Source organism: Dama dama, chromosome 27, assembly GCF_033118175.1.
Source record: "Dama dama isolate Ldn47 chromosome 27, ASM3311817v1, whole genome shotgun sequence".
In the NCBI taxonomy this organism is placed as follows: domain Eukaryota; kingdom Metazoa; phylum Chordata; class Mammalia; order Artiodactyla; family Cervidae; genus Dama; species Dama dama.
Window position 1 is genome coordinate 46,405,051 of NC_083707.1, and position 121,896 is coordinate 46,526,946.

Sequence of the window (121,896 nt, forward strand, 5' to 3'; positions counted from 1 at the left end):
TATGATACTGGTGTTCCTGGGTTTTCTGTGTCTCTGCTCTCCTTCTGGAAAATTTCCTCAGGGTTGATCTTCTAACCTTTCTATCGAGTTTCACATGTCTGCTCTCATGTTTTTGATTTCCAGGAACTCGTTTTATGTTCTCTAAGTATTCTTTTAAAAAATAACATTTTGTTGTTGGTATTCAGCATCTTTTCTTATTTCTCTGGAGATATTAATGATTTTTAAAAATCATTTTTCCTTCTTCCTGCATAGTGTCTGCTGCCTCTGGTTTGTTTGGTCTCTGTATTCCTTACTGGAGGTTTTCATAGGAAGTTTGGTAACCTTCAGTTGTCTGCTTGTGATTAAGTGTAGTGGTGGGCAGGGAGGAACCAAAACGCTGACGGGAAATGCTGTGTGGTGGATGAGGCTCTTTGACTTTGAGTTTCACTGTAGGGAGATCCTGGTGGGCCCTTTGTTGGGGGAAGATCTTTCCTCTTGGATGCCCAGAGAGTTGTCTTCTAATCTGCTGTCTGGAGGGCAAAGTTCTGCTGCCAGTGTTGAGGAGGCAGAGCTGGGGAGGAAAACTCGAGGAAGAGGTGGTGGGGAACATGAATTAATTTCCCTATAGTAGAGATAAAGACTCTGCTTTATCTCCTTCAGAGAATAAACGTCCAGAGCCCCTGTCCTGCTGGAGAAGGGGGCGGATGCCCAGCACTGTGGAGTGAGTAAGGGGACCCGAGGGGTCTGGCTGCCTCTCAAACCACTTAATTTTTTGTCAGCCCCCTTACTCCCAATTCCAAGGGTACCGCTGTGGTCAGCTCTTGAGCCCTTTGAGATTTCTGCAGTGGAATCAGATCCTTTCTCAATGCTTTTCCCCCATTTGATTAGGATTTAGCCCCCGTAGGCCTGCCTATTTCCAGTTGCCGTTTGTCCATCTGCTTTCCAGCCTCTCAAAGTTGTTGCTGAAATCTTTTTTCTGTCTTCCTGTCCTTTATAGGTTTTTGTCTTTAAACAAATCTTTGTTTATTAGTTTTAATGAATTTTGGAAGGGAGCAAATTTTGGCATGTGTGTTCAATTTGCTTTTCTTTTTGCCTTCTCTCTCACGGTGCTCTAATTATCCTACCAAGTGATCAGATCCTTTTACAGGCTTCAGTCCTGCTGACTTCATCTGTCTGTCACCTGGCAGTTAGGCCAGGCTCCCATGGGCTGCTTCTCAAATTGCTGCAGCTGGGAGGTGGAGACAGATTCCCTAGGGACAGAGCCTCACCCTGTCCAGGCCTCTCAGAGCCCAGAGGCCTGCACCTCTTTCACAGGGAGCTGGGAGGAAGGGAGGCCCGGCCAGTGGTGACTACTTTGGTGAGAGGGGCTGGACTCCAGCCAGGCATGGTCACAGACAGCCCAGTCCAATAGCCTGGCTAGGCGGCACAGTTGCCTTCGGGTCTATGTGGCTGGCTGCTGTGGATGGCAGAGATGATGGACCACACACTGGAAAGATACTAACATTGCCCCTTCTGGTCTTCATTCAGGGGCTTGTCTCCTGGACCCTGATTGTTTTAGGGGCCCAGGCTCCTTCTGTTTAGAACTGGGGCTGACTCTTGCTTGTTAAGTTAACTCCTTCCTGGTAATGACATCCTCCCATATGCTGGTGGCTCTTGCTCTGGAATCTGCAGTGTAATTCATGGGACGCTGTTGGTGGCCACCCAAGGGGGCATGGCCTCTCTTCTTGCCTAGCAGAATATCGACTGGTATGGCTGGTGTCAGGCCAAACCCAGGGTGGACCATGAGTGGTCAGTGTTAGTCACGACAATCCCATTTCCCTGTGCCGTGACTTCCAGGGATGGATATGCCACCAAGTTCTGGCCAATGAGATATGTGTCTGGGTTAGGCTAGGGATGGGGTCGTGTGTGTTGTGATTTCTTGGAGCAAATTTTCTTTTCAGTAAGAGAGAGAGCTGCCTAGAGTCAAAACCTTCATTCCTTTCCCTCCTTCCTATTTTTGATTCTTTCATGTGAGAATACGATGCCTGAGCTAGGCAGTCAATTTATAACCATGAGACAATAAAACCAGAAAAGTAAAGGTCTTACTTAGTTAGTGCAATCAAAGCAAGAAAGAGTGTGGGGCCTTGATTACAAGGTGGAGCCTTTAAACCCATCTCGGTACCACATTTACTCTCACCATGGGACTTGCTGAGTCAACAGAAAATGAACTTGCAGCTTAAGTCTCCATTAATAAGGTTTTCTGCTCATTAAGGTTAAAGGCAGCCTGACTAATAACGCTCACAGACCATGTTTCTGGTTTTAGAGTCTTCTGGTGCCTGGAAAAATACTTAGTCTGGGCTGCTATAACAAACTGCCATAGACAGGTGGCTTGTGATCAACAGAACTCTGTTTCTCAGAGTCCTGCAGGCTGGAAGTCTGAGATCGGGGTGCTGGCATAATCAGGTTCTGGTGAGGGCCTTCTTCCAGGTTGCAGACCGTCATCTTGTGTCCTCACTGTTGCAGAGAGCAGAGGAAGGAAGTGAGCTCTTTAGTGACTCTTCTAAAGGGCGCAAATTCCATTCATGAGGGCCTCACCATCATGACCTCATCTAACCCTAATTACATTTCAAAGGTTCCACCCCCTAATACCATCACACAGTGTGAGGTGGGGTGTGTGTGTTTCAACATATGAATTTTAGGGACACATAAACTGTTAGTTTGTAACAAAACCTATGCTTCGTGGTAATTGAAGATAAACCAGCAATTTATACATTCAATATCTGAGTGCCTACTCTGTGCCAGGCACTGATTTAGGTAGAGAAACAAAAATGGTACAGACAGGCCTGGACCTAGAGGAAGTGGGTGAAAGCATTTAAGAACACATAATAACCCAAGGCAGGCTTAGCCTCATGCTGGGGGCAGGGGAGCGCCAGTTGTGGGGGGTGTTCACCCAGGAGGGTGTCTTGACAGAGATGCATCAGGGCCTTCAGGGTGGGCAGGGAATGAAATGAGACAAGTGAGGCTGGGGAGGAAGTAAGACGGTAGGGGATAGGGTTATGTGGTGGACTGAGGGGCTTTGCAATAAAAACCAAACACAACCCAGGGCAGTGCTGGCTCGAAAACCACCCACCAAAGCCCCCACCTCTGCTGCCCTGAACGTCATGGGGCTGCCAGGCTGTGACCTGCCAGGAAATGGCCAAGGGTCCCCTGTGCTGTTACATGTGTCCATGTGTCATGGTCACTTGGAAGTGCCTGGGATGAATATGTTACAGACCCTGGCTCCACGTGCAGACTCTCCCTTCAGCCAGGACTGCTGTCAGCTGGCATAAAAGCAAGCCCTCTGAGTCAGAAACCCAAAAGGGGTTAAGAGTCCCAGGGCCAGAGAGTGCTGGAGAGGGCAGGGACTCTGCGGAGCATCTGAATGAACCTCTCAGGGTAGATGGGACCCAGAGGGACAAAAATGTGAAGTGGGAACCCCTTGTCACTAGAAGCATTCTTGCAAAGGCTGAGTGACCGCTCATGGCTGATGCTACAATGAGGATTCTCTTCTGAGTTGGCAGATGGATTGGATTTTGCAAACCATCCCTTCTGGTTCCACAAGTCCCTGATCCCAGGCCCCCCACGAAGCCCTTCTCCCTGTGGATGGCAGCTCATTTCCTTCTTCATTCAATTTGAACTCTTCCCATCTGGCTTTGCTTTGGAGCAGTTATTATTGGTAATCAACCATCAATTCAGCTCTAATGATGCAACCTGAACACTTGCAGAGCAAAGCCTGGACCACATCTGCCTTGCAGAGAGACAGTCCCAGGAGGTCAGGCTGACCTCTGACCTCTTCCCAGCTCCCTCCAGGCCCTGTTAGGGGGTACAGGCTGGCCTCCTGCCCTAAATCTTCCCCTCCCCCTTCTACACCCTCAGGATCAGCTTCCTAGGCTCAAATCCACCCCTCTGCCTGGCCCCAAAGGAAAGTCAAGCTCTGGAATCTGAGGCTTTGATTACCAGAGAGGCAGGGACAGAAGCCCAGGAGAGGGACAGGGAGGCAGGCTCTGGGGGTAAATTCAGCGGACGTGGTGAATAAGCTAGGGGTGCTGAGCAGTGCTTCCTGAGCTGTGGGAAGACTCAGCTCCTAGAAGGCTGGCAGGTCAGAGGGGGCTGGTGCAAGTCTTTACTGGAACATTTACTGCTTTTGACCAAGGGCAGGAAAGGTTTTCAGCAGGAGCAATGCCTTAAGCCAAAGCAGTGAGGGATGGCGGCACTTTCTGGCTGTGCCTGATTTAGGGAGAGATGTGGAGGGGAAGGTTGGGGATTTGGGGCTCCTCCAGTCCCTCTGAAAAGTGAGGCCAATACCTCCAGTGAGGGGTGGAGTCAGTCTGGCTTCTTGGGTTTGGGACCAAGAGGGACACGATGCTAAGAAGAACAGAGTCTCCGTGGCAGGGAGATGGGGGGCACCAGGCCTAGGTGGCACACCCGGGTGTGACTCTCATGCCCTTGACCTGGATAAATCGACCTGGCTTCTGGGAGCCTCGTTTTCTTCACCAGTGAAACGAGGACAAGCTGAGCCACCCCATCCTTTGCAGGAAGGACAAGGAGCACGTGTGAGAAGGTGTGAGGACATAGAAAGCAGGCTCTGTAAGTGGAAGGCCTCAGGCCCCAAGCTCTGCCTCACCTCCTCAGCACTGCTTCTAGCTTCTACAGGCAGGATCACCTAATTCTTTTTTTTATTTATTTATTTTTATTTATTTTTTCAGTGGGTTTTGTCATACATTGACATGAATCAGCAATAGATTTACACGTATTCCCCATCCCGATCCCCCCTCCCACCTCCCTCTCCACCCGATTCCTCTGGGTCTTCCCAGTGCACCAGGCTCGAGCACTTGTCTCATGCATCCCACCTGGGCTGGTGAGGATCACCTAATTCTAACCAGAGTTCCTTGTGGGCTGATCAGAGACTGTAGTCAGAAAGTAGGATGAAGATCAAAATGCTGGCCTGAGAGTCTGAGGTTTTTTAAAAAAGAAAATCCTCAATTCCTGTTGGATTAGAAATTTCTTTTGTTCTCCCGCAGCAGGCTCAGAGCAGCAGAGCCAGGAGAAGTGGAAGTGATTTTAAAGTCACTCTCTTGCCCAAGATCGCTTAGTGGCTCCTCATCGTCAATAGCACGGAGCAGCCCCTGGTGCCAACTGAGCCTTGGGTGCTGAGCACGTGGCCGACAGCAGAGCAGACCAGCCCTTGGGGTGGGTGGTCAAAATCTAACAGCTGGGGTTTTCCTGAATGCCTCCTCACCAGCTGCAGCAGATTCACCGGGGAAGGTGTGGGGCTTGCTAAAATGCAGCTTCCTAGGCCCAGTCCTGGGGCCTCCTGAGAATCTCAGGGGCTGGGACCTGGGGAATCCACCTTTTAAATGTCTCCATATGGTTCTTGCACACACTGACATGTAAGACGCAGTTCTTAAGGAATGTGACTCTAGGGACTGGCCTCTGCCTGCTCCATGGATTTCCATCTCTCACCCACCCCCAAACCAAGGCAGACACCAAGGCAGAGTGAGAATTGGGGAACCAAGGAGCTAAGAAACGTCCTCTGCCCTCATTTCTTCAAGGCCAGGCTAACCCTTTCATCCCCTCACACCCAATCTGTTCCATGTGCCCTGATGGATTGGACATTGGACATTTCCTCCCTTCCTCTTTGCCTCTTTATATGCATGGATGTAGTGCCTCTACTTCGGAACTCAGAGCCTACACATTTCCGGAAGTCTGAACAGATCCTTGCATCCCAGGTGAAACATCTCACTTCTGTCTGTACCCATTAGACAGGAATCACTGGTCACGTGGTGATTTCACACCTGGCAGCATGTGGGAGAAAGCAAGGGAAAGTTGCCAAATAACAATGGTTTCAATGAGATAGAAATTTAATTCTTTCCTACTTTAAAGAAGTCACAGAGAGGCCATCTGGGGCTGGTAAAGTGGTTTTATGGAAGCATCTAGTGTCTAGGTTCTTTCAAACTGGCTTCTACACCATCTGCATGAGTTTCACTATGTAATTTCCACTTTATGGTCTGATACGGCTACACAAGCTCTTGCCCTTACACCCATCTTCCAGTTAGTACAAATGATAAAGGAGAGAAGAAAAGCACATCTCCTTGCCTTAAGGAACACCTTCTGGGAGTCATGCATTAACTTCTGCTTATATGTCACTTGTCAGAACTTAGTCACTGACCATGGGGGCACTTAGTACATGGCAGCACCATCGTCATCCTCCTCAACCTGAGACGTGTTTGCTGTGGTCATATTCATAAATCAACATTTGAGTTGATTTATGAATATATGTGGGGGCTTCCCAGGTAAAGAACCTGCTTGCCAACACAAAAGATATGAGACTTGGGTTCGATCCCTGGGTGGGGAAGATCTCTAGAGGAGGGCATGGCAACCCAGCCCAGTATTCTTGCCTGGAGAATCCCATGGACAGAGCCAGGCAGGCTACAATTTACAGGGTCGCAAAGAGTCAGACAGGACTGAAGTGACTTAGCATGCATGAATATGTATGACTGCCTCAAGTCAAATAAAAGCAAAATAGGAGAAAATATGAAACAGTAAGAGAATCAGATAATTACAAAAGGGCTGAGAGAAAAGTATAACTTTTCAGGGGTGAAAATATGAGATTCCTTGAATGACATCACTTTAGTTTAGAAACACCTGGGCTTGGGAAGCACCTTTGTAATCTCCTCTCTTCATAAAGGAGGGACTGCCTGTAGGATGTTCTCTTTCTTGTTTAAAAATGTGAAGCGGGTCCCTTGTTCCTTCTTTACATTTCTGGGTCATTTGCCATTCCGAAGTCTGACTTTTCGACTCCCCTGACTGATTTCCTGGCTCTTAGAATCTACCCTCCCCTTCATTTTATGCACAGATAGATTATTCTTCCTGCTCAGCTCGGAAACCTCCAGTGCTTCCCACTGCCTACCAAATCAACTCTTAATTTCTTCACCAGGCATATAGATGCGCGCATGCACACACACACACACACACACACACACACTATTCCCATTGAGTAAAACCTCTGGCTGTTTCCTAGCTCACCCGATGAAAGCTGCTATCACAGCTGGAATACCCTAAGAGGCTTTCGGTCTCCATCTGCCACTGCCCGAGAGGACCAGGTCTTGGCTGGCTGAAGCAGGATGAGACCCGTGTCTCCGTGGAGCGGAGCCGCCCAGCAGCCCACAGTGGCTGCAGCGCAGAGGCAGAGCTGACCAGAGCAGCTGATCCCTAGCCAGCCCGCACACCTGTGAGGATAAATGCTTATTGCTGTCTGCCACCGCGATTTTTTAAGTACTTAGTATACAATGTCTCTGTAGCCATAGCAAGCCGATCCACCTGACTAGCTCTCTCCTCACCTGAGCCCCTGCCGTATTTTCAGGGCCTCTTTTAGAGTGTAAATCAAGTCTACCTTCCCCGGTGGCTCAGTGGAAAAGAATCTACCAGCCAACACAAGAGGAGTGGGTTCGATCCCTGAGTCGGGAAAATCTCCTGGAGAAGGAAATAGCAACCCACTCCAGTATTTTTGCCTGGGAAATCCTATGGACAGAGGAGCCTGGCAGGCTATAATCCAGAGCATGGGGTCGCAAAAGAGTCAAGCGCGACTTGATGACCACCCCCAACAACATTTCTGCCTTCAGTGAGAATTAGGTTTGGATGTGAACACAACCAAAGAAACAGTGGTTTAAACCAGACAGGAATTTATTTCTCTCTCGTACCGTGGTTGTGAAGTAGGTGAACTGTCCGCAGCTGCCGTGGGGGTGTGAACTGAAATTCAGCCCGAGCTCCTGGCCTGGGGCTGAGAGGAAAAGGAGGAAGGCACACCGCTTTCCACTTTGCCCAACCAGAAGAGACATCTTCTCATGTACCCACAGAGTGAAGGATGTGTGCCTGCTGTCTTTTTGTGTATTTCTTACTTTAAAAAATCAAATATAAACTGCATTTGTCAGAGTTCTCCAGAGAAATGGAACAAATAGGATGTAGCTATATAGAAGGAGATTTTTCAATAAGAGATTGACTCACAGGATCACAGAGACTGAAAAGTTCCACAGTATGCCACCTGCAAGCTGGAGGCCCAGAAAAGCCGGAGGATGTGGTTCCAGTCAAAACCCCAAGGCCTGAGGACCAGGAGAGTTAGCAGCGTGCATCCCAGCTGAGTCCACCAGTCAGAGAACCTGGAGTACAATGTCTGATGTCCCAGGGCGGGAGACAATGCATGTCCCAGCTAAGCAGAGAGCAAATTCACCCTTGATTTGCCTTCTAGTTCTACTGGGGCCCTCTGTGGATTCAGGGATTCCTGCCCACATTGATGAGAGTGGTCTTTACTCAGGCTACCCATTCAAATGCTAATCTCTTCCAGAGACACCCTCACAGATACATCCAGAAATAATATTTTACCATCTATCTGGACATCCTTTAGCCAAGTCAAGATGTCACATAAAATTAACCATCACATAAACAAAAGTAGAGAATAATATGATGAACCGTCATGTATCCTTCGTTTAATTCCAACAGTTATCAACTCAGTGTGAATCTAGTTTCATCTATATCCCTCTCTCTGGGTTTCTCATTTAATATATCTGTAAAGCAACTGAAAATAAAGATTTATTGTGGAAATACAACCTCAATATGATTATTCTATCTAAAAACCCAACTGATATCATTAGTATCTAGTCAATGCTTGCATTTCCCCAGTTATTTTTATAGCTTATTTGTTCATCACATCTCACGAAAGTCTGCATGCTGCACTTAGCTGATATACTCCGTATGCCTCTACAGGGAACCCCTCCATCTCATTTTCCCCCCTTATAATTTGTTTTTTGAAAAACATGTTTGTCCCGTAGAGTTTTCATGATCTAAGTTTTGCTAAGTGCACATGTATGTTGTTGTTCAGTTGTTCAATCGTGTCTGACTCTTTGTGATCCCATGGATTGCAGCACATCAGTCTTCCCTGTCCTTCACTATCTCCTGGAGCTTGCTCAAACTCATGTCCATTGAATCAGTGATGCCATCCAACCATCTCATCCTCTGTTATCCCCTTCTCTTCCTGCCTTCAATCTTTCTCAGAATCAGGGTCTTTTCCAATGAGTCAGTTCTTCGCATCAGGTGGTCAAAGTATTGGAGTTTCAGCTTCAGCATCAGTCCTTCCAATGAATATTCAGGACTGATTTTCTTTAGGGTTGATGGTTGGATCTCCTTGTAGTCCAAGGGACTCTCAAGAGTCTTCTCCAACACCACAGATCAAAAGCATCAATTCTTTGGTGCTCAGCCTTCTTTATGGTCCAACTCTCACATCCATACATGACTGCTGGAAAAACCATCATTTTGACTAGACGGACCTTTGTTTGCAACGTGATAAAGTATTCTTTTGATATGTTTCTCTGTTTCCTTTGCTTCATATCAATTGGAAATTAGACCTAGAGGTTTGATTAGGCACACGGTCCATTTTCTGGAAAGACTACTTCATGAGTGGTGGTCTGTTTTTTCATCAGTGAGCAAATTATGTCCTATATGTCTCTCTTTTGCTGATTTTATCCGCTGTCGATGGTCATTGAGTCAGTGATGCTATCTAACCATCTCATCCTCTGCAGCTCCCTTCTCCTTTGGCCTTCAATCTTTCCCAGCATCACTGACTCAATGGACATGAATTTGAGCCAACTATGAGAGACAGAGGAGCCTGGTGTGCTACAGTCCATGGGGTCACAAAGAGTCAGACACAACACAGTGACTGAACAATGATGATCATTTGTTGTGCTTAGTAATATTGTTTCATTAAGATGGTATTCTCATTATATCACTGCTTCTTCATTTATTAGTCAATACTTCTATAAAGAGAAACTTCCCCTCATCCAGTATTTCATTATCCTGAAATGGAGTTCATAGAAGGAAAGGAAGGCTAGATGCTTGATTCTGTTTATCAGCTTTTTTTTTTTTTAATGGCTTTTAAGCATCTTCCAAATCAGCTCTTTTCTAAGAAAGCCATCCCACACCATCCCTGCTTCCATCTCTTTCCCTAGGATAGGCAGAGTCACAGGACCCCACTGCCCTGTCAGGGTATCTGGGATCTTCAGCATTTAACCTGGGCAGCCAGGTACTCAAGACGATTTCCCGAGCACAATGGAGAAGCGGGCCATGGACCCTGGGTACCTGCTGCGTTTCCTGTTGGCCCCACCTGTTTGAGGGCTGAGACAAGCTCTCGGCGCTCGGTGAGTAAGCACGCTGCAGAGGAGTGACCGGTCCAGTCCCCACGGCTCCCATCCTTGCCACGCCCGACGTCCCATTCATTTCTGAGCTGCCTCCTACACCTCACTCAGCCCAAGCTGCCGCTGCTACTGCTTTTCCTTTCCCTTTCCTTCTGCTTCCTCTTCTTCCCTCCCTCTCCTCCTCCTTCCTCTCCCCTTCTTTTCCCCTTCCTTTCCCTTCCCCACCTCCAGCTCCTTCTGCATTTTCTTCTGGCCTTTGTTCATGTTTTGCCTCTTTGAGTCGATGCCTCCCCCTACTTTCTCAGTCTGTTGGAAAAGGAGCCAGCCTTTAGGGTCTTCTCCTACCCTTGCTCTATCCCGAAGGAGTCCTTGAGGACTCAAGTCCACCTGACTTCCATCCGACTCACCATCATGTTTGGTTAAGCCCCTCTGGATCCCTTTTTTTGCTTGTGCTTATGCGCAGACCCCCCCAGTGACTGTCAGTGCCTGGGGCCATGCTTCCGCCCCCAGCAGGCTGCATCTGGATCTCCTGCCTTGTTCAGCACAGGAGCTGTTGTGACACCAATCACGGGGGTGCAGTGGTTGAGGCACTGCTGTTTTGCGCCGATTTTGAAAGTGATGTCCACCTGATACCAACACATCCTGGAGAAGAGCAGGAATTTGGTCATCAGGCTTGGAAAATGTTTGAGGTCTACATGACTGATGAGGTGGATTTGTTTTCATTTGTTGGCTAAAGGGCAGTGGTAGTCATAACCCAGATCTGACATTGGGCTCCAAAGGAGTAGTTCTTGAAACGTTGCTTCTGGGTCCCAGAAACATGATGCTCTATAGAACCTTTTTGGCAGGTGGCCTGAGTGGAAACAAAAAAGAGTGAGGAATCAAAGTGTGGGTCAAGGTTCCAAATGACAGTGCTATTTCTACTTTATAGAGCCATGTTTCTCCATTTTGGATCAGGAATTACGGATGGACCTTCACCTTGCATTTTCAGTATTTCCTCCTGAGTCTTAACATGCTAAGCCTGCAAACATGGTCTAGATATTGATTTTGGCAGTGGGCAAGAAGAACATACAAAGAAAAAACCAGGATGAATGAACTTCTGTGGACTTCATGTAATGGGAAGGGGAGTGAAAACAGTCCTCACCGGCATAAAGGGAAGAAAATGGGAGGTAGGACAATACTAGGCTGTATGCTGGGGAAGATGGATCTAGCTGTAACCCAGCCTTGAACGGTTCTGACCTTGTTCATGAGCCCATTTCTGAGCCTCAGTTTCCTCATCGGCAAAACAGGGAGGTGGGCAAAACAATAATCAAGTTTCATTCTTGGAGAGAAACTTGAGACCAGGTTTCATTCTATGCTTCTAGAATTCTCTGTATTATTTACAGACTCCATAGCTATCTTCTCATTTGATCCTCACAGTAAACCTTTAATGCAGGTTATTATTACCCGTATTAGACAGATGGGCTAATACACTGAGCACTGAGGCTGAGGGATGGTAGGTTTTGTTACAAATGAAGCTTGTCCTCCTGACCCACAGTTCTTCTTAGCAGGAGGGGCAGCCCTGTGTGGGAATGTTGCTGTACTGATGAATGTGGGCATCTGCCAGTTATGTTTCTCTGAAGCATATGAAGGCAGGAAGGGTATGGTTAGTAAGTGGATTTCCCTAGCTATAGTGCTGGTCTGTTCCTTGATGATTGCTTTTATCTAATGGATGTTCCACATTATGGTATAATGTCCCCTAAATGCATTAACTAGGCAGTCATAAATAACAACAGGAGGACAAGAGTTAGTGGACAAGGAGAGATGGACAAGCAAAGGGGAAAGAACTATGGGCTGCAGAGCCACGTACTATTCTATGTCCTTGACAAGTATTAACTTACTTGGTCCTCACCTCAGTCCTTTGGGGAAGGTTGCTATAATCATGCTCATTTTACAGCTATTGAAACCAAGGCCAGAGAAGTTAAAATAACTTGTCCAAGCTAGTAAGTGGCAGAGCCAGAATGTGAAACCAGGCAATCTGACTTTGGAATGTGTACCCAAACTGCTCTGCTGACAAGGTCAGGCTGGGCAGTCATAGCCTTTGTGAGCTGCTCTAGTATAAAGTAAGATAAAAAATGCTCCCCCAGAGCTAGCCAGGTTGCAAAGGAATTGGCATACTATAAAGAATCAGCCTGCAATGCAGGATCTGCAGGAGACACAGGTTCGGTCCCTGGGTCGGGAAGATCCCCTGGAGGAGGGCATGGCAACCCACTCCAGTATTCTTGCCTGGAGAATCCCATGGACAGAGGAGCCTGGTGGGCTACAGTCCATGGGTCACGAAGAGTCGGACAGGACTGAAGACTTAGCACACACGCATGCATATTGCTGGTAGCATTGGCAATGAGCTTAATCTTTTTATAAAGCTTTTAAAATGTATGGCAGGCAACATAAAGTTTTCTATATTTATTTAAGAATGCCAGCCAATCCTCAAAGTTTATTCGAAGTTACAGCTCAACAAAAGCTACAAGCTACAGGAATGTAAAAGTTCACTGTATGATTTGCAGTAATGAAAAATTGAGAGCAAATTAAGTGCCCAAGAATAGAGGATGATTAAGTAATTTCACAGTACATTCACTTGTTGGAATACAATGAAAACATCTAAAATGAAAATTAGGAAGATAATTATGGGAAAATGTTTCTGATAAAATTTTAATTTATTATTATTATTTTAAACATTTATTTATCTACTTATTTATTACTGTGCTGGGTATTTGCTGCTGTGTACAGGCTTTCTCTAGTTGTGATGAGTGGAGGCTACCCTCCCATCCAAGTTATAACCAGGCCTGACTCTGCTTAGCTTCTGAGATCAGATGCGATCAGGCGTGTTCAGGGTGGTATGGCCGGTGGCATGGCCAGAGACCCAGGCTACTCTCATTGCATTGCGAACGCTTCTCCTAGTGGTGGCTTCTCTTATTGCAGAGCACAAGCTTTAGGGCACTTGGGCTTCAGTAGTTGGGGCGCATGGGCTTAGTTGCCCCTTGGAATGTGAGATCTTAGTTCTCAGATCAGGGATCAAACCCATGTCTCCTGCACTGAGTAGATTTTTAACCACTGGACCACCACTGAAGTCCCTATTACTATTTTCATTATTTATTTATTTCCTTAAATACTTGGCTCTCCTGGGTCTTCATTGAGGTGCTCTGGCTCTTCGTTGCGGTAGGCAGACTTCTCTGCAGCACAGAAGCTTAAAAAGTTTTGGCGTGTGGGCTTAGCTGCCCCATGGCATGTGGGACTTTAGTTGCCTGACCAGGAATTGAACCCACATCCCCTGCATCGGAAGGTTGATTCTTAACCACTGGACCACCAGGGAGGTCTCTAAAATGTTGAGTTTAAAAAGCAAGGTAAAAATATGTAGATTCTGATGACAAAAGCTTTATTATACAGTTATACTGGCAAAGCCTGAAACAGAAAAGGAAAAAATTTTAGTAGTTAGGTGTTCTTAAGTTCTTTTCATTTAAAATTTTATTAGTGGCGGATTTATGTTTATTCAATGGGGAATGAACAAAAGAAAGAGCTGGGGACAGGAGTGGGTTGAAATGATTGTCAAGAGTGGGGCTTGGAACTGTTGGTGTGCTCCTGCCTGCCTTCGTCCCCGAGTTCTCTGAGGGCAGCGGAGGTGCTCAGGGTGGGGAGAGGTCTGAGGAATATGCATGCACTGGGATCACGCCCAGCTGTGGCCACCGGGAAAACGGTGGGTGTCTTGGCAAAGCCCCGCAGTGTTCCCTTTGCTGTCTTCTTCGCCTGACCTCACTTCTCCCGTTCTTTCTTCAAGTTGCTCTTAGAAGTCACTTTTCTGGAGTCAACCCCGTCTGCTCTCCCCACCTCCCACCCCCTCTGCGCTCCTCTTAGGCGTCCCTTCCCCAGCACCCTGTGCTGACCCCCATCTCTTCCATTTCTGAAGCCCCTCTGGGCGGCAAGCGTTGGGGCCTCCATAGGATTTGGATCACCTCCTTCGGCCCTGACACAACACGAAGTGTATTCAGTAAATAGGACTGCTTTTCCTTATCTCGAAAATGGAAGCAGGTTTGGTTGAGTAGATTTTTTTTTTTTCCAAGTTCCACCTACTGCAATTTTCCCATCTAATTTTCCCAGACTCATGAAATAAAGGAGCCACTGAAGACAAGGTGAGATGGAGGAAATGTCCTCTGCCTTGAGGATGCCAAGCTGACTCTAGTCTTGCCTTGGACTTTGGACTGTGAGCCTGGTCTGAGGGCTCTGCTGGGAGATGCCATAGCAGGTGGGCTGAGTGTAGGAACCAGGTCGCAGCCGTCCACCTGACAAGTGGCCTGCTGGGTGAAGGTTCTTTGCTTCTGCCTTGCTTGTACCTGGCAGACCAGCCACAGGACCTATGGGACCCCGGGGCTGGGCGGCCTCATGTGACTCTGAGGAGCCTCCTAACCCTGATATCACATATGTCATGCCTGTCAGCAGTGGAAGTGGGCGTGTCTGTCCACATAGCTGGTTGCGCCTCTGTCAGAGTGCAGAGAATGGTGGTCGAATGGTTTTCTGGGGTGAGTGTGTCTCTGTATGGAACGTGTGCACACACCTCAGCCTAGAACAGGGTTTTCCATTCTGCAAATACATATTGTCAGCTTTGTGCTCTGCAGAAGCAGCGAAGCGGTGCGACAGGCAGAGAGCCTGGAAGTGTGCATATCTGCATTGTGTGTCCTCTCTGTGTGTCTTTGGGAACGCGTTCTTGGCACGTGTTCGGTTAACAAGGCTTTCCGGTGGATGCATGCCCGTGTGACAGTGCCTGGGTCCCGTGTGCGGCGCTTGCTCGCTTTCCAGCCCCACTTGTGCCCGCAGTCGGGCTCTGCACGTGCGCCAGCCTCCATGCACACGTCCCCGAGTGACCCGGGAGCGTTGTGCAAGGACCTCCGGGTCGTGTGCACTGGAAGCGCTCGAGCCTGTCTCTCCGCAAGCACGAAGGCACCTTCACATGTCTGGGTGCACGTCGCTCTCGGTGTGTGCACGTTCCGTGTGCACGCCGCGCGTGTCTGGGTGCAGGGCGCTCCACGAGCGCGCATTCCGGCCCGCGGGCGACCAGGGACCCACGCGAGGCTGCAGGAGCCCCGCGGGGCTGACCCCCTTCCCGCGCCCGGCCGCGGGCTGCGGCGATTGGCCGCCCGCTGCTTCTCAGGCATCACCCCCCCCTCCCTGCACCCCCGCCCCCCCGCCCCCCGCGCGCCCGCGGTCCCCGCTGTCCCCCGCGGTTTCGGCGAGGCCGCGCCGCGCTGCGCTCCGTTCCCATTGGCTGGGCGCGCCTTTGTGTGGCGGCAGCTGCGGCCCCAGCGCCTTTGAATGTCGAGAGGGGCCGGGAAGGGAGCCTTTCCATGGGCCATCTGTCTCTCCGCCAGCCGCCGCCCCGCCGCCGCCCGCGCCCCGCGCCCCGCCTCCCGCCCCGGCGGCTCCCGCAGCCCCGCCGCCGCCCGCGCCCGCGCCCCGGAGCCGCGCCACAAAGGGCCCGCGCGCAGCCGCCGCCGCCGCCGCGCGAGGAGCCAGGATGGTCCTGGTCCACGTCGGCTATCTCGTGCTTCCAGTGTTTGGCTCTGTGCGAAACAGAGGTATCGCTTTTTGCTTTCGGGGTCCTCTTCCGAGCGTGGGTCGCCGCGGGCACCGGGGCGGGGGCTGGCGCCGAGGGCGGCGGGGGTGGGGGGGCTCAGGGCACACCCGGGAGGACGCGGGGCGAGCGGTGGCTTCTCCCCTCTCCCTTCTGGGGGGACCCCGAGTGTGGAGGTGGCCGCCCTCGTGGGAGCTTTTGCAGTGAAGTTAGGGTTTGGCGAATTCGAGTCCCCTCCCTCCCCGGCCCCATTTTTTTATTCTTTGCGGCGGACGCGGTTCCCCCAGTCATAGCCCCTTCCCCCAATACCTAGCCCTGTGTGATCGAAGGACGGAGAGAGATACCTGACTGTGTGCGCGCGCGCCTGTGTTTGTGTGTGTAAGCCTACTTGGCTTTCTGTGATTTTTTTTTTTTTTTTTTTGAGATGTATGTGTGTTTCATGTCATTTGTGTTCGTGTTTCTCCATTATTTAGTCACTGATACCGATGGCTGCCTAGCTGGCATCTGGCATCTGCCCTGTCCCATGCCCCAGCCCCCACCTTCTCGTAGGCACTTGCACGATTTCCCGTCCCATCTTTTCCTCCCCCTTTAACCCTTTTTGGTGTATCGCCCTCCTGCTATCCACCCCCACCCCATGGTCTTTGTATGACAGTTGTATTTATGGGTTCAGGATGCTTGCGTGTGTGTGTGTGTGTGCGTGCGCGCGTGTATGTGACTGTGTGCAAGTGTGTGCGCGCCTCGGAGAGTCAGGCGTGCACTGCTGTGCACCCCTGGACCCGGCCGGCCGGAGACGGGTGCCGGCCCTCGGGTGTTGCGCTGTGTGTGCGCGGATGCGGTGGGACGCTGCCCCCAGGCCAGGCCTTTGCCCCCGGCAGGCGTTGACAAAGCAGCAGGCCGGCGCCGGCTTTGTTTTTAACTGTGATATATGGGGTGTGTTTGCACGGTCCCCTTCCCCACATCCCCTTTCCCTTACATTCTGCTAACAACAATAGCTTGATTTCCCCCCTCTTCTCCCCGCTTCACATTTCTTCCATTTTCTTTTAATCAAAAACTCCCACCTCCCAAAGCAAACCCGAGATGCATTTAGATTCATTATTATTATTATTTTTCTTTTTGCATTCTGCCTCTGGACTCACATTGCTCTTCTTGGAAATGTTTCTGCTATCCTCTCCCACTCCACGTCTGCTTCAATCCCTCCTGGCTGAAGCCCTCCCCCGCCCCCACCTCCCTCACGCTCGGAATGATGTCTTCCCTATGCGACCAGGGCTGCTCCCCCAAGTCAGAGTGGGGGGTGGGGTCGCGGGCCAGCGCTTTCGTGCGCCCCAGGGGCCCGATTGGGCCGGAGAATGAAAGCCCAGCCCTCTTTCTTCCAGCCCAGCTGTCCCCAGCCCCGGCCTTTCCCCAGAACCTAAAAGGCAAGGTTGACCCCCTTAGGCCTGTTTGAACCGCAGTTTTTTTGTGTGATGATAGAATGATGACATTCTGCATTTATCAAATCTTTTTTTTTTTTCTTCATTGTGTAGCTCAGTGAATGGTCAACTCGCTGCTGTGTGCGCTGTGACCCTTCTGCCTCCGCATTTAGCTGTATTGTGACACCCCTCTTAACCATCTCCTGTCTCCATCTGAGGAAGGCATTGCTATTTAAGCGGCAGTATCCCCTGTCTCAGGCCAGCCTAGCAGTGGGGGGCAGGGGTGGAGGGGATGTGTGAAGAATAGGAATGGGGGGGGGGGGCTGGGTGAGATCTCCCTTGAAATGCCAACCCCTCCCCCAATACACAATTATATCTCATTACTTGGCATTTCCGTTTAAAACGGGTGTGGAACATTACACTAGGCAGAAATTCAAAAATGATTAAGATGGATGTTGAGCCTGAAAGTATAATTATCCTGATTAAATCATTATCATCCTCATTAATACCACCGATCTCTAAATACCATTGCAGGATGCTGATTCCATGTTTTGAAATTCAAATTGCTCAGCTGCCTTTAAATTTTATTTTTAATACACCCCCTCAAAAAACAAAAAACACCTAAGAAAACAAATTCTGCCAGTCAGTCAAAGTTTACTTTCATGGCAAACACGCCCATAGGAAATTCAAGGGCTGAGGGTTAGTCGGGCTGTGAGTAAAATTTAGCACAATGTGATAAGAATTCATGACCTTCCGATAGAGGATACTAATGCTTAACCCAACAAGGTCCTAAACCACAATCTTCTTGTAAAACTATTAGATAGCTTGCCAGCTTAAATCTGTTCTTTTTAGTTTCCATTGTAGTAGTATAGGATGTAGGCCATTTCAGAATAGATGTAGAGAAATAACCATTTTTGTATCTCATCTTGTTTAGCCGAGTACATTGCACTGTAAATCCCTGTTAAGTGGATTCCTTTTGCCTTGGCTTGGAGGCTGTAGCACCCCATTTGCCACTTATCTGGGTGGCTTCAGCTAGCTCCCTGGTAGCACCCCGGCATAAGTGAAGAGATTACATCTAGTCAGAGGCAAAAAATAATAAAAAATATATATATATGAACAATTTTGATAAAATGATAGTTGCTGCTACTCTGAAAATTTGGTGCAGCAAGGTCTTTGGCTTAAGGGGGAGCCCTGGCCACCGTGTCTTAATTGTTTAATTTTACAATGTCAAGAGCATCTTTGGACATCCGCCCTGGCCCTCAGAGCTGCCCCTTTAACAGCCGGCTCCCTTCTGCTGCCTCGCTGGCCAGACCTGCTCGAAAACGGAAACAAAACAGCAGCAATAAAGAAAGAATAAGGCCCCTACTTTGAGGGCCCTTCCAAAGTAAAGTCCCAAGGGGCCTCCCCAGATTGCCATTTGGCAATCTGAAAAGAAAGAGAAGAGAAAAAAACGAAAAGAAAGAGAATCCCCAGCAAAATGGTTTTCCATTAAACAGGGATCGCGTGTTCTGCTGTGCTGAATTACTTCCTGTTCTTATTTTGTGGGTAATTTTTTCTGTATCAAATATCCTTTTGGTTGTGTATCTTTTTCACCTTTTCTTGTACTAAAACTAAAGCATGATCTGTATTTTTTTACATCCCCCAGTTGACAATGTACAGCGCTCGGTTAGAGATGTTACCCTGCTGAAACGTACTGTGCTCATGTAGCCCGGGCCATCTGCTCATTGTACGCTGCTTTTGTTCTGTTGCCCTTCCGAAGCATGGTGGGCCCAGCCTTTTTTTTTTCTTCTTTTTTTTTGTATCGTGTGCATGACGACATTGTTACACACAGAATCCACTAATACTAATATACAATCTCTCAATAAAGAACTAGTTTCCTATATTAACCTAGTGTGCTTTTTCTCTTGCTGTTTTCCCATTTATTGTCGTATCCTGCTGTTTAGATTTTCCCCCTTGCTTTTCTATCCCCACCCTCACCCACCCACCCACCACTCCCACCTCCCATTGTAAGATTTGAGTGAATGCCTTCTGGTTTTTTTTTTCTTTCTTTCTTTCCTTTTTTTTTTTTTTTTTGTGATACAGATATGGTGACTTTAATCTCATCTAGTCCATATCTTTCTACAGTAGATATCTGGGTAATGTGGTGGGGGATGGGTCAGTTGTCCTGACACACCAAAATAGCTCTATTACATAGAAAGAACTCCTATCTTTGGCCACCTATGTACCCACCCGATAGCCTCCACTTTTCATCTCAGTTTGCAAGTTTCATGGGCACCCGGTTTATGATGTTGATGAAGAGATGGGCTATAACCCTTAGGTTGAGAAAAGGGATACTGTTCTTAACTAGCAATCTTGTAGCATTTCAGACTCGCCTGAAAAACCCATTTTCAGTTGTCTTTTTTTTTTTCTTTTTACTGTTTCATTGATTTACTGTCCTTCTAAGTCATGCTGGGGGTGACATGTTACATGCAGTTGAAGCCATGATCTGGAATTTGAAAGTATCCTCTCCCAGGTGCATATTTAAATTGTTGGGACCTGCGATGTAAGTTTTGCATGGAGATCCTGCATAAGGAAGATGTTTGAAACAGAAACCAACTCAGACCACTCCCACATTCATCCCAGGGCCAGCAGCCTGACCTGTTACTGTAGGAATAAGAGGGTCTGTGCCCTCTGCAGGCTGTGAGCCAGTGAACGCTGATTACAGCCCAGTTTCCTGACAGCTGCCTCATCTGTGGCCGGCCAGAGTGCCTCTCTTGAGAAAGAAAGCCAGATCTCTGTCATTGTCCGAGTGTGGGGGGCGGGGATCAGGAGGGAAGTCCGAATCTACCTCCAAACTGAACTGGAAGAAGAGCCCTTAAAGTATATCTTTGTTCCATAATTATATTTGAGGAGCTAGTGGAGAGGTATTTTTTTTTCCCCCAGAGTGGAACCCAAATTCAAACATTTGTCAATTACACCTATTCAATTTCAGCTCAGAATAAGCCTTGCTAAATGAGGCGTTTTAGTCACCGAGGAAATTAGCTGATTAAAGAAATTCACGGTTCCTTCAGAGGGTCATCATTTTGAAGCTGCTCTTCCTTGGGCCAAGGTGCCTCCTGCTCGCCCCTGTGGGCTGTCTCCCAGCTCGCCTCTGCCCCCTGCCAGCCTTCCCTCCCAGGCGGGCGCACCCCTGCCTGACCACAGCGCTTCCTCGCCTCCTTTGTGGCTTGATGCGGCTCTCCTCTCCCCCATGGCTGCCCTTTCTGCTCTGGCCCTTTGTTCTCATGCTCTCCCCAGCCCGGGTGGGAAAGCTGAGCTGATTTACTGTGACACATGGACACACAGGCAAGTTCCCAGCAGAGGCTCGTGCTGTAGCTTGTGTGAGACGAGATAGGCAGGTCGTGGGGATTTTGTTTCTCTCCCTCCTCCTCCCTCCCCTCCTCCTTTTATTTTGGTTTTCATGAAACTTTCAATTTTGTTCCCAGTTTGAAAAAGCAAAATAAACCATCCTCCAACCAACCTCAACAAGAAGGAAAATGATCCCAACTCAGGTGATCACCCTGGAGAGCAGTGGCTATTAACCAACTCTCAGATTTTATTTTTTTAAACAAATATTATATATGTTGGAATTATCTGGTCAATATGCTTTGAGAATGGTTTAGTAACCTAGTAATAACATAGAAAGTTAGTAGGTTACTGGGAAGTCATGTTTTAGCAATTTATCAATGCATACCATATTTTTGTCTAGACTGTCAGAGTAAACTTACTCATCTGGAGGAGCCTTTTCCTCTAACTGGATTGTCTGGTCATTACAAAGCCATTGTACTTTGTATCTACTCTCTCAGCCAACAGACACATACCTGTTTTAATCAATTTTAACTCTTAAGATTTTGGAAAAGCCATCCACTCTGTAGATCCTACGCTGGACTTTGTAATAAGATGGAACACGGTTCTCATTTACCACTTTTCCTTTTGAATATGAGAACTTCTCTCCTGAAACCAGCATTGGATAAGGCTCGCCTGATTGAGGGGCTTACTTAAATAATAGTTTCTCATAAATCAGCAGATACTATTAATCACTCAAGGCGAGGGGAAAAGACCACCAAGAGTCTCCATGCCCCAATATGCAGATAACAGACACTGGGCCACCTCTCACCTCTCTTCCTTGCTCACCCCCCGCCCTACCTGCCATGCCCTTCCCCACTTTAAATACGCAGCCTGCAGTATCCATTGGAAAACTTAATGCTTTTCTGACCTCAGGAAGCAACAGCTCCATGCTGGATCCAAGTGCAGTGGCAAACTCCCGGCCAGGAGACATAGGCCCTTGACTCCAGCTCAGGGTATAACTTCGGGTGTCTCAGTCCTTCCTGACCACAGTTGCTCAAATGTATAAGACACTTGTACACTTGCGCCTTAGTTCCTCTATGAATCTAAATAGTTCTTTAAAAAGTCCTGGCTTAATATAATATGAATCTGAATTTGCTTCTATTAGGATGGTATGGTTTGGCCACAGATGAGCCAATATATTTCTAAGAGAATTGGAGGGAAAGGCTTAGCTTAGGCTCAAATTTTCTGGCTGATTTAAGAACTAAGAGCAAACATTCATAACCCCACAGCTGAACCACTTGCAATGCCTGTATTTTCATGTATTCATTCATTAAGTCATTCATTCACTGACTCACTTGTTTGTTCATTTAGTTAATGAGTGTTCACTGAATTCCTACTTGGGGCCAAGTGAAGGGGGATATGAAAGCCATGTAGGACCTGGATACCTGCCCTCCCGAGGCTTATGCTGAGGCTGGGAGATGGATGCTTAGCAAATCAGACACTGTCTAAGGTATTCTGTGCCTCGGCACCCAAACAGATGGCAGAGCGTCCTGATTGGTGAGAGGGGAAGAGCTTGGAGCAGTCCAGGAGTTGAGTCCTATCCCAGTCTTGACCAGGAAGGGTGAACTTAGGCCACTGCTGAGTGTCCTCTAAACAATCACCATCACAATATCTACTTGATAGGGTATGTGGAGACTTTTCAATGACACCTGGCACAGAGCAGGTCCCTCGGCATGCTAGGTGGCCGCCCCCATCCTGCACAGCGGTCGAATGTACTGGCCAAGCGATCAGATAAATCAGGGAAGATGTGCTGAGGAAATGGGGTTGAGTTGTGCCTCAAAGGTTTGTATGTATACAGGAGGGAGGGGAGAAAGACTCCAGGCAGGGACAGGAGTGGAGGGAGACTTCGGTCAAGGCCAGGTGGCTCTGCTGACTGGGCAAGAACAGAAGGCGCTTACGAGGAGGGGCTGTGTGTGTGTCGGGGTGTGGGTGCGGGTCTGTTGCCTTGCATAGCTATGGGAGGCACTGGGACCATTGTCCTGTCTTTGAATGGTTCTTGGGACAGCATTACTCCAGGGGTTAAGCAGCGTAAGGTTGGGAGAAAATGGGAGAAAAGTCTGGAAGAAATCCGTTTCTTAGGCCTTTGGAAGCTCCAGTAGAGGGATGAGCCCAGAGGGCTTAGCTGGGGAGGAGTCCACGGCGGGCATCCAGGGGCGTTGGAAGTCCACACACCAGTGGTCTGGAGGATGAGGAGGAGGGCTTATGGGGGGCGGGGGGGCTTCCCATAAGAGGAAATGAGCAGAGCTCAGTTGATGTGGAGGGGTGGAGGGGTGGGAAGGTCTGGAGGTGCCTGGGAGAATGTGAGACCGTGAAGGCAAGCAGGGATGATGGGCGGAGCAGTCAATTTCGGGGAGAGGTTAGTTCAACTTGTAGATAAATAGAATTTGAGATGCTGAAGGGGGCAGAAGGAAGGGCACTGTGGCAGTGTCCTGGGATTTGAGACCTCTAGTCCTGGATGGAGTACTAGGTGATAAATGAAGTCATATTTATGGGACACACCCTCAAAGAACTCTCCCTCCCTGCCTTATTTGGCTGGGCACATGCATCCTTAGTCATGCGGTTAACTCAGCAACCTCTCTACCAACATTCACTCTCTCAGGGAGCTGTGCTCTGGTATCTCAGTTTGAACGACTTCTATCAAACTTCACCTTTCTTGAGAAGAGGGACCCAAGGCCAGCAGGTGGCAAGATCATTGCCTTCACGGGTTTGCAAAAAGGTGGGGCCTACCCATGTGAGGAGGAGGGCAGCGTCGCAGAGGCGGAGTGGGTGGGGGGTGGCAGCTGGGGACAAGGACGGGGTATGAGAGGTGAGGTGTGGGCTCCAACCTCAGGCTTGGCGCTGTCTGCCGAGAGTGGATTTTCCCAAATTCAAAGCTCTTCTCTTCTGTTATCTCCTTTCCTCCTCAACAAAGTCTGGGAGGAGGTAACTGGGGACCAGAGGAGACAGCTGAGGCCAAGGGTGGTGAAAGTTGCCCCCTGCCCGTGTTGAGTTAGGGAATGACTGAGCCAGAAGTGGATGTGGGGTGACTGGCCAGCTGGCTGTGGCTCCCTGCAGAGCTTCCCAGGGCCTGCACACTGTTAGGAACCTCTTCAAACCAAGAAAACACTGGAAAGGAATCCTTGCTTTTCCTCCCCGTCTGGGGACATCAGTTTATCTGCGTTGGGAGAGGCCTCAGTCTAGCTCGCGGCCAGCCAAGCTGTGAGGCAGGTCAAGTCCCCAACCTTGAGCCCCCACCTTCTGGAAGGGGAGTCTGAGAGACAGGGAGGGTGCATGGTGGACCAGAAAGACCCCAGGGTAGGAAACGAGCAGGGGGTGGAACTGGCCTGCAGACTCTGGCTCGGAGGAGGCCTCACCAGCTTAACCGGGGGACCCCTGTGCTCAGGTTGCTACCAAGATAACTAGGTGTCCCCCCCATCGAGGACTTCGGCTCCCAAGTCATGAGCACCTCTCCCAGGTTTTCTTAGGTCATCATGATGCCTTCTATCTATGCTATATCATCAAGTAATACACTCACATTTTGGAAAGTTTAGAAAATAGACCAAAGGGAAAAAATCTCTTAGGAGTCCACCTGTCTGTGATCACTTTAGTGAAAGGTTTTCCACCAGTTTGTTCATACTCATATATTTTCTGTAGCGCTCTAAACACAGTGATAATACACTTTTGCATTCTCCGATTTTTCAGATTTAACCTATTGAAAGCCTTTTCATGTCTTGCTAAGTTGTTTTCACAAGCATCACTTTGACTGGCTTCACCAAATTCCACTCAAACGGTGGCTCTGTGTTCAGACTCGCGGCTTGTGAGGCACCCAACGGCTCTGGGTCGCAGGCCACTCCTGCTGGTGTGGTCTGTGGCCTCCCTTGGGCTCTTGTTTGGCCATGGGGAGGGTGGGGGATGGTGGACTCTGACAGCTCCTAGGCGTCTCTGCTCACCATCTGTCCCTTCCATCCATGGGCCCAAAGGGGTGGGAAGGGAGGGCAGGAAAGAGGGCGTGGGGAAGGAAGCTTCGAATAAATTCCTCTGAGATCTGGCTTCTGGTCTCTGTTCTGCCACCAATGTCCACTGTGATCTTGAGCCAGTCAGCTTCCTCCAGCAGGCCTCAGTCTACCCATCCGTCAAATGGGGACGATGGGTCTACCCTACAGGACTTGTCACATGAAGTGTGACTTACGCGAAGTGAAGTTTGAGAAGCTAGCCAGAGGCAACAGTCAACAGTGATGGACCATTATTCAGGCTGGTGGGCGCAGCGCTGCTTCGAGGCTGCCGTGCCAATAACCACCCGTGTGACATGGCTGGCAAGCCTGACTGCTCTGGGTCTGCACTTCCAACTTGCCAGAGGAGATAACTGGCCTAATTGCCCCTTCCTGCTGTAAAAAAAATGGTGATTTCCTCTGGATGAGAGTCACTTACACTTCCATTGTCTTTTGGCCAGTTCGCTGGGCAGCAGCCACGCCTCGGCGCTCAGTAGAGAGGCCCCGCCCTTCCTCCGGCCGCAGCAGGAACTCCGCAGGCAGCGAGCTCAGGCCCCGCCGGGGGTCCGGAGCCTCGGGTCCCTCCTGCCTCCTGGGGCTGCCGCCGCCCGCGTTTGGCTCCTCGGCCAGAGCTTCCCTGGGCCCTCTCTTCCTGCGGTGTGCCCCTGCAGGGGAGCAGGGTCCGCCCTCCCGCAGGTGACCTCAGCAGAAGGGCCCGGCCGCTCCCCCCGGAGGCGGGGGCTGGTGTCCCCGAGTGGAGGCGAGGAAGAGGCGCTGCTGACTCAGCACCGGCCTGCGGGGTGGAGAGCGGGTGGAGGCGCTCTCTGAGGCTGGGAGGAAGTGAGAATTCAGCCAACACCTGTCTCGAGGAAGGGCGGGGAGCTTTGGAACAGCTGCTGCTGTTTCTCTGGGGGCTGCCGTGTGGGAGGCAAGGGGGCGGAGGCCCTCCCAGGATTTCGCCTGCCCCCACAGCCGGCTTGCTGGGCTCCAGCTCCTCTCCCCCAGCGGCCAGTGCCTCCAGGGCACCCTACCCCCCTCACAGTAGCTTGTGGGCCCCTCTATGGCGCCTGTTCCCAAGACCACCCCCTCCTAGAACATTTAGTTCTGCTCCCAAACTCTGGGTGCCAACAGGGTGGACGTGTCCCCTGGCCCAGGGCTGCTGATACAGGCCTTCTTTAAGCCAGGGGGTGGCTCTTCCAGTGGGGCCCTCTGTCTCCATGCTGTTCTCTGGAGTGGGAGCTGGCCTGGGCGGGCCTCTTCTTCCACCAGCCTGGCTCTGCCGAGCTGCGCGGAGAAGTTCAACTCTGGGGCAGGTGAGGCGGGGATGGGAAGACCTGGGTCCACTGGCCGGTTCCCTCCTGCGAGGCCCCCTGAACTGCTGGTCACGCCTGGCCCAGCAGCACGGGTGCCCAACTTGGTACTCAGGGAGGGACCCCAGAGAGGCAGCTGGACAGCCTTGGCCCCAGTGCAGTCAGAGGCGGCCAGAGCCCCTCCTGGACGCCAGGTGGGTCGGCCCAGCCTTGGTTTCACCTTTGGTGGACTCACCTCCTTTGGAGCACAGGGGGAGTCCGGCAGGAGGAAGGGCCCAGTCAGCTGGTCTGCAGGGAACCTGGGCCTGGGTGGTGGGGCACAGCTCTCATCTTCCTGTTTCTGGCTGGGAGAAACTGAGGCTCCCCGGCAGGGTTGTTGGGGAAGCAGGGCGGCCACAGAGCCAGAGCCGAGGTTGGGGAGGGGGCAGGGTAGGGAGTAAGGCCCCCCACCGCCCCCCAAGAGGGAGCCTGGGCCCTCTGGGACCTGAGGAATCCAGCCTTCTCCACACCAGGAGGAATGGGGCTGAGGGAAGGGTGGGAAGAGACATCACGGGGGTGGGTTGGGGGCGGGTAAAGGGCGCTATAGCCATCAGCCCTCACCTGAGCAGGTGAGCGGGGAGTGTGACGGCGAAGGTGGTCCAGGAGCCCAGAGAGGAACCTGGGATGGCCTTTCCCCAGCCCATCCCCATCCCACCCTCGACGGCCCTCACCAGCCCACGCCACCCCTAGGAGAAGGGTGGAGGAAAGAGGAGCCAGAAGCATAAGAGGAGGGAGTAGGTGAGGTCAGAGACCAGCCCCTGTCCCTGTCTCAGCAGGAAGCACCCGTCTCTCGGGTACTCACTAAATCCATTTGGCCACCTACTGCAGGTGACTTTGGACCTCTCTGAGCCCCAGTCTCTTAGAAAAAACTGGAGATAATTGTTATCAATACCATTGTCATGGGGAGGTAAGGATGAAAGAAAGTTATGATGCATGTAAAGTACAAGACATCTTTTAGAAAAAGATGTTCATTCTTGGTTCGTCCCTCACACATCCCTGTTTGGGCCTGGAACAATCTAAGGGGCCCAAAAGGAGTCACGGGGAACAGGCAGGGAAGGGCATGTCTCAGCTTTCTCGGATAAGCAGTTACTGAGATCTGTGCCGGGCTGTGGGCAGCTGAGGCACAGACAGTATCTGGCCTGCAGCCTGACTGCGGAGATCCCCGAGGACCCCTGGAATTGGGCGGAGAATGCACAGATTAGGCTACACTGAGGGCCAGGCTGACGGCGATGCTGCCCGGAAAGTGTGACCCAGCCTGGAGGCCTCTGGCCAGCGTCGGTGCCTGGGACGGGAAGTCACGGGTGCCTGGCAAAGCCAGGAGGGCCTCTTGGAGGAGGTGGAACTGGAGCTGGTTCCCAGAGCAGGGAGTGATCTGTGGCTTGCTGCCTGGGAACCTCTCAGGTCAGCCTGCACCCTGCCCCTCCCACGGAGGCCCAGAGCTGATCCAAGAGGTGAATGTTCAGAGTCCGGGGGCTGTCACCTTGCCTGATTTTTCTTTTTCTTTTCTGGAGCATCGGGCCCTCTCATTTCATTGTCATCCTACCCACGCCAGTCCCTGTCTTCCCTGCTGTTCCCCAGCCCCAGCCATTTCCCCGGTAATCCTCTGGCCCTTCCCACCCTTCTGCCCAGCTGAGTGCTCCCACGGGTCAACGTGTCATTTCTGGGAGGACCATGCTGAGGGGGAGGCTGCCTGCGGGGAGCTGAGGGCTTGTGACCTCCTCTGAAGTGGGTAACCCTCTTGAGCATTGATTGTGCTCCCTGCAGGGTTGGGTTCTCATTCTTACCTGCCAGGCTGAATGACAGGTGAGGTGGTGGATGGACTACATCCACTGTGACGCCTGGCGCAGAGCGTGGGGCTACACTTATTGTTACACATGGCTGCCTGCTAGGTTGTTGCCGTGTACAGGATCCCCTGACTGCTCCTAGGAGGCATTTTGAATTTGGTAAAGGAAGGGTAGGGGGAAAAAAAAAAAACCCTCCAAGTCTCAGTGTTCTCATCTGTAAAATGGGAACAATTCTAGCAACTGGTTATAACGAAGCTCAGATCTGATCATGGATTTGTTAAGCTGACCTAACAGATGTGTGTCTGAGTTGGACCAGGCACTCTGCCAGGTACTGGAGACATGGGGATAAGAAGAATAACACGAACATCAGCAAATGCTCACGTAGCACTTGCTCTGTGCCAGGTATTCTCCCAAGCACTTTAACTGCCCTAAAGAAAGGTAGTCCTGTGGGAAACAGATATGTGAACGAACAAGAAAGTATGGTTTGAGGTGTGGGCTGAGTGCTCTTTCAGGGGGAGCTCAGGCTGGGCAGGTCTTAGAGGATGCATGGGGTTGAGCTGGAGCAGAGGTGGGGGCAGAGTGTTGCAGGCAGAGGGGCTGCAGGGCACAGGGCGGGCTGGGGAGCAGAGGACTGCAGAGGGGATGGGAGAAGAGGCAAATGTCCTATGGGGCAGCTGGGCCCTTGTCACTCTTAACTGTTGTCACCGCAGTGTTGCCTGTTGATCAACTTTGCCAGTGGCTGACTGGCCTTTGTCAGGAACGAAGGGCACACCGCCCATGTGCAGCTCCAGTGTGTCCGGGATGAGCTAAGGGCTGTGCTGAAGCCCCAGTCTGCTCAGGACTTCCTCCCCCTTCATATGTTTGTGACCTTGCCCAGGTTCCTTGGCTTCCCTGGTGGCTTAGCAGTAAAGAATCCGCCTGTGATGAAGGAGCCACAGGAGACGTGGGTTTGACTCCTGGGTTGGGACCCCTGGAGGAGGGCATGGCAACCCACTCCAGTACTTTTGCCTGGAGAATCCCATGGACAGGGGAGCCTGATAGACTACAATCCATGGGGTCACAAAGAGTCAGACACAACCGAAGCGACTCCGCACAGCACAGATGTACGCCAGATTTCTTGGGGTGGGCTTTCTCCTTAGCCGCCTGTGAGCCCACAGCTACACTAGACACGCTGTACACGACCCATCTAGTACTTGACGTGCACATAGTTGTGCCCCTGGATGCTCAGTCCAACACACGCCTGTCTGTACACAGTCCCCGAATCATGCACATTTGCACAGTCGCACACAGCCACACACCCGCGTGATGTCACCACGTCCACTCATCGATACGTGTAAATATCTGTACACACAGCACGTTACACAGTCACACACACAGGTGACAATAGGCACACACAGCCACTTGCTGCTCATACCCGTGAGTACACGCAGCAGCACGAGATACCCACGCATGCTGTCTCTGGAGACCCAACTTCAGTGTCTGCTTCCCTTTCTTTCCATCGACAGGTCTCTTGAGCCCCATGAGTTGGACACCATCACTGAATTCACACAATTAATATTCCCATGAGACTTTAGCCGGGGTGATGCCACCAGACCTGACTATGGCCACGTGCCTCACTAGAGCCTGTGGCCCCCAGTTCTCACCGTCCTCAGGGCTCTGCTGTTTCCATCACCCTCGCTGCAGCCCAAGAGGGGCAGAGGCTATGTGGGCTCGGAGGGAGGGACTGCTGACTCGTCATGGTCTCCGCCATAGTGCCCGCTGATGGATGCTACAGACATGGCGCAGCTCCTTTGGGTCGCTGTGTGGCCTCGGGGGCTTTGTGGAGGAGGTGGGCCTCGGGCTGGGGTGGAAGGCCGAGGTCCCTGTTGGTAGGAGGTGAGACAGGGAAGGGTACCCAGGTGGGAGGAGGCCCCATGAGGGATATGGGGAGGACTGACCGTGGCTGGCAGCCCCCCAGCCCTGAGAACCCCGGCGGTGCTTATGAGGGCAGTTTGGGCAAGGATGGAAGAAGAAGCTGTGGGTCCAGGAGATGGCCAGCAAACCCCGCTCTGCTGGGGTTTCCACCCGCCACCCTGGGTGGTGGTCCTGACCCCTGGGAGACTCCTCGGCTGGAGCTCAGCCTCGACGTGCAGATGGCGGGGGAATTAGACCATGCGATATTAATGGTGCTGCCCTGCTTTATAAAGTGCCCTAACAAGCTGGCGAGCCAGGCACACTCAGTCTTATTTACAGCTGCTATTATTTCTCTGACATCGAGATTAATTTGACGATAGCTGTTTATAAGCTCTTCTATCATCAGATGGGCCCATTACCTGGGAGGAGAGGAGGGCTGAATTTAATTTGTGAATGGTGCGCCGGGTTCTCTTGTTCATGGAGTGTGTGTGGGAGTCACAGCCATAAATCATGGAAGAGACCAGCAGTGCCTAGACCAGAAGTCTGGGAGTTGCCGGGCCGGCCATGTGCCGGGGAGGGATGTGGGCAGGTGGGCGGGTCTGCAGATTCACGGAGCCCAGTGAGATGCACATCGTCCGTGCTGGGAGAGAGACCTGGGGCTTCACCTGGCCAGAGAACTTCAGACTCTAGGGTCTACAACAAGTGAGGATCATCTAGAAGTTTGTGACAACACAGGTTTTCCCAGCCCTACAGACTCACCACTTCTCGGGGGCGGGGCTCGTGGCTTTCCCAAGTCTGGAGTTATCTCGCAGGAGGCCTGTCAGGCACAGTCCCACCTCTCTGGGCCTTGGCCTGTGGCCAGGATGACCGGCCTCTGGGGTTCCCCCTGCTCCGGGCACAGCTCTCCTCCCCTGGGCATCTGGAGAGAAAGGCACAGGAGAAGGGCTGGCCAAAAGTAGACCCCGAGTGACAAGCTGAGAGGTTGGGTCCTGAGAAGAGCAGTAAATGGGCAAAAGCCACCTCCTTCCTCCCATGGGCCCCTCCTAGCATGGTCACCCCTCAGCTGTGATCTCCTCCTGCAGGCAAGGGAGAAGCGTCAACTTGTGAGTGTTGTGTTGGGAACTTACAGGCACCGTCTCTCTGTCTTCTTGCATTGATCTTTGGGTTACCTTTCATTAAACCCAATTGAGAGATAAGAAGACCGAGGTGTCGTAGGAGGTGGTTTAAAATTTCATGGCCTAGAACTGAGGCTGGGGTTTCAGTGCAGCTGGGACATCAGGTCCCTTCTATGACCCGAGACAAAGTTCTCCCCCCGCCAGGGGGCAGGGGCCCGGCTGTGCAGCTGCACATGCTAGACTTCGCATCCTTCAGCACACAGTGACTCTATGGAGTGTGGGGGGGAGGTGGGGACAGGGTCCCAGAGAACTCAAGGTGTTAAAGGGGCCCCTGTGCTCCTGAGAAATCGTCCTCTGATGAGGGCTACATTTCCCTGGGTGCCCCTGGAGCCCAATGCAGCAGATCTTTCTCCACTTGTGGCCTGGCGCGCTCTGTCACTGCAGGTCTCTGGGGGAGACCGTTGGGCAGGAGGGCCTGACTCACACATAGCCCCCGACGTGCACTGATGGGGATCAGTGGCCCGTGGGCAGCGACCAGGCCCCTTGCCTTTCCTGGTCTGTCCCAGGATGCCAGGCTCTGTCCTCTGCCTCCCAGGCCCTGGCCTTTCCTTCCCCACTGCTGACTGTCCTCTTGGCAGCCTTCGTAGGGCTCTGCTGGGTACTTTTGAGAATCCTTCAGGCCAAACATCCCTGGTTCCACCAGTGTCATTGCTTCCAATCAGACGCTGACTTGGATGAACTCCAGCTGGTCAAATTCCATAAAATGAGGACGCCGGTGTGAATTCCATGAGATACCCCCCTCGTCGTTGAAAATCTACACTTTCTTTACTGTAGTCTGAGTTTGCATCAGATCGCCTTATTATTGAGCTTAATTCATGCAGACCTGAACTCTCGAATCTGATGACACTTGCTTGGAGATGCTTACGTCTTCGCATGGTGAAATTGGTTTATTGAGTAGGGTTTAGTCTGGTTCTGGTTCAGAGACTCCAAACAAAGTGGGTACCAACTATCTCAGGTCAACCTGGAGTTCGTGGTCCTGGGCAGGCATGGCAGGCAGGTGTGGGTGGCAGGGACTCGGGTATCTCTTCTTGCTCCTCCCTCCCTGGGGTCTGGCCCTTTTCAGCATATCCAGGATAGTTCATATCATGTCCACTTTCTAAGGACCAGGATGGAGGAAGAAGAGAAAGGACAGGAAGAGCATGATGTATTGCTACCTGGCACCTCCACTCATATCCCATTGTCCAGAACTTCATCACATGACCATGCGTTGCCGCAAAGGAGGCTGGGAAATGAGGTTTTTATTCTGGAAGGCCAAGTGCCAGCTAAATTTGAGGGTTCTATTACAACCTGCCTGCAGTGCAGGAGACCCAGGTTCTATCCCTGGCTTGGGAAAATCCTCTGGAGGAGGAAATGGCAACCCACTTCAGTATTCTTGCGTGGAGAATTCCATGGATAGAGGAGCCTGGCGGGCGGGCTACAGTCCATGGCATCACAATGAGTCTGACATTACTGAGTGACTAACACTTTCACTTCACCGTAGAAAGAGGGAACGGGTATTGGGAGACAACCCATCATCTCTGCCCTAATTCGTCCTTAGTACCCACAGTTGAAGCCTTACATTGATCCTATTTAAACACTGTCTTGTGAATGAAACTTATGGTCTCACAAGAAAACTCCTTGCCTATGGAAATAAAAGAGACTGTCTATGTTCACACCTCTCAGTTTAGTGTCATGGTGGGTGGGTTAACATGCCTGCAAGGGCTTTGCCTAACAGGCAAGGGGCAAGGTCCCAAGGCAAGAAGTGAGAAGCCACCTGTCCAAGTTGGTGTCTGACCACTCACCTGTGTTGACAGAAGGTGCTCATTCATTTACTTACAAATTCTTCTCATTGTCCTGGTGACTAGTGTGCATCTTCCATCTTGTCCAAAGAACACAGTAGAATGTGTGAGCTAAGGAGGAGGTGATAACTGGGAGTGCTCAGCCCGCGTATGGTATACAAAAGCTGTGTGTCCTGGGGCAAGGTATGTAGCCTCTCGGAGCTTCGTTTTCTCATCTGAGAAATGGGGATATAATCATGACCCGCTACAGGTTGTTGGGGAGACTCAGGGAGAGACCATGGGCAGCACCAGTGCAGTGCCTGGAGCAGGGATGGGACTGTGAGAGTGTGGGTATACATGAAAATGAAGGTCGCTCAGTTGTGTCCGACTCTGCGACCCCATGGACTATAGGTCCATGGCGTTCTCCAGGCCAGAATTCTGGAGTGGGTAGCCTTTCCCTTCTCCAGGGGATCTTCCCAACCCAGGGACTGAACCCAGGTCTCCCGCATTGCAGGTGGATTCTTTACCAACTGAGCTATTAGGGAAACAACTCAGATGCGAGGTCGCCTTCACTCAGGCTGAAAAGCTGAGGTTCTCACGCACAAAGCGCAGGATGAAAAGGACTGATCAGGGTGTGTAAGTATCCTACTCCAACAGCACTGTTGACAATACAGGGTCTTCTTTTATCTTAGAGACTAAACAAGAAATATCTTTACGAGAGTCTGAATATCTGGTTACAGTATTTCCAGGGCGTTCGCTCGATACTACAGGGTTTCATGAAACACACTCAGTCACTAAGCTCTAAGGCGCATATACTTGCATGTTTCCCACCTCTGAAATTGGGATACATCTAGATGTCTGTGTGTCCCAGTTACACTGTCTTTTAGAAACTGGTGGTGGTTCATAAAGTGTCAGTGCACCATCCAATTGATGGCTTCCTAGAACTGATGAAATTTAACACTTTTTTTTTAATGCATCTCATTCACAAAGCTTTGAGGGCCACAAATAAGTCTGTAGAACTCTCAGAGGCAAATAGTGTCAAGTTTGCGATTCATAGGATCTTGGTTTCTTTCTTTCTTTCTCAACATCCCCCTCCCCTTGTCTTGTTTTTAACATTGCGTGACCCCTCACACCCAAGGACCCAGGAGAATAAGCACTCCCTGGAGGACTAGAAGGCAGCGAATCTGGAGAGAGGAGTCCTGGGACCACTGTGAGCTTTGTTAACCTCTTCTGGGGCTTTGGGCTCCTTGTAGGTCCTAGGAGTAAGAGCATCGCTTTGTGCTTCCCTCCTCAGGGGCTGGTGAACACTTCAGGGAAACTTGCTGTCTAAAAAGCTTTGGAAAGGATGGATGTGCTCTAGAGTTAATATTCTAGGACAAATGCTAACCTCCTTAACTTTCCCCTTTTCCCCAAACCAGCTGTTGAAGCCCCTTCCTGTACCTCTCTGAGAACCACCAGTCTTCTAGACACACAGGTGATCCTTATGGAATGCTGACCCCGTCTCCGCCCACTCCTCCAGCAGCCACAGTCTCCCAGGACCCCGGGGGGTCCCTTCCCAGGGCCTCTGCCCCCCTGCATTCAGTGCCTGCTGGCTTCCCTCCGTCTCTCCCCCGGCCCCTACGCCGTGTCCTCAGTTGCCCTAAGACTTTCCCTAACCCAGCTTTGTACACATGCTCCAAAGCCTTGCATGGCCCATATACCTGCAGGACCTTTGTACCTAAATGCCCAGTACAGTCCCACCTCATGGACTGCCAAGGGTGATAATGACATGATGAGGATGCCACAGAAGGACCTCTGTGGGTGGAGGCATGGCCAGGTAACGGGACCCGCTGAGCCAAGGCCACGGGTCTGGTCCTTGGCAGGGTTTTCCACGGCTCTTGGCTCGAGATCAGGATGAGTTTGGCTGAATGCAGGCCCAAATCTCTACCGTTTCTCCCTCATTCTCTGCTTTATCTATTACTTTAATATTTATTAAGCCCCTCTTCTGTGCCAGGAACCGTTGACCCGGGATTCAGACCCAGGCAGAGGACTCCAATGTCTGTGGGGAAGCTGAAAAAATATTGCTTTATCTTCCTTCTTTTCATTCATTTGTTTATTCACTCCCTCATCCCACAGATTTTAACTGAATGGCCTGTCCTGCTCCAGATTTGTTCTGGGCACTGAGGACGCAACAGTGGGCAAATTAGGACCCCTCCCCTGGATTTAGGGAGCTTACCATCGGGTCGGGGGGATGATGGCAGACAGCAAATGAATAAGCAGGTAAACAGATAGCATGCAGGAGGTGATGGGGGTAGGTGCAAAATATCACAGGGTCGGGGGCCAGTGATGCTGGGATAGGGCTGGGGGAGCAGCAGGGATGTCACTTTACTTCCACAATCAGAGAGAGCGCTGTTGTAACTGTCACACTTAGCAGAACCCAGAACTTCAGGGCAGTGAGAGAGGAAGCCCAGAGGGTGTAAGGGGGTGAATCTTGTTGTGGGGGAGGGGGGCGCTGGCTGCTTCCTGCCTCCTGATCAGGGCAGGGTGCCCACACTTCTGGTACCACTCTGTACTAGGCACCCTAGCAGCATTGTCTTCACACCGGGGAGGTAGAGGCTGTCATCCCCATTTTACAGAGGGGGAAGCTGAGGCACAGTAGGTGTGCTCACTCGCTAAATTGTGTTCAACTCTTTTGACCCCTTGGATTGCAGCCTACCAGGCTCCTCTGTCCATGGGATTATCCTGGCAGGAATACTGGAGTGGGTCACCAAATCCTCCTCCAGGGGATCTTCCTGACCCAGGGATCGAACCCCCATCTCCCGTGGCTCCTGCATCGACAGGCGGGTTCTTTACCTGGGAAGCCAGCTGAGATGCAAAGAGGTCACGAAAAGCAACACAGCTGGTAGAGGTGGCGCCAAGAGTTAGACCTGGCAGAGAACCCTGGAGTCTGAGCTGTGACCACTGCGCTACCCTGGCCACCTATGTCTCGTCACAGCCCTGGGCCTAGTGGTCCTCTGAGCCTTGGGGCCTCCCCTACCCTCACTGTTGGGTGCTGACTGGTGGGTGTGGCACCGGCCAAAACCTTTCTCAGTTCATGCCTTGCTATGGCCCTTACACGTGAGGAAACTGAGGTCCAGGGAGGGGACTGACTCACGCAGAACCATATACTAATTAATGACAAAAGAGATTCAAAGACTTTCCTCTCCTTTGCCCTCCTCCCATTGTCTCATTTCTTTGCCTGGGAACTTCCGGGCTCCTTGGTCCAGGGGTGGGAGGAGGTGGGAACACTGTGGGTCTGTTCATATTCTGGGAACCATCTCTGAGGACAAGGTGTGTGTGTGTGTGGGGGGCGCATGTGTATGCTAATGCGTGTACAAGCTGTGTATGTGGGTGTGTACACGTGCATGCACATGTGTGTATTTTCAGATTCCACCAAGGACACCCAAGAATCAAGTCTGAGACACGTCAGCTGAGGGTTGAGAGGGCACCCTCAGCGCCCACTTCAGGACCCCACCACCCCAGCCCCTTCTCGTTGGCACTGCCATCTGCTCTTCTCACGGTGTCCGCTCTCCGCCCCCTGACTCCCTCCCTCTGTTCCGGGCCTTAGTCACACCTGGTCATGGTGCAGGTGTCAGAGCTTTTACCCTCGAGACCCCAAAGGTTGGAGGATTCCGTCAGAGCCAGATGGAGCCCTGGTCGGAAAGGCAACACTGTGCCTTTGAGCTGCAACAGAAGCATCAGGTGGGACAACTGGCTTTGAGTAGTCCTCACATCTGTCACCAGGGTTATCTGGGGAGCTTGCAAAGATCTGTATGCCCAGCCTCCAAGGCAGAGCTTCCTTTATGAAGTAGGAATCTGCATCTATGAAAATACAGATTTGTGAATTTTAAATACAAGCTAGTATTTAATACTAAAATTTAAATACAAGCTTGTATTTAAAATTTAAATACAAGCTAGTTGTTTCGTCATTAAAGAAGAAAGATGTGTATGTAGGGAAAGTGGAAGCAGTGCAGCAGACTCATGGCTGAACTCCTGCTCCCACTCCTTGCCTTCGCCCCCAGACCCCTCCCCAGAGGCAGTGACTGTATTGCTCACCCCTGATTTATAGCAGGTGCTGCAGGAGACTTGGCACACGCAGACGTGCACCCTATGCCCCTGCCTTCGTGGAGTTTATGGTCTAGTGCAGGTGACCGGAAGTAAACAAATGACCCACAAATACATATATGTTCGTGAAATGTGACAAAGGCCAGGCATGGTCAGAATGGTGTGTTGGGGCCAGAATAGCAGGGACAACCTCATTTTGGTGGGCTGGGCAGGAGCAGGTGGTAGTGGACGGAATGAGGCTTCCTCATCTCCTGTCCAGAGTCTCGGGCTGGGGGCTGGTGGTGGCAGGGACAGGGGACCCTTTCCACTCACTTCTCACTTGATGTCTGGGGTACAGAGAGGAGCAAGATCCCTCCCATTTTGGGAGACTCTCCATCCAGGTAGAGAGACAGGACCTCACCCATGATAAGGATTGTGTGGGTTTCCTGAGGCGGCCGTGACAAATAAACGGCGCTCTTGAAACAACAGAGACTTATTGCTTCTCAGTTCTGGAGGCTGGGAGTCTGAAATGAAGGACCATGCTTTCTCTGAAGGCTCTAGAGGAGGATCTTTCCTTTCTAGTTTCTGGTGGTTGCTGGCGATCCTGGCCTTTTAGACCCATCACCCCAATCTTCACCTCTGTCATCTCATGGTATTCTCCCCATGTGTCTCTCCATCCCTACATGGCCTTTTTACAAGGATATCAGTCATTGGATTAGGACCCACGCTAATCCAGGTGACCTTGTCTTAACTGGGTCACATTAGCAAAGACTGTATTTCCAAATAAATCTCAGGGGCTGAGATTTCAACGTATCTTTTTGCAAGGACACAACTCCACCCACAATAAGGAGGAGACCTATAGGCCCAGGAGCAGGACAGCTGTGAGAACTACGAGGATTCAGGGAATATCTCCAGGGTTTGTGAGGAGCCAGGTACTCGGGGAGGAGGACAGAGAATGAGCAAGTGAATGAGTAAAAGACGAGAGAGGCAGGAATGTACAGCGCATACACGGCCAAAGGGAAGAGGCTCCCAGGGCCTGCTCAGAGCTGCCTCCTAGAACTGAGCCCAGGAGTGAGGCCACCAGGTGCGAAGCCTGCAGCGCATCCTAAGGGAACCCATTTGCTCCTCCGCTGCAGGAAGCGATGGGGCCCTGGGTGTTCTCAGTCTTCCCTGCGAACTCCTTCCCTCCTGGCTCTGGCTTTCAGGTGTGGCGACTGCAGGAGGAGTGACTGACACCGGGGCTCCCGAGACGAGCTAACACACGTCCCCAAAGCCCACGGCCTCTGGCCCTGATGACGTGCTCCACACACCCAAAACTGTCCCTTCCTCCTATGCTTATGCCCACGCCAACCAACTTCTTTTTCTAACCAACCTTTTTTTCTCACTTATGAAGGGAGAAACCTGTGGGTGGGATCACCCCCACCTTGTCATCACTTATTCCCAGCATCTAGAGAGGGTCTGCTCAGAGCAGGCACGCAAAAGATATTCTTTTTTTAAAAATTTATTTATTTAGGCTGCACCAGATAGCTCAGTTGGTAAACGAAACTGCCTGCAATGCAGGAGACCCCGGTTCGATTCCTGGGTCAGGAAGATCTGCTGGAGAAGGGATAGGCTACCCACTCCAGTATTCTTGGGCTTCCCTTATGGCTCAGCTGGTAAAGAATCTGCCTGCAATGCAGGAGACCTGGGTTTGATCCCTGGGGTGGGAAGATCCCCTGGAGAAGGGAAAGGCTACCCACTCCAGCATTCTGGCCTAGAGAATTCCATGGACCATACAGTTCACGGGGTCACAAAGAGTCAGACACGACTGAGTGACTTTCACTTTTCAGGCCTTAGTTGTGGCATGTGGGATCTAGTTCCATGATCAGGGGTCAAACCCAGGTCCCCCGTACTAAGAGCACAGAGTCTTATCCACTGGACTCCCAGGAAAGTCCCAAGAGATCTTCTTTGACTTAAAGAAAGACCACAATGAGATGAAAGCATCCGGACAGTCACACCCTCAGATTTTGTCCCTGTGGACACCCAGTTCCCCCTGCCCTTCACATATACTACTGCTCAGGATAATTGCACCTAGGTCTTACCATGGCCGCTGAGCAAACCTGATGCTTGGGAGAGGCACCTCTCCTTCCTGGGCCTCAGTTGCCCTCTTTGTAGTTTGGAGGTGTTAGTACCCACTTCATAACCTTGCATGTGAATAGCTGTCAGGAAGCTAGAATTATGCAATTTATTTCAGCCCGACCGTGTGCACTCCTGCTTTGTAATCAGCCCTACGCCAGGCCAGGCAGTGCATGGTGGACCAGGCAGGCTGCCCAGTTCTTGCGGAGGGGGTGGATCATGTGTAAGGAGTTCACAAAATGAGGAACACTACAAGGTGTGGGGAGGTGCAGGCAGCGCTGAGAAGGCATGACTAGGATTTCAGCTGGCTGAAGGGGCAGTGGAGTCCTCCTGAGGGCTCTCCTATGAAGAGGAGTTAGCCAGGCAGAGGCGGGGAGAAGAATTCTCTGTAGAGGGACTAGCCTCTTGGACAGGAGAGCTCAGGGCTTGCCCTAGAAAGAGAGCAGTTTGATGTAGTTGGAACCAAGAGAGTGAAGGGGATGTGAGAACTGAGGCCAGAGAGACCGGATGGACTCCAGGGGAGAGGCCATTGGATTAGCATTCCATTTGGTTTAGCAAATACAGTCATTTCTCTCACTTCTCTAGAAGAAGCCTGGCAGGAGGAATTCAGGGCTGGTGTGGTGCCTCACAGTGTCAAGGACCCAGGCTCTTCCTAATCGCTCTGCCATTCTTGACTTCCATTCCCAAAGTCACTCATGGCCCAACAGAGCTGCTGCAGCTCCAGCCTGTGTCTGCATTCCACCAAATACAAAGGAGCAAGGGATGAGGATGTCTTCTCAAATTAGGACACTTCCTAGAAATTGTACACAGGGCTTAACAGGTAGCACTGGGGGTAAAGAACCTGCCCGCCAATGTGGGAGACAAGAGATACAGGTTTGACCCCTGGGTCAGGAAGATCCCCTGGAGGAGGGTATGGCAGATTGCCATACTGGAATACACTCCGGTGTTCTTGCCTGGAGAATCCCATGGACAGAGGTGCCTGGTGGGCTACAGTCCATGGGGTCACAAAGAGTCTGACACAACTGAGTGACTTAGCACAGGCTGTGTATCAGTTATCTACTGATGCATAACAAACCACCCCCAAACTCAGTGTCTTAAAACAATAAGTATGTGTTGTGGAAATGACAACCCGCTCCAATATTCTTGCCTGGAGAGTCCCATGGACAGAGGAGCCTGGTGGGCTACAGTCCATGGGGTCACGAAGAGTCGGACACAACTGAGCAAGTGATACACACACATGTGTTGTGGAAGAGAGTTCCCAGGTGACGCTAGTGGAACCCACCTGCTGAAACAGGAGACATATGAGATACAGGTTCAATCCCAGGGTCAGAAAGAGCCCTTGGAGGAGGGCATGGCAATCCACTCCAGTGTTCTTGCCTGGAGAATCCCATGGACAGAGGAGCCTGGCAGGCTATAGTCCATAGGGTCATAGAGTCAGATACAACTGAAACGGCTTAACACACACACAGAAATTGTACACACCATTTCCATTTAAATCCTTCTGTAGAGATTTTAGTCTTGTAGTCAAACTTAGCCTCAAAGGAAGCTGGGAAAGTGTCGTTATTACAGACAGCCACAGGTCAGCTAAAAATAAGGAGTTTTATTGTTATGGAAACAGAGGAAGATGGATATTGAGGATAACTCATGGCCTCCACCATAGCCACCAGGTTTAGTATTTCACTTGATGAGAACACTCTAGAAAATCCCAAGAAGCATTATGAATCCACGTCCTGGCTCCACTGAGGGGCTTCCACTAGTCTAACTCCTCCAAACAGAGCCCTCCTCCCTCCCCCCAACATGGTTAATCAAGGGCATGCCTCCTCTCCTCCATGGGCCTCTTGCTCTCCACTGAAGATGCTGAGGCTGTGGGAGGTCTTCACTGCTGCTAGGATGGGAGGAGGAGGGACCCTGTGTTTGTGACCAGCCCTTGGAGGAACAGAAGCTGTTTTATGACAGGGGACTAGAATGGCAGTCAGGCCCAACTGGAAAAGTGGTCTTCCTACTATGGTGGGAACCTGGGAGCCCAGAGTCCTTTAGGGAAAGGCATTTGGTGTTCCAAACAACCTGTTGACTAACTCTTGAGACTAGGTTGCCTGTGTCCTTTTCTCAGAGACAATTCCATGGCAATCCCTGCTTTCTGGCTTGGCCCTCCTGGTCTCTCTTTTGGGACCAAAGCCCCAGGCAGCACTAGGCAAAATGTCCGTGCGGTAGGAAAGGTGTCAGATTCTCCTGCAGGCCAGGATCTGGGGGTGCAGTGGGAGAAGACTGCCTTGCCTACAGTCAGCCTCTCCCAGGTGGACGAGGCGGGGTGTGGATTCTGCGTGGGGTGGTGCCAGGCAGGGTCAGGCAGAGAGTCAGGCGGGGCCCAGAGCGCTCAGGTTGAGAGACAGCTGGATGTTGTCCAGCCTTGGGGTGTTCAAGCCACTCTTGGGGACCCCTGGGAGCTGTAGAGGAGGCTATAGAGGAGCCAGGGGCTCCTTTGAATGCTCCCACCAGCTTTCAAAAGTGGGCTTCCACACACACTCCATTTGAAGGAAGATCTCTGTGACTAGAAAACACAGGACTGCTGCCGGCTGCTCAGTGAGCAGCTGATGGGAACTGGGCAGGGAAGAGGTCAGTGACTTGCCTGAGATCCATGCTGCTTGCTGCTGCCCCATCGCCAGGCGGTCTGGGTGCGAGGGCCTGCCCCTCCCCGGGTGCAGGCCGGTCGTCTCTGGAGCCTGCTGTCTCCATGCCTGCTGACTCGAGGGGGAGCCAGTCTCTGACCCTCGGTGGATCTCAGTCTCCTGCACTTGGTGAATGAGGAGGCTGGGTGAGAAGCTCCTGGAGATCCTTTTTAGCTCAAATTCCCATGATCCTATTATCTACTTCATGCCCCGTTTCCCCACTTAAAGAAATTAAGAAATAGGGCAGCACTGAAGATAATAGCTCATTTATGTCCCTGAAGGATTTCAAAGGCCTTTATAGCTTGCAAGCAAAATACTGCTCAAGTTCAGCTGTGGCCGGCCTGCCCCCAGCCCTGCTCCTAACTTATCCCCATTCGGAAATGGGGGTGTGGTGGGCCAGCCCTGGGGTCTAGGTCCAAGGTCACAAGGGGGTCAGGGGGCAGTGGCTTGCCCTTCAAGGCCATTCTCTTCTTCACCAGGCAGTGCTGTGCACCCTGTCAGCTCTTGGAATGGTTTCTTGAGAAGGACAGATTTTCCCTTCAAGTTTTTTGTGTAAAAATTGATTTCTACTCATGATTTCTTAGGCCCAGGTTCACTTACTTCCTCTTAACTTACAGCCACCTGGGCGAGTCCCTCAGAGCGCCCCTAAAAGAAATAGCAGGTTTTCCCACAAGGCTTTTCTTCTAAGAGCCAGCGGTGTGAGTGGAGGGTCCCACAGGCCCTGGGACTGCCTGAAGCTTTGTCCTGCATATTTTCCCTGTGACTCCTTCTGTTCCTGGAAATGCAGCCCAGAAGCAGCCCAAGTAGATGGTAGCACAGCCAGGCCTCACTCATGTGAACACGGTGGGTCTCAGAGCTTTGCTCCTTACAGACTCAGCATCACGTGACCTTGGCCGATGACACTTGGAAAACCTACTTTGGTGAACAGATAAGAGGGATGTGTGATAACCCCACTGAGCTCGGCTGTACCTATATCAGTGGATTCAAAGTGCTTGATGAGTTCCTCTCCCTAGTAGTCCCCGCCTCTGGTCCTTTTCTTTAAATTACAGAAATTTAGCACATCAGAGCCGAAAGGACTTCAGAGAGGTGCTCACTCAGGCCCTCCATTTCACAGGGGTGGAGACTGAGTCTCCACGGGCAGAGTTGCAGGAGAGAAGTTGCCGAGGGCTCTTGTGCACAGGCTGTAGACCTATCCACACCTGCAGGAAGAGCAAAGGGTTAAAATGAGGTCGGCTGCTGCAGCATCCAGGATGGGCGTCATGAGGGTCTGGGATCTGATTGACTGCCCGCTGTGTCCCTGGGGCTGACCCAGAGCTAGAACTCAGTAAGTGGATGGGAGTTCTAGCACATTCTAAATCAGAGGGGTCAAAGGAGTTGTGGCTTTGCTGTGCTGCCAGTCTGGAAAGTCCCTCCTTCTCTGGGGTTTGAATGTGGCCTTGAACATGAGCGCTCTTAATTCTTCCACCTCCTTTGGTCACAGAGGAGGCAAAGGCCAAGTCTTCTGGCAGAAAAGGCGGCTCTAATCTAGGTGTTATTGATAAGAAGATTGAAAGGCACACACCTCAGTCCTCCAGCCAGACCTGCTGTTCGCAAAGTTTCCACGGGAGCCGTGCCCGCCCCGAAGTGATGCCCGTGCCCGACTTCTCCCAGAGCCTTGGCTGCTCCCCTGACTCCAAGCACTCGTGAATCCAGGTTCACCTTTGTTCTCTGGGTCCCTGGTTCATGTGGGGCGACCAGGTCGCCAAGTCACAGCGTAGCACTCAGGGGACCCTGGGCAGGTCAAGGAGCACTGCCTCTCACTGCTGTGATGAGCTGACCTTCAGGGCAGGGAACATGCCTCCATGTCTTAGGTCTCCTCGGACTTTCTGAGTGGAGTTTCAAAGGTCACATGAAGTTGCTGGGGCCACTGGTGAGAGGATGACCTGCAGACTCACCTCTCAGAGGGCCTGAGGCCCGGGCTCTCCTCCCTCAGCTGCTTCCCTACAGGCAAGAGACCTTCCAAGACCTTTTTGTCCTCCCCACCTCCAACCAGAAGTTTGCTTGGCCAAAAATCCTTAAGAATTACCCAAAGCATATTTTGGTATGGTGGGCTTCCCAGGTGGCTCAGTGGGGAAGAATCCACCTGCCAAGCAGGAGACACAGGTTTGATCCCTGGGTTGGGAAGATCCCCTGGAGGATGAAATGGCAATCCACTCCAGTACCCTTGCCTGGGAAATCTCATGGAAGGAGGAGCCTGGCAGGCTATAGACCATGGGCTTGCCAAGAGTCAGACATGACTTAGCAGCTAGATAACAACAGCAAAGGTTTAGAGAAAAAGCTGTAAGGATGTGGAATACATGCATTCTAATGTGACCCCAGGGAGGCTCACTTTGTGGGGTCCCTAGAGGGCCCTTGGGGATGCCCCCTCACTCCTAGGTGAGGTGACCACCCAGGCCTGTGATTTCGGGTCAGTTCCACCCCTCACTGTAAGATGCCTTCCTCCATCTAATGCTTGGTGCGGAGATTTTAGGATTGGTTTACAATTGGATTTTGTTGCCTTTAAAAGAGGCCAGAGGCTATAGATACCATGAAGTCTCCTTTGGTGGCTTCAAAATGTTGTCCTTGGCTCCCTCTGACAACCGAGCTGGCTGGGGGCCCCCAGGAGCATAGAATCACTGGAAGAACCAGGGCCAGTGGATCCCTCTTTGTACCTCCTCGCTGGGCTCCAGGCCGGAAGCTGGTTGCCCAGGTTTCCTAATTAGACCGTCAGGGTGCTTCAGGAGGTAAGAAAGAGCTCTGGCCCAGGATTCGGGAAGGCTGGGCCCTACATCCCTCGGAGGCTCTTGGGGGTCTGCTTCTGTTTCTGACAAGAGTAGGGTGGATGGGTTGGGGGTCTTTGGGACTCCCCTTGCTTCTAACACCCTCTGACTGAGTCTCTGCTTCCCTAGGACACCTCTGCTTTATCACCTTCCCCTGCTTCTCCTGCTGTATCCTCTCCAGGCAGTTTCCTGCCTTCCTGCCAGAGGAGGGGGAGGGGAACTTCTCTTTGGAACCAGACGGAGGTGAGAGGGGAGGGCGCTTGGATGGCAAGTGGCCTGAGCCTAGGCTTTAAAGCTCCAATGTGGACTCTTCCAGAACCCATCTCCTATCTGTGTTACCCACCCCACACCCTTGACTCAGAGTCACGTAGGGTCAAGGGTCCAGGGGTTCTGTTTGGGGGTGACCAATGTTTGCCTCCAGAAGTCTCTAGAGGAGGCTTTTCTCTGCTAAGCAAACGCATGTAGTTGTTTCTTTACAAGGATATGGGCCCTAGTTATGGAGGGTTCCAAGTTCAAAATCTGGCCAGGGTAACTTTTATGGCCTTGGACCTCTCACTTCACTCTGGGTTTCTACATCCTCAGACTCACTTCATGGTTAGATTGTCCTGAGAGTGCAAGGTGTAGGTGAGGGATAGAAACAATGACAGAAGAGTTATAAAGCAAGGGGGTCACCCTGCAGGAAGTTAGAATCATCTGCAGAGGAAATGTCATATCTTGTGACCAAACCAAAGTGGGACTTGTCAGTACAAGTTGGGGTCTAACTAAGCGATAGGTCTTGTGACACGGGCTTAAGCCTTTTGGAAGATAAGGGGGCATGAGCTGGGACCAGCTGATAGTGTTACTACCTCCTGTTCCCCCAAGCCCAGCCCAGGCCCGAACGACACCTGGTTCTTCTCAAGGGCCCCTCAGATGCTGTAGTTCATGTTATGAGATGCCCTCAAGATCTTGGTGAGGGCCCTGGAAAAGAAAACTCCCTGGTTTTCTTGTGCTCTTAGTAAATGGAGTGTCCAGCAGTGTCTTCTGGAGGATCCTGGGAGAACTTGATGCATAGCGATATCATTGATAACAATGATGGACCTGGGTCTCCTGCATTGCAGGCAGACTCTTTACCATCTGAGCCACCAGGGAAGGCCCATGTTGATAGTGCAGTGGTTATTAAACACTGGAGTCCTGACTGAGAGGAAGAGTCAGATTTCTAAAAACCTTCTAAACTGCGAGAAACGTGTTTCTTTCTGGAAGGGCTCAAGTGCAGCTCTGCCTTGGGACTATTCTCCACCCTTCCCAGTTCTGAGATTAGATCAAGTTCATTCATTCACTCTTGTATGCATTTACTTAACACACACGTATGGATTGTCCACTATCTGTCAGGTGCTGTACTAAGGGCTAGGAAAAGAAGAGCAATCAAAAGTCTTGGAGAGTGAAAATGCAAGTCTAGTAGGAGGCCTTCTGTGTCCTGCTGGAGAGAATGGATTTGCTGCAACTGGCTTAGGGCCCAGTCCTCCTGTTGGGCTTCTGGGATTCACACCAAGAGGAAATTCATCATTTACTTAATTTCCAAGAAAAAGGAAATAAATCAGCAACATTGTGGACCTTATAAAGCAAATACAACAGGGAGACACTGGGGTTGGGAGGATGAAAGGCTTCTTCCAGGCTGCCCACCTGCTGGGGGATGTGGGATCTCTCCTTACAGATGCTGAGTTTTGGGAGTTTTCCAGGAACCTTTTGGGATTTAGCTTCCTACTCAACTGGTTCAACTCTCTGCAGATGTAGGGTAGACCAGATGACCCCTGAGGTTTCCATCTGCTTTAAAATTCAACAGTTCAGGGATTTTCAGGATCTGAGCTCAAACTGGAGGCTTGTATTAATGTTCAGTTCAGGTGGTGGGGAACAACTTGTCCAGAATAGTGACCTGGAAAGGAAGTGGACTCCTGCTTGAAAGAAAAGTGGCTTTCTGTTCCAAGCATCTGAGCCAAAGACTTATGCTTATCCTCTCTGAGGCAGGGTAGAATTGGCTCTTGAATTACAGATGAGTCTACTGGAGTCATAATTAGGCAATTTCAATGAAAAGGTGACCCCCCCACATGGGGCCTTAAAACTTATGTTGCATAAAGCTTCTAGCATGGAACAAGATGTGTTTATACAGCACACTCTACCCAGCTGACCTTGGTTCTCTCCCACCAGCAGCCTGTGACCCTGTGTTTCAGTCATTATCAGACACCAGCTCCCCTGAATAGCAGGTTAGGGGTGTGCTTCTCCAACCTTCTTGAGCATCAGCATCTCTTCAGTGCTTTCAACAAATCAGACTGCTGGGCTCTATTCCTGGATCTCTATTGCAGCTAGTCTGGGACGGGGCAGGCATCTCTCTTTTTTAACCACTTCCCTGCTTGGTTTTGATGTCCTGTTAGGGTTGAGAACTTCGGGCCAACGAATCTCCAGGTGTGGTCCCCTCAGTAGTGCCCTCACCAGGGGCGCATGTTGAACGTGCAGGTTCCTGGGCCCCAGAGCTACTGAATAAGAATCTGCATGGTAATTTGGAGGCACACAAATGGTGGGGAACCACTTCTCCAGGGCCTGTCTACCTGCTCCTGTGCCCGTGCAAAGAAGTCCTTCCTGGGGGAGTTTATTGGGGGTTCACTGTGGGCTCATCCCTGGAGATATAGGGTACACCTGTCTGATGTGGCTGAGACTGGCTCGAGGGGTGAACCCCTGAACAGAGACTAGATATGTTGGTTAGATCATTCGCTCTCCCCTACACCCTGCCCACATCATCACCTAAACCCCAGGGCTCCTGGGTGGGGAACCAAGACTTTCAGAGCAGGACCCAGTCGTGGGATAGAGGAGCAGGAAGAAGCCCATGGGTGTCCCCACTTCCTTGGGGGCCAGGGGGACCCAGGTCATCCTGGTCACAGTTTGCCACCAACGTTGTCCTCGGTGCCCTTGGCTGTCCAAAAGTCAGCTGACCTTCTCCAGAGCTGTCTCAGTTCTGCAGTCCTGTTCCCTTCAGGACAACTCCATGGAGCTGGGTCTTTTTCGGCACGCAGGGGCCCTGAAGCACTAGCCGTGGACCAAGGCCTGATTGTGAGTAAAGAAGTGGTCTGGCTTTGCCTCGTGTCTAGTACATTCTGGGGTTCAGACCCCAGTTCTGCCATTCACTGGCCGCGTGGACCCCTCTGAACCTCCACGTCCTCAGATTTGTTATCCCATTCAACCAATCTCTATTTATTAAGTACCTACTCACGATGAGCTGGACTTGGCCTCTTGTCATTTTTGAGAGCTGGGTACAGAGCCCGGGACGGGCCCTGTTAGGAGGTGTGACCTGGGGACCGGATAGTTTTTAGGGTAGCACAAGGCAGTATCTATACAGGGGTGTGCCACGGGGGCAGCACTGGTGGGCCGAGGGGTGGTGGCAGGTCCTCGCAGGCTGGACTGTCTGCTGCGTCCAGGGGCCTCCTGGAACCCGCCAGGTCTTGCATGCAGTGCTTCAGGGCTCTCTGATCAGGGTCGCAGCACCGTTTTCTGGAGGCAACCTGCTTGGAGAACGGGAGCCCAAATTAATGCCTCTCCCTTGCTGTGCCGCCCTAGAGAAGCCACTTCATTTCTTCATGCCTCGGTGCTGGGAGCCACACGCCTGCCACTGCCACTCCCAGAAGCCCATGCGGGGACCCCAAAAAGCAGTGAGACAGCTTGGAGAGCAGCCTCTGTGACATTAAGCGTGTCACCATCATCTCCACCATCCCTGTGTGGGCCCCTGTGTGAGCTCACTCCCACTTACCCCACATCCTAGCTTATTTCGTCCTGGAGGAGAAGGCCATCAGCTATAGAATGAGTCTGTGTCTCCATGGCAACAGGAAGACAGGGCCTTGGGAGGGGCTGGCCTGAGTGGTTAGAATCTCCTGTTGGGACCTGGCAGAGGGGAGACGGGGCTGGGAAGCAGGTCATCTCTTGCTCTGGCTACAGGAACCAAAAGCTCTGCTGCCTCTGGCCGAGCCGTTTTATCCATACGTGTTATTATAAAACCTGAAAGGGACAAGATCTGTTTCCTTTAATCGAGCCACTGCAGTGCTGTTATGTAAGGGCTGCGTGGTGTCCAGGAAGCCTCTGGGGCACAGGGAAAAGGAGATTTCTCACCTCTGCAGCCTCTGCCTTGCCCTTCTTTCCCCAAAGCCTTGTAGGGGCACCATCAGCCCTCCTGTGTGTGTGTGTGTGTGTGGAGGAGGAGGATATGCCCTCTTCTATGTCACACACAGTTAACTGAGCAGGAGAGCCTTCTGCCGCTCACTTGGCCCCTGCCAGGCTGTGGTCTCCTAGGGGCCTCCAGGGCCATGAGCTTGATGCTAGGGCTCTGGGTCTAGTGTGGCTGGTCCTCAGCCTTGGGGATGGTGAGTGCAGCCAGAGCCTGGGGGTAATAACAGGTCAAGTTTCCTCAAGAGCTCCACTGCACTTTCTAAGCATCCATTATTCTTTTTGCGACCTGACAAGCACCTGTGAGGACGGCCGGCCCACCAGGCAGGTGAGGAAAGTGAGGCCCAGGGGAGCCGAGGGAGCTTGGGGATGGCCCAGTGGAGGGCCCCATCCAGGCCCCCCTGGCTCCCCAGGGGCCCACGGTGTCCTGGCTGGGATGACAGGCGGAGTTGGCTGCATCCCACAGAGCAGGTCGGTTCAGTGCCGTTTCTCGCCATCGATGAGCCAGTTGACAGCGATGTGGTGATGATCGAGAGCACAGCGCCGGGGACACAGAGTGTTAATAGACCCCTGCTGACGCCGAGGATGGAGTTGAGCATCCCTGCGGTGGCTCAGGGGCTCCGGGCAGCCGGCAGTGGCTGCCCAAGCAGATGCACATGCACCCAGCCCTCGGGGTCTTCCCTGGGACCCCGGCTGTAGGAGGCGCTGTCATCTGCACCCCGCGTGTGGGAGTCCGGGCTCGGGGTGGCCTCAGCCCCCAGCCCCGTGGCCGTGAGTGCCCCTGGCAACTCAGGCCCCCCGTGTTTTGCTTTCCTCCTGGGATGCTCTTTTCCCCTCCATGTGAGCACAGCCAGGCTGGTTCCCCCACCTCCCCTCCCCACCGAGTGTCCCCGAATGGAGCCCTTCTCGCAAACAGGAAAACTGGGGCCCAGGCAGCTGTGCACCAACCAGGCAGCTTAAAAACTTGTAGTTTCATCAATTAATTAACTAATTAGCCATTTTTTATTGTGGTAAAATATTACCACAATATACGTAACATAAAGTTTACCATTTTAACTAAGTGCACAGTTCAGTGGCATTGAGCACATTCATGGTGTTGTGTGACCATCCCCCCATCCGTCTGCACAAGTTTTTCATCTTCCCAAACTGAAACTGCTCCCAATAAACACCAGTTCCCAGCCCCTCTCCCCCAGCGCTGATAACCTCTCCTCTACTTTCTGTCTCTGTGATTTTCGCTAGCTAGGGACCTCCCATTTGTGGAATTATACAGTAGTCATCTTTTCATGACCGGTTCCTTTTACAGAATAATGTCTTCAAGTTTCATCTATGTTTCACCATCTATTAGAATGTCCTTCCCCAGACAGAAGAAGGTGGCCTTTTGCCTGTTCTTTTGCCCTAATTCTTTGGTTTTTAAACAAAGAAAGCAAGGGAATCTTCCTCCAGCTATTTGTTTTCCAAAACATACTGGGGCTTACACGTGGAGCCCCAGTATGTAAGGCCCACCAAGCAGCGGTGCTCTGGCTGAACAAGGTGGAGAAGAGGGGACCCTACACCCTGAAGACCCTTGCCAGAAACTCCTGGGCACATGGCTAGGCTTCTGCCCCTGTTGCACCTGCATGTCCCAGAGAGGGGGTGACAGTTTGGTTCACGGCGGGCTCTCCTGCAGGCACTGGGGGCCTGTCTCCTCTGCTTTCCTCCTAACCGCCTCTTCCTGCCTCTGGGCCCCAGCCAGGACCCCAGGATTTAACACAAGGGGAAAATCCAGAGAAATTAAAGACATCGTTTGCCTGGGGCGGGGGTTGGAGTTTCTCCTTGGAAACCTCCCCAGGCTGCCGTGATCTGCATCTGTCTGAGTGTCTTCTGAGACCTGGTGGAAGCCCCCTGCCTCCCCTCCCCTCCGATCCCCACTCACCTCTGTTATCTCCCATCTCTCTCTGCGCTCAGAGTCTTCGAGCACCTTCCAGGCCGCCCATTCTGTTCTGCTCCCATTGGCCTCGATTATATATTGGCTCTAGACCATTCCTTTCCTTTCCCCCAAACATTTCTGGCCCTGAGTTCCGTTTCCTTAGCACCTTGTGAGTATTAATTAACTGCAGCATTAAGTCCATTGTTGGTTGCCTCATGAGTTTATGTGCTCTGGGGAGTTCCCCATTTATCAGATGACAATTCCCTGCAGTTTTACTTGAGGTCTAGAGCACACAGAACTTTGGGCCCCATGAGAGGCAAGGTGGGGGTGATATTTTGGGATAGGAGAAGCACGTGGAGTAGAATACCTTTATATGTTCCAAAATCCATCACGGCAGCCACTGACTCCTACGTGACACAGCTGTGTCCAGATCATTGCCTACTTGCCAGGTCCTGGGCTGAGAGCTGGTGGTTTAGTCGCTAAGTTGTGTCCGACTCTTGCGACCCCATGGACTGTAGCCTGCCAGGCTCCTCTGTCCATAGGGATTCTCCAGGCTAGAATACCAGAGTGGGTTGCCATTTCCTTCTCCAGGGGCTCTTCCCGACCCAGGGATTGAATCCGGGTCTCCTGCATTGCAGACAAATTCTTTAACCAACTGAGCTACAAGGGAAGCCCTGGGCTAAGAGCTGGGGAAACAGCAAAGCAGGCTTAGACTCCTCTGCTCTCAATGAGAGCATGGTTTGGGGCAAGTTACTTCATTTCCTTTTGCTTCTGTCTCCTTATCTGTAAAATGGGATGTAATCTCTTGGGTTGTGTGGGGATTAAGTGCGATGGAGCCTGAGAAGTGCCCCAAAGGGGTGGGCACAGTTGGTCCCAGCCAACACTGGCCACTCTGAGCCTTCCCTACCTATGTCTGAGGGGACCACAGGCTCTCCTGTGTGCCGCCGTTGGGCCCCTAGCTTCAAACAGCAGCACAGCCGTCACCTATCACCTGTGCTTCCTGTACACTTTGTCCTGTCTACAAGTAACATACAACGGGGAGGGAACTGACATTAGTTGGGCACCTTCTCTGTGTCAGTGTCTCTGTGAGGTAAGCCTTAGTTTGCCCATCGTACTGACAAGGACACTGAAATTCAGAGTGATGCAGAGCATGCCCAGGACAACATGGTCAGGATGCGGTGGAGGCCACAGCCAGGCCAAGCCTGCCCAGGCAGGTGAAGAGGAGGAACATAGACACGAAGGGAATAGTAGAAGCGGTCCCTTGGGGAGGTATCTTTGCGAGGAGTCTTTTGAAGCTTCCTGGGTGTGGGACCTCACCTGTGCACTGAAATATTAGACCTATATCCCCAAAGTGTGGGATGTTGCAAAATCATGGCCTTGTGACCTGCAAAGGAATTTCTTTCGAGGCCTCAATCCAGTTTATCTGAAGTAATTCAGCAAGCACCTGTTGAGAGTCTTCCAACTGCAGGGACTGGGAGAGACTAAAAAATGAGCAACCTACCCCTTCCCCTAGGAACATCTAGGCTACTGGAAGGAGGCGGCTGAACACTGGATACGCACTTAGAGAAGTTCAAGCTTGGCCATTGCATCTGAACCCCAACTCAGCGCGTGGTCTGACAATGGGTTATTTTAAATTGTGAATGTATTTATAGGGAAGATGTCAAGAGGGTATAGATTGCATCACATTTCATTACATCTTTAGTAGACAACTTAATGAAAAGAAGAATGTTTCATAAAACTCAGACTGGAAATATTTGACTTATAGTTAATGTCATCTCTCCCTCCCTCCTTCCCCTTCTCCTCCCTCCTTCTGTCTTTCTTTCTCTCCCTCCCTCGCTTCAGCAGGTATTTATTGGGACTTACTATGTGCTAAACACATAATGAATAAGGAGCTTTCAGGAGATGAGGGAGGCAGACAAATAAGAGGCAATATCAAACTTAAGACTAAAAAAATCTATTTAAAAAGGCAGGATCAATATTGCTTCAAAATGACTATGTATGGAGATGTGAGAGTACCCAGGAGGGTACTCAGTCAAATCTAGGGCAGGGAGAGGCTGGAGGAAGTTTTCTGGGAAGAAGTGGTGTGGGAGAGATAACTGGAAGGACAGTAGTATTTTCAGGTGAAGCAATAGAAGAGGGGGTGGGGAGAAGGGTACCAGGTAGAGAGAAAAGCTCTATGAACCGAATGTATAGTAGGTCAGGAGAGAGGGTATAATTAATTTTGCTTAAGGGTAGAAACATGGGAGATAGACAACGGCTTTAGGGAGAGGCTGGTGTTTGGGGCTTTGTTGGATGAGTAGGAGTTTGATAACCAAAGATTGAGGGCACTCTGGGCAGAGGGAGTGGTGTGAACCAATGAATGCATGGTATATTTAGGGTGTGAAGTTCAGGCCACCATGCCTAGGACAAAGAGTACAAGAATGTGTGATTTGACATGATCTGGCATCTGAGAGGACTGTCTGGGCAGAAGGACTGCTAGCAGGTGATGGAGGGCTGCATGAGGGAGGTGGCACAGGAACGGAGAGGCGGAGTAGGTTCAAGAGGCATTTGGGGAGAGGGTGGTGGATCTTGGCTGCTGATCAGTCTCAGTAGTTGAGAGCTCAGGCCAGTGGAAAATAGCCTTGGGGTTTGCATTTTAGCTAACTGCTCTGCCAGATCCCAGTGCCCACTTCATTACTGCTCCATGGCACCCCCAGCCATTGATCACCTTGTGTTGAGGGAGCAAGTACAGGGCATACAGTACTACACAGTACCACTCGTCTCTACAGTACCGCACAGTACCTTCTCCCTTTGCCCACACTGCAGACGAGAAAATAAGCCTGGGTGTCTGCAGAAGTCTGCATAGCACAAGGCCTATGAGTCAGGCTCCTAGGGCACACCCTCTAGAACATTCTGACCATGCTCTGTGGGAGATGCATGGTGAAAAGTGGTGGCCTTTTGCACATCTTTCTCTAATCAGTACCCAGACTGGAAAGGCTTAGGGGAGCTTGAATGGAAGCTCTGAGGTGTCTTCTCTGCGGGTGTCTAACTTCCCTCCCCCTCCTCTTCCCCTAGTACTGCTTAGATGGATAAACAGTTGAAACTGACCCTGTATCAGGTGGTGGGACCCTGGTGCCTCTATGGGGCTCACCTGCTCCTAATTAGGACTGGGGCGGGGAGGAGAGCGGGCACCAAGGAGCAACTGCAGCATCTGGTCCCCAGGACCCATGGGTGTGCAGGAGGCAGTGAAGGAAAGAGAAGGTTTTGGGGCTTCACATACCTGCTGGAAGCCCCTGTCCCTCCACCCTGCCCCCTGGTTTCCCCCCAAGATAAGGGAGGACGTGGAAATGCAATGACCCTGGCAAGTCATTCAGCCAAGGAAAACTCTCTTATCTTCCTTTGTGAGGGCATCTAGTCCAGGTGATTTTAAGTTTCTTGACCCTGCTTTGGCCACCTGATGCAAAGAACTGGCCCACTGGAAAAGACCCCGATGCTGGGAAAGATTGAAGGCAGGAGGAGAAGGGGATGACAGAGGATGAGATGGTTGGATAGCATCACCGACTCAACGGACATGAGTTTCAGCAAGCTTCAGGAGTTGGTGATGGACAGGGAGGCTTGGTGGGCTATAGTCCATGGGGTTGTAAAGAGTCGGACAAGACTGAACTGAACTGACCCTACTTTGACAAACACAATACCTTCTTCAAATGGAACTTGAAACTTAAGAGAACAAATCAATCTGTAGGACAAAGTGCTGGCTTCTTTTCAGGGCTGACACTCCATCCCTCTAGCTACTGAGCAGCCCTTTCTACTTTCCTAGGACACGCCTCCCTCACCCCCAGCCATTTTACAGGTGAGGGAATAAGCCTAGAGAGGTAGAGTGACCTGCCTGAGGTCACACAGTAATTTTGGCCTTTGAGCCTGGACAATAGCACTGGTCCTCATCTCCTTGCCCTAAGCCCTTCTCTTTTCACCAAGCGCCCCTGGCAAGGTTCCTCCTTTAGGCCACCTACTCTCTGCCGAGGGCGCCCCCTGCTAACTGCAAAGGTCTGGCCTCTCCAGGGGTGGCTACAGTTTAGGTAGCCAAAGGATGTGACTCAGGACACAGAAGGGGAGTAGGAGCTTGATGCAAAGGGTCTGTTTCAGGGTTGCTTGCAGACGTTGCCCTGTGGGTGGTCACCTACTGAGTCAATTGCAGAAGGGGCTATCCTGCCCCAGGGTCCTTGGCCGGCAGGCAAGTTCCTACCACTAATGCAAAAAAACTAGGTGCACAATCTAATCTCAAAGACAGAGTTTTAGGTGAAATAGAAAAGAACAGTTTTATTGTTTGCCAGGCAAAAGGGGACACAATGGGCTCCTCCCTCCAAAGCTGTGTGTCCCAATCCTGGAGGATCTGGTGAAAAGTTTTATAGCAATGGTTCTAGGTGGGGTTGCTGATAAGATTAGGGTGTGTGGAGGGCCTACATTCCTTTAATCTGGTCTCAGATAATCTCCAGGGGTCACAAAGAGTCAGACTGAACAACAACAGATAATCTCTTGATGAGTTTCTCTGGTTCCTTTAATCTGGCCTCAGGTGGTCTTCTCAGAATGAAGAATGCTCAATCTTCCATTTGTTGCCGGTTTTAGTTCTATAGTTCTATCACTCACCTAGAGCCAGACATCCTGGAATTCAAAGTCAAGGGGGCCTTAGGAAACAACACTATGAACAAAGCTAGTGGAGGTGATAGAATTCCAGTTGAGCTATTTCAAATCCTGAAAGATGATGCTGTGAAAGTGCTGCACTCAACATGGCAGCAAATTTGGAAAACCCAGCAGTGGCCACAGGACTGGAAAAGGTCAGTTTTCATTCCAATCCCAAAGAAAGGCAATGCCAAAGAATGCTCAAACTACCGCACAATTGCACTCATCTCACATGCTAGCAAAGTAATGCTCAAAATTCTCCAAACCAGGCTTCAATAGTACATGAACTGAGAACTTCCAGATGTTGAAACTGGATTTATAAAATGCAGAGGAACCAGAGATCAAATTACCAACATCAGTTGGATAATCAAAAAAGCAAGAGAGTTCCAGAAAAACATCTACTTCTATTTATTGATTATGCCAAAGCCTTTGACTGTGTGGATCACAACAAACTGGAAAATTCTTAAAGAGATGGGAATACCAGACCATCGTACCTGCCTCCTGAGAAATCTGTATGCAGGTCGAGAAGTAGCAGTTAGAACTGGACATGGAACAACAGACTGGTTCCAAATAGGGAAGGGGGTACATCAAGGTTGTATATTGTCATCCTGCTTATTTAACTTATATGCAGAGTATATCATGCGAAATGCTGGGCTGGATGAAGCACAAGCTGGAATCAAGATTGCTGGGAGAAATATGAACAACCTCAGATATGCAGATGACACCACCCTTATGGCAGAAAGTGAAGAGGAACTAAAGAGCCTCTTGATGAAGGTGAAAGAGGAGAGTGAAAAAGCTGGCTTGAAGCTCAGCATTCAGAAAAGTAAGATCATGGCATCTGGTCCCATTACTTCATGGCAAATAGATGGGGAAACAATGGAAACAGTGACAGACTTTATTTTGGGGGGCTCCAAAATCACTGCAGATGGTGATTGCAGCCATGAAATTAAAAGACGTTTGCTCCTTGGAAGAAAAGTTATGACCAACCTAGACAGCGTATTGAAAAGCAGAGACATTACTTTGCCAACAAAGATCTGTCTAGTCAAAGCTATGGTTTTTCCAGTAGTCATGTATGGATGTGGGAGTTGGACTATTAAGAAAGCTGAGCTCCAGAGAACAGATGCTTTTGAACTGTGGTGCTGGAAATGATTCTTGAAAGTCCCTTGGACTGCAAGGAGATCCAACCGGCCCATTCTAAAGGAAATCAGCCCTGAATATTCATTGGAAGGACTGATGCTGAAGCTGAAACTCCAATACTCTGGCCACCTGATACAAAGAACTGACTCCTTAGAAAAGACCATGATGCTGGGGAAGATTGAGGGCAGGAGGAGAAGGGGACAACAGAGGATGAGATGGTTGGATGGCATCACCAAATCGATAAACATGAGTTTGAGCAAGCTTCAGGAGTTGGTGATGGACAGGGAAGCCTGGTGTGCAGCAGTCCATGGGGTCGCAAAGAGTCAGACACGACTGAATGACTGAACTTAGTTCTATAAAGAACTTAAAGATACAGTTATCCCTTGAGGTGAACCAGGACCCTGCCCCAAGGCTGCACTATTGTTTCTTGGCTTCTCCTTCCTTGTTTCTGCATCCCCTCCCTTCCCTGATTAGCAACTGTTTGAACCTGTCCTTTGGAACTCAGGAAATTTCACAGAGGCTATTCCCTACAAATGAGAAACACCAAACCAAACCACTTCCTTGTTCACGAGCCCTCACAGGGTCCTGCTCAGTTTCACAACCAAGCCTGCTCAGTTCAGTTCAGTTAAGTCATTCAGTCGTGTCCGACTGTTTGCGACCCCGTGGACCGCAGCACACCAGGCCTCCCTGTCCATCACCAAGCCTGCTGGCTGACTTCATCTCATCTTGGAATGTGAAGAAGGAAAAGATGAAGGTCCAAAGGCAAAGGCCATCTTCACCCTGAAATTCCTCCTGATCTTTCTTCTCAAATTATCTTCATCCCAAAACTGTGCTCGATAGAGCTTTTAAAAAACAGCTCACTCCTCTGGCACCCCCATCCCTGAAGGAGGCAGAGTGGAAGAGCCTTGAACCTCACCTCCCTCCCCACCCCAGGCCTCTGGGCCTCAGTTTCCTCCTCTGTAAAATAGATGAGTGGGACTGGAGGGGCTGTCCACCGTGTTCAGCTCTGCTGGTCCCTCACTCAGCAACTCTCAAGGAGTCACTGGAAGCATGGGAGCTGCAAGAAGCCTGTGTGCGTGCACATGTGCCCCTGGGCTGAGGGGCTGAGGTCTCAGAGCTCCTCTTTCATCCTCTTGGCCAACCTGTAGCCCATCTGGTGCTGCCAGGGATGGTTCTGGAGGCAGGCCCCGGAGGAGCCCAGGGCAGCCTTCCTTCCTCCCCTGCTGACCTGGGTTGGGGGTGTGCAGCGACATCCGCTGGAGGAGGCCCCAAGGACCTCACCTCAGGTCTCACTGAGAGGGAGGTAAACGCAGTGATGATGGTGACAACCACGCATCACAGCCAGTGGCAGTAGCATCCTGCTAATGAGCCCTTGTGTGTGTGTGTAGCATACACCTGCCAGGCTTGGTTCTCAGCGGTTTGCCGCATCACCTCTGGCCCCAGGGGACTGCATTCCTCAGTTCAGATGCTTCTGAACCTGCTGCTTATGGCTGGGTGCTGGTGACTCTCCTGTGGGTGGGAGCTGGGAGCCTGTGACTTCTGAGGTCCCTCACTCCCATATCTGGGAACCCCGCCTGGTCCTTGGGTCTGGTGCTTGTGAGTGATGCCCACTCACTAAGAGGAAAGAGAGGCAGGAAGGCAGAGCTGCCTCCTGGGTCAGGTCCCATCACACCCTCCCCGGCCCGTCCTCCTGGCGGTCTCAGAGAAAGCCCAGAGCCAGCCCCATGGTAGAGAAGAAAGGAGAGGGACCCGGGAGATTGACACAGAGCAACCCCCACCAGCTTGCATTTTTCTCTCTGAAACAACTCGTCAAGAATGTCTGACTCCTGGGTTTCTCCGGTCACGTGTGGGAGTATGGTGAAGCCTCGGGCTCCACGCAGCCCTGGATCTCAGTCTCCCTGTCTGCATCACTGTCTGTGCAATGCTATCCCTCTGCCCTCCCCATAGAACAAGAAAAGGGACGCCCAGCTGGTCTGATATCGCTACCAGGCAGGCACGTGCCCTGCCGTCCACAGCAGCCGCCAGCTTTCCAACCACACTTGCTGCTCTGGCTCTCGTCTCTGAGGAGCCAGGCTCTCCCATCTCAGGCCACAAGGGCAGGGCAGCCCAGGAAACAGTGGCCTGCACCATGGCAATGCTGCGCTTCCCTGACCCTCTCCTGCCCCAGGCTGCCCCTTGCCTAGAGCTCCACGGACTCCGACTGCATCAAGCTTTGGCCCCTCTCAGGATCCTCCAAGTTCCAGGGAGGCCTCCTGGAGGGGAAAAGTACCCTTTAAGACTGTCAGGAACAAAACTCTTGTGGTGGAGTTTTGGGCATCACCAATGAGAAGGGCTTTTGGAGAAATGCACTTTTCCCTGGCTCAGCTGCAGGGTTCAGCTAAGGGTGGCCTATGGTTCCTCCCCTTCCCTGAGGCCTTGCAACCAATGTGATCCTCACGAGCCCTGCAGCTCAGCTTTCGGGGCCTCTGGGACACAGGACAGCACAGGCCCGCTTCAGGGCAGCCTCACTGTGTGGGGCTGGGCAGCTTTGGGAGGCTTGGTTTTTAAATAAAAGGCTGCAAGAATGTCAAATGCCAAGTTTTGACATCCGAGAAGCTGGGTCCCTGGCATCACGGCTCCCTCCTGGACGGATGTCTTCCCCTCCTCCTGAGAGGGGCAGGCCCCAGGGAGGCAGAGGTCTCTCAGGCCCGCGGCCAGAGAGGAAGCCAGACGCTGGAGTCAGGGCCTTGCCCACAGGCTCTGTCTGGCTTCAGATTTACAGCACAGCTCAGAGCCCTGGGCAGCGCCCCTGGTGGGGCCGGGTGTCTACAAAGCTGTGGCTTTTAGAGATGAGACAATCATTCTTTTTTTTTTTTTTTTTTTTTTTGCCAAAGAGGAATTCCTCCCCTTGTATGTCATTTAATGTTTTAAAATTATGCATTCATCTAGTGTCAGCTTCCCCATTGTTTATTTTGCCTACTGCTGAAGGTAAGATCCTGCCCACCCACAAATCTCAGCAGGCTCCGCTGACAGTTCTGAATCTTAAGTTTCCAGCTTTTCTAACCATCCTCCATCTACAGTTCACCTCCTCTGATGCCACCACAGTCCTGGGAGGTGTGACTTTCTCTCTGTGCAGGGAAAGAAAGAGGCTCATGGATCTTCCTGCTGGTCAGTGGACCCGGGCAGAGCCTGAGATCTTTCCCTCCCCACCCCAGGTCTGGAGCCTCATGCACGCTCTCACCTGCTGGGCCAGCGTGGCTGGGGCAGAGGCTGGGGGCTGAGGACAGAGGGTCAGCCCAAGATAGTGTCAAAATCAGACACCCAAAATGTGAAAATGTCATATTCTTCTACAAATACACAGCAAGCATGAACCAAAGATTTACGTAAGTCATTAATGAGGGAACCAGCTGGATGATACACATACACATGTACACACACACACACACACACCCCTGCACGTGCGTGCGGGCTAATGGGGGAAAAAAAAGACTGAAATAATATCACTAAATTAGATACAAAACTGATATTCTAAAGAACAAGCAAACAAACAAACAAAAACCCCTGATATTCTCCATTGGATAAAAACAATTTGCACCCATATTAATTTCCTAATGATAACGTCTAACTTTACAGGGACTGGACTCTGTGTGTGTGTGTGTGTGTGTTAGTTGCTCAGATGTGCACGACTCTTTGTGACCCCATGGTCTGTAGCCCACCAGGCTTCTCTGTCTATGAGATTCTCTAGGCAAGAATTCTGGAATGGGTAGCCATTCCCTTCTCCAACGGGTCTTCCAGACCCAGGGATTGAACCTGGGTCTACTGCATTGCATGTGGATTCTCTATCATTTGAGCCACCAGGGAAGCCCTATTGGGACTCTACCAGGAGTAGATAGTAAGTCAAATAAAGTTCTATTTCCCTAGAAAGCCAGATGATTCTTAGGCCTATTAGACAGTGTTCTAGTATGACTTTGAGAGGATGCACTGTCTTCTTTTTGCCTTATTTCAAAGTTTTGGATATTTTTCCTTCATAACTGATAGAGACAGAAAGTAAAACTGAGGGATGGCAGCCAGAGAGAGCCCAAGTCAGGGATAGCAAGGCAGATTTTACTGTCCAGGGCTTTTACCCTTTCGCTGGACCCTGATCCACCCTTCTTCCATCTAGAATCCCACTCTGTTATTAGAACAACCTTGGTATTTTGTGATACCTGAGTCTCAGGAGGTTCCCATAGGTGCCCAGATGCCCCAGGGACCCGCAGCTGATGTGTCTGTGCATGCGTGCCTGGGATTTTATTTCCTTTCATCAGAGAGACCTTCTCCTTCAGGGCTCTGCCCAGAACTGGGGCTCAAGGACCTCTTTATTGAAAAACCTCTAGTCCCTATTTCCCAAATCTAGTACTTGCTCTTTGAATTTTTCCTGTGGGCATATTACCCCTGCCCCAGTACACATAATACCTCCTATGTACGCAGACGCACTCACTCTGATGCCCTGTCAAGTCCAAGAGCCTGCAATGGAGAGGGGGCCTGCCTCTGCCTTCTACTTCTTCCCCCAGGGTGCCAAGGCCAGCTCATTCCTCACCTCTGCATGGATGATGTGGACATGGCCCGCCCAGGCCAGCAGTTGCAGCCAGTGCCAGGGCACACATGGCTGCCTCAGCTCCATGCATCCCCTCACAGGACATCTCCGTGCCTGTTAGAGACGGCACGTGCACATACAGTGACCCTACTCCCTCCCCCTCAGAGATTTCCAGAATAATCTCCAGGGCTATCTTCAACTTCTTGGTTGGTGCACCGTTTGAAGTCCAAATGGAAGATAGCCCTACCCTCGCTGGCACAGGTTCTCTGAGATCCTGCTCACCACACTGGTGCCAGCTCTTTTTTCTTGGGTTGGAAACTATGGTTGCCTGGGTGATGTGATGTCAGGGGCCAGGTGGGTCCATCCTATCCCACAATTACACCTTCTTCTTAGGCCCTAAATGAAATTGCACAGAAATGAGAGGAGCATAGTGTGTTTTCCTGGGAGATGAAAGTGGTAGTGTATCTTTATTACTGAGTGTAAATGACTAATGACAGACTGGTCTGGGGGGCTCTGAGCACTAGGAAGACTGTGTGCATACACTTGTGTGTGTGTGCAGGGAGGGGTCAGAAGAGGAAGTGCCATACAAGGTCATTGAGGCTGAGACTGGGACTTTTTCCAGGTTGGCTCTGCTGAACCTACTGGACCCTATTATCCCTGGAGCCTCTAAATCCCCAGATTTAGAGTACTGCTCTGCTCTGATGATGGCTAGAAGGAAGGCGAGCCTTGTTTTGAGATGCACAGAAAGAAAATCTAAATACAAGCCCCACAGCCCCTCAGCAGAACATGTTAGCTCTCATTCTCTGGTGTGTGAGCCAAGCACCCATCACCTCCTCCCAGAGCTTCTCTGCCACCACCCAGCCCCCAGCGCCTCGCTCCCCTCCTGTGGTTTTGGCAGGACCCACTGGTGGTCATTAGTTAATAAACCCAGTGTTTGCCTTCCTCTTGGAAAAGTGACTTTCCCCCTCCTCTATGAGTAATAAGTGTTTCAGCTGAGCTCAGTGAGGTGTCTGGGGCTGGAGGAGTTATTGTTATTAATACGTGCCAAGAAGACTGGAATAGTATCTCTGTAACATGAGGGGATGGGGCTAGATGACCTCATGGTGGTGTCTGCCGGCTCTGATCCTCTGGCTTGCTGGACCCCACATCCACAGAAGGGACCTCCGCTGCCATCTGGGCCTGCCTCTCAGTTGTTTTGCCAAAAAGAGGTATTAGGGTCCACTCACGGCCTTGGGGGGTGTTGGTGGCAAATGCCTTGGCCCATCCATGCAGGGGGAGTGTTCTCATGGGAGATAAGGAAATGGGTACCCATGGTGCCAGGGTTTATGCTCCTCCTGGCTGCCGCAGTGCCCACCCTGATGAGGCAACCTGAATGATGGGTTTCCCCATCCTTGTACAAGGGTCTAGAGACTCTGACACCCAGCTACTCTGTGAAGTATTGATGAGCTTGGTCATGATCATCACCATCCCTTCTGGCATTTGCGTAATTTGATCGTCTACCAAGTACCGCTGTTGTGTAGTCATCCTGCTAGAGGCACAAACTCCTACTATGAGGTGCATGTGCGTGCTCAGTGGCTTCAGTCAGGTTCGACTCTTTGAGGCCTCATGGACTGCAGCCCAGCAGGTTTCTCTGTCCACGGGATTCTCCAGGCAAGAATATTGGAGTGGGTTGCCATGCCCTCCTCCAGGGGAACTTCCCAACCCAGGGATCAAACCCGCATCCCCTGTGGCTCTTGCATTGCAGGCAGATTCTTTACTACTGAGCCTCCAGGGAAGCCCCCATTCACCAAGGTGGGGTTGTAGCATAGAGAACCGGCATTGTTTAGTAGGAAATAGTAGCTCATAAAGGTTTAATATTAGTTTTCTTCTAGGGCCACTAAGCATTGAGGCCAGCAATAGAATCCAGGTCTCTTTCTATGGTGTATTGTCTTGATTTCCATCCATCCATGAACCACCTAACCATCCCTCCATCCATCCATCCCTCCATCCATCCAATATACGATTACTAAAAGCCCATTTCATGCCCACATGTAGGCAAGGGGTAGAGTGGTAAACAGAAACAGCCCTGCTCCCTACCCCTAATTGTTGCCAGTTGAGTGCAGATTCTCTTCTTCGTAGATAGAAAGATCCAGGATGTGGAGTGGGCACCTGGGCATGAAACTCTCAGAGGAAGATTCTGTTTCCCTTCCTACATTTTCTTCTTCATCCTGTCCATAGCAGGCTGAATTTAGGTCATTTGGGGAGTTTCTGGTTTCTAGATCCTTTGGCAAGTGAGCAGGTTTTGGGTAGTAGAGGAGGAATTAAAGACTAACAAAGGGGAGGAAGGACATTGATGTTGATGAGCACTGCTGGAGGCTGGCGCACTCCAGGCACCTCTGCAAAGACACTGAATTCATTTCTCACCACGGTGTTGAGAGTGGCAGGTCAGGGAGACAGTGATACCTGCTGGTCTGCTGCAGTGATATTTTGCCGTGTCTTGTTAGCACAGGGCCCTGGTCTGGGCAGCTCAGCAGACAATTTACCTGATACCCTGTGGTCCTCACCTTGTGGGAAAAGATAACCAGGCCTCACCTCTAGAGAGTCCCATGGTGGGTGTGGGAGGTTCACACAAGGACCGGCATTAAAATAAGCCTCTGTCCCGACCCAAACACATGCTTCTGGTGCAGCTCCTGGGTTACTCTGAGGGTGGGAAGACATCTTTCCTCAGGACAGAGGATGTCTTTGAAAGACAGTCCAGTATGAAAACAGAGCTTAGCTCTGGGGCAGGGTATGCGTATAGAACTTGCAGTTTTCTAGGACGTGTAGGGGAGAAGTTTGTCCAAACCTCAGTGCCAAATTTCCCTCGAGGCTGTCCAAAGCAGGAAAACTCCTGGGCTTCCAATTCCACCTGAGTGCAGGTCTGGAGGGCTTCGCAGGTGGTGCTAGTGGTAAAGAACCCACCTGCCAATGAAAGAGACGTAAGAGATGCAGTTTTGATCCCTGGATCACGAAGATCCTTTGGAGGAAGGCTTGGCAACCCACTCCAGTATTTTTGCCTGGAGAATCCTATGTAGAGGAGCCTGCTGGGCTACAGTCCATAGGGTTACACAGAGTCGGGCGTGACTAAAGTGACTTCGGAGGCATGCACACACACAGGCCTGGAAGGTAGGGAGTGAGCACAGCATCAGAGAGCTGGCAGAGGTCTGGAGCCGAGCAAGCAGGTGGATAGGTCGGCGGTGCAGGGCTCACCATCTGGAGCAGACAGACACCCAGGCAACTCCCTCTGAGGCGGCCACAGCCAAGGGAAAGCCTTCCAGTCTCCACCGTCGAGGACTTTTGAAGCCCCAGGCTTAGGGCCCGGAAAGCAGACTCTTGAAGCAGAAGATGACCTTAGGCGTTGACTGGTCACAGGGACAGCGGGCTGCCAAGAGGCTCCCGGGACAGCAGCAAATATCTTAATTGACCACGGCAGCTTTCCCCCCAAGCCTGGAGGCAGCGTCAGAATTCTTCTAATTGCAGAACCGCAGGCCAGGATGTTCCAAGATCTGAGTTCCATACAAGGTTCTTTGCCATTCTTGATCTAGATTAAGTCCCCCACTTGACACGTGAACATGAGGCTGGGAGGCGGAGAAAGGTTTGCTCAGTGACTAATAGAATTATTGCCAGGAGAGGAAAAGAGGTAGCCATGTAGCAAGCTGTTGTCGAGGGGGCATGAGTCCCAGCTTGCTAACTTTGACACATCCTGTGTGTATCCTGTGCGTGCGTGCTAAGTTGCTTCAGGCGTGTCCAACTCTGTGCGACCCTATGGACTGTAGCCTGCCAGGCGCCTCTGTCCGTGAGGATTCTCCAGGCAAGAATACTGGTGTGGGTTGTCATGCCCTCCTCCAGGGGTCTTCCCGACCCAGGGATCGAACCCGAGTGTCCTAGGTCTGCATTGCCAGATGTGTTCTTTACCCCCGCGCCACCTGGGAAGCCCACCACCATGCATCCCTTCAAAATTCACCACTCAGTGTTACAGTACAGACTTGGACCTTTTAAAACCCACTGCTTTCTAGATGCAATTGGTCCCAGGACCCTTTAATGGCATATGCTGCTCAATTATCCAGAACAGTTTGTTTTTGAAACACACTATGGGGCCTGCAGGCTGAGCAGAAAGAAACGAGGTGATGAGATTTCAGTTTGCCTCAGCCGTGACTGAGGGCTTGGGGAGCAGCGGGTGGGCCCCACACGAAGCTGCCCTCAGGGGGGGTCTATGGGGTCCTTGGTCTTGACAGTTACTTTTCACTCTGGTGGTTTAGGCTTCTCAGGTGGGTGTGTGGTATGTGTGTGTTGGGGGGTGGGCGTGAGCATGAGTGAGCCTACCAAATCCTAACCACATGAAAAAGCAACTCTTTTGGAAGGTGGTTTTACGAAAAAAGAGAAAGTTGCATCTCGCAGAGTGAGAAGTGAACCTAGAGAACTGCAAGAGATGGGTTTGTGTGGAGAGGTGGGTGTGAGGGAAAATTTAACACCCCTCTCAGGGTGGTCAAAAACAGATCTAAGAACACAGAGGTGGAAAAAAAAGAAAAGAAAAAAGCCACAAAACACTGAAATAGTTATCATGGAGCTCAGGCACTTAACTCTGGGGCCCAGTTTCTTGGATTTCTTTTTTTTTTTTTTCCATTTATTTTTATTAGTTGGAGGCTAATTACTTTACAATATTGTAGTGGGTTTTGTCATACATTGACATGAATCAGCCATGGATTTACATGTATTCCCCATCCCGATCCCCCCACCCCCCACCTCCCTCTCTACCCAATCCCTCTGAGTCTTCCCAGTGCAGCAGGCCCAAGCACTTGTTTCATGCATCCAACCTGGGCTGGTGACCTATTTCACTAACCTAGATGCCCATCAGCAGACGAATGGATAAGGAAGCTGTGGTACATATACACCATGGAATATTACTCAGCCATTAAAAAGAATTCATTTGAATCAGTTCTAATGAGATGGATGAAACTGGATGGAGCCTATTATACAGAGTGAAGTAAGCCAGAAAGATAAAGAACATTACAGCATACTAACACATATATATGGAATTTAGAAAGATGGTAATGATAACCCTATATGCAAAACAGAAAAAGAGACACAGATGTACAGAACAGACTTTTGGACTCTGTGGGAGAAGGCGAGGGTGGGATGTTTCGAGAGAACAGCATCGAAACATGTATATTATCTATAGTGAAACAGATCTTGGATTTCTTTTGTTGTTTATGTAGTTTATAGTCCACAACAAATTGGCAACAGCCAATGTGAAGAGGGAAGACAGGCTCGGGGAAGGACTGGGGACAGTCGTCCCATCCCATTATGTGCTGTTAGATGATTCTGACCCCAAGGAAACGGGGAGGGGAACGTGGTCTTTGGTGCCTGTTTAAGGACCTGGGCAAGCTAAGCGTGTGAGCGTTTAGGAAAGGTTTCCATCCTAAACGATGGCGATTAAAGGGATAAGTTTCTGTTATGAGTGTCACGCGAGTGTATGCTCCTCGGTACTTTGTCTCGTCACAACAAAAATTTGGAGTGACGGACATTGAAGCCCCCTCGGCGGGTCACAGCTCTTGGAGGACAGACCGTGTTATAGCTGTTAAATAAATCAGTGTTACAGCTCTATTTATTTAGATAATAGCAGGAAAATCCATCTTTGAGGCATGAGGGCACGTCGATCCAAAGACGAGAAGAGAAGATCGCCCTATTGCGTGGGAGAGAGAGAGAAGAGCTTTGGCTCCTCTTTTAATATGTTTCTCTGTCCCTGGGCCTGTCTTATGTAAATTGGGCCAGCCAGGAGTGTTGTTTGTTTTACCTGAGGTTCTCACTCCGGTCCTCGGACCTTCCTTTGTTCTATTTTCGCAGGCTTTCCCTTCTAGGTCTTTTAGCCACTGCCATTTTGGACTCTTTTTCCCTATTCTAACTACCTAACATGAGGAAAATTCTCTTATGTGAACCTTTCTCAACAAGGTTGATAAATGAAACATCACTGTAAGTTCCAGACACTCTCGATAAATTCCTGTGGGTCATATTAAGAGACGGACCCATCGTGTGTTTACAGAAAACGAAGCATATCAGATTCACCTGGCTCAAGCTTTTTTATTTTGTCGGTGCAGACAAGGGGACGGGGTGGCAGGGAGTCCCCCCGCCCCCCCACCCCCAGTCAGAGGGCCACAGGTGATGGAGACAGGAATAGTCTGAATCTCCCCTATCTTCTTCCCTCAATCTCCCCTGGACCCTGTGACTTGCTTTCCTCTTTCTGCCCCGACCCCGCCTCCCCAGGGTGGAGTCGGCCCAGGAATGGAGAAGGTTAAGCTGGGGTGGGGATCTCTAAGGAAAATGACTCCATCAGCCGTGCGTGGTCTGGGGGCAGATGACAGAGGTTGGAGATGGGTCACCACCTCTGTGTCCTCAGGTGGGGTTGGCTGGTTTCATGGAAGCCCTGGCACGTATATTCTATTTTCAGGGGAACTCAGAGATAAAGCATGCGGACCTCCCACTTTCTGTGAAATGGACTCTAACCCTTCTCTGAGTGATGGAAATGGGTCTTCTGTTCTCTCTCTGCCCCACCCCCGTGTCAGACAATGAGTCCACCTGCCCCATCCATGGCTGCTGATCGTGTGGAATTCAAGACTAAGGCGGAGCAAAGGGAATGCTGGTCGGGGGGTCAGAATTGCAGACTGGTCTGCTGTTTACTTCTGAGCTGGGAGCTCTGGGCCTTGGTAGTTAATGTCTCTCACTTGTAGGATGTGGGCATGGATGCTCACAGGGGCGCAAGGATCAGATAAGAGGATGAGTATAAATAATTTAGGAAGCATTCAATGAAGGGGAAGAAGTTTTCAATAAGGGAGACCTTTATTGACTGGAAACCGCCACCAAGTAGGAAAGTGTCATTGAAACTCTTGAAAGCAATGAGTACAATGGAAATACTTCACAATGGATAATTGTGCCCAAGTGTGCCGGGCTAGATTTGAATCGAGCTCTGCTTTGGCCCGCTGGCAGCTGAGCGTGGGGGCTCCTAGCTCACGGGGCTGAGGACAAAGCAGTGCCAGTCAAACCTTCCTAAACTAGGGGGCCACCACTTCTTTGCTCATTTTTTCCCAGTTTACCATTCACAAGCACTTCGTCGGGGGTGGTATTCACAAAAATTGTCTCGTTCAGCCCTGAGGCTGCGCCCTCATGAGCTTGCAGTGAGTCAGCTGAGCCGTCCTCTCCGGGGCTGTGCATGCAGCCCACAGCCCGTCAGTGGGAAGGACTGAGCACAGAGCCAAGCCCACTGCATGCTCCCGCTTCAAGGTGGACATGGCACCAAGAAAGGGCCCTGGGGTATGAATTCAGATACTTGTCTACAGGACATGCCCACAGTACCACCCTGACAACATCTGGTGAAGTTTGAGAAGAGCTTCTCTGTATGAATCCTCCCAGCTCCTGTTCTGGGCAACAGAGGACGGTCGTGGCTGAGAGGGCTGGGTCAGGGCCCTGGGAAGTTGACCGGGTCATATCTGATGGGTGACATCCTCCTCTTTGTTTAGGTGCCTAAACAGGGTCTTCCAGAGGTCAGGCCCCACGCTAAACTGCTGTCCCTCTTTCCCTCCCTCCCAGGGTTTTAGACATCTAGTCTTCAGCACTGGGAGGCTCTCTCTACTTTCCTCCAAGCTGGTGCTCTGCCTGGGCCAGAGCCCCTCCTCTGCCCTCCAGGCAGGACGAGAGCCAGACCCCAGGCTGTTTAACTCATCAACGTGTGAGGTCTCAGACCTGATGTCCTCTCATTCCAAATGCTTCTGAAACCTCCAGGTTCTAAAACCTTCCACCCAGGGAAGCCATGCCCCAATCCTCAGGGACACTGGCTATTGTGCGGGGGTCAGAGGGGAGATAGATGGTCCATTAAGTAGAAAGGACTGTGGAGTCACGATTTGGAGAGCCTGGAAGTCATGAGAACTTATCTTGCCCATGGACTTTGGAGTTTGCAGTCCAGGGTTCAAAGCCTATCTCTGCTACCTACTAGCTATGCAGTGGGTGGTGATTTTGTCACTCAGTCATGTCCAACTCTTGTGACCTCATGGACTGTAGCCTGCTAGGCTCCTCTGTCCATGGGATTCTCCAGGCAAGAATACTGGAGTGGGTTGCCATTTCCTTCTCCAGGGGATCTTCCTATCCAGGAATCGAACCAGGGTCTCATGCATTGCCGGCAGATTCTTTACCGACTGAGCGCTACAAGGATGCAATTACGTAACCCCTCCGAATCTTGGTTGATGTGAGACTTGGAAGAGATAAGATGCCCACTGCCTGGCAGGGATCCAGGTGGCTCCAGTGGGGTGGCTGCTGGGAGGCAGGGAGAGCTTGTGGCAGGTGCTCAGACCTTCCTCTTTGGCTTCCTGCTGCGGGGAGGGTGGGGAGGGAGCACTCCCCGCAAGCCAGACTCTCCTTCATTTCCTTCCTCCAGAAAGCTTTTCTCACTTAGGTGCAAACAACTAGGGGTGGTGGGACAGATGGGGGCCCTCCTACAGACTTTAAACAGGGTGAAAACATGAACATAAAGTGATCAAGTGTGTGCATGCTTTCACTGTGGAAGTATAGGCTTTCTGGGGTACATGTGAGAGCCCCAGCCTGACCATCAGGGTAGCTACCTTTGGGCCATAGTATCTTAACTGCCAGAAACTCAGACATGTCATCTCCCTGTTGGAACCCAAGCTGACACTTAAAATTGGTCCAGTCTAGCTCGACTCCCATTTATGGACCTTTAGAGCAGATGGAGGGCTTCCCTCCGTTGGGGGGGATGTGGCGCTAGTGGTAAAGAACCCACCTGCCATTGCAGACCTCAGAGACCTGGGTGTGTGGCCCCTGGGTTGGGAAGATTCTCTGGAAGAGAGCATCAACCCACTCCAGTATTCTCGCCTGGATAATCCCATGGAAGGAGGAGCCTGGTGGGCTACAGTCCAAAGGGTCGCAAAGGCTTGGACACAAATGAAGTGACTTAACACACACAGGGGCAGATGGACTCAAAGACGGAAGGTGGGCTGGCTAGTATCAGCAACCAACTTGCTATTGCTGCTTTTCCCTGAACCTCCCAGGAAGCGTGCTGGGGTCTGGGAGCCCCGATTGTCTAGAGGTCTGTGTGAGCACCTCCACAGCTGCTTGCTTGCTATGTGGCTGGAACCAGGGCAACAGACCTTGGGGTTTCCCTCCCTTGGCACCCTTGACATTTGGGGCTGGATGATTCTATAATGCGGGGGCTGCTGACCTGTGCGTTGTAGGATGTTTAGCAGCGTCCTGGCCTCTCTCCACTAGGTTGTCAGTAGCAGCCCCAGACCCCCCCTATGCTGACCCTTCTCACTTTGTGGTAATCAATAAAATCTCCCTATGTTGCCAAATGTCCACTGAGAGGATAAATCATCCCCACTTGAGAACTGCTGCTTTATGCATGTCATCTCATGTAAATCTCATGTCAGTCCTTTGAGGAACCAGCTTTATCATCATCCCCACTTTACAGATGAATTCACAGAGGCTGAGTGAGTTAAGTAACTTACCTACAGTTAGGAAATGACAGAGCTAGGTCTTTGACACCCAAGTCTGTCATTTTTACCCTGGTATCCTGCAGCAGAGGATGACATTTGAGTCCCTCATTAAGCTCCAGGTTGCCCAGGATCTCACTTGGTGTCCACCTGGGGACAGGCCCAAGCTGGAGTTTCGGAGAAGTGAACTGGTAGGTGGCAACGCAAGGGTCCCAGCCCTTCAGAGGCTTCCCCAGGCCAGGTGGGAAGGGGAAGTAGCTGGGAGGTAAGCCTGCTCTCCTGCAATAGGTTGGCTGGGAGGACTTGAGTCAGTAGCTAGAGCCACAATCTGCTGCCTAATGTTGACCAACACCAGTGGCAGAGAACGCAATCATTTATTACAGCTCATGATTCTCTGGGAAACCTGAACAGTTCTCCTGGCCCCGTGGCGGCTCAGCGGGACCCATGCCTGAGTGGTTTTCTGCTCTTTGTCAGGACTCTGCCACCCGGCTATGGCCTTGGCTGGGATAACGGGGCTGTCTCCACTTTGTTCTCTGCAGTCTCATCACCCAACAGGTTAGCTTAGGCTTGCTTACAAGGAAAGCAAGAATCTGAGAGGAAGAGAGAAGAAATGTGCAAGGCCTTCCAAGGCCCGAGCTTGGAACTGGGATCAGTCACTTTTGCCACCTTCTGTTGGGCTTCCCAGGTGGCTCAGGGGTAAAGACTCTACCTGCGATGCAGGAGACGCAAGTTTGATTCGGGAGTCAGGAAGATCCTCTGGAGGAGGAAATGGCCAATCACTCCAACATTCTTGCCTGGGAGATCCCATGAACAGAGAAGCCTGGCGGGCTACAGTCCGTGGGGTCACAAAGAGTCAGACATGACTGAGAGACAGCACTTGCATACACGCACGTTGGCCAAAAAACGTCACCAAGATATCCCAGATTTTAGCCTCTTTTTTTTTTTTTTTTTTTAAGATTTTAGCCTCTTAACAGGAATGGCTACAAAGTCACATTTGCCAGGGAGTGGAGGAAGGGAGGGGAAGCCGAGGCCACCTCTGTCTTCCTCCTCTCCTGGTGCTCAGCTGGCATCTGGCTCAACCTCTGGAGGTTAGTGAGAGGGGGAGGGCAATGCTAGAAGGTTCAGACTCCTGCAGAGATTCTTGCTACTTGGACACACCTCTCAGGGTCAGGATAAGGGTTTTGTTCACCCCTGACTTCTAAGAATCTAGTGTGTGCCTGGCACCAAGTAGGTTCTCAGCCAATTGCTGTTAAATACGAAATTAATTCCGTGACTTTACCTGAAGTCAATTCAGGGTAACTTGCCATCAGTGGTCTTTGTTAAGTACCTGCTGTTTGTTGAGCTCATCCCTACTTAATCCAAGAGAGTCAGGAGGCTGTCCAGTTCTCAACCTGGCTGTTAGGACCATCACCAAAGGTCGGCATGACTTACGGGGGCTCCAGAGAAGGGATCCAGACAGTTTGGAAAGTGCTGCCTTTGCAAACCACACCTTGTGAGTGCCTGGGCCACGCGGGGAAGGGCACGGCGGAGGCCTGGAGCTCTGGAAGCTCGTACCTGGTCTTGGCAACATGTGGATCGGGTGGATTTTCTGCTGCTTTTCCAAATGGCTCCATTTAGTCAAAACTGGAGGCTGTCTTGACAGCCTGCTGGCTTCTGTTTTCCTTTGAAAGCCTGAGAGCTCTGGGAGAGGAATCTGAGACTGGCTAGAGATTCCCCACAAGCCATCTATGCAAGGGCGGGTGGGACCTGAGAAGACTTTCAAAACCTAGGTTCTTAGAAACAGGAAGCTGCCTTCTGCCTGGAGTCGCCGAGGTTTGTCTTGGAGATGTCCCTCCTTCCTGCCCTCCAGGTTGGGGGAGGAAGGAAGGGACCTTAATTAGATGTCATTCCTCTCCCTCATCTCTACCTTCAGCCTTTCCCAGGGTCAGGAGGGGAGCCTGGGGGTGGGAGGTAAAGGGGGACTTCTTCTAGATCAGAGAAGAATCAGAACAGTGTGTGTGGTTTCTCAGTGGTGACTGGGAGCAAAGATCACCACGTTGAATTCAGGGCGGGGGTGTGTGGAGTGTGTGTGTGTGCGTGCGTGTGTGTAGGTGGGGTCATGGGGAGGTGGCAGTGTGTGTGCGGGTGTGTAGGTGGGGTCATGGGGATGTGACAGAGTGTGTGTGTGTGTGTGTGTGGAGGCGGGGTCATGGGCAGTGGCCAGGGTGGGAGGAAGCAGTCGTGGAGAGGGAAGAACAACACTAGGAGCCCAGTCGTTTTTGTGAAGTGTTAAGTGCCAGTTTTTGTTAGGTGGCCTGAACCTTTGCCAGAAGCTCTGGACGGTCCAGCAGAAGAAACCCAGCCCCCTGCCCCCAAGGTGCCCACCACTGGTGAGGATATGAATCTGCCACAGGGGAGACCACCGCCCAGCTGTGACGGGCAGGGTCCCATGAGGTGTCAGAAGGTGCGGCCTGGACCTCAGGGCGGGAGGGACACAGAGAAGGGAGGTCAGGGGAAGTTTGAGGAGGAGGAAGCTTTGGGCTGGAGTGACAGTGGGCCTGCTTGGTCTTGAACGGCCAGCGGCCCACCTGCTGTTGAGCTGAGGGCACACAGTCCAGCTCCAGGGGCTCTGTGGAGACTTAAAGCTGCTGCCATCAAGGGGTCTGTTGCCTGTGACTCCTCCGTCCTCGCCTCAGCACTCCTGGGAGGGTGGCCTGCAGGGTTAGTGAGGAGCGGATATAGGCCCGGACTCAGAGCTCTGATCTTCAGGCCCCTGGGGTGCTGGGCACTCTGGCTTTCAGAGACCACCTCTCCAAGCTCAGGCGGGGACCCTGACCCCCTTTCCTGCCCTTCACCTGGCTTCATTTCTCATGGTTGGAAGTCCTGGCTTCGCTCTTGAGCTCTAGCCCTGACTTTAGAGAATGAGCCAGATATTTCTCCCCTCTCACGAGCTTCTCTTCTCTGAGCTCTGTACTCTGACTATGTCTTTGTACCTGAGCTTGGCCAGAGTCTGCCTGGAGGGCAGAGACCTGATCGCCCACGTCTCTGGCTCCCTCAGAAGAGGGGCGGGGCACCCAGCAGGTTCCCAGCACGTAGCTGTGACTTTATCAAGAACTCTTTTGGCTTCTTTCTGGCCTGCTAAGAGAGTGCCGTTATGTTATGACTCAGGTCGAACGGGGACCTTCGGTCTAATGATGGGCAGTGTGGAAGATTGTGTGACCTGCAGAAACAGGGAAAACAGTGCCTGTATAGAGCAGTCAGAATGCCACCTGTATTCTCACAGTCCCCAGCTGTTCAGAACATTTCTGTGTCTGTTAGTGCCATGGCCTAAGCCTGCCATGGATGGTCTGTCGTCTCCCTAGGTCTGAACGCAGCCTGGATTGTGCCAGCTTGTCAGCAGCCCTGTCACTAAATCCTGCCCCTCCAACTGTTTGCATTTTTCCCTCCTTGGTCTTCTGTTTGAGTAAAATATGCTGATGAGGGTTCAGGATTAAGCTTGGAGGCATTTACAGTCCCCACTCCAACCCAGAGTTTATTGGGGAGAGCAAAATTTGGATGGGCAAATGGAAGGGGTTGGGGCATGGGCTATGGGGAGACTGAAGATGCTATAGGCAAAGATTGTCACCAGCAAAGCCAAGCCTTGTACTGGAAAGGCAGGAAGGCCAGACATCCCCATAAGACAAGTAGGGGGCTGTGGGACATGAACCTAGAACCCAGAGGAAGGCGAGAGCACAGGAAGATTGGGCCTGGGCCCCCAGGGGCTGCTCGGTCCTGCTCAGAGGCAAGGGCAAAGCCTGTTACCAGGCCCCTTCTGAGAGCGTGGACCTGGGCCATGGGCCCACTGCCCAGGGAGCCACTTCACCAGCCACACCAGCCCAGCAGGCCTGGCCTGCGGTCCCCACTCACTCTGTAGGCCGCACCTAACTCAGCAGATCCACAGACCCCAGTCGAGGTGGTCGCTGGCCACCACGTAGCAGCGTTTCTCCCATCCTCCACTTCTCAACCATCTGTTGTCACTCTAGGACATTTTTTCCCTTATTGTGGAATTTTCCAGATCTCTCTGAAATCTTTCTGGAGAGATGTGGAAAGCTCTTTGTATTTAAATTCTGTAATAATGGATCTAAGAGCATGAGGGCGCAAAGAACTTGAGCAAGCACCTAGTCCCGTTCTAGATGGTACAGTGACCGGCCCGGGGTCACCCTGCTACTTGGGGTGTCTAGGCCTGGCCCACACCTGGGTCAGAAGACAGACAGAAGGCATACGTGAAGGGACCTAGGTCTCACCCCGTCCTGTGGTCTTCCCACTAAACCCTCTTTAACAAATGCCGGCCACCTGCAGGGCTGCCCTTAAAGTGACAAATCATGGCAACAGCCTAGTGGGTCTTCCTGGCACCTGGGACCTTAGACTTGAGGAGCCCTTGGAGGTGTTGCCCCCTAGGGTCCCCAAATAGAGCAGGAAGTCCTCATGTAGGGTCCAGGAGTCCAGCTGATGACAAGCATCTCCTGCCAACGTGGGGAGCTGTATGCTCTGGGTATGCTGTATGCTCAGAGCTGTATGCTCTGCTTTTATTTGCTCTCTGCTGGGGGTGGGGCTCTCAGTAAAATCAATTTATATGGAAAAGAATTTGGAAATCATAAATCTGATGCAAACTAGGAAAACCTCTCCTTGCTGCCCAACAACTTTGTCTAGGAAAAAGTGAGGCAAACCAGTCTTCCCTCCTCCATAAAAAAAAATTAAACTGCACATATTTAAGCTATATAATTGGATGGGTTTGGGCATATGTACACTGGTGGTTCAGAGGTAAAGAAACTGCCTGCAATGCTGGAGATCTGGGTTCAATCCCTGGAGATCCCCTGGAGAAGGAATTGGCAACCCACTCCAGTATTCTTACCTGGAGAATCCCATGGACAGAGGAGCCTGGTGGGCTAGAGTCCGTGGGGTCACAGAGAGTCAGACACGACTGAGTAACGGACACTTTGACTTTCTTTATGCATCTGTGAAACCATCTCTCCCCTGTTGGTTAGGTCTTCTTGATCCCTTATTAATTCATGTATTAGATCAGCTATATGTCAAGCATGCACTACATGCTATGGGCTATTACAATTTTATACTTGGAATCTGCCTTCCTCTAAATTCTATTCTCTGACCCCAGCTTCACTGTGGCTGCCAGATAAAATATAGGATGTTCAGTTAAATTTAGAATCACAGGCAAAAAATGAATGGATCTTTAAAAGCAAGTATGTCCCAATTATTGCATGTGACATTTTGAAAAATTTAGTTTTAATTGGAGGATAATTGCTTTATAATGTTGTGTTGGTTTCTGCCGTACGTCAACATGGACCAGATGTAAGTATACAGATATCCCCTTCCTCTTGAACATCCCTCCCATCCCCCCATCTCACCCCTCTAGGTCATGAATGTGACATTTTTTATACTAAAAAGCCACTCATTGTTTCTCTGAAATTCTGATTTAACTGAGCAGCCTGTATCTTTCTTTACTAACTGGCAACCCTAAGCTCCACTCACTTGTATAGAGCTGTATAGAAATCACGTGCTCTTTGTCCCAGGACTGTCCCTCTGGGGTTTGAAGATGGGCCCCAGTGCTCCCATGTGCTGTGAACCTTCCTGGTGTTCAGGGCACTGGAGGGTGCTTGCTCTGGACTCAGTGCCATGAATTTAATTACTGATGTTAAGACTGTATGAACCGGGACTTCCTTGGTGGTCCAGTGGCTAAGACTCTGCTGGTCAGGAAACTAAGATCCCGCACGCTGTGCAGTGTGTCTGAAAAAAAGAAAAAATTGTGTGTGAGCCTTTTTGAGCCAAGTCCCATGGCTCCTGTTAAGCTAGTCTCGCTGAGAACCCTTTGGGACCGTCGGACAGGCCTCCCCTCCAGCCCTCAGGCAGGGGTTTTGAACAAAGCCATGGCTTCTCCATCTGTGCTGATGAGATTTCATCTTGCTGGTTTTATTCATGCTTCTAGGCCGTTGGAATCTCATGGAAGCCAGAGTCTGTCACCTAGCAAAAGGTCCATCCCTCCCAGGTTAGAATATATTTGAACTTGATTATGAATCAGACTGTAGCTTTCCCATCAAGTAACTGGTGGGAATGTGGACAGGCCAAGGCTAAGTGCAGATGATTACCGTTCGCTGTGAAGAGAGCCTCTGTCTCCTCCCTCCCTTTTGGTGGGTTGACTTTAGCTAACATTCATTGGATCAACTCACCTAAGTGTAGTATCTATTACCCAGATGGCATTTCTCATTTTTATCTACAAACATTTCATAGCAGTCTAATTCAACTTTCTCACTCATTCACTACAGTGGATATTTATTGCCTGCTTCCTTGTGCAATGTGTCAGATGCCTGGTGAAAATCAGATCCGTTAGGTTCTGGTGTCCTTCATTTCCCAACCCAGGTCACCCATCACAGAAGCCCATTCTTGAGGGAACTTGCTGGTCCCTGGGAACAATCAGTCCCCTCTTAGTCTCCCTTCCCTTTTAAATCATCACAAACCATTTTAAAATCCATCACAAATTTGTCAAGGTGTTTTATATTCTAATGTAAAGTTTCTGGATTTTCATCCTTTTCCCTATGTGACAATTGAAACACAATTTACAGTCTGAAACGTCAGCCCCTCTGCTGTGATTCTTGTTCCTCACAAATTGCACAGTAGTTCTGGGGTCCCATCAGCAAGTTTCCTGTTTGTGAAAGTGCAAGTGAGAGTCGCTCAGTTGTGTCTGACTCTTTGCGACCCCATGGACTATACAGTCCATGGAATTTTCCAGGCCAGAATACTGGAGTGGGTAGCCTTTCCCTTCTCCAGGGGATCTTCCCGACCCAGGAATCAAACCCAGGTCTCCAGCATTGCAGGCGGATTCTTTACCAGCTGAGCCACCAGGTCCCTGCTTGTGCTGCACTATAATTTAACATAGTTGGAAGACATAGTTCAGTGATCATGTGGAGCGGCTCCTTACTCTTTTGAACTTAGAATGAATTCTCATTAATTGGATGGATGTAGGTCAAGGGCAGGAGAAAGATTAAAAGAAGGAAAGTAACAGGCATTCAACACTTACTTTGTGCCAGACGTGCAATGCTTTTGGTATTCCCGTGTCTTTTCATGCTCACCAAACTTGATGAAGTAGAGATTGTTAGCCCCATTTTTGAATTGGAGGACCTGAGAACTTCAGAGCAGTTAAGGGAGGGACTCAAGGTCACAGAGTTGGGATGGCTATGGGATGCGTGTAGAATTCACGTCTGGCTTAGTTTAGTTTCAAAGTCCGTGTACTCTCTATTGTTCTGCAGAGCTGAGCTTAACTCTAAGTCTAATACGGCAAAAACCTATTTTGTTCTAGGAGAGGGATGGTGAGGTTTGTCATAGAATTCCTTCTTATGTCAGAGCTGATTCTTCACATGCACTGGTTATTTTGGAACTGTCTACTGTGAACAGTATGGCGGACAGGGTTGCTGCTCTCTGGGACGCAGAAGTTGAGTGACCTGTTGAGTGTCCTGTGGTGGAGTTTCTAGCTGAGAGGAGAGCTAGCCTTCAGCTCTGAGGGCTCCCCGACAGTCGGAGTGCCTGTGGGAGGTGCCTGTGGGCAGCGATGTGCAAATGGATTGTCAGTTGGCACTTGGATTGGGGGGTGCGGAGCTCGGACTCGGGGGCGCAGATGGGCTGACTCCCGGAGGGTGGCCTGGCTGGAGTGTGCGTGGCAATAGAGGCCTTTTGGGAGGAGGGGCCAGCGAGGCCCACGGTAGTGGCCCAGGTGGGGACAACGGGGACAACGGGAGCAGCAGACACAGCGGAGGCCATGAGGGGGGTGGGGGCCAGCTAGAGGCAGCGGAAACAACAGAAGTAGGTGAAGGGCTGGGCAGAAGGCGTGGACGAGAGAGCCAGGGAGAAGCCCTTGGAAGGTTCCCAGGTCCCCGGCCTGGTCTGCGGGTCCCGGTGAGCTCTGCACACCCCCAGGCAGAGGAGCAGATGGGAAGAAAGATCCAATTTGATCCAGTTGAGTGGAGTCTGAAGTGTCCGTGGGACGCCCAGACAAAGAGCTTCTTAAGGTCTGAGCTGACGGGAGAGAGTCTGGGTTACCCTTGTGAGGGCAGGTGTTCCGTAGAGTTGTTTGTGTGGATGACCTTCCCTGCCGTGAACCCCCCTGCAGGGCCAGCGTTCCCTGCTCCCTCTCAGGTGAGCTGCAGCCTGGGGCTGTGCGCACGTGTGCACCTTTGCACACACATCCCCACACAGCACATGTGCACTCATGTATGCATAGTCATACATCTTTACACACTCACCCCCACACACATACACACACAATCACACACATTTGTGCACCTGTATGCACTCACCCATACACTTTCCTCACACACTCACACACTAGGACATTTACACACATAGCATACACCCTTGCAGAATTCCATATCCACACGCACCTTCCTCTCAGACATACTTACACACTCCCATCAGACACACATTCACACATGAGCACACACACACATACATCACGCACACCCTCACCCACTCACACACACATGCGAACCATTGACACACCTATCATCCACACATGCTCACTCGCACTCACTTGCACACATTCGTACTCACCCCCACCCCACCCACGAGCCGCTCCCGCTGCATTGGGTCAGCCCCTCCTCAGCCTTCTGGGGCACCGAGTGCCAGACCCCATCGCGGGGGGCCCATTTGGGGTGGCTCCCTGCCCCCCTAACTGCCCCCCGCCCTGCGGGTGCTGACCGGGGTTGGTCGTCTGGAGTCCGGCCCCTGAGGGATTTGCAGCCCTTCTGAGCTTAGTTCCAGGAAACACGAGCCGGGGTGTCCTTGGAGTGGAACAGAGTGTGAGGACTAGAGTGCAGCGTGAGCCTCTCGTCTGGCTCATGGACCATGGGAAGCCTGCCTCGCCCAGGTCAGCCTGCCCTCGGCGGCAGGTTAGGAGCTACGGCACCACGATGTGCGGCGGGGGCTCACCGCGCCTGGCTGACGAGGCTGACCCGAGAGAGATCAGAGGTGAGCCCAGGTTTTGAGGCTGGACCTTGGGGTCCCTTATGCTCCTGTCCTGTCCCATGGGAGCTGCCTCCCCAGGGCATGGCCTGACTGGTGCCCTGGCCTTGGCAGGGAGGGCAGTGTCTGGCGGCTCCAGGTGCTAGCCGTCCAGCCCGGGAACACGGCTGGGTTAGGGGAGGTGGAGCGGGGCTGTCTTTGCTGACATCACCCCCGTTCTGTCCCCAAACAGCCTAGTTTCCCTTTAAAAATGACTATTTATGTAGCTCCTGTTTAAGAGTTATCTAAAACCTTCTTGAACCTGGCTTTTGCCCCGGCCTCTGCCACCTCTTGGAGAGACAGGAAGACTATGAATTGCATCCTACTGTACACAGTTGAACCTCCTTTGATTTGCTTGAATGCCCCTATGTTGGAGAGCTGCTTGAAGAATTGGGATCGGTGACAAAGGCTGTTGCCTCCCTTTCCAGGGCTCTCGCGGCCTTCACCCCCCAGAGTGGGAGACCAGCTCTGGCCCAGACATCCAGCAGCAGACACGCCCAGCCCTTTGGAGTGGAGCCGGGTCTCCACTCCCAACCAGTCTCTTGACATTCCCTCCAGACACTGTGGCCAGCGCCTGGCATGGGGATTAACTCTTGCTTACTTACCTGCGCTTCCTCTATGGCACATATTGTCTTTATTATTATTATATGGCTTTATTTCTTCTGCCATGACAAAACCATGTATCAACACATTTGGAAAATATCCTTCCTAATCCAGTCACCCAACAGAACCATGCTCACCTGCTGCACTTCCCTCTAGAATTTCTCTCCGGGCAGATGAGGTCTTGTTTAGTTTTGTTTTGTTTTTTAAGTTGAAGGTTAATCCCTTCTAATGCATATGCCATTTCCAGACCTGTGGCTCCAGCCATGGCTTGCACAGGGAGAAAAAAATGAGTCACTGCTGCTATTCATAGCTGGATTTTTAAAATAAAGAGCAGGGAAGCACGTGCTGGGAGCTGGCTCTGGGCTTGATGCCTTGAGGCATATCAGGTAATTCCTGCCTGGAAGGAGCACACGCTGCAATTGAGGTGACAGGATGCACCCAGGAAAAGGTTGGGTGAGCTCACAGGCATTGTGTCATCACAAATGTCCCAGGGTGCTTGGGAGAGCCCTGCCTACAGAGAGGCACAGAGATTGGTGGACCCTTCAGGAATGCAGGGTGGCGAAGACCCAGTGGGATGGTCAGAGAAGCCTTCTTAGAAGAGGTGGGGTGGCGGCTGGGCTTTGAAGTCTTTGCAGATGGATGTTTGGAGAAGGGTTATCTTTCAGACTTCCCTGAAAGGGGCTTCCCTGGTGGCTCAGATGATAAAGCGTCTGTCTGCAATGCTGGAGACCTGGGTTCGATCCCTGGGTCAGGAAGATCCCCTGGAGAAGGAAATGGCAACCTACTCCAGTACTCTTGCCTGGAAAATCCCATGGACAGAGGAGCCTGGTAGGCTACAGACCATGGGGTCGCAAAGAGTCAGACCGAGTTTACTTATTTATCTTTCAGATTAGGGAAACAGCCGGGGAGATGATTGGAGGTGGTAGAGCTCCAGGGCTTCCCTGATAGCTCAGTTGGTAAAGAATCCACCTGCAATGCGGGAGACCTGGGTTTGATTCCTGGGTTGGGAAGATCCTCTGGAGAAGGGAAAGGCTACTCCAGTATTCTAGCCTGGAGAAGTCCATGGACATTACATGGAGTTGCTAAGAGTCAGACATGACTGAGTGACTTTCACTTTCACTTTCAGAGCTCCAGTGTGTCTGGAGGCCTGGATGAAGCTCGGCTTGGCAGGGGCGGAGGCTGGAGTCAGAGGCAAAGGGTGCCATCTGCCCTGGAAAGATTAGGGAACCATGGAGGTGCCTGATGAAGGTGCTGCCACAGAGGCTGCCTGGTCATGGGAAGCGGGGCAGGAGGACAGTCAGGTCTGCTTTCAAGAACAGTGAAGAGGCTGTAGAAGAAGAGGAGGATTCTGTCAAAGAGCAGGCCTTGCCTTGCCATCCCTTGACCTAATCTCCATCCTGACCAGAGCCAGGGCTGATCTTGGGCCGGCCAGGACTGGCAGCTATAATGACTCCTGGAGAGTAGGACACCTATACAAGAGGAACACTCAGCACACAGACCAACTTCCTAGGTTCAAATCCCAGGTCTATCCTATGAAGGATAGGCTATCCTATCTTCCCTCGTGGCTCAGATGGTAAAGAATCCACCTGCGATGCAGGAGACCTGGGTTCGATCCCTGGGTTGGGAAGATCCTGTGGAGAAGGGAACGGCTACCCACTGCAGTTTTCTTGCCTGGAGAATCCCCATGGACAGTGGAGCCTGGCGGGCTGCAGTCCAGGGGATCACGAAGAGTCAGATACGACTGAGCACAGCACATGCATACATCCCATGAAAGCCCACCAGCCAAGACCACCAAGAACACACCTGGAGAAAATGTCAGCCATGCTAGCCTGCTGCAGCAAGGCAGAGCACACACCAGGGGAAACCGTGGGGCACCTCAAAAGGGCCTTTAGAGAAGGGGCGCTTATGGAGTCTGGGGGCTGGAGTTAATTATAGCCCAGTCTTGGTCGGGGTTGCTCAGCTACTGCTTCGCTGGAACAGTCAGAAGTCATATCTTTAGAACACACAAGCCTGTTTGGAATTGCTGTCAGATCAGTTTGTCTGTGGTCTTATCTTGGAACATATGGGTGTGAGTGAGCTGGTGTCAAAAGAATCTGAGCTTAGATAGTCTGCGCGGTGCCATTTATCTGTTTTATGAGTCACTGCACAGGCCTTTTTGTAAGTTGTGGTTTCTGTTTCACATCTCAGTTCCCTCCTTGCTGCCTGGCTGCCCTCAGGGCCATCTCCTACCTTAGGCTGGTCTGTGGGCAGGTTACTTTGCCCCTGATGTGCCTGGTTTCTTCACTGAGAAAGTGGGGACAGGAAAAGCAGCGACTCCGTGGGGTCCTGGGGATTACAGAGTTAATACACGTGATGCATCTAACAGTGCCTGGCACACAGGGGGTCCAGTGTAAACGTGAGCCATCATTATAACCACAAGCCTTTAAGACTGAGAACAAGGATGTGAATGGCTCCACTGCCCCCAAAGAAAAGATGGCCCTTAAGTTTATTTTCTATTTAACAGGGGGAAAGGGCACATTGATATAAGTTACTCTGATCAAACAGGATGGTGTCCTAGGGAGCAGGCTCCACCATCTAGAATAAAGCAGTCTTCTTTGACTGGTGTCATCTTCTAAGAAGGTGGGAAGGCAGGGGATCAAAGGATGCTTTGAGACTTGGGGCACATCTTCAGGGAAAGATGGTGATGCCCTCTTCCTTGGTTTAGTCAAGGGCAGAGCAGGAGGGAAGGGACTAAAGCTCGGGCACTACGAGTGCGGATTTCACAGAGAAAGACTAGGCTGACTCTGGGTTGTTAAGTATCAGGGTGGGAAGGCTGAGAGGCTGTGGACTTCCAGCCACATCTGAGTATGGTGGAAATTGTGGTGCAGTGGTGGGACCTCTGCCCTGGGCGTCAGGCCGCCTGGGTCCCAGCTCAGAACTGCTTCTAATAGACGGGCATGCCTGCTTAGTCGCTCAGTTGTGTCCAGCTCTTTGTAACCCTGTGGGCTGTAGCCCACCAGGCTCCTCTGTCTGTGAGATTTTTCAGTTGAGAATACAGGAGCGGATGGCCGTTTCATCCTCCAGAGGATCTTCCCAACCCAGGAATCAGACCCATGTCTCCTGTGTCTCTGGCATTGCAGCTGGATTCTTTACCTGTTGAGCCATTAGGGAAGCTCCAGCTGAGAGATGGTTTTCTGCAACCCATTTCTTATCCCCTGTGTCTTCTTAACCTCCCTATTTATAAATTAAGAATTTGAAGGACCTTTCCGAATCCTTGCTTTCTTCACTTCAAGGCAAAAGGCATCCTGGAGACCATGGTCATTCTTTCTCAAGACTGTACAGTGTTTCCTGAACATGTGGTTCACTATTGATGGACATTTGGTTGTTTTAGTCCTTTGTACTTACAAGCAATGGTGCACATTTTGTGCGCATATCTTTATGGAATTGTATGCATTTACATGTAGGATGACAGATGGAGTTGCCTGTTGACAAGGGTTGTGTATTTATGATTTTCACTGACATTGCCAAACCTCTCCATTGAGGTTGCACCAAACTGGAATCCTACTGCCAAATTGTGATGTGGTGAGGGGGTGGTGGGTGGGAGGTTCTTGGTGATCCTGCTGATACATCTTCCACCTCTAAGGTTACTGCTGTCAGGGTCCTGCTCTGCTTCAGCTCCATTTCTTAAGGCACCAAATGCTTCGCTGGTTTGGGCTTCATGCTCCTCCCTTGCACTGTGCTTTTCTGCTCTTTGGCTGGTCCCATTGAGAGAGAGAGAGAATGAGAATGCATGAATGAGAGAGACTTCTAGAGCCTCAATGTCTCATCTGTGAAATGCCAGCAACCGTCATCCTTCCAACTTCTGCATCCACACACTTGGCTCCCCACAGTCAGCGTGGAGGAAGAGGAGCCGGTCAGCCAGCCAGCTATGTGTGTTATGGTGAAGGTCAGAGCCCCCCTAGGTCCTGGGACTGGACCCTTTAGGTCCAGTGTTCTGTCTTCAGGATCAGGATCATTACTCGTCAGCTTCCCAAGACTCCTGATTCTTGGTGGAATTTTACCCCAGGGAGGTGCTTAGGGCCTCGATCTTGCTTGTGACCTGGAGCCCTGCCTGGAAACACTCAGAGCTGTCACCAATAACTGTCCATGGGCTTAGCTTGAGGGAGGGCATTCCTGACAGACAGACAAGTGCAAATCCATCACAGAGGAAGTGAAACAGACCCAGAGAGTGGAACCGCTGCTGTCCCCCCATTTTCATCACTGATGTGGCACACAGTGAATTAGCTTTATGAATCCTTCCCTCGACTGTCCAGGCTACTAAAAGTGGTCAGCAAGCAATCCCTGATTTTCTACATGTGCCTTTGTAATGTTTACAGGACACCTCCACCACACACATACACACACACACACACACACTCATTAATGAATCTCTTGGGCACCAGTGTGTGCCAGGTGCAGATGATCAAGACCCCGCCTCCACCCCAGGGAAGTTGCTGAGACAGGCTCCTTGTCACAAAGCGTGGGGCGGAACTGACGAGTGTCAGAGACAAGACATGCAGCACAGGCCTGATGGCTCCGGGCTCCCTCCTCCGCTCCTCAGGGGCAGCTCTCTTGGTTTGCATTCCCCTTGCATCCAATCATTTCCAGAGTTGAAGGAAGGGAGAGAACCGAGGAGAAAGGAGAGGACCGCTCCCGGAGAAGGTGGGTGAGGCCTTTCAGGAGAGAGCTGCAGCTCTAGCCTTTGCTGGGTTCACGGGGTCACCAGCAGGTGGCTTTGGGTTGGGCAAGTTTGCTGAAAGATGCAGTGACTTCGACTGGAGAAAGGAAAGAGACAGGTTTCCTGGAGGCCCCTGGGTTAGGCCTTTGCTGATGAGGTGGTGCCATGCGGCCATGATTTACAGGAAACGTGGGTCAGTTGATGGTTTCAAGAGGGCCTGCATGGAGTCACTTGCATTTTCCTGTCAAATCCCATTTACCACTGGTCCATTCAACACACCCTAGTTAAGTACCGACTGTGTGAAAGCAGTGAATTAGACCGTGGAAGCCTTGCCTCATGGAGTTGACATTCTACGTGTGTCTTCAACAGTGGTCAAGTACCCATCCCAGGGAGGGTCACTTGGATCTTCGAGAGGAATTCCCAAAGGGTGAAGCTCTCCTGCTGGAATCTCAGGCATGAGTCAGATATTTAAGATGGTTCACCCGATGTGAACAAAAGTTGGAGGGTGTTTGAGGAAACCAGATTCAACCAAGTAGCTGGATGTGTCCTAATGACGATCCTGGGCTGGGCCGTGTGGGTATGTGATCTTTGCATCTCCTTGGTCCCTTTCTCTTGGCCCCTTGGGTGCCCTCTGGGAGGAGGAGGGTCTAGGGTACCATGATGTCCTGCCCCCTGGAGTGGCATCCAGGATGCCAGGCTCCCTGGGCTAAAAGCCTCTTGTCAGCAGAGTAATTGGATCTGACTTGCAGCAGGCAGGGAGCAGAGGTATTCAAGTCAGTCATGCTATTTTTAAACGCCCTCTCTTCCCCAAGTGCAGATCTCAAGCTCAGCGGGAGAGAACGGCTCATCTCAGAGCCTTGGGAATCACAGCGCAGCCCCCTGCTCACACGTTTGAATGTCCCCACCCCCATCCTTGAGAATCAGATCTCACACCGGGCAGCTGTCCACGAACCCTGCCATGACCACACGTCCTGGATGGGAAAGGTTGGACTCCAGGGGCCTCAGGGTTGTGGGGGACCCATCCCGGTATGGGCTGACTGCTCAGCAGGCCGGAGGCAAGCCAGCAACCCTTGTCTCTTGGTTGCCTGGCAGCCCAGAGGCTCACCACTAAGCTTGCAGGCAAACATGCCCCTGCGCGTCTGCTACCGTCTTTGACTCTCAGGAGTAGCTCATAGCTGCCTGTCAGCTCTGAAGACGGCGGGAGTCAGAGCAGAGAGCAGGCACCCTCCTGCCACCCTCCCTCTGGGAGCTGAGCCCCGTCCTGTGTGCAACGCAGGGTGGGGAGAGGCTCCCGGGAGGCCAGCGCTCAGTTACACACCGTTTGTCTGTGGATTCACACTCACTCCTCTCCCCAGCTTCCGCAGCAGCTGCAGCCCAGGGTGGAAGGCTCTCTGAGCCACAGGTTGGCCATGTCACGTTCTCCCTCCGGAGGATGCAGACAGGAAGGGCGATTGCTGAAGGGCTGGACCAGCCCCCGCTCTCGGAGGAGGACAGGCCGCCTCTGGAAGGAGCTGTCGTGGAAGTGGAGACACTGCCAGCAGCCACCATGGGGCGCGAGCCATCCATACTCCAGACAGCATGCCTGCGGGCTACGTGCCGCTGTGGCCTGTTACAGATGGGGCCACAGGGGACCTAAGGGTAGCCCCTGGCCAAGGTTACTGGCCAAGGTTACTTGTCCCTGCTCCTGACAAGAATTCTCAAACACTGCCCCCAACCACCAAACTCCTGAGGTCTTGGTGGTTTAGTTGCTAAGTCGCATCCGACTCTTGCATTCCAACCCAGGGATTGAACCCAGGTCTCCTGCATTACAGGCAGATTCTTTACCGACCAAGCCACCAGGGAAGCCCCTCCTGAGGCCTTGGGTTACTTCAGATGAGGCACAGTTCAAGTTCAACACGGCTCTCTCTCTGAGAAGCTGGAGGTGTTCCCGGCCTTCCGGCCGTAGCCAGGGGGAACCAGGCTCCGAGGCATGTCACTAAGGCTTGTTGCTTTGGGTGACAGGTCTTGAACTCAGTTTTTAAAATTGTTTGGTTAAAACATTGCAAGCTGGGAAGTCTGCCAAGGCCTCTTCTCTCCCGAATGGAATTAGAATAAGGCAGCTGCCTAACCCTGTCCAAGGGCTCTGATTCCCGAGTTGACACCGCAAGCACCTTCTGTAAAGCAGCATCACTGGAACCCAGCCTTCCCTCGAAGCAGACGGGTGGTGACATTGGAGGGGAAGACCCTTCCCACCGCAGAGTACGCCTCCGTGGGTGTCAGACAGGCCTGGGCCCACGGCCTCGCTGCAGCTTCTTAGCAGATCTGAGTAGAGGTTAGGGGTGGAGGCGGAGACTCTCTGGGGTCTAGAGAACTGACCCCAAATCCACCCTGCCTCAGCCCTGCCAGCTGGCAGGTGGGACAGCAAGGTGTTTACCTTCTTTGCACCTCAGTTTGCTGGTCTTTTAAGTGGAGAGAAACAGCTGAAACTTGGGAAGAGGAATGGGAGACAGTCATGGGAGGTCCTGGGACCCTGGGGTGAAGGAGGGGGAGGATGAGAAAGGTGAGCAGAGCAACCCTGAAGACTGACCACCTTTCCTGTTTTGCTATATGGACATTTTTTATTATTTTATTTTTAAAGACTCCTTTGTATTTTATTTTTTTATTTTTTTTCCATTTATTTTTATTAGTTGGAGGCTAATTACAATATTGTAGAGGTTTTTGTCATACATTGACATGAATCAGCCATGGATTTACATGTATTTCCCATCCCGATCCCCTCTCCCACTTCCCTCTCCACCTGATTCCTCTGGGTCTTCCCAATGCACCAGGCCCGAGCACTTGTCTCATGCGTCCAGCCTGGGCTGGTGATCTGTTTCACCCTAGATAATATACATGTTTCGATGCTGTTCTCTCGAAACATCCCACCCTCGCCTTCTCCCACAGAGTCCAAAATTCTGTTCTGTACATCTGTGTCTCTTTTTCTGTTTTGCATATAGGGTTATCATTACCATCTTTCTAAATTCCATATATATGCATTAGTATACTGTATTGGTATTTATCTTTCTGGCTTACTTCACTCTGTATGATGGGCTCCAGTTTTATCCATCTCATTAGAACTGATTCAAATGAATTCTTTTTAATGGCTGAGTAATATTCCATGGTGTATATGTACCACAGCTTCCTTATCCATTCGTAAAGACTCCTCTGTATTTTAATAGCCACATAATATGTACACATGGTTCAAAGTTCATGTGGCACAAAAAGACCCATACAGAGAAAACCCCGTTTCCCTCCCTCGTCCCCTCTCCAGCCACCCAAGTTCCCTCCTCATGGGGAACCATGATCCTTCCAGAAATCATTTGCTTATTATTGATACTTTTGCTGCACATGTGTTGTAATCTAACCCACACAGTATAATTCAGACTCTTCCAGCACCCTCAGGTTCTACTCACTTATGTGCTTGTTGTAACATCTTTGAAACTAGGCCTCATTATGTGTAAGTCTCTTTACAGTTTTCAAGATGTGTATCTCAAATGACAGTCCTGGAGGTAGAGGTGGCAATATCCTTATGCCCATTTTGCAGGTTGGGAAGCAGAGATTCAGAGAGATTAGGCTACTTGCCTAGGGCCACACCGCAAGTGAATGATTAAGATCCATTTAAATGCAACTAGTCTGACTCCCCAGGCAGGTATATCCTACTGCTTCCATGAGGGAAAATACTTCCCTCCCTTTATATTGTGTTGGGTATAGAGAAGGTATTTAATAAAGAATAATTGACCTGGCAGACCTGGACTATGTGTAGGCACTGCTAACGGGCAAGCCTGACTATCCCAGCAGGCCACGGGGCAGGCTGTGGGCCTACATGTACACTCACATACACTCAATCCTTCCACACACCCAAACTCCAGAAGGGCAGACAGCCTGTGGAGTCCCCTGCCCTGGAGGAGGGGGAGGGGTGCAGTGGGAGCTGGGGAGGGTCTCCCAAGAGACCCTGCTAGGTTCAGTTGGGGCCAATTTGCCTCCAATAAGCATCTTCATTTCGTCTATTCCCCCCTTTCAAGTGGGGACTGTGGGTGGGCTCAGGGCCTGATCAGAGCTATAAGTCTTTTAAAGAACCTGGTGATGGGCCATTATTCTTGGCTCTTGGATTCCCCTCTGGCTTCAGATGACTGCTGGAGCCCCACTGAGGTAGGCAGGTGCAGTCTCTGGGCCTGGGAGAGTCCCCGAGTCTCTTTAAAGTGCCCCCTCCCCAGGCCTGGTTCACTGCAGCCAGAATTTAACTGACGTGGGTTATATGCCCCTGGGAGACCTAACCTAAAATTACCAACAATCTGCCTAAGGAGCCCCTTTACCCCCTTCCTCAGTGTATTTGGACCGTTATTGAGAACATATTTTGGTGGTGCCAATAATGAAAGAAAGACCGTTTGGAATCAGAAAACCAGGCTCTAAACTCAGCCATGGGCCAAGTGGTGTGGGGTGAATCTGCCAGCTCTCAGAGCCCCAGTTGCTTCATCTCAAAAATGGGGATAGTCTTCTAATTCACCCAGCTGGATGGTTGTGGGGCTGGCTGCACTTGGGAGATGCTTTGTAAGAGATGACCTGATGTCCCGACGTTACTGAGAACATCACAGTGGCACCAGTGTGGGTTCTTAAGGGACCTGGAGCACCTGGGGTGGAAGAAAGACAGAGAAGCAGAAAACAGTGCCTGAAGCCCTGGAAAAGGACACCAGCCCTGGGGGGAAAGTCAAGACGCCCAGTGCTGCACCAGCTGGCTACTCAGCCCTTTTGACTTTGCTGTTGGCATTTCCCCTGCTAATTAACATGTCACGGGGGTGGTGAGGAAGAAAAATCCCAAACAATTGATTTGTCTGTTTGCCAGCACATCTGGGAAAAGGCTGGGTGTGGGAGGTCAAAACAGGCTAGAAATCAGTGCTTCCTGTTCTCAAAGAAACACACAGATCTGTGGGTTTCAGTTCTGTTGCTATTACTGATGGAAGCTCTAGGAAGTCAAGGTTCAGCTGCAAACTCTCAACGGAGTAGCAGGCGGTTGGTGGTGGGGAGGAAGCATTTAAAGCTCATCTGGCTTTGTCAAGGGAAGGGTGACTCAGGGACCTGGCTGGTCCTTGGGGAGACTATTAATAAGTCATCTATCAAATGAATTCATCCATCCATCCATCCATCCATCCATCTATCCATCCATCCATCCAAGTGTGCACTGAGCACCCAGGTTCCATCTAGTCCTTTCCTGAGGGAACTCTGAGTGTTTCAGGGAGAGAAGACAGGGATTTTGTTCTCTAAGCATCCAGACTCACATTCAAAACAATCACAGCATAATTAAAAATTGAGTCTCCACCTCAATAAATGGCAATATCATCTGTATCTGTTAGTATTTTTCTGCATGATAGCTATTCCAAAGCTTGTTTTAAAACAACAACCATCTATTCAGCTCACAATTTAGTGAGTTGATAATTTGGACATGAGGTTGAGTAAACTCCAGGAGTTGGTGATGGACAGGGAGGCCTGGCATGCTGCAGTCCATGGGGTCACAGATTCAGACACGACTGAGCGACTGAACTGATAATTGAACTGAACTGAATTTGGGTTGGGCCCAGCTGGGAGTTCTTTTGGTCTTAACTGGGTTCACTTGTATTTTTACAATCAGTTGGGACAGACTGGTCTAAGGTGGTCTCAGCTAGAATCTTATCTCTGCTTCACATGGTTGCTTATCCTCCGCTGGGTTAGCCTGGGCTTGGTCACATGGGAGGGACAGGGCTCTGAATGAGAATGGAAACAGCAAGGTCTTTTGAGGCCCAGGCTCAGAACTGGCATGATGTCACTTCCACTGTGTTCTATTGGCCAAAGTCAGTCATATGGTGAAGCTCAGATTTAAGAGGTAGGGAACTAGATTATGCTTCTTGGTGGGAGGGGCTGCAAAGTCACCTTGCAAGGGGTGTGCTTACCAGGAGGGAAGGATTGGAGCCACTTTAGCAAACTGTTAACATACCATCCTTCTAATTGCTCAGGACAGAAGACTGGAATCCTTGTCTTCTGTCTCTCACATTTCATGTCCAATCCATCAGCAGATCCGGTCACCTCTACCCTTGACGTATGTTTCAGATCTGACTACCTCTTATCTCTCTGCCCCACTCCCACCCTGGTCCAAGGAGCAACCATATCTTTCTTGGTCTCTGCTTCTGCCCTTTGGTCCCTGTAGCCTGTTCTCATCATGGCAATCAGAGGGAGTCAAGGTTTGTCACGTCTCTGTTCAGACACCTTCCTTTGGCTTCTCACTAAGAGTAAGAGCTAATCTCACTCAGAGTAAAAGCCAATATCCTATAATGGCCAACAAGGTCCTGCACAGCCCCAACATTTATTGAGCCCCCAATATTTATCTTACCTAAACTCCTACCATTCCCCTCTGCCCCCCATCTCATTCTGCTTCAACCACACTGGCCTCCTGATATTCCTCAATGCCAGGCTCACTCTCACCACAGGGCCTTGGCACTTGCAGTTCTGTCTCCCTGGAAAACTCTTCTCCTTATATCTTCATGCTTTATCAGCTCTTTACAGAAAAGTCACCTCAGTGAAGGTTTGTCTGGCCATGCTATTGAAAAATTAACTCCCCCTACTCATCTTCCTTCCCTGTTTGTTTTCTTCATTGCTTTTATCATCATTGATAAATGACGCTTTTTCTGATATACCTACTTACTGTCTAGACTGTACTGTCCACTATACTGTAAGTATACACTATACTGTAAGGTACTGTCCACTATAATGTAAGAAAAATATAAATTAACATTTTCTAACAGCTACATTTAAAAAAGTATGGAATTTATTTTTAATAGATACATTATTTAATTCAGTATATCCAAAACTTGTTATTTCAACATGAAAGTAATTTGCCAAGTTTCTAATATTTTTTACAATGTTTTGTTGGTACAACACCTTTGAAGTCTGGTGCTTATTTTACACTGACAGCCTTTATCAATTTGGACTAGCCAATTTCACACGCAGAACAGTCACACACAGTCACACTGGTGACCACACAGGACAGTGCAGGACTAGATTATAGTCCCACGAGGACACATGTTTTTGACTGTTATTCACGGCTGCATCTCAACGTTAGAACAGTTCCTGGTAAGTAATAGGCATGCAGTAAATATCTGGTGAGTGGATAAGCCAAGCTTAAAGTCAAGTGCAATTGGCCAATCAAATGCATGTGGCCAGACAGCAAAAGACCTGTCACTGGCTGCGTCCATCCTCAGAACTGCTGGGGCAGAGTTGTGAAGGAGATAAAGTCAGGCTTTCTTTCCCAGCCTTACCACCTCACTTGGCATCTCAATGATCTTTTCATTCATTCTGGACAGACAGAAAGTCTGGCAGGTTCATCCACACCCAACAGTAAGGATTTAATATGCTACCCTCTTGGGAAGGTTTGCATCTTAAAAGTGGGAGTGAGTGATGCTTAATTCAAAGCAATGACTCCCTCCTGGAGAATTGTTGACTCCAGTGGGAATGCTATAACTGACATTCCTTGGGTGTCCCTGGTGTCCCAGAGTTCACCCCAGGAGCCAGGAGGCCTCTAGAAACCATGCTTAAAGCTTGATGGGGGGAGAGGGGGATTTGAAGAAGAAGGTTTTCCCTGAGCCTGTTCTCTGCACCCCGCCTGGTGGAGGGTGAGAGCGCTTGTCCTCTGTAAGGCATGTTCACAGGTGGCGTCTTATGGGCAGCCTGTCAAGTGGCCAGGTGAGGCCCTATGCGCTCGTTTTGCTGATCAGAATCTCAGTGCAGAGCTAAGAAGTGAAGTGACTCAGCTGCTCCCCTGTGCACAGTCTTGGCCTCTGGGGGCTCTTGGTCCAGTTGGGGTGACTTGATCAAAGGGACATTGAGATGATAACTGTGCAGGATAGCAGGTGATGAGGAGAGTAGACATAGGCACAGCTGGACATGGCCTGCCTGGGGGCCCCATCGTGCTGGTGGAGGCAGAAGCCATCACAGGCCAAGCCAGGGGCCCCAGAGGGGCCTACAGAGTCCCTTGAACTGACCCGAGATGGGCTGTTGCAGTTTGAAGGATCTGGAACCTGCTGGTTTTGAGATGGTGCGAGTATAATCTCCCTTTCGCCCACCTCTCTCTTCCCTCTCCCTTCAGACATCCCCCTTCCTGTTTTCTCCCACAGCCAGTCTCCTGCCTTCCTTTCTCAGCTCTCATGGATTTTAACCAACGCCCTCCCCGCCCCTTCCTCTCTCTTTCTTTACACACCTCCCCTCCCCCAACCCCACCCCCCACACTCACATCTCAGGGTGCCAGACCGATGTGCCCATGGGTAGAACCAGTTGGGAATGTAATTTAATTGCTTCTGACTCCCTTGGAATTTAATTTCAGGGAGAGACTGGACTCTCCCCACTTTCCCATGCCAAGACACACTGACTGCTCTCTGAGATTCCATCATTAGGACTTCATGATATGATCTTGCTAAAACATAACCACCCCTGAGAAAAGCCATTATTGCAAGTCTGTCATTGCCCGTCACAGTGAGTGGGCCCTGAGAGTCAGGCTGGGAGCAGGGCAGAGGAGGTGCAGCGGAACACAGAGGCAGAAGGAACAGGATTCTCCCGGGGGAAAAGAAAGCTGAGGAATGAGGTTAATCTCAGTCCTGCCTGACGTATTCACAGGGCCAGGCCTTTATGTGGGTGTCACGTGAAAGATCTGTCTAGTCAAGGCTATGGTTTTTCCAGTGGTCATGTATGGATGTGAGAGTTGGACTATAAAGAAAGCTGAGTGCCGAAGAATGGATGCTTTTGAACTATGGTGTTGGAGAAGACTCTTGAGAGTCCTGTGGACTGCAAGGAGATCCAACCAGTCCATCCTAAAGGAGATCAGTCCTGAATATTCATTGGAAGGACTGATGTTGAAGCTGAGACTCCCAATACTTTGGCCACCCGATGTGAAGAGCTGACTCATTGGAAAAGACCCTGATGCTGGGAAAGACTGAAGGCAGGAGGAGAAGGTAACGACAGAGGATGAGACGGTTGGATGGCATCACTGATTCAATGGACATGAGTTTGAGTAAACTCTGGGAGTTGGTGATGGACAGGGAGGCCTGGCATGCTGCAGTTCATGGGGTCGCAAAGAGTCGGACTTGACTGAGCAACTGAACTGAACTGAACTGAACGTGTATTCTGCAGATCTCAAGAGAGCCCAGGTGAAGAGGTTTTCTGAACTTGTTCTGTTTTGTGCACCAGGCAATGCTCATGTGAGGTGGGCCCAGGAAGCTGCCCTGGCACTTCTTGAAAGTTCTTGGAACTTGGATTTTTTTTTTTTTAATTTACTTGAATCTTTATCAAGAATATTAGACAAGTATGACCTAGAAGGAACTATATATGGTTTACAAGAAAGTTAACCAATGCCATCAACAGTGTAGACCCCTCCTTCCTTGGCCAGGAATGGCAGGAGGCTTTCTGTTCTAGATCTGAAACTGTATCTTCTTCTGGGTTAGTTGGTTGTGGTTCACACTGACCACTGGGTGTGCTGGGCCACCTCAGTCCATGGTGACTGGTAACTGGGTCCCTAGACTCTTTGAAAGAATTCCCAATCCTCCTGTCTGCGACATCTCCCAGATCAGTCTTTCTATCTTACATCTTACCTCCTTGAGTTGCATTTATTCCTCTGCCACCATGGAAAAGCCCCAAGTGCTGAAATGCTGGGAGGTGGCTGTTTTGCACACTTCCCAAGGTTTTTAGCAAGATGTTATTGCCTACATGTTCATTTTTCTCCCTCCCTTCCTTCCCTTTTTTCTTCTGTGAGTTCTTACTACATGTTAAGATCTGTGCCATGCACTAGGAATACAGGTGCATGAAATAGAGCTTGGTCCTTTCCCCAGGGAGTGAGGTCTCCTAGCTATAGGTAGCCTCTACAAAATGCCCTTTTATGACTCTGGTGGGAATATTTTTATAGAGCTCATCGGCATTAGATTAAAAAAAAAAAAAAAAGAAGGCATCTTCCAGGATGGATGATGCCTGGAAAACTGTCTTCTGTAATGCATCCTGTCTCTAGCCGACCTCCCACTCCTGGGCTCCCTTCCCTTACTCCTGGTCTGTGACCACAACTGGAGCACTGATCCTTTGCTGTTTCCCGGAAGTTTGCTGTTTAATTATCTCATGCCCATAGGCAAGCAGGTTTCCTTAGGATGGAAAGTTCCCTCCCACCAGAGCCAGGAATTCAGTTCCTCCGAAGAAGCTGAGCTTTTCATTAGAGTTCAAAGCCTGGCCCTGGGGAAGCATTCACAAAGTTGCTCTTGGCGGTAAAGAATCCCTCTGGGCATATCATTTCCTTTCTAAGCCCTGTTTACTCCCGTTGGTCAGGAAACCAAACTATGCAGAGGAAGGAAAGCACACCAAGAAGCCGAGCCAGGGAATATTCTTCTTTGGATCGAGCAACTGGATCAAAAGAGGTTAATTCCGTTTACCTGGAGTAAGTAAGGAAGCCAGGAAGAACAGCCTAGGAAGCTGGGTTCTGGGCAGATGATCCATATTCTTCATCTCTGATTTCTCTGGGTTGCTCTGAAGTAGTTGTCTCATGAGGTATACCCCAACCCCCTGGTCCTGCCATTCAGACATCCCACAATTTGCACCCTCCTCCATCTTTCCAGTATCATCTCCCCAAGCATCCTGCATCTGAGAGGATCACAAAGGACGCATTACCTAGCAACGTGAAACTTGAACATGTCCCACGATGGAGGAGTCAGTGGGGGTCATTGGGAGGCTCAGAAGATGCATGAAACTAAAGTTCTGAGCTGTATCAGTGTGGAGGGAGAGGAGGCTCCTGGGACCGTGTTGAGTAGAGGAGGGAGTCTGTTGCTGGTTGCCTGCCTGAGGCTTGCTCCTCCTCCTTGCACCTGCAGGTCTGGACCCTGAGTACTCAGGTGTGCTCTCTGCTTGTTGCCATGTTCCTTCCTCTTTCCCCCATCACCCAGGAAAGACTTTCTGTGCCTCCAAAGACCAATTTGGCCTACCAATGCTCAGGTGGGGGTAGATGCTGCAATGAATTTGCATCATCTCCTAGTGAGCACAGAAGGGGCCCTGGAGCACCTCCAGAGCCCTTTCCCTCTCCAGTGTTCACACTCCTCTGCCAGGCCGCTGCCCAGCCTCTGCATGGACATGCCCAGTGATGACGAACTTTGGAGGACAAGTGAATTCTAAGAACTGTCTTCCTAACATTGACCCAAATCCACCAAAGAGAGCAATTCCCTTTGTCTGAGCTGTTCCCTGACCCAGCGTCTCCTTTGCACTGCTCATGCCTGGATTCCTTAGCTCCTTTTGGGTAACTCAAGTCCCCTCCCAGTCCTGGTCTCCTCATCAGACTTCAGTTTGGGTGTCCATGGGTGCCCAGAATTGGTGCCAGCACCCTAGAATTTCCTCCATCCCTCTTTATCAGTTAAAACTGTGAATCACAGGGCAAAAGCTTTACAAGGGAGGATTCCCAGGGACCTTGCCAAAGCAGCAGTTGCCTTCTGCCAGGAGGACCCAATGGGCTGCAAAGACCTTGGCCTACTCCAAAAAGCTGGGCCTTGTTCTTAGGCCAGGGAAGAGGCCTGGGGCTGCAGGCCTAGGTGGACTGACTGGGCCTAAGCAACGTCAGCCACCACGGCCACGCCTCAGCATCTGTCACAGCAGAGATTCAGATGTCACTGCTCCCACGGGCAGCAGCTGCTGGTCCTTGTCACCCCCCGGTTACTCCCTTCGGAAGGAAAGGCTTCCTCCTAGAGGAGGCTTAGGATGGGGATGGGGGGCGGGGAGGGGCGGGGAGACCCCCGGGGCCTGGGCAGTTGGGCTCCTCTCTGGGCACTGCGTGTGGACCGGTGTGGGCACATGAGGAGCTGGTGCTGGGTGGGGGGACTCTGAAGTGCAGTACAGGGTGGAGCACATCACATGGGGACTCAGGAGGCCGGGACTCCAGTCCCACCTCGGCCATAACGACTGAAAGCACTTGGAAAAGCCTCCACTCCTTCCCAGCCTCCTCGAGATCCTCATCTTGTAGAACAAAGGCTGTGTGGTCTCTGAGCCTCATTTAACTCATATATTCAAGGATTCCCTGCACTTGTGTATTTCCTTGTGTGTGTGCGTGTGTGTGTGTGTGTGTGTGTGTGTGTGTGTGTGTGTTAGTTGCTCAGTCATGTCTGACTCTTTGCTACCCATGGACTGTAGCCCGCCAGGCTCCTCTGTCCTTGGGATTTCCCAGGCAAGAAGATTGGAATGGGTTACCATGCCCTTCTCCAGGGGATCTTCCCAATTCAGGGATCAAACCTGGGTCTCCTGCATTGCAGGCAGATTCTTCACTATCTGAGTCACCACAGAAGCCCTTGTATTTCCTTACTAGCTAATAATCTAATAGTAAACTTTTCTAAGATAATGAGTCTTTCTCTTCTTTCTTTCCTTCTTTCTTCTCTCTCTTCTTCCCACTTCCCTGCTTTTCTTTCCCTTTCTTTCATTTTCTCTCCCTCCCCTCTTGGAAGTTCCCTAAATCCTTCTATGAACAAAGGACACTTACTGCATGGTATTTGTCTTGAAATCACTCACTTTACAGCCAACTATTAGAGATAAAATTTGTGCAGAAATGAAATGCGAAGTATAACAAAGTCTTGAAGTATTCCCACAAATCCAACAGGAGATTCTATCCCAGAGTTAACATTTGCCCTGGGTGTTTAATGTTGACAGAATGCAGGCAACCTTGGGAGGCAGAGTATGGGGTCAGGGGTTAGATAAGGCCTCAGGGGTCCAGGAGAGGTGAGAGAGAAGGTCACAGGGAGCAGAGAGAGCGAGAGAAAGGCCAGAAAGTGTGTTTGCAACAAGGGACGGATTGCTCAAAACTGGCTTTAGAATGACACAGTAGCCACTGGAAGATGGATTTTGAAAGTGAGCACTGGTTGACTATTGCCTCTCACTGCTTCGAGCTCACTGCCGGTGCTGGACATGGCACACACGGGATTGTCCCAGCAGGACGTGGGACAGCAGATCTTGTGAACTGAGTGTTGTGACTGCCCCGGGGTCCCCCACGAGCCAGAGGAGAGGCTGAGCCAGAAGATGCCTGCCGTGCCCCCACTCCACAGCTGAGAATCATTAGCAAGCATGTAGGACGGGGTGGCATCATTGTGGGTCACAGTCTGAGGCCCAGAGAAGTGGAATGTCCCTCCAGATCTGACAGCGAGGGGAGGCACCCTGGCCTTACGACTGAGCCCTTCCACGGGGTAACTCTGTCCGGTTCTGAAAGCCTCTTCAGTACCAGAGGCCTTCTTCCCGGCTGCTTGTGGGCAGAAATCTGCTTTCAAAAGACCGATTTTCTTTGCCACTTGAGAGCTTGGCTTTTCAGAGAGGAGCAGACTCTGGCTCCAGACCTGGCTTCAAGAAGCGCTCGGCAGAGACAAGCGGCAGCCTCCCGGGTCAGCTGGCCAGCTGATCTCCATCCCTCCATCCCAGGGCCTGCGGGAAGGGGTCTCTTTGGCCCTCCCCTCCCCTCCGACTCTGCTGTGGGCGCTGCCCTCCTGTTCTGCCTCCACTTCTGAGGGAGAGTGAGGCGGGTCAATGACCTGAGGACAACAGGAAACTAGCGCCCGAGAACTGGCCTGGGGAGGGGGGGAAATGCCAGCTTCCCTGGAGACCCAGGAGGGTTTGGTTCCATCCTTTTCTCCCTGCACCCATCCGTGAGAGAAGTGGGGGACATTTGGCCTGGCTGGCCAGGGGGCCTGCGGCCTTGTCCCCGAGGTCCCCACCGGCAGGAGGTGGTTATCCCAGGGGCCGTGGGGTGGGCAGCTGGCCCCTCTGGTGGTTGTCCCCAGCACTGCCTGCTCCTTCCCTTCCTTCTTGGTCTGAGGATTTGAAGACAGTGCCTCTCAGCTCTGGGGTCTGGAGGCTGAAAGCCCCTTTTCCTTGAGGTGATCAAGCTGGTGCAGTTTAGAATTCAGCTAGAACATCCCTCCAGTGCAGGACGCTGCCTGCTCTGCAGAAGCCCGTCCGGTCACACCGTTCTACTGTCTCCACCGCCGTCCCTGGCTTTCTGACTTCCCAGCCTGGCTCCTCTCAGCTCCCAACCAGCCTCCTCTGCCCCCTTGTCTCCGTCCCATTGTCCCCAGGAAGCCTGACCTGGCCCAGAGGAAGCTCCGGGTGTCGGGCCTTGTTTCTGCCCTGCTCTCCTCCTCGGAAGGGCCTCTCACTCTATCAAGCCTCCTGGTTCCCTGGCTCTGCCCCTCCTTCCCGTTGACAACTGCCTTTCAGTCAAGGCCTCGGTTCAAGTCTCCGCTCTGTCATTTACCAGATGAGCATCAGTGAACCTTCCAGAGATGCGAGACCTCCATCACTGTCCTCTCCACCCACCTGGCCCACAGCCCGTGGCCCCCACATCCTCCGCTTCTCCTTCACCTTCCCCTCCCCATGGGGCTTGTCCTCTGATCCACGCACTCTCCCACTGCCAGCCTTTTTGGCTCCCCGCCCACGAGGCACGGGTCAAACACCAGCTCTTGTGGGGTGCCTGCGTGTGCCAGGTGGCCATTGGGCAAGCGCACGGTGGCCTGCCCCATCCCAGCCCTGCCCTGGGGAACACCCCTGCTTGAAGGTGCTCCCAGCTAGCTCTCAGAGGGACCCGATAGCACCAGTTTCCAGAATTCTAAGATGCACATGTTTCTTTTCACATTTCTGAAACTACTGTGTGTCTTATACTTTGCTGTGTTTCTTTAATGTGGTGCTTTTTAAGACAAAAAACTGTAACCCCTCTTTTTTCCCCCACTCCCTAATCATGTTATTTAGTTCACGATGACTCTTCCAACTGATGTCATTTCAGCCCTGGGGAAATAAGATAAATGGACAGTATAGTCAAGGACATCTGGAGATTATTTTTTTAACCCAAAGGAGTAACTCTAATGGGAAAAATTGCAGGTTGTCTATTGATGGGGGCATTCTGGGATGTAAATGCTATTCAGATGTCACTGATCGTTGGCTTGCCAGGGGCCCACATTGTGTACCCTAAGAATTTCACTCCTCTGCTCTTAGAGATCAAATACAGCAGCTGCTATCTGCTGCTTTCATAGACGGTGCAGGACACAGACTGGGGAGAGGATGGGACCCCAGAATGGGTGTCTCCTGCCTTTAACTACCTTCCGAGTAAGGCGCCTGGGACTGAGAGCCCTCCGGGGATGGAGATGAAAGGGGAGAGGGGCGCAGAGTCCCAGAACAGAGGTCAAAGGACTTGTGCAGGTAGAAATTGCCCGAAACAATTCGAGACTTATAGATACTTTGGTTCATTGTTGCTGCCCACCCAGGAGAGAAGGCAGCCGCGTTCACTGCCCAGTGCATCGGCTGGAGGCACAGGTTACAAGAGGGTGGAAACCTCTCCAGGCTGGGGTGGCGGCCGGTCTTCTTCCTAAGGGGCCTCCACGGGAACCTGAAAGGTCCCCCCTCGAAGGGTGGGCGCCCTCATGGCAGGAAGGGACTGTGGGAGGAAGGCAGCTGGTGTTCCCCGAGATGAGAGAGATTCCACCAGTGCCTGAGGCAGAGGATGCCAGCCCGCTCCGGCTGACCGGCCCCTGGGCGCTGCAGCTTTAAAACCTAGAGCTCACCTCAGCCCTGCTGGCCACCTTCCTTCCCTCTCGATTTCATACCAGTTTGCCTTCAACCAGCCTCAGCACGTCAGTCCCTCCGAGCCCCCGTCTTTCCCTCAGTCCCTCCAGCAGTCAGTCAGCCAGGTATTCACTGAGCACCAGCTCCGGGGAGGCGTGTGGGGGTCCAGAAACAGCGAGACACAAAGCTCGGCCAGCCGGGGGCGGCAGGCGTGAAGTCACAGCCCAAGGTCCCTACTGCCAGGGCCCAAGGGAGTGGTAGCGACAGGGCCTTCCATTGGAACACAGAGGAGGAAGGCGTCCCCGGGGGCTGGTGGGCAGGAGAGGCATTTTTTGAGTTGCCGTGACATGACCTTTAAAGGTGGGGACGGCAGCCACCAGTGTGAGCAATGGCCCCGGAGTGGGAACGTGGATGTCTGCAGATTCGAGTGGTCCAGCGTGGATGATGGCGGAGGGTTTGGTGGGGGTGGGGGTGGGGATCAGGAGGAGGGAGCCGGACGATCAGGTTAAGGTGTGTGGATCTCACCAGCAAGCCGGGGGGCTACTGGCAGACATGTTAGCAAGCTTGGCTAAAACACTTTGCTCTGTGTGTGGAGCTGGTCTTCTTTCTTTAGAGCTGCACTGTCCAACATGGAAGCTGCTATCTGCAGGTGGTACTGCAGATGTACTGTGTACACAGATGTACTGTGCTGGGTCTACACTGGATTTTGAAGACTTAGTATGAAAAAAAATAATGTAAACTATCCCAATACTTAAAAAAAAAATGTCATTTATTTATTTAGGCTGTGCTGGGTCTTCACTGCAATGCGTGGAGAGCACATGGGCTTCAGTTGTGGAGCACAGGCTTAGTTGCCCTGCATGTGGAATCTTCCCGGACCAGGGTTCAAACTCATGTCTCCTATATTTGCAGGCAGATTCTTAACCCCTGGGCCACCAGGAAAGTCCTTCAATATTGAAAGTCCTTTATATTGAGTATATGCTGAAATAATAACATTTTGGATATACTGAGTTATACAACATATATTGTTAAAATTATATTCACCTGTCTCTTTTGACTTCTTTAAAGGGGGCTACTAGAAAATCTACGATTGCATATATGGCTCACATTGTAACTGAACAGACAGTGGTGGGTTGGAGTCTTCAAAATATTCTTTGTTTTTGTCACCCCATTCCTTTCCTCCGCAGTCGTGGCTGTCTTTCACTTCGTTAGCTTTCGACAGCTCTCCATTCCTCTCTTGCCCTCTTTCCTTCGGTTGTGTGGGCCTTCTTCTTTTTTTACGGTCATGTTGGTGATAGATGGTGGTGAGTGAGGAGGAGGAAGCCAGAGCCAGCATGCTCAGGCCACAGCCCCTGGACTCCTGGAAGCCAGAATTCACCAGGCAGGGAGGCCTACTGATCTGTGATGCTTGTGGGAGTTAAGATTCTAGATAATTCTTTTCTGGCTTACTTGCAGTGAGCCAGAAATACATTATAGCTCCACTTTGTTTTGCAAATATTCATTAAAAAAAATTTTTTTTTAAACCTATCAGTGACATGCATGTCATTTACAAAGACAAATAACTCCAGTACAAGACACATTTAATAAAACGGGGATTATCTGCCCTTCACCCCCACCCCAGCCTCACCACTAGAAGCTCAACACTCCCAGCTCTTCTTCAAGTATTTACTTCCTGAAATATATAAATTACTAAGTAAATTTCTAAATAAATTCTTATACTGCTATTTGTTGATTTTTCAATTTTGACATTGTTTTCTTATTATGCAATAAATGTCTTTTTCTGTTCTAAAATAGTTTATTAATGCTTACTGTATTATTAATATATAGAGATTGTTCACTGTTGAACCAAGTGGTACATAATAATTACACTTTCTGAACAATATTTCCTCTTCCTAGAGATAATAACTGCCTGCTGTCTATGACAGTTTTATAAATTCTTACCAAATGCTCTATAAAATTGGAAAATTTCTTCAAGTATTATTTCATTGTGGCCAAATCTAATGGTAATCCTATATTTTTTATCTACCCCCCAGATGCCTCCTCAGAGCACCCTCCCTCCTGCCCCCTTCAAAAGGTTGCTGGAGGGTCTGTACTGCCGTCTGCTTGGGAAACCCCCCCTCTTCCGGGTGTCACCCCCTATTTCTTTGCTCCTTTCTCTTGGTTTGCATCAGTACCTCTTTGAGAAAGGGTGCAGAGAAATTAAATTTTTATTTTTTTGAGACCTTGCGTGTTTGAAAACAGTCCTGTTCTCTTCTCATGCCTGATTAAGTTTAGCTGGACACAGAATTCTAGATTGAAAATCTCCCCCTCCCCCGCCTCTACAGTACCTTGAAGGCAGTCGCTCCACTGTTTTCAAGCTTCCAGTATTGCTGTTGAAAAATCTGGTGCTATCCTGCTTCCTGATGCTTCGAATGCAACTGGTGTGCCTTCTCTCTGGAAGGTGTGAGAATCATCTCACTGCCCCCAGGCTTGGGGGTTTCCCTGGGATATGCCTCAGTGTGTGGTTCTCCCCATCCCCACCCCATTTTGCTGGGCACTCAGAGGGCCTTTTCTATCTAGAAACTGACCTTCAGTTCTGGGAAATTTTAAAAAAACTTTTCCCCATAATTTTCTCCATTTTTCTCTCTTACTAGAAAAACTGTGGGCTCTTCTGACTGAACCCTTCAACTCTGGCATCCTTCTCCTCATTTCCTTGTTTTCTTGTTCTGCTTCCTGGGAAATTACCCCAGTGTTATCTTCCAACCCTTCTGCTGAATTTCAGAGTTTACCTCTTATATTTTTAAATTCCAAGCTCTTTCTTGTCTCCTCTTTGCCCCTTTTAAAGGAGCTTACAGTTGTTTCATGGACCCAATATTTTATTTTTTTGAGGATATTAATATACATATTTTGAAGTTTATTGGTCTTTTTTTTCCTTTTTTTTTTTTTTGACCCCTGCATTACTTCTGTTCCTCTGAGTTTTTTCTTTTTTATTTTTTTTTTAATTTAGTATACTGTCTCTCTCCTCACTTTTCGTCAAGAGACTAGTCATCCTTGGCTGTCTGTTCACATTGAACAGTAGGTCACCAAAACTTCCAGAAGTTCTGTGTCTATGCATGGACCTTTCAACTTATGGGCTCTATTAAGCAGTGGCTGGCTGAGGACACTACCATTTTATTGGGTACTCCCAACCAGAAGGATCTGTAGAACTCTTTCTGGGACCAGTTTCCAGCCTGGAGCTGTGGGGTGTGGGAGGAGAGCGGAGAGGCACATGAAGGGCAGTATCCACTGAACCAAGTGGCAGAAGGGAACAGAGGTTTCCAAAGTTCCATGCATAGACTTTCACTTAACCCCCCTATTGAAGCGCAGTGCTGCACCCCGGTCCTCCACTACTGGGGCCTTTCTGGCTCAGTTTCCCTGCAAAATGCCAAGGCGAGGGAGGGGCAGTCACTGCACTGGAAAGGGCAGAACTGCTCCTCATATAGGCTGGCAACCAGCCTCCCCATTCTCAGCGCCACCATCTCGCCACCTTCCAAGGGAGTCACCACTTCCAACTCCACACCGTTCCAGCATGTGTGGCAAGATCTATCCATTTCTCATTGACTGCACCTTCATTGTGTGTGTGTTTAGCCGCTCAGTCATGTCCAACTCTTTGCAACCCCACGGACTGTAGCCTGCCAGGCTTCTTTGCCCATGGGATTCTCCAGGTAAGGATACTGAGTGGACTGCCCTTTCCTTCTCCAGAAGATCTTCCAGACCCAGGGATAGAACCCTGGTCTCCTGCACTGCAGGCGGATTCTTTACCATTTAGGCTACAGGGACGTCCACACCTTCATTAGGTGCTTTGTTTCCAATTTCTCAGCTCTGCTAATTCCTCCATCTGCTTTCTGTCTTCCAGAAATCTGTTGACATTTGTTTCCTGCTGATGTCACGTCTCCTGTTCTCCCTGTCCTTGTCTGTTTATTTTCTCTTTATTCCTTTGCTCTCATTTCAGTGGGGTTTGGGAAGGAACAGATATGTGTTGAACCTGCCACATTTAACAGGAAGCCTCTGTAAATCTTCCTGAGGTGCCAAGTCTACTTCCTTCCTTATTAAAGGGCTCCAGTGCTGAGAGCTGGATCTCTGCTTATGGAGAAGTTGCAAGACTTTCCCATTATCAAGGTCAATTTTATTTAGAAGGTGGTGGAGACTAGATTAAATGAAGCGTGAGCCTGGCTTATTGCTGGAAATTTTTGCTTTTCAAAAAATTATGATATTACAACAAATTAATTATACTTAAAATTTTGTGTGATTAGGTTTTTTCTTAAAATTGCATGGAAAACAACTTGTTTTCTCCTCAGAAATTTGGGCTCTCTGCAGGCTGGGTCCTGGCCAGCCAAGGCTTCAGAGCTCGACTAGGCTGGACTAAATTTTCTTTTGTGTGTGTGGGTTGCTCAGTTGTGTCCTACTCTTTGCAACCCCATGGACTGTAGTCCACCGGGCTCCTCTGCCCAGGCAAAAATACTGGTGTGGTTATCCATTTCCTTCTCCAGGGGATCTTCCCAACCCAGGGACCAAACTTGCGTCTCCTTCATTGCAGGCTGTTTCTCTAGGCATCTATTTTAAAAGGTAGTAGGATCAGTAAAGTTGCCTGGGAGAAATTCAAGAAAGCCAAATTGTCTCCTGGGACCTTAAAATTCCTTTAACTAGTGTGTTAATTTAAAACAGAACGCTTATCTATTTATTAAACAAAATATGCCTCCTCCCTCCTTCACGTTTTGCACTGAGTCTTTACCAGGCAGCACTGATGATCATTTGTATATAAGAATGATGACACTGTTGGGTTCTAATGAAGGTCTTGAGTTTCACGGGCTGCAGGTTGCGGGTAGGAGGAGATGAGACCCGTGGGGGAGGGTGGCAGGGCTAGTCCTCATGGAGTCTTTGTCATTGCTTCTCCAGGTGCCCCCTTTCAAAGGTCTCAGCTTCCTCACGCTACCTCCTGCCGCCACTTCCACCTGGGCCCCCCGCAGCCGCAGCAGCTCGCCCCAGACTTCCCCCTGGCCCACCCCGTGCAGTCGCAGCCGGGCCTCAGCGCCCACATGGCCCCGGCCCACCAGCACAGCGGCGCCCTGCACCAGTCGCTGACCCCGCTGCCCGCCCTGCAGTTCCAGGACGTCACAGGTCCCTCCTTCCTACCTCAGGCCCTGCACCAGCAATACCTCCTGCAGCAGCAGCTCCTGGAAGCCCAGCACCGCCGGCTCGTCTCGCACCCGAGGTGTGTGCGCCACGTGGGCGAAGGTGGGCGGGGCCGGGGCGTGTGTGCGCCACTTGGGCGAAGGTGGGCGGGGCCGGGGCGTGTGTGCGCCACGTGGGCGAAGGTGGGCGGGGCCGGGGCGTGTGTGCGCCACGTGGGCGAAGGTGGGCGGGGCCGGGGCGTGTGTGCGCCACGTGAGCGAAGGTGGGCGGGGCCCCTGCTTTCCACCAGGCCAGGCTGGGCCAGCCGTCAGGCACCAAAGGAGTCTCCCTGTAGGAAGCAGCTTTCGCTCCGGTTAGAGGCATTCATTCCGGGTGGGGAGCACGGCTTTAACTTGACACCGGTTCCCTCTGTTGCTAGTATGTGTCCTTGTCACATGGCCCGGGTAGCTGGTCAGGAGCCGGGTAACTAGTGGACTAGGATGCTCACGGTGGACTTTTGCACAGTGTGGGAGACTAGACTCGGGGACCCCTCGCACCCTCTCAAACTTCACGGTCATCTGATTCTAGCACTGGAGGTCCCTAAGGGATGCCCTGGGTCAGCCCTGCCCACAAAGAGCCCACCATGTAAATGCAAAGTAAAACGAGACAGTACTAATCAAATGGGGCTGAACTGACCGTGAGACCTTGGGCAAGTCACTTCACCTCTCTGAGTCTCAACTGTTAAGAGAAGGAATTGTACAAGATAAGTGGTTCTCAAACATTTTTGTCTCAGGACATTCTTTACACTCTTAGAAATTATTGAGGACTATAGCAAGCTTTTGTTGATGTGGCTTATGATTATTGATACTTACCCTATTAGAAATTAAAACTGAAAAAATTTTAGATACTTGTTAATTCATTTTAAAATGACAAAAACAAAGTTATATTAACACCAATAATGTTTTTCAAAGAATAGCTAGATATAAATGAAGTAAAAAGAGTGACTTTTTAAAATTATGTATTTGCAAATCTCTTTAATGCCTGGCTCAATAGAAGATGGCTGTATTCTCAAGTCTGCTTCTGCACTCAAATTGTAGCTGAATCACATGTCATGTAGTTTCTAGAAAATTCCATTGTTCACTTGTGAGAGAATGAGAGTGAAAAAGCAAATGCATGATAGTATTATTATGAAAATCATTTTGACCTCAGAAACCCTGTGAAAGGGTCACAGGGACTGCCAGGGGTCCTTGGAGCATACTTTGAGCATCTCTGGACATGATGATCTTTAAGGCCCCAAGCGTTCGTGTCTGTAGAGGCTGGGGTGCTTGGGACAGAAGGTGAGTATTGTAGGAGGTCAGAGGAAGCAGAGGTCACTGTGATCTGAAGTGTTCTGGCAGCCCTTCCTGGAGGAGACCTAGTCCTAGGCCATGAAAACTGGGAAGAGTGTGGAGAAGGGTGGAGGAGAGGAGAAGAGCATGGCGGCAGCAGAGGGTATGGGTGCACAGACGTGGGAGATGCTACAGGAGGCAGGTCTGTGTGTCCTGAATACAACCGGCCAAGGACAGAGGGGAGTAGAAGGAGCAAAGGAGGCAGAGAGCCCGGGTGAGACAGCAGGCCTGAAGCAGCTAGACCCAGGGAGCAGCCTCGACATAGTGGGCAGCCCACAAACAGCAGGAATGTTTGAGCTGCTGCCCAGGAAGCTTCCTTGGAGTTTGGGAAGAGGGCTGAAGGCCGCTGCTCCATACGTAGGCCTGGGCGGGGGCCACCAGGGCTCAGCGCTCCTGCAAGCTGGGCTGGCCCAGGGCTGCCCTGACGCCTGGGTCCTCCTTCCCTTCTGGTGCAGGCGGAGTCAGGAGCGCGTGTCTGTCCATCCCCACCGCCTCCACCCCAGCTTCGACTTCGGCCACCAACTACAGACACCTCAGCCCAGGTATTTGGCTGAGGGCACTGACTGGTGAGTCTTTGGGGCCCCTGGGGGAGGGCGAGAGGAGGGTCTTGCCTGATCCGTGGAGCTCCTGTTTCCTTCACATCAATGATGCAGAAGTCCTAGTCTTCAAGCCCCAGCTTTTGCCCTGTCCCCAGCCATCTGTGCAGCCAGATGGGCCCCCAGGGGCTTAGTTCTGGCAGCAAGCTCAGAGGTGGCTAAGTGCCACCACGTGCCCGGCCTGGGGCTCGGTTCTCGTGGTTCTGCCTAGGAGGAGCTGACAGGGATGCAACACATTTCCCAAGTCCAGGGAGTGCTGTGAACCAATGGTCCTTGGGAGAAGGGCAGATAGGAGAGTCTCAGGAGCTAGCATGATGGTCAGGGAAGGCTTCCTGGAGGGAGTGGGCCTTGAAGAGTCCAGAGAGAAGTGCCAGGGCATGCCAGCCAGGCAAAAGAGGCTCAGGGAGATAGAACCAGCCAGGTTGGAGGCAAGGCCTGGGGAGACTGCCTGGGGAGAGGTTGAGGGCTTGGTTGAGGGGTCTTTGTAGGCAGTGGGGCCTTGTGAAGTCTTCCCACAATCTGCACTCAAAACAGAGGTCTTTCTTGCCCTGGGATGCAGTACCATTTGGTTTTGGGTCCTTGGTCCCACTCTACTCACAGGTTCTAGCTCAGGGAGGGCTGACCTAACCTAGGGTCAGATCCAAACACCTGAACACTTGAAAAAAAGATGTGCAGTTCACTAAAGTACTTAGAGGTAAAGGGCGTCATGCCTGCAACTTACTTTTAAATAGTTTAGAAAAAAAATCCATGGAGAACTGTGTATGGGTATATATAAGTAGGTATGTAGGTATGGATGGATGGAGAGAGAGAAGGAAAAAGAGATGCAGTAAAGTAGTAAAACTTTAACATCTGGGGAATCTGAATGAAGGATAACCAGGAATTTTTGGTGCCGTTCTCACAACTTTGAGGTTAAAAAAATATTTTTTCTTTAAAAGAATGTAAAAACAAAAAAACCTCAACGAAAGGGAATGGACTATTTATAAAATAGATATACAGTAGTGTCATTACTCAGCCATTTAGTCAGGCTAACTTTCATGAGCAATGGTTGCTTTGGAAGCGTGACCAGGGCTGGACACCCAGGAACAGTTCTGAGGGGCAGTTCTGGATGACTGGATGTTAAACGTGCTTCTAGGTGCAGGAGAGGGTTGTTTTCACAGGTTCCATCATCTCCAGCCCTCACTAGTTCTCCAGTTTTCACTGTTAGATTTAACACTTCCTTAAGAGATTGTACCACAGCCAGCTTCAGCCCAGCCTTTTTCTAATTAGCAGATTCAAATTAGGAAGATTTAATTGTTGTTTGGATGAAATTCTGTCCCTCGGCAGGCAAGTCAATTCAATTTAATTCACTTCAGCACACAGAGAGCCCAGGGTCCTTGTGTGTGGCTGAGGGATCTGAATACACACACGGGGTCCCATGTGGCAAGTGGGAGGGTCAGGTGACACACTGAGGGTGATACTGCAGAGATGTCAGGGGTGCAGATGCGGGTGCGGGTTAGCCAGCTTGCTTTAAATCTCCTGTCCTCCTCAAATTTCTGTTGCTCTGCATTCCTGACCCCTGCCTGCCCTGAGAACTGGGAGAAACTGGGGCTTCTGTGCCCAGGGCCACCTTGGGCTTTTCCCCACTTCCCAAGCAGGAGGCCCTCTCTCCTCCCTATAATGAGCTCTGCTCCAGCAAGGGCCAGCCTAGTGGTAACGAGGGGCTTTACATGCCCACCCCCCTTCTTTCCCAGGGAGGTCTCTTCTGCCAGGAGATGCAAGGTTCTGGAAATCAGATGACAGGAAATGCATTAGAGGAGGGGCTGCTCTCCCCGCTCTGCGAGGAGCCCTGGGAGGGAGGAGGTGGAAGTGTGTCTGGACCCGACCCCCCCTGCCCCTTTCCTTGAAAGAACCATCAGGAATCACTGACTCCTGCCCTAATCACTCCAGGAACCGGCCCCCAGAGCCTGGTCCAGCCCCAGGCCTGAGGCTGACTGGCCTTTCCCTGAAATTTAGGAGATTTCAGCCCTACCCACGTAGCTGCTCTCAGCTGAGCACCCTGGCCTGAGAGTGTGTGGGAGCAGCAGGCCTTGGGGGATAAATCCCCCACATGAAGTTCCCCTTTCTGGCCTAGGCCTGGTAACTGGACCCCGCCTTTGCGCCCTCCTCCAGTGTCTCCTCTGACTCAGTCCTGGTTTCATGGTTCCATCTCTGCCCCCACTGCAGGCCACTCCACCACCTAGTCCTAGCCCTGCCCGGGGAACCTGGGACAGGTAGAGAAGGGGCATGGAGATGAGAGCCTCCTGGCTTCCTTCCCCTGCAGGCAGCTGTTTGGGGATCCTGGGTTTGAGATCAGATTTTTGATGAGATGATAAAAGGGGATCCCAGAGCCCACCCAGGCCTACCCTGGGCAACTCACCTCACTCATCTGAGGGTGAAGGTGTCTTTTGCTTCTCTAGTCAACACTCTCAGAATTGGAGTGATTCTGTTCTCAATTCCTTGGGACTTTGCTTTTGGTAGAATTCCCTGAACATCTCTCTGCAGCTGTGAATCTGCTGAGACTGCTGGGCAGCTGCTAAGAGTCCGAGTTTCTGCCCACGAGGTGCCCCATGGAACTCCTTTCGTCGAGGCAGGTCATAGGATGAGCCCAGGTGAGGGTCAGAAACCCTGGAGTCCCAGACTGGCTAGCCCAGGGCCGTGGATCGGGCACTGTCCTTCTTCAGGCCTCTATTGGGCCTGCAAAAATGAGGGGTTGGACTCAGAGGATTTCTAAGTTTACTTCCAACCAACTCCAAGAGTTACCTCATTTCCCAAGGGGGCAGACTCATCAGGAGTTGTTCCAGGGATCTGGGCTTTGGCGACCTGAATGCAAAGAACTGACTTCTTGGAAAAGATCCTGATGCTGGGAAAGATTGAAGGTGGGAGGAGAAGGGGATGACAGAGGATGAGATGGTTGGGTGGCATCACCGACTCAATGGACATGAATTTGAATAAGCTCAGGAGTTGGTGATGGACAGGGAAGCCTGGCGTGCTGCAGTCCATGGCGTCGCAGAGTCGGACACGACTGAGTGAACTGAACTGAACTGATGGAGGAAATACAGGAATATATTTACATCACACTGTTCAGACATCACAGATGAAAGCAGAAATTCTTGCCATGTTCCTCACATTTTAAACAAATTGCATTTGCTCAGGTGCCCTTTGGTTTGCTATATTCCCTACACCTTGGCACTCAGGTTGCAACCTGAACAGGTTCAGCTTCAACTTGTAATTTCTGGTAAAAACACTTCAGAGGAGATGCTGGGTTCTTCCAGCTGAAAGCTGGTTGACTCTCCGATGTGAGTTTAATAGTAATTGATGATCTTCACCCAGATCCTTTATTTCTCTAGGAGACGTGAGAAGGTGACAAGTAATTCAATCATTCCTTATTCATTTATTACACAGAAAACTTTCATAAAGAGCAATTTCCCTTCATCGTGATTTGGTTACCCTGAAGTACAGTTAATAGAGGAAAGACAGGATAAATGTTTGGTTCTTCTCCTGTATTTATTAGTTTTCAAAATGAAGTGTTGGTTCCCTAGCATCCTTCAAATGGGACCAATTTGCTTAGCATCATTTCATGCTTATGGATTTGAACCTATTTGATATATTTCAACCTATTGCAACACTCACTGATGCAAAATGTCCAAACTCTGCCAGTGGGAGCCTCTTCAAGATGGCTCCTGAATCCTTTTGACCTGACCTTGATGACTTCCTTGCTTTCAATTATGACAAGATGTTTCAATCTCATTTTGCACATTTTTTTTGTACTCAGACCTGAACTTAGCCATTTTTTCAAGAAACCCTGGTTCCTTTTCAGTATTCACTGATTGATTACTAAATGAAGTGAATTTCCTGCACGGTTAAGAATGGGGGCAGTGGTTCAGGAGAGTTTCCTGCCCCAAGGCTGCAGGTCCCTCTCCTGTTATTTTCTTAAAGTGGTAAAAGCATGGCCTCTGACCCCTCCATTTTATCTGGACCTGTGTTTTCTTTGCTCTGTATCTGTATCTGGCTTATTTGGATTCCTCTTTCAGCATTTCTCTTAGGAATGAACTTTGCCTTGGGAAGGAGATTTGTGCACTAGTCCCAAGTAGTATGAGGCCCAGACTGTTCTAGTTCCTTCGGATCTCACAGAGCCCTTCCTTCTCTGAGTCTTGGTTCTCTTTGTCCTAATGAGGGGGATGGACTAGGTGAGACTGGCTCCCTTGCCTCTGCGGCAGTTTGTGACCCTGATTCTACGCGATGGGTCTGATGTCTGGGGTCCCTTCGCAGCCCGACGGCTGGACCCCCTGTGCCTCACTGTGGCCCTGTCCCTGCAGGGATCTCAGTGTGGACGCCGGCTTGAGTTCTGCTCAGTTCCAGGTGCGGCCCGTCCCTCAGCACTATCAGCATTACCTAGCAACTCTTCGAATGCACCATTTCCCCCGAAACTCCTCCTCCACGCAGATGGTGAGTGAGAGGCTTTGCCAGGAGACTGACTCCTCTGCCGCCTGTTGGTGCCAATGGTGGGCTGAGGCCTGAGGCTCTGTTCCCCTGTGACCTGCGCCCCTGTGCCCCGCGCCCAGCAGGTCCACTGCCACCCTTCCCTCCCAGCTCCTAGTCCCAATCAGGCTTGAAGGGGAAAGAAAGGAAAGCTGCTGGATTAGAAACGAGCACTGCTGGAAGGAGGGGTGGGGGGCGCTGGGGGAGGGGCAAGGGGCAGTGTGGCAGGCTGTGGCCTGGGGGGGGGCTGGGGGTGGAGGGATGGGGGTGGGAGCGAGTGAGGATGGGGAGTGGTTGGGGGAAAGGCCCAGGGCTAGGAACAAGCAGGGTAGTCCCCGAGCCCCATATGACCTCATTTAGGGTGGGCGCCTCCTGGGCTCTGGTTTTACTGATCTGTGAAATGGGATGAAGACCCCTGGTGTGGGAACACAGGAGACCCTAGAGGTGGCCTTCAGGGCTGCCTGCTCATCTGGGGTGGCCTCATGTCGAGCGTAGGCCTTCAGCACTGCAGGGGCGGGGACTGTGGGTGGGTCAGGTTGGGTTTGGGGGCCTTTGTGTTCCTGGCATCCCAAGCTTCATGATGCTTCATGAATGAGGGTGAAGTGACTCCGTTAAGGCAGCTGAAGACCGACTGAAAATCTTATTTCCAGACATCTTCTCCATGCTGCTGCCCCAGAGCGTTAAGTCTGCTCTTCCAGCACCGCCTTTGCCCTTTAACCACTTAGCACCTCAGTCTCCTCACTTGTAAAGTGAGAGCTGGGACGCGTCATCTCAGGAGCCTTGTCGGCTCTGACGTTCTAAGGTTCACGTATGAAGTATACCACCCCCTAGGAATAAAACCTTGTGTGTACCGAGAACTTGGTGCGTACCAGGCACCATTCTAAGCACCCTTTGTTCAGTTGCTCAGTCATGTTTGACGCTTTGCGACCCCATGGACTATAGCCCACCAGGCTCCCTCTGTCTATGGTATTTTCCAGGCAAGAATACTGGAGTGGGTTGCTATTTCCTACTCCAGGGGATCTTCCCAACCCAAGGATCACCCCACAGGAAAGGTTTTATCCCTATTTTACAGATGGGTAAACTGAGGCCTAGAGAGGTAAAGTCCAGGGTCATGCAGGAGTAAGCTGAGGAGCTCTGACTCACAGTGAGTGAGGCGGGGCCGTGCAAGGAAACGGCTCTACATTTTAATATTTTTGATATTTTTGTTCATTATGGACTTTTTGGTATTACTTTGATTTTTAAATATTACATTAAAGTATTGTTTCTCTTGGTTCTGAGTCATTAAATTTCGTGCCCTCGCTTGTCCCACCCTAGTCTGGGCAGCGCAGCACAGAGGGGAAAAAGGGTGAGTTTTGCTGTCTGACTGCCTGGGTTTGAAACCATGGTTATGTCACTTACTTCATCTGTTCGTGTCTTCTTTACCCTATCACTGAAATGGGGATAGTAATTGTACCCACGTGACAGATCAGGTGAGGTAATTCAGTTAGTTATGAGAAGGGCTTAGAACAGAACCTGCTGTGAAATAAATGCCCAATCAGATTCGTTTGTTACTTTACTGATTTTGTGACTCTTTCTGGGGCCGATTCGGCACAGGCTTGGTTCTTGATGAGCGGAAAAGACCGGAGGAGGAGAGACGGCGCTTCCCCTCCCTTATCTGCGGCACTTCAGGGTTGCGCTAACTGGCAGCTGCGGGAAGGGGACCGGAGGCTGGGCTCCTGGAGCCTGGAATCCTGCCTGAGGCGTTTTCTCCCCAACAGGTCGTCCATGAAATCCGAAACTACCCTTACCCTCAGCTTCACTTCCTTGCTCTCCAGGGACTGAACCCCAGCAGACACACCTCCGCTGTGCGGGAGAGCTATGAGGTACACCCTGCCCCTTTGTTCGGGGGGAACCCTCCCATTCCGCCTGGCTCCTGCTGGCTTGGTGGAGACCCCACCGTCTCCTGTCCCTCCCCCTCTGGTGGGGGAGGCGCGGGCGGTGGCGGGCAGCCTCAGGGTTGAGAGGAGAAGGGAGAAAAAGAGTAGAGATCTTGCTCGGACTTTGAGCCTCTGACAGGTTAGCTAGTTCTCCCCACGTGAGTCTTTGTTGACGTCTCCCAGTGCCCCTCTGCCTTATCGTGTGTGCATCTGTGTGTCTGCACGTGTGGAGTGCACGCATCCACACGTTTTCTCTTTGTAGGAGCTGCTGCAGCTCGAGGACAGGTTGGGAAACGTGACTCGGGGAGCAGTACAGAACACCATCGAGAGGTTCACCTTCCCCCACAAGTACAAGAAGGTAAGCAGGTCAGCCTGCAGAGTTGGGGGGTAGGGGGTGAGGGGTGGTCTAGTTGATCCTGGCGTAGTTTAACATCAAGAAGAAGCTCTGCAGCTCTGCTGCCTCCCCAAGGTCTTCTCCCGTGCCTCTGCCGGTGTGATCAGGAGGGGTGATGGCAGGCGTCTCATCTGGAGGGGAGCAGGGTGCATGTGTGTGTGCTGGTGGACTTGTGAGTTTGGGTGGGTGTACAGGCAGATAAAAGTTTGTATCTGAATGTGGAGGGCCAACGGAGCACCAGCATGGAAGGCTAACATTTGCCTTAAAAAAGACTCCAAGTCCAACCTCGCCTGTGGACACGTGGGAGGCTAAGGCTCCAGAGGGTAGGTTTCCAGTCCTCTGTGAGTGTCAGGTTCACCTGGACCACTTTTAAAGCCACAGATTCACAGGCTCTGCCCTAAGCCTGCAGAGGAAGACTCTCCAGGGCTATTGCTTAGGAATCTGGAGTAGGATTAGAACCTAGGAGTTGAAGTTAAGTTTTTTTTTAAAAATTCAATAAATTAAAAAATTTGGAAGCAACTGAGATGTTTTTCGATGAGGAAATAGATAAACAGTGGTACATGTATATAGTGGAGTATTATTCCATGATTAAAAAAAAATTGTCATACAGACAATATAAATATAAAAATATATAATATATATAAATATTTTATAAAATAAAATAATATTAAAAAATAAATGTCATACAGAAAATATGTATTAAATGCATATTACTAAGTGAAAAAAGTTGGATTGAAAGGCTGCATACTGTATGATTCCAAATGTACGGCATTCTAGAAAAGGAAGACTGGACTGTAAAAAGATCCACTGTGGCCAAGGGCTCTGGGGGAGGAATAGACAAATGAACAGGTGGATCACATGGGATTTGTAGTGTAGCGAAACTATTTTCTTATGCTACTGTAGTGGTGGACACATGACACTGCATTTGTCAAAACCCTAAGAACTCTAATGTAAATCAATGGACTTTATTAATAGCGAGGTATCACTCTTGGTTCATCAATTGTAACAAATACACCAAACTAATGCAAGATATTAATACGGCAAACTGTGTGCATTTTGAGAGGGGAAGGCATGGAGCAGGCTGTATTTTCTGCTTAGCTTTCATATAAAGTAACACAACTCTATGAAATAAAGTCTGCTATGAAAACAAATAAATACTTATTTAAGTTTAGGAATTAAAAGCTTGACAAGCACTGAGAATCTTTGGAGCTGGAAAATGCTCGTGCTGGTCAAGCTGGAGCCCGTCTTCACCCCCTCAGGAGGTCCTAGGCTGTAGTGGCTGCGAGCACTAGGTGCTGGAATCAGTTTTGAATTTCAGTTTTACTACTGTCTTTGGGCTGCTGTAACAAAATACCATCTGCTTGGTGGCTTGATGGCACTTATTTCTGATGGTTTTGGAGCCTAGGAAGTCAAGACCAAGGCTCCGGCCGACTTGATTCTTAGTGAGGGCACTCTTCCTGCCTGGCAGATGGCTCACTTCTTGGTCTGTCCTCACGTGGCAGAAAGGAGGCTCTGGTGTCTGTTTTTCTTCTTATAAGGGCACCAATCCCATCATGGGGAACCCACCCTCATGAACTCATCTAGACCTAATTACCATCCAGAGCCCCATCTCCATCACATTGGAAGGGTGGTTAGGGTTTCAACATATGAATTTGGGGTGGGGAGAGAAATATTCAGTCCATAACCACTACATATAACTGTGTGACTCTGGACAGCTTACTTGGCATTTCTGGCCCTTCCCTTTCCCTTTTTAATGTAAAATGGGAAAGATATGTTAGTGACTGCCATAGGGTGACTCTGGGGATTCAGTGGGACAGTGCGTATACACAACCCAGCACAGTGCCCGTACCTGGTGAGAGCTTGGGAGTGGGGAGTTGCTTTCCCAGGACCCACGGTGTCAATATCAAAGACCATGACCCTTGGCCTGTGCAGCTTCTCTTGGAGGCACTGAATTTATCCATCAGTGATTCCAACCAACATCTATTAACACACCTATTATGTGTCACGGTCATGCATAGCATGTTAATAGGGGACATGACAAACATAGACAGCATATTAAAAAGCAGAGAGATTACTTTGCTGACAAATGTTTGTCTAGTCAAAGCTATGGTTTTTCCAATAGTCATGTATGGATGTGAGAGTTGGACCATAAAGAAGACTGAGTGATAAGGAATTGATGCTTTTGAACTGTGGTGTTGGAGAAGACTCCTGAGAGTCGCTTGCACTGCAAGAAGATCAAACCAGTCAATCCTAAAGGAAATCAGTCCTGAATGTTCATTGGAAGGACGGATGCTGAAGCTGAAGCTCCAATACTTTGGCCACCTGATGCAAAGACCTGACTCATTAGAAAAGACCCTGATGCTGGGAAAGATTGAAGGCGGGAGGAGAAGGGGACAACAGAGGATGAGATGCTTGGATGGCATCACTGACTCAATGGACATGAGTTTGAGCAAGCTCTGGGAGAAGGTGAAAGACAGGGAAGTCTGGCGTGCTGCAGTCCATGGGGTCGCAAAGAATAAGACACGACTGAGCAACTGAACAATGACAAAGAGGAAATGACAGTATTTCAGTAATTAAGGGGATCACTGGCATGGAGATAATGACCATTCGTTGGTGGGAGAGCTTGAAGCTTATGGAGAAGAAGGTGGAAGGGAGAAAGGTGTGTTCAGAAGCCCAGGAACAACTTCTACCTTCCTGACCAGGGTGGCCTCACACCAGACTGCACACTTCATTTGCCATCACTTCAACAGGTTGAGAGGAGATAAGGAAAAGAACAAATGCTAAGAATGAAAAGGGAAAATGAACTGAGCCAATGAGATAAAGAGTTGAGCCAAGAAATTATAAGAATAAAAGGAGAATTAGGGGAATAAAATATTTGAAAATAAGGAATAAGAAGTAAAAATGCAAAATGATAGCATTTAAAACCCTTTAAAATATAAAAAAAAAAGCTTAAAAAATTTAAATTCAGTAAAATAATATAAAACAGAAAAGGATATTTTAAAATAGTAATGATGATAAGAATCATTAAAATATAATCTAAAAAGAAAATACAGAAAAACAAGAATTAGGAATAGATATGAAAACAACACACAAAATTAATATCTATAACATCAAAGTAAAAAGGGAATGTTAATGAAAATGAGAAAGTAAGGGTAAAACAGATAAAATAAATATTAAATTTAGAATGCTGAAGAAAGTTATAGTTAAGATAAAAGTTTCATGGATAATGAAAAAAGAGGAAAAAAACCAGAAGACCTAAAAGATTAAAAATACAAAAGAAGAACTAGGGTAAGATTTGAAAAGAGACAGTAGTTTAAAGAAATATAGATTAGACATAGCAAAACAAAGTAGGAATATTAAGTGAAAATTATTAACTATAAAAGGGAAATCCTGAATACTGATGGGAGAAGGCAATAGAAAATAGTCTTCATGGTATTTTTTTATGGAACTTTCTCAAAGTGTTGACTAAAAAAGGCCACTCCTCCAGCAAACACAGTTGGGTTCTTAGGTAGGCAGATAATCATAACTCCATTCATAGTCCAAACCCATGACAACTGTATGAGACTATGGATGTAATTCTGATTTTCTGGATTATGGCTAAGAGTAAATTTATTGCAGTGGGGGATATAGGGTACAGGGAAGCTGAGATCAGAAGGCATAGATTTTCTTGTATGTCCTAATGAGGTTACACAATTCCCTAGACGCTTCAGACTCCAGAACTGAGGATCAGGAACCAGATTGCAGAGACCTGGAATTTAGGCCTGGCCCCAAGATCAGAGTCATTCTCTGGGTAGGCTTTATCTTGTGACACTTCAGATTTTTCTCTTGGCTAAATGATCTTTAAGTCTGCTTATCCCTGGAGAAGGGAGAGAAGTGAAGTGAAAGTTGCTTAGTCGTCTCTGACTCTTTGCAACCCCATGGACTATACAGTCCGTGGAATTCTCCAGGCCAGAATACTGGAGTGGGTAGCCTTTCCCTTCTCCAGGGGATCTTTCCAACCCAACGGTTGAACCCATGTCTCCCACATTACAGGCAGATTTTTTTACCAGCTGAGCCACCAGGGAAGCCCAAGAATACTGGAGTGGGTATCATATTCTGTCTCCAGCAGATCTCCCCGGCCCAGGAATCAAACTGGGGTCTCCTGCATTGCAGGTGGATTCTTTACCAGCTGAGCTCCCAGGGAAGGAGTTAGTTTTATTCTCATGGGTGTTATCAGAATGTTTTACTGCTTGGCATGGAGATGGGAACAAAGTGGGCTGATTTCATTCACTGATTAGATTCCTTCCTCCCCAGAATATTTTTTTTAAGCACCAATGATATGCCTTGTACTTGACTGAGTGTGCACAGAACCTAAAGAAAGATGAGCCATGGTCCACACTATCTAAGAACTTGGAACTTTCTACATAGTAGTTGTTGTCATGCAGTCCCTAAGTCAGGTCTAACTCTTTGCAACTCCATGGACTGCAGCATGCCAGACTTCCCTGTCCTTCGCTATCTCCCAGATCTTGCCCAAATTCATGTCCACTGAGTTGGTGATGCTATCTAATCATCTCATCCTCTGTCACCCTCTTCTCCTTTTGCCTTCAATCTTTCCCAGCATCAGGGTCTTTTCCAGTGAGTCAGCTCTTTGCATCAGGTGGCCAAAGCACTAGAGCTTCAGCTTCAGCATCAATCCTTCCAATGAATATTCAGGGTTGATTTCCTTTAGGATAGCCTGGGTTTGATCGCCTTGCTGTCCAAGCAACTCTCAAGAGTCTTCTCCAGCACCACAGTTCAAAAGCATCAATTCTTCATCACTCAGGCTTCTTTATGGTCCAACTCTCACATCCATACATGACTACTGGAAAAACCACAATTTTGACTATATGGACCTTTGTTGGCAAAGTGATGTCTCTGCTTTTTAATACACTAAGTTTGTCATAGCTTTTCTTCCAAGGAGCAAGCATCTTTTAATTTCATTGCTGTAGTCACTGTCCAACAGTGATTTTGGAGCCCAAGAAAATAAAATCTGTCACTGCTTCCACTTTTTCCTCTTATGTTTGCTATAAAGTGATGGGACTGGATGCCATGATCTTAGTTTTTTGAATGCTGAGTTTCAAGCCAGCTTTTCAAATACTTAGCATAGAATTTAAAAGAAGACAATTAAAGTTAACAAGTATAAACAGAGTGTCTATATGATGGCTAACATGATATTGGAACTAGTGCTTAACTTATCCTTTTTTAATTAATAGCTTTTAAAGATGGAAGTACGGTTGATTTACAATGTTGTGTTAGTTTCTGGTGCACAGTGGAACTAGTACCTATTTTAAAGGAATTTTCTGGGCAGAGAGATCCAACAACATAAAATAAGCCTGGTACAAAAATTAGGAGGTAAAACCCAGTTTGCCTTCATCTAGTAATGAATGAATAACTGAATAGACATTAGCTGAGGGAAGGAGAGGAAGGAAGGAAGAAAGTGGAGGGAGAAGTGTGGAGGCAAGGATCTAGGTTGGAGAGAATGTAAGGAGGAGTGGACAGCACGAGGGGACTAGAAAGGGTGCAGCTGTTTATGCACAAGCCATAGATTTGCAAAGGGTGATTCGTTAGGCACCCAATTCCCCTCCAGACTCTATGCCCTTAGGACTGCATTAAGTTTATACCCTGGATGTAATTTGCCTGGAACAACAAAAATAAGATTCTCTTGGTTTCTTCCACACTCTGTATTCTGCACCAAGGAGCGGGGTGTGGGGAGGAGTCAGGAAGAGTCTGGGAAGCACACAGAAGTCTAGGTGTTAAAAAACTACACAAAGCAAAACAAAGGCTGCTGCTGCTGCTGCTAAGTCGCTTCAGTCGTGTCCGACTCTGTGTGACCCCATAGACGGCAGCCCACCAGGCTCCACCGTCCCTGGGTTCTCCAGGCAAGAACACTGGAGTGGGTTGCCATGTCCTTCTCCGAAAACACAGTCTAGGTGTTACTTGAGAACTTCAGAAGTGACTGACACACAGGGGGAGGAGGCTGAAAGGCAGAGGGGGAAATGCTGTGGATGAACACAGTAGCCACCAGCAGGTAAGTCAGCTTCAGGTGACAGACGCTCTCCTCTGCTTCTCCCAGCGAAGACCCCTGGATGGGAAGGGCAAGAAGGAGGAGGGAGAGGAGTCAGACACCGATGAGAAATGCACGATCTGCCTGTCTCTGCTGGAAGATGGAGAAGATGTGAGGTAGGAGCGCAGCCCCTTGAGTCCCCCGTCCTCCTTCCTGGGGCCAAGCTGGTCCTCTGCTGTGTGTCGGGGTGGGGGGAGTGCTTGCTTGTTTGCCTGTGCACATGCGTGAGTGTGCAAGAGTGCGCAGTGTGCTCCGTGTGGAGTGTGGAACATTCTGGATGTGTAGTGCCCATTGTGTGGACACCTGGACACCAAGCTAAGAGAGCAGAGGGGCGTTTGGCCTGGATGGATCTCAGGTTAAGTCCTGGCTTCGAATTGGAGGGCCAGGAGGAGGGGGGTCTTGGAACTCTCCTTCCTATCATGCATTCCCATCCCAGCCACAAGCTCACTCCATGGCAGGGCCCCCAAGACCCTCTGAGTGTGAGTCTCCTGGTCCCCGAGTAGTCGGTTTCCCTCGGCTCCTGGCACAGCGCGGGACCCTCCCCCTTGACCACTGCTCCCACTTACCCTTCCCTCTTCCAGGCGCCTCCCCTGTATGCATCTCTTTCATCAACTGTGTGTGGACCAGTGGCTCGCCATGAGCAAGAAATGCCCCATCTGCCGAGTGGACATTGAGACACAACTGGGAGCCGACAGCTGAGGGAAGAAGCAGCCAGTGGACACCCCATTTTCCTTCACCAGGTCCCCCCACGGCCATAGCCCTTGCAGCCAAACTTTGCCTTCTGAGCCATTTGATGTAGAGGAGAAGCCTGCAAGCACATTTTTGTGGAAAGAGGAGTTGGTGGTAATCTGAGTCCGAGGAAAGGAGGGGGTGGGGGGAGGCCCGCCCATGCAGAGTGGTGACTGCCCTGTCTGTCCGTCAGTCCGTCCGTCCGTCCGCCTGCTGCGCGGGAGGGAGGGAGCTGGCGTTGCCCGGAGCAGGGGCGGGAAGGGGGGGCCACGCTGCTGAGAGTCTAGAGGCGGTCCTGCAGGTCCCAGCTCACAGCCCGGCCCCTCGATCCTGTCCTTTGAAGGATTGTATATATACCTCTCGACCACGTAGAAACCATGTAGGGGTCTCTAGCTATTTCTGTGGATGGCAGCCAGAGCATGTTAGCTTCAGAAAAAAATGTCGTGTGTGGTGCTCCAGTCATCTGTGGTGGACATGTCGCTGTTACCGAATCTGCACCAAATATTTCTCATTGAGTTTCTTGTTTTGGTGCCTGACTGAACCAACCAACGACAGCCCAAAATCTTCCCGTCTTTACGAGAGAAAAGAAAAAAAAAAAAAAGAATCAAAGGTGGAAAAAAAAAAAAAGCCAAATTCTGTTTACGGTGGAAAAGTATGATTTTTTTTTTTTTTTCACCCAGGTTGGGAGGCGGGAGGGGGTCCTGGTCTTGTTTTTGTCTTTTTTCTTGGCTTTTGTTTTTCTCATGTTTACAAGCGCACGGAGCGAGCTTGGAGGCGGCATCTGAGAAGGGGGTGCAGATGGGGGCCTTCGATGGGCCTCTGAGGGGCTCAGCTGGGCTTGGGAAGGCAGCATTTGAGTGGGTGAAAGGCATAAATCTGTCTTGAAGGAGGGCTCCCCACTTCTAGAACCCATCTACTTAGCTCCAACCATTCCTCACCCCCCCTAGTTCCACACGGAACCAGGAGAGGTTCAGCTAGAGCTGCCCCAGGCTCCTCGAAGCCAGGATAGCCCTGCTCACACCAGGTTCTTCCTTTGGCTGTGCTCAGACCCTGCCACACAGAGGCAATGGGGCCACTGCCTCCCTAATGCAAAGAATTAATCAGATGTTAAAGATAAAGTAGTCTTGGCCAAAGTGCTCTCAGCTAGCACACGCAGGCTGAGGTCAAACATGCAGACCTTGGGGAGGACCTTGAGCTT

General features: G+C 50.6%; 1 protein-coding gene and 1 long non-coding RNA gene across 2 annotated transcripts; one reads left to right on the forward strand and one right to left on the reverse strand.

The window, feature by feature from the left end:
• Positions 1-15,720: 15,720 nt before the first annotated feature.
• ARK2C (arkadia (RNF111) C-terminal like ring finger ubiquitin ligase 2C) lies at positions 15,721-120,668 on the forward strand. The gene is made up of 8 exons (XM_061131390.1): positions 15,721-15,781; positions 104,881-105,196; positions 106,940-107,050; positions 111,415-111,544; positions 113,335-113,439; positions 113,756-113,851; positions 119,979-120,085; positions 120,551-120,668. The coding sequence occupies exons 1-8, from the start codon at positions 15,721-15,723 to the stop codon at positions 120,666-120,668; spliced, it is 1,044 nt and encodes a 347-aa protein (XP_060987373.1).
• LOC133047703 (uncharacterized) lies at positions 100,721-102,335 on the reverse strand. The gene is made up of 2 exons (XR_009690816.1): positions 102,294-102,335; positions 100,721-100,947 (listed from the first exon to the last, which is right to left on the reverse strand). It is a non-coding gene; the product is annotated as an uncharacterized LOC133047703 (long non-coding RNA).
• Positions 120,669-121,896: the final 1,228 nt, after the last annotated feature.

Coding starts and splice junctions, on each gene's coding strand:
- ARK2C (XM_061131390.1), top strand. CDS start 15,721: ATGGTCCTGGTCCACGTCGGCTATCTCGTGCTTCCAGTGTTTGGCTCT. Junction 105,197..106,939: donor CGGCTCGTCTCGCACCCGAG/GTGTGTGCGCCA, acceptor CTTCTGGTGCAG/GCGGAGTCAGGAGCGCGTGT. Junction 107,051..111,414: donor TTGGCTGAGGGCACTGACTG/GTGAGTCTTTGG, acceptor CTGTCCCTGCAG/GGATCTCAGTGTGGACGCCG.